Source organism: Molothrus ater, chromosome 20, assembly GCF_012460135.2.
Source record: "Molothrus ater isolate BHLD 08-10-18 breed brown headed cowbird chromosome 20, BPBGC_Mater_1.1, whole genome shotgun sequence".
Taxonomy (NCBI): Eukaryota; Metazoa; Chordata; class Aves; order Passeriformes; family Icteridae; genus Molothrus; species Molothrus ater.
Genome location: NC_050497.2, coordinates 7,317,112 through 7,457,371, shown reverse-complemented (window position 1 = coordinate 7,457,371; position 140,260 = coordinate 7,317,112). Strand labels below are relative to the sequence as shown.

The window sequence follows — 140,260 nt, the reverse complement described above, 5'->3', positions numbered from 1 at the left end:
AAGGAATAGAGAAGCCTATGGAACATTAATAGAGAAACATAAAGACATTTTCTGATAAGATAAAGCCCCTGAAAACAGAAGTTTGTAGTAGAACACAGCCACAAGTACCAGCAGTGTCCATTTGGCAAGGGCTTGAATCCCACTGCACGAGTGAGTGCCACAGTGCAAAAAGGAGCTGAAGCCTAAAGAATGCTAAATTCCACACAAGTTAGGTTTTGAGTTATAAAGAGACCTAGCTTTGCTGGAAATAGGGATCCTGACTCAATAGATATGGACTTGAAGTCTTCTTGTTTGGTTAATCTCTCCTTTGGTGGGGATGCCAAGCTGTGGTGTCTGCAGCTAGTCTTAACTTTACTTTGAGTTATTTCATTTCCAAATTGTGCATCCTCCCAAAAAACTGACATAAACTTCCCCAGGCACAATCACATGGATGCTCCTGCCTGGGAATAACCAAGACACAAGGCATACTGGAGGAGGAGGAGGATAAGGCGGATGAAGAAGGAAGAGTAGAGCCTGGGCTTTATAGCACAGAAAAAAAAACTTCAGCTCAATAATATAATTTCAGTTTAGTTTTCAAATGAACTCTTCCCCAGCTCATGTGTGTCCCAGCCTGGTGGTGTCTGTGGGATTAACTGACCTCCCCTCACCCTTTTGTCTCCACCCTCCCATCTCCATGGTGAAGTCACTGCAGGATGTGTCTTGAAACCTCATTGCTGCTTGAAAGGGAGGGCAGGGGAGAGAGCCTGGCACAGGGAAAGCTGGAGCAGAGTCCCAGGAGCCCTGAGGGCAGGATGTGGCTGCTTTGGGACTGGTTATTTTCCATGGGAAGGGTGTCAGGAGAGCTGGGGTGTTGTAGGTGTTGGCAGGTCTTGTTTGGAGAATGAAAGTGCTGAAATACCACACTGGTGCTTCTCATGGGTGAACACTGACATTGAGATGGCCATTATCACACTCTGGATCAGGAGCTGCTGAATCAAATGCAGCCCTTTCTGCAGAGACACAGTGAAAAAGAAGCAGCAAATGAACCACTTCCATCTTGCCACCATGGCAGGCTCAGGCTGTGCAGGTTGATAAGGGACCCAGCTCACTGGAGCTGCTTGTGTAGGAGCATTGTCCACACCAAAATTTTCCTTTTATTCCCAGTCAGCGCAGTGCAAACCCTGGCCAGGGCCTCAGAGCAGCCATGGCTCCCCTGTGCACTGCCAGCATGGTGGCTGCTTTCCAATGTGCTCTTCTGCATCACCCTCAGCTCAGGCAAACTCTCACTGAGCCAGTTTTACCTGGAGAGTGAGGGTTTATAACCCCTGTCCAGAACAGGCACCCTCCCAGAGGGCTCTGCAGTGAGGTCTCTAAAATGTGCTTGTAATTCCTCCAACTTTTACACTCCACACTCTAAAGGAGGTGTGCCATTTCTGCTGCTTTCAGAAGCACAGTTTCCCCAGAAAATGAGTTTTAGGGACCTGTCCTGTGTGAAACTGCAGCTCCTTTGTTGCAAGCAGCCCTTTCTAAAAGCCATCGAGCCAGGGATGTGATGCAAGCACGGCTGCATTTCCCCACATCCCTCCTGTGAGCCCTGAGCACAGGGAGGGACTGTCCCCTGTCCAGCACAAGGGGACTGAGTGGGGTTTTAGTGCCACCAGGGCTGCAGTGGCAGTGACAAACCCTGTGTGCACTCTGTGTGTGCCAGGAGCTTGTGCAAAGCACTGCCAGCTGGGATAAAGGAGCTTTCATTGCTGCTCTGCTCTTCCTGTATTTACAGCTATTTTTAGGGTGGTTGTGCAAAGGAAATGGTGGAATGTTCCTCAGATGCAGGAGAAAAGGCGTTTTCCTGGGATCACCTTCTGATAATGGATCAGGGAAGTGAGGTCAAAAATCTGCTGTGATAGCAAAGGTGTGTCAGATGGGAGAAAAATCACAGAGAAACTGCAGGGCAGGAGAGAGGTTTGTAACCTGTGGCAAAGCTGCTTCCAGACCCTCGAGTGCAGAACTCTGAAACTACATTTTAATTTATTTATTTAAAGGGTCCCTTCTGCAGAGCACCTGAAGTTAACACAGTTGGGTGTTTACTCCATCACAAAATGAGTGCATGCTGTTTCCTTTTATGATCAGGTGGCATTTTACAGTCACTTTGCACTGAATAAATAAAGCTGAAGGTGCTGGATAATTAATTAAAAAAAAAAAATGGTCCAATATGTTGAACATGGAGAGAATCTGTGCCTGAAGAAAAATCAGCGAGCTCACAAGACTCTAGTTGCCTGCCAACATTTTTTACCTACAAAAGCAAAGAAGGGGAAGGATGTAGCAGGAATGAATCCTGCTCAGTGTAATCCACAATTACAGCCTTTCTCATTCATAAATTAGCAAAATGCTGTTTCCAGCTCATGGGCTGGTTTCATTTGTTTGTCCTGAGGCATTATAGGTGTGCTCTGTCATGAAGCAGTGGGGAAACTGAGCCAAAGTTGATACAGAATGTCTCTTTTTTTTTCTTTCTCCCCCAGTTCCAGCACGGTTCCCTGTGTTCAGGTTTAGCCTGTCACAAAGCTGCTTGGCTGGAATACAGATCTGTCTGACAGCTGTGCCCATCAGCAGACAACTTCATTAAACCTCATTAAGATGTCATTTCTCTGCCTTATTTCCCACCTCTTGGCTCTAATTAAAACCGTCTCTCTCTGCATCCCAGGTGGTCCTAATTTTCTCTGGGTACCTTCTGCAAGTTTTCTCCCTTTACGACCTCAGTGAGGAAAATCCAGCATCCTAAATGCTGTTTATCCAGCCAGTTTGGAAAACATAGCTCTAGACCTTATCCTGAAGCATTCCCAGAGCACCCAGCAGAGATCAACACCTCTCAGGGCTATGAGAGATGAGTGCTGAGGCTTTGTTTGCTCTCTCAAACTGCCTTTAAGGGCTTGGCTGATGCATCCTTTCCCCTTGGACATGATAATTTCCCTGGTGTGTCTGGGCTGGGTTTGGAGGGTGCCATGCTCCCACTGGTCATGGTGCAGTGCTGGGGGTGTTTGATCAGTGGGGATCCCTTGGTTGGCTGAAAAGTGAGTGCTGTTGGGTGTACTGAGTGATCCTGAGCCTTTGCCAGGTAGTTTCTGATCTCTGCAGCCCTGGGCTTGAGCCCTGGATTTGTATTTAAGTGTTGGAGAATGTTTGCTGTGGAGGAGGAGGAAAGATCTGAAAGGGGTCTGTTTCTTGAGGTGGAGGCATTGCAAAGGTTTAAGGAAGTGCAAAATCTTTAAGGATTCCAGGTTTTGTTGCAAGACTTATTTGTGTTCTGTCCCCTGGTGTTCATGGCCCAGCAAAACACATTGCATCAATTTTCTGAAGATGACTGAGAGAGCTGGGAGACACGTCCATACAGAGAGGTACAGAAAGAGACTGAGATGTGGATTTTTAATCCCTGCCTCCCCAGCCTTTCCCTGGGAGGGGATGCTGGGCAAATCCCTGAATCCTCTGTGCTCCGACTCAGCCCCATCCCCTCCTCTCTGGCTCTGCCCTGTGGACACCTGCAAACTCTGTGCTGGTGCATTTTCAGCCTGCCAGGCCCTGCCTCCTTCCTACCTTCTGTTCCCCTTTTCATTACACCCCCTTGTACAGTAAAGCCTCCCGTCACGCTGCCATTACTATTATTATTGCAGATTTACTGCACTTGCAGAGTGAAGTGATTGCAGTGACAAGGCCCAGCATTTTTCCCTCCTTCCCCCCACGACAGCTTGAAATCAAGCCCTTCATTTGCATTTACATGATCTTGCTGTGCAGCTTATGAGATCGGGAGATTTATTTGCTACTTAGCTTGATGTTTGATTACACTCTAAGAAGGCAGTGAGCTACAAAGTGCAGGGATACATCAGAACTGAGCTACTGAAAGCCTCTGGGGGACAGTAACTCAACATCAGGTTTAGGTAGATGAGAAAGGGAATGTTCAGTGTTTTGAGAAAGGCAAATTTGATGAGATTTTTTTTTTTAAAGGTGGAAGGAAAAACTTAGCTTTTTTTTTTTTGTGAGAAAGTAAAACAAGAATGTTGTTATAAAACACACCTGAAAAATCTGGGTTTGTTAGTGCAGAAGAAATCCTAGCAGGGGCTGGTGGCTGCTGGGCTGCTTGGTGCCAACTGCTTGTAACTTCCACTCCCAAGAAGATTATTAATAATAAGTTGGCAGTTGTCTTCAAAGCTTTTCATAAGCATTAAATGTCAAAGCCAAAGGAAGTTTTGCTTGATGGATGACCACAAGATCTGTCCCTGATTTATTAGGCTTCCAAGCATGCCACTGAGCATTAATACTCTGTAATAAAGGGGAAACTGAGGCAGGGAATCAGTGTGCCCATGCAGGACAGCAAAGGGAATGGAGTTTGGACTGGGGAGAGAAGAGAGTGAGACCAAATCATTCTAGTCTTCTATAAGAGTGTAAGAATCTTTCCCTTTCCAGAGAAAAGGGTGATGGTTGGGCAAACTGCTGTCCTTGGAGTCAGAAATGGCAAAGCTCAAGGATCTTGCTGTGAGTTTAACTCCTTTCATTACAAATACTCCAGACAGATCAGCCAGAGTACATCCACAAGTGCAATCTCCACTAACCTGTGCTCCTCACTGACCTGCCCTGGGAGCTCCAGCCTTATTACACACCAGCCTTTGAGTGTCAGGTGTGGATTTGAACCATTTTCCCCTCTAGAAGCTGTATTTTGTGTAGGGTCAGCAGCAGAGCTGTCGCCCTTGCTGATTAGAGAGGACAACAAGAGAAGGCAGGCAGCTCTTCCAGCCCAGATTCTCCTTACACAACCCCTGGCACCGGCCCCTTGCCATTTCCTTGCTCCCAAAAAGGCAGGAACACCAACAAGCAAGGGCCACACACAGAGTCAGACACAGAAACCCCAGTCCAGGCAGCACCCACTGTCTGATACACTCACTGCACATTCCAACTGTTTGCACTTAGCTTTTAGTCTTGAAAATTGCCATGAGAGATGCTATTACAATTAATCATTAAAGACTTAAGAAAGAGTATACCCCATTACATAAAAGACTCCAGCGATGATCTTTATCCAACTTGTAAAATGGGCAGACTTGATGCCACTGAATAATTTCCCTCTCATCTGCACAAAATCATGAATGCAAGTCAGACTTTGAACCTGAAGTGAACATTGTGAGACCAGCTTATAATTACCAAAACTGAAAAAAAGAACAGCGTTTTCTAATGAATGACAAGGCACTAGGTGGAAATCTAATTTGGTCTAATTAAGCAGCCTTTGTGAGGATTTGTCTTTAGATGAAAAGAAGGAGCCAAAGAGATCTAAATGCAAATGAACTCTATCATTTTGGTTTTAAAGGGCCAGGCAGATATGAAAGTATTTGTGTACACAATCTTCATGGGTGTATTCACCTTCTAGTTTTCCATTGAAAAATCCTGTTTGCCCCAAAATTCTGAGACTCTGAATATTAGTCACTGTTTGGGGAGTTAGCAGATAATGTGCTGTTGTAGGGACAATTTTAGCAGTATGGCATTGCAACAGTTAAAACTGCCTTTCTCTGTAACAAGAGTGCTTCTTTCTGCTGTTTGAAAATGCTTTAGAAAAAAAATAAAAATAAAAAAGGGATGTTTTTTGCTAAGGAGTCAGCTCCCAGCTCTGCCACTGTGGATGTGTGGCACTGTATAACTCTCAGGTCTTCGGGGGCACCTGCTGGACCCTGAGCTCCTGCTCAGCTCCTCGGTGTCAGGATGAATTACTTCAGCATTGATAAATCACCAACACCTTGCCCAGTTGTGCTATTTCTGCTGATTCTGCCGGCAGTCTCCACGCTGGGAGCAGCCAGGCCAGGTACAGCCCCAAAGGCTGAGGCTCACCGAGGTGTTTGACTGTAATTGAGATGGAAATATTGAAAACGATCTTCTCCTGCTCTATTAAATCTGCTCCTGACTTTCAGACAAATTTGTGTCTGTGTAAGGTTTTTGTGCCAGCGCTGAAGGTCAAAGAAGCACATGTGTTTCTGTAGAGGGTGTCACAGCTTGTGAAGTTCACATCAGCCCTTGCCTGCTCTCAGTCTGAGGAAGAAACGTGGGCTGTAGTCAGAAGACAAAGCCCTTTGGCAGGAGGGATGGGTTATTCAGGCTAAACGAGTGTGCAGGTTGCAGCTGCTGCTGAGCTGCTGAGGAGGTCTTACCTGTGTCTGATTTTTCTTGAGTTACAACCATCATTCACCTCTAAGAGACAGAATGGGCCTGGGATAGATTTGAGGATATGTAGGGACAATGGCAGGGAGGTTTGGGACAGCATGGGGTGGTCCTGGAGCAGCTGGATGGAGAAGGACCTTTCTGAGTCCTTGTTCTCCCTACAAGCAACATCAGTGGGAAAATGGAGGCATGGATGGACAAATCAGTGTGGGAAAAACAGGAGAATAATTCTGTCTTTGATGTGGCAGCAGATTTGGAAGCTCAGGGTATAATGTGGGCAGAATAACACACAGCAGCTTGGCAAAAAAAAAAAAGCAACTTTGCCATGTTTGCTGTTGACTTCCCAGACAAAAGTGGGAAAGGGTGTAGTGGGGTTGTCATTTCCCAGAGAATCACAGCCCTGGAGATACCTGCTGTGCTGCAAACCCTGAAGTTAAATTTTGCCAGGGAATGCTGTTGCTCAATGCCTGGCTTCAGTGAGGACGCTGAGGTTAAACTGAGAGAGGGGTATGGGCCACTTGAGAATGAGAGAACATTCTCTAATTGTTAAAGAGAATGGACGATTTTGGTTTGGTTGTTTGTTTTTTGGGGTTTTTTTTAAGGTTTGGTCCCCTTTCAGCACTTATGACCTTTTCTTTGTGTTTCATCCTTAATAATATCTGTTCTTTCAACCTCCCCATCTGCTACTTCAAGAAAAATCCCTTTATGCTCTCAAGACCAGATGTTGGCCCAGATTATGTCCAGAGCAACTCAGCTCAGTGAAGCTGCTGCTTACACCATGTAACTCCCTGCTGCTGCTCCAACTTCGTACAGGGAGTTTTTATTTGACTCCCCTGCTTTTATATGGGTGCAATAGAACATACTAAGCTAAGTGCTGCCAGTATAACCTTCATATAAGTCACACTGACATTAAAGGAGTTGAATTCAAGTGAGAATTTGACTGTGGGCCTTTCAGAGCAGACTGGATATGACATTTCCTATATAGTAAAATAGTTCCCCAGCAGCACAGACCTCTGATTCTTAGGCCAAATTAAATCCCTGGCTGCAAATGAGATACTGGCTGCCTTGAGAGCTACCTGTTATTTCACAGCAGAATTTGTCTGAAGTCAATACACTTGTGGTACCTCCTAGAAGGAAATTCAAATATTTTAGATGAGGAGACAACTTGTTAAATTCAGGCGAACCTCTGGTTCAGGAATCTCTCAGCTTTCACTCAAGGAGAAACTCTAATCTCTGATCAAAGATGCAGGAACTTACCAACTTCAGTCACCTCATGTACAGAATAATCTCCATTTTCATTAGAGAATAGATAAAGTTTTTGCTGTTAAAAAAGGATGCTGTTTCTTTAATGTAATAAAACCTCAGCAGGACAGAACGTCTTTACTAGACTATCCCTCACTATTCCCACAAGAAATCAAATATAATCCTATTTAAGAAGCTTTAAATAATTTTGAGCTTTCATATTGACTTATTAAAATGCAGCTTAAAAAATGCCTTCCTTGCAATCCCTTTACAAGGGTCAGGGATATAAAATTTGAAGAAATATGATTAGTAGATCAGTTGGAAAGATATGCGGCAGCTTCCATTTTTATTCTTTAAAACTCCCTTTAGGAAGAAAAGGTGATTCTGTAAAAAAAGTGGCACCATCTCCCTGAAGGAATCCAGTCCTGGGGCTTCCAGTCCTGTCTCCTGCATTCAGAATTCAAGGCTTGTGCCAGGTTTTTCTTAGACCTGAAGAGCCCTTGCAGCTGGGGTAGAAGAGCTGCATTCTGTGTGCTCCTAGTCCAGAGAAATTGAGGCTTATCAGGCTCAGGCACAGAATAATCCAGGAGCACCTGTGGCCATTCCTGCCTGGTTCAGAAGACAAAGTGATAACAGAGATGTGAATATGCCCCAGAGGACAGAGCCACTTCAGGGCTGAGCACAGGTACAGTTTGGCCCCCAGAGCCTTTCTTTTAGCACCTGCAGACCTGGAGAGATGAAGAGCTGTAAACTTTCAGATGTTGGTTGGAGTGGGATCAGCCCCTTTTTCACTTTCTAAACACTATGTGATGGAATAGAAAACCATGGGATGAAACAAGGCTCCTGCTGTGCTGACCTGAACTCTCTGCAGGGTGAGCTGTGTCTCCAAGCAGCAGCTGCAGACTCCACCTGAATCCTGAGGGGTCCAGGCAGAAATCTTCCTCCAGCACATTTCAGTCCAGTTGCCCATGTTCATTCCTGTTGAGTTCAGAGGAAGTGCAGTTCCCCTGGGACCAGCAGGGTTGTAGGGATGTAAATGATGAGACAATTTGACCCTGCTCTTGAAGAATATTAAATACAGCAGACACTCAAATCATGCTGTCAGTTGGGCACAACTCCCATTAAGCACTGAGGGCCTTGTGCTGATGCAAGAACCTGCCCAAATCATTTGCTCTGTCCTACAGCAAAATGTATTCAAGCTGCTGAAATGTAACTGCAAAACTCAGGGAGCAAAATCACACCCTGCCCATTACACTTACAGCCAGCTGCTGTGAAATCCTAATGTGTCAGGCTTTCTCCAGGAAATAAGGGAACTAATAACTTTACTCCTGCCTAAGGCTGGACTTTGGTCAAGGCTGTCAAAGCTTCTATGATTTTCCAGTGTTTTTGAAAAAAAAAAAAAATCCATGATTTTTGACATTTTTTGTGTGTGAGGGAGCTGTGAGAGCAGAACTTGCCAGAGCTGCAGCGTTCAACCTTGGGTGCTCTGCAAGGCAAACACCAAAGGGTCCTGAGCCCACTGGTGCCTGATTTCAGCTCCTGAGGATCAGTGGCAGTCAAACAGGGTTGACTCCTGCCCAGAGTTTTCTCCTGTGGCAGAAGAAGCAGCAGTGACACCAAAGGCAAGACCAGCAAGCACTGGAGAGAGCCTTAATCCTCCAAGGAGCTGTCATGAGGTTTTTGTAATTTTCTACATTTAGGACAATAATTGTGAAACTGGGCTGAAATAGCAATGGGGAGTTGCTACCAATGCTTTAAAACTCATTGCCTATAGGTTGATCTTATTAATGGTGCTAAAAACATGGCAGAAGTTACGTGGCTCACAAAATAATGCTTGCTTTCTTCACTCTTTCTATATTTCTAAAATTCCCTATAATTCTACATCTGACTCCCTCATTGCTTTCCCCACCAAATTTTCTCAATACAATTCCAGCTCTGCTTTGTTCTGCTGTTTTTCTCTCCAGTCCCATTTTTTGTATTTTGAAGAGATAGAACATAAGAGGTTGGGTACTGCTCAGGTATGACACACATGAGCAGCCCAATTGCTTTCAAAGGGGCAACCTTCTGAGGCAACCAAGAGTTGGCTCGAAAAAGTCACTTCCTAATTGCATCATATTTGCTAAATCAGACATTTTACAAGCTGAAAAATTCTCCATGTTCCCTTCGTGTTCAGCCATTACAAAAGGCTCCTGCTCTGCTGGAGTTCTGACCCATATTTTCCCTGCTGTAGTCCAAATTTGGTTGCTAAAAGGTAAAAAGAGGGGAAAAAAAAAACAACCCTCTGCCTCATCACATCTCTCCCAACCCCTGTTCAGCTGCTGTGGTATTTTCCTTCATTATGCTGCTGCCTCAGACTGTAAACCTCTCTAATTTCCTACATCGCAGCTATTTATTTAAATGCTAACTCGCATTATGAAGTGATAATCCACAAGCGCAGGAGATAATTTATGAAGCATTTAAATTAAGAGGAGCAGCTAATTGGGAGCATGTGTCTTATAAGCCTTGCTAACACCAGAAAACTACAAATTAGGGAGAAAATGGAAGATATTTTTATCTTGCTTTTTTCTTTTGTAATGCACTGAGGAAAAATATTACCATACATCACACAAACACTGCTGCTCACAGAAGTCTTCTGTTGTTGGCTTCGTAGTTACTGGAACACACAATGCTCTCATTATTACAAATTCCTCATTATAACACACAAAATCATCTTTGCTCTCAGAGAAGGTGGAACGAGGTGGGGTTTTCTCCAAATAAAGCGGAATAAATTTTCCAGGAAAGGTCCCCTTCTCAGCTGCATGCATTAATTTAAAAGAGCTAAGACTCCCTTGTTATATAGCAATGTTAAAGTGCATTTAATTTAGGACTGCATCACGCTGTAAGAGTTTTATAGGTTTTTGTTGAAGTGGGAATGAGCATAAATGGCTGTGAATCAGGGAAAAGCAAATGTGCTGCAGCCACAAGGCTGAGGGAAGGTGTTTTGGATGTTCTGTTCAGATTTTTGACACCAAAGTCACAAACTTTGCTTTCACTGCAGCTTTGTGGTGGTTTATTCATTAAAAAACTAATATTGACCCGAATCTGAATAGCAATGTGCCCCATGCTGTGCAATTCCAGCTGTAGAATGGAGATGGCTTCACTAAATGCTGCTGGGATGGGCTGAAGGGAAAGGAGGACACCCAGGCCCAGGCAACAGCACTGGGGAAAGTGATAATTATCCCAATTTGAGGGTCACAATCCTGCACCAGATTCCCTGGGAGGAGCAGGGAGGTGCAAGGCTGGGTGTCCTCAGGGGGCAGCTGCCTTTCTCTCTAAGTGCAGTGCCCCTTTGGTGGGGATTTTTTTTTTGGGTGTTGGTGCTTTGATCAGAGCAAACATCTGGGATGTTCTCCCATAGGAGGCAGAGGGTTTCTCTGCACTCCCCAAAGAGCATCCCAGGCATCCAGAGGATTGCATGAACAGCTCTGAGGGAACTCATGGCATGTGGAGCCTGAGACTGACAGTAAAGAGATGCCCAAAGAGCATCCCAGGCATCCAGAGGATTGCATGAACAGAGCTCTGAGGTAACTCATGGCATGTGGAGCCTGGGGCTGACAGCAAGGACCACCTTAACATGGAGCCCTCTGCCAGCCTTCAGCAACCACTTCAGTTTTTGCACAGCCGAGCGAGATCTTTAGTTAGGATCCTCCTTTACCCAGCAACCAATTCTTGTGGCTCCCTTGTGTGGCTGCTGGAGACAGATTTGCTGTTAGAGTGAAATACTGTGTACACACCCTGCCTGGCAGGGTGCTTGGGAAGCACAGTGAGATTCTTGGGCAGAGGATGCTCTGGCAGAGTGTGTGTGTGAGTCCAACCCCTCTACATGAGTGCACTGCATGTCTAGAAAATACCTGCCTCTAATCTCTGCATTCTTGTTTTTGCTCTTACAAATCTCCCTTTCTGTGTATCCTGTCAGAAAACAGGCAGCAAACAGGCTCTGGCATTATTGGAGCTGCTCCTCGATTCGAAGGAAACCATAAATCTGAAACTTCAATCATATCTTTATGATCATTCAGCAAACAGAGATGGAGGATTTATTCAACATGGGATAGCAAAGGGGAAACTGCAGGGGGTTATTGCAGGAGATATTGGTTTAGCTAAGGCAGAAGTGCTCCCTCGGGCCTCTCTAGGGCCGAGCCAATGAACAATGGCACCAATGACAATAACAAGGCAATTATGGGGAAGAGGGTGAGGAGGGGGTAATGCTTTGTTAAAGATAGAGGTAAGATTCCAGCATGGTGTCTCTTTTGTGTGCTTTAGCAACTAAAGGATGGTGTGTCTGCCTGGGGTGGGCTTATTAGGAGCTGGTGATCCTAAAAACACAGCGAGTGCTTCAAAGCGCCTGTAGCTTGCATGCGACTGTGCTGCTCTAAGGAATTTATGATTATTTCCTCACTAATTAAATAGGGCTGGCAATGGGTTCCCCCTAATCCATGCTGCACTCCAGGGCAGGAGATAAGCATATAAACCTCTGCTGAGGAAGGTTTGTCTCTCATGTGTGATGATGTTGGGTTTTCTGCATTTAGAACTAACTCTTACTCCCAGGAGGAGACTCGGGGGATGTCTGTTGGCCCAGGCTGGCCACTGTGTTGTGCCACAAACACTAAAGCAGCCCTTCCACCAATCTGGCCTGGAAAGGCTGTTTTGAGATCACCCTGTGACCTGGTGCCCAGCCTTGCACTGCTCCCAGCCTCATATTCTAGATGATATTTTTAATAACAACAGCCAACTTTCAAAATCCTGACTGGGGAGAGAAGCTCAGCCCTTAGGTTTCAAATACAAAAAGACTTCTGAACAACAAAAACAGCATCTGCATTTGCTCTCATCAAATCAAAGTGGGGAAGCACTGGAGGGGTGGCTCCCGTGGGCTCAGCCTTGTCCTGGGAAGTTCCCTGAGTACAAAATGGGAACACAAAAGCCTTGGCACAAAGGGGTGGAAATGTTCCTGCCATCACTGCCAATGGACAGGACCTGCATGAGATTACATGAGATTAGCATCTTTTCACGGTGCAAGGGACACAAACCTTTTTTTTTTTTTTTTTTTTTTTTTTTTTTTTTTACAAAAAGATGCCATGGTGCAAAAGCAGGAACCCACCGATCCATCCCCACCTGTCCTGCCTCCCCTCCCCTTCCTTCCAGCAATTCTTTCCTTTCTCCCTTTCCCTCGTGAGCCCCTGGGCGGTTTGGTTTTTTTGCCTGCAGAAGGAAGCTTGAAATATAGCGGAGGGGTGCAGGCAGCGCTCCCTGTGGCCCTGCCCCTGCTGGCAGGAATGCAGCCATAAAATAACCCAGAGCCATCCGTAACCTGTCGCCAAAGCCCCTCTCCGAGGTGAGAGTTTTCCTCCCTGCCGTGGCTGTTAGCTGCAATGTATTTCTCCCTGCACTAAGCACCGTCTTTCCCAGGGCTGCATTACAATGATTTATAAACCCCATTTCTGGGGAAAACTAATAGATCAAAGTGAGGAGAAGGGGAAAAAAAAGGAGACATGAGCAGCTGGAAGAAGATATTGAAGCATGAAACAAAAAACAGGAATGAAAAAGTAGTTTGTGGCACTAGTGAGTTGTTCTGTGCTGCACTTCTGTTATTGAAAAATAATAGGGGGAATCTGTATTTTAATCCAGTTTTTTAAAGACATGTTCAAGCAATCTGAAAAGCTCTACCTAGAGCCAGCTTGCTTTTGTGTGCTTGTGCATCTCTTATAGAACCAAACACTTATTTTGCTGTTTAGCCTTTCCCTGTCTATTCTCATGTCTTATTTAGACTTTCCATGGTTTTAAGCAGCATCTAGATTTTGTAACAGGATAACAGAAAACATTGCATGGAGGACTGAAGCTCCTCTGGACCTGAGCCTAGGATGTGCTCGTTCCTGAGCTAAGACTTGGTCAGTTTTTACAAAGGAAGCATGGCCTGAGGTCAGGGTGGCCAGTGAGGTGCTCTGCCTTTGTCTCTCTGCTTCCTCTCCTGCACAGTGGAGATGAATGGAGGAGATTCATCACAGAACTCTCAGCGTCAGTCAAGTTAAAACCCGACTGAACTGAGGCAGGAGCACAGCCCAGTGCTCATCTCTTAGTTCTACAATGATGAATGCATTAGTGTTTGTAAGAGCTTTAGTGATACAGAGCTAATTGGGCTTTTGTGTGTGTTCTGCTTGTCTGGTTCAGCACCAGACATCCCTGACTTCAAACGTAGGCAGGGCTGGAGAATTATTATGAAAATAACCATAATCCTTGTGGAGTGCTTCATATATTCACAGGGCTGCACAAACCTTCTGCCTCCCATCTCCCCACGTGGAGTGGAAGTGAGAGCAAACCTTACACACCTCTGATGAAATGCACTGAGTAGGACAAACAGCAGATTTGACAGAAAACAGACGTGTGTGGCAGGACCACAGGGGCTTTTCTGAGAGATTGTACAGAGCCATGAGAGGGAAGCTGGATAATTATCCCCAGGCACATCCCAAACTTCTCTGAGGTTTGTAGGTTTCCATTCAAAGCATTTCTCTGTGTTCCTGTTGTTTAAATTTTCACTCTGCCTGGCAATTTTCTGTTGCCAGTTAATGCTGCAGTTCACTTTAGGCTGCCTGGTTTGCCTTGGTTCCTGATTTCTGCTCCATCCTTTGGTGTTGGTAAAAGGTTCCTGGGGGAATGCAGGTGCAGGGGATGTTCATGGATGTGCGTAATTGATCCTCCTCACAGCTGACACAGGAAACAAGCATGTGGTGAGCTGCTCTGCACAAGGAAGGGCTGTGCTTGTTCTCACAGAGGGGCTGTGGGGGCAATCAAGGGCTGTATTTTCATTTTGGTGACTTGGTAAAAACATGGGCTGGAGAAGACACATCCAGGATGGCATCCATGATAAGATCTGCTTTCAGCACGTCTCACTCTTGATAAGAGAGCCAAAAATTGCCACTGGCAAGATCAACACCTGTCCATTCAAACCATCTGATGGGTCTCTTCCACTCTGAGATATTCTATAATTCTGTGACCCTCATGGCTAACTTTTAGCTCAGGGCTTTGATCAGGAAGAGCTGGGAGATTTAAAATGAAACTACATTTTCTAAAAACATGTTTAAAAATGCTTCAAACAAGAGAGGTAATCTTGTTAAAACATTCAACCCCTTCCTTCCTTTGGCTGTGCAGCCCCACAGCTCCAGAGAGCCATGGTGGTCACATCAGGCAGCTGCAGAGGCCCTGTTTGGGATCCTGCATGGATCCATTGCTCTGCTGACCAGAGCCTGATGCAGCTGCCTCTCCCATGGACCTTGCTCTGGTAGCTGCATCCCCTATTACCACAGGTAGAAAAATCATCCATGCTCTAATAGCTATTGTAGCCCTCCTAAAACTATGACAAAAATCTCTCTTCTGGCTCCCCATGGCCCAGCCAGTCTTTGCTCTTGTGTTTCCTGTCTGCAGAGTGAGCTGGCAGGATGAAAGACAGCTGGGAAGGTAGGGAGAGCTGAATGTGGACTAAGAGCTGCCAGAGGAATATGAGAAGAGAATTTTGCCCTATAAGCTTTAATAAGGTGGTGGGTTAAGAGAAATGCAGCTAGGGAGAAAGATGGGGAATGTTCTCTCTCCAAATGGGCACTGCTTCAGTTTGTAAAAGCACCAGGGATTCCCCATGTGGCTTAATTTATTATTTTCCCACTCGTTAAATGCCAAAACAATAAAGCAAAATCTATTGTTAGCTTTAAAATGCAGGTGATTTGCATATGGCTGTGATAGTCCTACTGCTGCCTTCATTTAAACTCAGTAAGCCGAGGTACCTTTAAAAATTATGACTTGTTTTACATTTAATATACTGAACTATGTTAACATAATATTAAGAGGCTGACTTCACAGCTTAATTGCTGCTCACGTAGAAGGCAGCTTTAGCCTGGCAGAGCTGTGCAGCCTGAGAGGAGCAGCTGGAGGAGCAGCCTGCACAAAGGGGCTCAGAGCTGCTCCTTCCCTGCCATGATGCCCCCACCTAAGAGCACCCTGGAAACCCAAAGTCATTTTTACTCCCTTGTGTTAGGAGGTATTTGGCTCCCTAATGCAGAGCAGAGGCTGTGCAGGGTATAATTGCACCTGGATAAAGCAGTGTTAGAAAATCAGGTGGGTTTTTGCCCCATCCAGTGAGGTTTTGCAGAGGGGGAAGGAATTGCACCCTTCCCTGGCAGAGCTGGACACACACTGCTCTTCCAGCCCTGGGTCTCTGAGGTTGCTGCAGGGATTGTGCAGTTCTGGTGTTGGTGTTGTATATTCTCATTTTCTTCCTTCCTTCTTTGACCCTTGGTTGTGTCAGGCTGAATGCAAAGAGGGCAGGAATGGGAATGGGAACCAGGCCCAGCAGACTCTTAACCTCTCCTTGAATGCAGAGACCCTCTGACAATATTTTGGTCGATGCAGTTGGCTGAGGCTGACTGGGCAAGGGTGAATTGCTGCAGTTTCCTTTAGTCCCTCTGTATTTTCAGCATCCTGAACCCTGGGCCAGCACTCAACAGCAGGGCACCACCTTTAAGGAGGCAGCTCCTGCAAGTGGCTGACTCGTCCTTGATCCCCAAACCTCCAGCAGGAAAGTGGCACATGGGGCTACCCTTCTTGTACTTGTCAGAAATGTAATTAGGATCCAAATATTGCCCCAGGATGTGCCCAAAATAAGAGGGATCCTAGGCTTGTCAGGAGCTGAAAAGGTATCCAAGCATTATCAGCTGCTCAGATCCATGTGTCTCTGACTTCCACACATGGCTCAGATTTTGAGGTCTGGACTCCTTGAAAAATTTGCCTTTTTCTCCTTGAAAAAAAAGCATCCAGATTGACAGAGATGTACACCAAGTTCTAGCCCTCTATGATTTAAAAGAGCAAAGTTATAGGCCCCTGAAAATTGAGGTTTATAATAGAAGCACTGGCAAACCCTTAACTACAGAGAAGCTACCAGGCGTTGCAACAATAATTGGGAAGGGAGGGAAAAAAAATCACACTGTGTTTTTCAGTGCTTAGCTAAGAAATACAACAAGAGAGTTTATTGCTTGCAAAACACAGCTGCACTGCCTCAAATTGGATGGAAAAACGAACCCTGATAATTTATTACACCCCTAAAGTCACAAGAATGTACCCATAAATTACTTTTTTGGAGGGGGAGGGAAGTGGTACCACTGTAGTCCATTCTGCACAACCTACTTATTAGTATCATAATTTATTATTATTATGCCCTGCTGCAAATAGAGAGGCAGATAAAACTCAAATCTATTAAAACAACCGCTCCACTTTCTCTGAGCCACTGAGGGACACCATTCCAAAGGAAATGAGATAAATTACTAAGACAAATGGATGGGTCTTGCATTAGAGCACGTAGCTTGTATATATGCAAGAGCAGGAGGATAATTCAAGCAAAAAAAAAAAGAGTCATGCTAAGTTTTACCATTCAGGATTCAACACAGAGGGACTGGGATAACATCAAGTGGTCAATTAAATGTTTCTAATGTATAGATTTTTTTCTTCTCCCCCAAGATCCTATGTGTTCACTTGGAATGAATTTGCAAAGCTGAAATAACTGCCCTGCTTCTATTGCAAATGCACCTGGATCAGCATGTATTTAAAAATATGCTTTATCCAGCTATTGTGAGGAAGCAGGCACTGTAGTGGTAAGCCTGAAAATCACATTGATAGTGCGTATATATATATATGTAAAAATAGATATATCCAAGTGGTGCTGATCAATTACAAAGCTGATTTGAATTTAAGATTGGTGATAGATTGTTTTAGATTCCCAGAAGGGCAAAATGGCAGAACCAAAGGTGCCTTTATCAAGTTCACTCTGTGCCTCTGCTAATGGGTCAAGAGGAATTTTTGTTCCATTTTTCCTTCTCTTCATTTCTTTCTGGAGCAGCAGTTTTTAATGCTGCCCTCCCCTTTCATGCCACATGGATGGATTAGCAGAAATTATAATTGTTTTGGGAGGTTATTGCTCAATTGCCTTCTTCAGACATCCTGACTTTGCAATAACATTTGGTTATTGCAAAGTCAGGATGGGTTTGGTGCTCTTGGCCATAGTGGCTGGGGTATAATAGAGCCCTGGTTTTGGAAGCTGCTACTCCAGAATGGATTTGGGTACAAAACTGCCAGGTTTGAGAAAAAAAAACAACCTGGCAGCAACCACAGCCAATTTGTGGTTTTCACTTTAATTCTTTTAAAAAATATAGCCACTATGTATGTGATACAAATTCATCTGGACTTTCCTAAGTAGTGTTTACTCTTCTTATTGATGGTGATACTTGGAGTGAAAAATGGAAGTATATAAAATTATTTCCTTTCTGAGCTAAAAGGTATGTGAAATACACTCATAAAGCTACATTTGACACTGCTCCAGATTTGTGTTTGGACATTTTTGCTCCAACTTTATCTAATTGTTTATATAAGATCACGAGGGCAGATCTGCCTTCATTTGAATGTTGGCAAATCCAACAATTGTGGCTTTTGCTTTCTGGCCCTTTGTTCAGATCCAAGGTATCAAACTTCCCAGGGAAAGCTGAATTTCCACTCTTCAAATAGCATGCTGTTGGTATTTCCTTCTGCTATGGCATCTGCCTCTAGCAAAGTGCAGGGCCACTACTTGGGCTCTTTTGTCAGTTTTTCCTCCTACTTTTGCCCTGGCAGTTTCTAATATTTAGTTTGGTAGCTGGTCACCTTCCTCCTGAGGTTCTGGCACTGCCCATTTACAAGCATGTTTCTGTTAAAGCCAGGTTTCCAAGCCACTATTCCCTCTCCAAAAGGGAAGAGGGTGAAAGGAGCTAAGCAGAGCAGGGGTAGTGAAATTTTAAAGTATTATGACACACATACATTTAATATTACATCACATGTAAGGGAACAAGCACATATGATTGCAATATTATATGACAAATACAGGTCCTACAACGTTAAATTTAGTGCCTTGTGATTGATGATCCTTTGTTTCCAGGTTTTCTGTATATATTATTTCTGTAGGATAAGCATCTTACCAGCTGGAAGAAACATACAACTTCTTTATTTTCTAGCATGTAATTTCTGTTTGATTCACAGCTAATAAATAGGTCATCTTGTACTTTTGAAATGCCAACATGCAGTAATTCAGTGAAATAGAGACTCTACATTAAAAAGCTGTCAACCCCAGTGCAATTTTCCTGCACCCTACGCTCTGGAAAGATACCTTGTCACTCATGGTTCAGCTCTGTTTTCCTGAAATATCTCTTCTTCTGCATAAATAATGAATATAGTTGCATGAAAATATCTGGCACAATGTCTGTTCTTCCTCTCACTCTAAGGAGCTGCAGTACAGGCTCTGTATTTATTGGTTGATCTTCCCAACAAATCTTGCTGAAATCACAGGGGTGGTAATAGCGTGGCCCCCTCCCAGGTGTTCTGTGCTAAACCCATCCTGCCCTCCTGCCTCAAGGCAGGCAGCTCCTGCCTTCAAAAACACTTTGCTGTTTAATTCTTCTCAAAATTTAAAAGCTACAACGACACAGAGTAATTTAAAACACTTATTTTCTTTTAAGCTCTTTCCATTTCTAATGCGTCACGCAGGTCTCGCACAGGAAAATATCAGCCAGAAGCAGATCCCAATTAGGAGTTTTTAAAATTAATTCTATGCTTTGAAAAAGCTTGCTATAAATCCCACCAGATTACTAAGCCTGTCTTCTAATTCATATGATCTGAAACACACAATTTACTGTTTTCTTATGGCTTTCTGCTGGTAGCTCATTAGAGGTGACACAAGGATGGCAAAAGCTGGTTCTGAGGCTCTGATTTCCACCACAAACATTGAAACTAGGCTGCCCTGTTTGCTCATTGAAGGAGCCCTCCAGTTTTCCATTCTGATCTGTAAAATCATGGTGCAACCAAGGGATCTCACTTCCTGAGACAGGGAAATCTCTGCAGTGCTGATCTCCCAATCCCAGAGTATTTACAACCCACCCCACAGCACACAGACAAAATCTGAAGCCAGAGATTGAACCCTGCAGGTGTTGCTCACATGAATGCTTCCCCCTGATCCCCAGCTCGATAATGTGATGTGAGGCAGGGGCAATGCTGTTTGAAACTGGATCAGCTCAAGCCATGAAAAATTTGGCAGTGCCTTTTGTGGGTTTGAATCGACACAAAGTTGGAACTTGCAGAACGTCAACCCTTGAAAATGGGGAAAGCAGGGTGTGCTAAACCCCTGGGAGCCAGGTTTTACAGAGGATAAAGCTGCTGAATCCTCACAGTGAGGTCCAAAAGTAATTTAAATCTCTTCCCCTCTCCCCCTGCTCCCAATTTCCCCATCCCAGTTGTTGTGAGATGCATCAGCTGAGAAGGAAAGTTGGAAAGTGACACTAATAAGGAGGGCTCAGACGCACTAAGAGTATTAAAAGGTTAGGTCATGGTGTGTTCTATTAAATAGAATATTAATTGAATTCTTGACATCTGAGGTGAACTGTGACATGCTCATGGGATAAATATTGCATTTAACAGAGCATCATGACCTAAAGCTGTAAATACTATTGAGCATCAGTGCCAATCCTTCACAATAGATCTTAGTCCCAGTCCTCAGGGCGCAAATGCTCCCTTGGAGCTTTGGAAGCTTGAGCTTAAAACCAGCTTTCAAATTTCTTCTTTCTGGTCTCAGTTAAGTCTGAAATTGCTTCTTCCATCTCAAGGCTACACTCTGCCTCAGAGCTGTGGTAACAGACTCCTGATACAAAGCTAGAACTGGATGTTTCAAATGCCATGTGCTACACGGTGCAAGAAAGGTTGAAAGAAAATTTCTCCATTTCCACCCCCACACCATAAAGAAGATTAAAACATTACAAAGACCAATTAAAAATAGGGAATCTCACGGCAACATTTTCATTAACCCTCCCTAGTTTTTCTTTCTGTCTCATTAGTCATCACAGGGAGAGGAAGGATCATTTTAATTAGCAGCATTGTAAAGCTTTATTTAAGGCAACTGCCCCTCCTGCTGCTCTCTGGATTACCCTGACGGCTTATAAATACAATACCAAATCATTACCAGCCAAAAACAACGCTGCTGAAGGGCTTGGAAGAAAGAAGATCCACTATGGTCAATGTTTAGGGCTCTTTAACAATGTCCTTTCTCCTTATTCAGGCATAATTCAAGCGTAATATTGGGCTTTACAAAACAACTCAATATCCTCTTACAGCAAAGTCCTTTCTAGTTGAGGATACCATGTGTTCAACTCTCTTCCCCTTTGTTTTCAGGGCAGGGAAGGCACAGAACCACATCTGATAGGATAGACATGGTAGATACGATCACAGCTTTTCCAGCATCCCAATTTCGAATTACTTGTTAAATTCCTAAATTAAAGGGACTGTGGGATGCTGACAGCCTTGCAGGAAGGGCATGAGCAGGGAGACCTCAGCTGGAGGAGGCTGGGGGAGTGTTTTAGAAAAGAGGATTTTGAGAGTTTAGGAGGAAAACAAAGCAAGAGCCCACATTTAATGGAAAGGAAATTGCTTTTTTCCAATTACAGCTTGCTGAATTTCACATTTTTGTAGAAATTAGCCCAATGGGTCTGCTCTTTAAGAAAGCCTCAGTCAGCATTTCCAGCCAGCAGTTTCCACAGCTGGGAGTGCAGGGTGCCTGTCCAGAAGAGCTCATTTGCTCTCCCCACATCCACGAAGGTGAGAGTGACCCCACTGCAGTGCCCGGGTTTATTTTCAAACAAGTTGGAGTCGCCACATTGCAGTCAGGGATTTGATGCAGCCCAAGATCTCTCAGACAGGAAAACATCACATTTCTTAAGATGTGAGCTGCACAAAATGTCCTCCTCCACGACTCTGTTAGGGTTATTAGGATTCCATGAGGATTATCAGGATTCACCATTTAGATCCTGGCCTACTTTCCCTGACCTGAATATTTAACTGTGGATTCTTCATTACACCTGGGTCCTGCAACCTCTAATTGTTCATCACTGTCCAGCCAAGGCAGCTCAGTCTTTCCCTTGGAACACCCCATTAGCTACACGTGGGAGTTTCAGTGCTGTGAGTAACTCTGTGGTGGAGTATCTATGGTGGGGTCACAGTCAGGATTTGATTTTTCAAAGTGAGGGCATAACACAGCTGAATTTAGTTGAAATTTGAGGTACTTTTGAGGTGCCTTCTTTGCTGTGGGTACCAGCAGATTAAGGTTAATACATCTTTGCATTAAGGTGTATCAACCACCAAATTCTTCCACTTTATTGCTTGACATGACAAAAAGAAAATCAGGCCAGATGACAAAAACTCTTTAACACTGAAGTGTGAAAGCACAAAGTGCAATTCATCTGCCCCTGAAAACAAACTCACCCTGACTTCAGCTGAGCACAGTGTGGAGATAATACTGGCTTCTTCAAAAGCCATGTCTATTCCTTCACAAAGGTTTAAAAATTATTCTGAGTGCTTGATGTTACCTATGTGAGCTATTTTAAGTAATAACCAAAAGGGAGACAGTAATGATGTATCCCTGAATGATTAATGCCTTGCTGTATAGAGTTTATTTCATTTTAAGGTCTGTATGTGTGGAGGCTTGCAGGGACAGGTGATATCTTTTATGGAAGTAACTGCTGCATGTCAGACTGTCACAAATACACATTAAAATATTTTAAAAAAGAGAAGGGAGGGAACATCAAAGTTCCAGTTTGGGACTGACCAGAGCCTCAGCCAGGCTGAGCAGTCACTCCTGAGCTCCTGTCACCAAAACTCATCACCCAGCCTGGAGGAGCCCTGCAGAGGCCACAGCGCTGCCAGGAGAGCTGCAGCTTCCAGGGACCTCAGTCTCCAGAGATCACAGATGCTAAACTCACAACCAGACAGTGAAAAATAGTCAGAGTAGCAGCAATTGTAAAAGTTTATATAGGCGTTTGCTTTGTTTTCTATTTATAGCTGCACTGTATTTTTCTTGTAATACATTTTTAATGGCTTATAAGGCCTAGTTATTTATTCTCCTGAAGCCAAATACTTTCTCTACCCTGCTGATGCCAGGGACTGAGCTCTGCACAGAGGAGCTCTGTGGGAATGGCTGGATCTGCTCCCTGCACTGGCCCCAGGCTGGGGGGACCCTGCCTGGCCCTGGGGACCCCCAGAGCACCCAAGGCAGCCCCAGCATGCAGCTCCCCATTGCCTCCCTGCACAGGGACTGCCTGTGGAGAGCCCTCCCTGGGCCAGAATATTTTCAAATTGCTGATTATTCTATCTGCACACAAGGGAGTCTGTTTTTTATGGTTGTTTTGCTTTACATTTCTTAATCCGAAATTAACTTTTCTTTAAAAACAAAACAACCCCCAAAACTGCAGTGCCTCACAGGCAGTGCTCCTTTCCATCTGGGTGTTGAAAAGTCAAGTATGAACAACAGACCAAAACAAGCAGAAGATGGGACACTTTGAAATGGCAGCTTTTAGCACAAAATATAATTAATCTGCAAAACCAGCATCCATTCCTAAGCACAAATGCTGATTGCCTCATGATGAGTCTAACCAGAATGGAATTAACTCTACTGTTCTTTCTAAATTGTTATAGACCCAATATTTTCTTCTGACTCTTCTTCATATTAGATTAATAACTATGTAATCACTTCATTAGTTTATTTAGATTATGTTATTTTAGGAAATTATTGTTTAGATCAGCCTTGTCCTTCCCATCTCTCTGTGCCATCCCAGAATTAAGTGATATCTGAGGAAACCAATTAATTGCAGCTCAACCACTGTAATGGGGTCTGTTCTGCAGTGTGGCAATGTCTAATGGAGGTTTAATTTCCCCTTGGTGAGTCAACATTTGCTTAAAGAGAGAAAACTCTTAGGGCAAAACACTGCCTGAAACACACTCAGCTCCTTCCACGTCTGTGGGGCTGAACATTTTGGGGCTGCTGCTGCTTTTTTGGGGGGGTGAAATTCCCAGAGGGGCAAAGCTGGAGCACCAGAGAGCATCAATTCCCAGCAGGGGCCGAGGACATGGAAGACATTCAGCCCAATCCCACACAGCTCTCAGGCTGCACCTCCCAACCCTGCAGGGTCCTGGGGGCTAAAATGAATTTGTCACCCAGTGAAGCTTTGACAGCCCTTTTTAATGCACGGTGTTCCTCAGGCAATATCCATTTAAGAGTCCTGGGCCCTCACTCTGCAGTGGCACAGCCAGTGCTGGCCATGGAGCAGAAGCCCTTTGTGCTGGGAGGGCTGTCAGACACAAACCCTCATCCCCAAGGAACCTGCTGTGACACACATGGGACAGCACCATTGAAAATGAGATTTTTCCATTAATTGTTCAGAGTATTTAGCACTGCCAGAAGTTACATTTGGGATTCTGGGTGGAGGCTAAGCACCTTAAAATGCCCCTGAACCCTCCCTCTCTCAGGCCATGAGCCCCTTCCCAAACCTCCAGTGCTGTTTTGCTTGGCAAAAGCTGACAAAGTTCTAAAAGTCAGTCTGGTCTGCCTTCCCCAGGTATCTGAGAGCTTAAAAGGTTTGAAACAAAGCTACATTATGATGCAACCAAATTCAGCAGCATCTGATTAACAAAAAGGAGGCCACAGCTACCTGACAGCAGCTGGTGGTTATTTTTTATTTCTAAAACAAACTGATGGCCTCAAACATTCATACATATTTGGGATGGGTTTTTTTTTGTTTGTTTGTTTAAATGTCTCATTTCCTGGTTTGTTTTTCTCCTGCATCCTGCAGGGAAATAAAGTTTTGCAATTCTTCTTCTCATAATAAGTCTGTCCAAAAATGATGTCGCTCGTTGTGTTGAAAGATGGTTTCATTTTCTACTCAAAATTGGTATGAAAAATTTGCCTTGCCAAATGAACATTGTATACTGAACTTGTCAAATCCTCTCTCCTGACACAAATAAAAGATAACATTGGGTGGCAGCATGTAAAACAGCACTGACAAGACAGCTGGGATGGAAGCAAAGAAATGCATATTTTTCTCTTTCTCTCTTCCAGAGCAGGGAATGGGAAAGATCCAGGTGAGCGAATGCTGGCGTGTTACAACCAAAAATACATCATCTAAAGACTTAACAAGCCATTTCCAGGCAGCTTCTGAGATGAACATAAGCGATTCCATTTCTGATTAGCAAAATCATGACAAAAGCATCAACTTTTTTCCAAGCAGCCAAGAAAGCTGCTAAGTAGGAAGAGTGGCTGAGTAGAAGGAGTATTCAGTTAAAAGTTCACAACTCTGCTGTGCAGGCTGGAAGGACTATTCCTAGCACTGCAGAAAATTATTCTAAGTATATTTAAAAATAAATAAGGTAATGATAACACTTTCATTAGTTCTGCAGTGTCTCCATGTAAGTGAATTGTTTTTTTCCTATTAAAATCGTTGATTGAAGGCTGTTAGCTATTTATCAGCCCCTGAAATTACATTTCTCCTCTCCTCTTAAAAATCACAACAACTGCATAGTTAATAACAAGAAAAGACTCCTAAAACTGCCGTTTTGGGGTGGGGGGGCAGGAATACAAGCATGAAACACAGATTGCACCTTCAAATCCCCCATGGCATCACGCTTCTTTGTTCTGCTAAGAAAAATTAACCTCAATCTCGGCTCAAGGTCCCCCGATTGATTATCATAGTCATTTAAATACTGTAATCTCATTTTCAGCATCAGGGAAAGGGAGCGAAAAGAAGAAAAAGAGAAAGAGGTGGGGAAGCGAGGGGGAGAGAAAGAGAAAACAGAATAAATTATCTGACAAAAGGAAAAAGGCCCTTTCTGCTTACGGAGCCTATTTCAGATCCTTCCACTTGATTGGAAAAGTTGATGAAGTTTAAATGAAGCAGAATTAGAGGCTCAGGCCACTGAGTATTGACAGGGGCCCATGGAAGAATGTGCAATTCAATAGGGCTGATTTCTGTGGAAAGCAGGGGAAAGGCCTAAATGGTATAATCTTCAATCAAATCTAACATCGACACTGACAAGGCAGGGTAATGAGATAGGCCAGATCAGGCATGTTGGTTAAAGAAATTAATCCCTCTCGCTGCACCAAGAGTTCAGCTTTGATGCCTATTGTACAGAGCCCCGTCCCAGCCTATCTAAATGCTAACTAACTGTCAGTGTGAGCTGGGACTGTGCTTTTCAGGGCCGGGGCTAAGCTGGGAACAATTTTAGCTGCCTGATTTTGGAGGCAGAGGTGGGACGGCAGCGGGAGCAGAGCAGGGATGACAAATGCAGCCGCCCCCCCCCCCAGCCCCGTGCAGGGAAAGTTGCATTTCTGGTTGTCTGAAGGCTTTAACACACTGTAATACGTGGTAATTAATGGAGTTACAGTCCTGACCAGCCCACTGGAATCCCCTGGGAGCCACCAGGAGGGTGATGGAGACAGCAAATGTAAGTCGGGAAGTTGAAAAGCTGCAAACAAAGGGGCTCTTCTACCTGGGCGAGCAAGCCAAAGCTCTTGATTAAAACCAGTGTTATTTTTCAGGCTGGTTTGCTCTTTATGGAGCAATGCAAGGTTCACTGTGTTTGCTTTGAGGGTTTTTATCCCCCCAGCCTGGGAGTTACGCTATTATTTTTAATCAGGTTTCACTTGTAAGATTTTTAGGCACAAACCTCGTGTTGGTTTGCTTAAACAAATCAAACTAGAGATATTTCCCTTGATATTGAAGTTTTCTTAAAGGCTGTTGCTGGAAATCTAGTAGTAGATCCCACTTTCATTTATATTTGCTACTTCAAATAAATGTGAGTGGGAAAGTCAGTGTAATTTATTTTATCAAGTACAAATGGTTAAAAAAGAAAATATTCTCCGAAATGCAGGTTCTGTCTAATCTGTACAATGCGAGCAGCCAAGCAAGAACAAAACAATCCCTGAAAGATGACAAAAGCTTCTGAAATCCAATAATTAGGCATAAGAGCATCTCTAAGAATTTGCATGGAAAGCAATCTGCCCTTGGGGAAAGTGTGGCTAAAAACTCCCAAAAATCAGGAGCTGAAAACGCCGGTCTCTGTGACTGCTGACAACTGCTCTCTTTGCTCTACATTCTGCACTCAAAAAGAGGAGAATGATTGTGGGAAAGGTTTAAAAATAAAGAGTTTTTAACCTTTTCCTTGGGCAGCCACCAACTGTTTGCCTGCCCAACGCTCTCCTGTCCAGCACTGTCCTCACTGAGCCCCCTCCAGCTTTTCCCTTGTGCTCAAGGCACTTTGTGGTGCCTCTTCCAGAGAGGAGAATTTTTGTTGGTGTTGGAGTGGGAAGCTGAGGTTGGAGAGGAAAGAGGGCAGAGCTATTCCTGTGCTGTTACAAGTTTCAGCTGCTCTCAGCCTGCTGGGTTTGGTGTCCCTGGAGCAGGGTTGGTGGGTTAAGGACACTGCAGTGAGATTTGGGGTGTCCCTGACTTTTTCTGTGGTGTCTTCAATTTGAATTAGTCTGAAAATCATCTCTTGGCTTAGTGTGGTTTGGGGGCAGCACTAAAACAGGCAGTGGCTCTCCCCCAAAGTTTCTTAAATCTTTCTGAGGATAAAGCCTGAGTTTTAGGTTTATCATAAAAATTCATAGCCTGCAGCAGCTCTGGGTGCACTGTGAATGTATGGATCCATTTGTGACCCATTTCATTTTAGTTTTTTCCCTATCCTGCCTACATCCTCTCATCCTTTGGCTTAATTTTCGTTTTTACATCCCCACCAACTAGGGCAAGAGGCTGTACAGATGTTCTCTGCTCTGACAGCACTGCTATTAGGGTCACAATGCAACAATTTGGTCTAACCATTATTATTGTGCTGGCTGACTTCAATAATGCACTTTTAAATCAAAGAGCCTTTGAAGCTTTATTTCCATTGTATTAGACAAATAAACATAGAAGATTTTCACAAACATAAAAGGCATTCACCTTGTAATGTTTCTGGGCTTATTAGTCTCACCAATTTGCATTGTTTTGTTCACATAAAGGATCAAAATGCCCTTTTGCTTGATTTTACATCCTGCCTGTGGATCTTGGGAGTGAGCAGCTCCCCAGGCCCGTGCTGCTGGGGCTGTCCCTCTGCCTGCTGAGTCACAGCTGGCACTTTGGAGCCTCTGCTCAAACAACCAGGAGGAAAAACCCACTACTTTTATTCATGCAGAATGTTTACTTGCCTCTTGGAAATACCTTCTTTATTTCAGCAGTGCCTGTGCAAAGTATGGGAGGGCACTAAAGCTCATAAGGAGTTTAATTTTTAGTGTACCAAATAATTCATTTAAAATCTTAAATGAGTTCATGCTGAGAAGAAAACCCTTAGAAGTGAGAGCATTGGAAGGAAAGCTCAGAACCAAACCTAATGATTATTTGACTAACCAGCCCTTCATTACTTTATTTCTCTAATGAATTATTGAGGCACTGCATAGCCATCTCAGAATGCATTTTTAAAAGCACAACACTAGTCTTAGATTGCAAAAATATAATAGTACTTGTGATATAATAATAATAGCAATAAGCACACAAAATGCTGCATAAACACTAATTAAACCTCAGTGTCCCCAAGCAGCAAGCACAGAAGGCAGGATGTTCAGCACATGCAGTGATTTGAGGTAAAGAGAATAATTAACACCAAATAAAACAACTTTATTCCAAATACAGCTCGTGGTACTTGTGGCTGCTCTGTCTGTGAGAGACAGAGAAACTGAACTCTGCTCTCTGCCCAAGTTTCCAATAAATGCATTGATCCCAAAGAGCTGTGAGCAGGTTTGGGTTAGGGGAGGGAACTGAGTCATTGAAATCATCAAAGCCAACACCTGAGGGAAGCTACCCAAACCCTGACAGGGCTGTGATCAGCAGTTTGGCACTGGGGGGATCTTGGTTCAGATCCTGGCTGTGGCTGAAGCCCCAGGTGCCTTCAGGGAGCAGAGGGACCTCCCTGGGCTGTGTGGGTGCTCTGTGCAAAGGAAATGATTTTGCTCCTGTCAGTGCCATGGCTCTTCCCTGCCGAGTTCACCTTGGCTCCTCGTCAGGCTGGTGCCAGAAGAGATAAAGAAGATGAGTGGATTTGGAGAGAATGTTAAAAAATAAAAACCCAAATCACCCAGGAAGCTGAGGGTTAAAGGCTGAAAGATGAAGCACAGCATTCAGATGTAAAAGCCCTGTTGCAGCCATAGTCCAGGTCAATAATAAAAGCTTCAGAGTGATGGAAAACCTGCCCTGTCAGGAATTTCTATTCCAAGAGAAGTTTGTGATGATGCAGTTTATCACAGCAGCTCCAAGTTGTAATATTCTTTTTCACACCATGCACTTGTCCAGCTTTGTCTCTTGCTTAATTACAGCTTTTTCTTTTCTTTTTTCACTGCGACAAGATTTTAGTTTGACAAAATGGCCCCACTTGCTTTTGTAGTGTCCATCCTAGGGATCTTTCCAGAAATCAAAATGATTTTGCAACAATTGTCAGCAGTGCCTTGCTCTGTGACAGTCAGCTCAGAAATACTTCATTGTGAGCTTCAATAGGCACAAAAGGAAAAAGAAAAACGGGCTGGGTGATTTCTGCCTTTACTTGGTGCCCACACAGGGAGTGGAGTCCCTTGGGTAACAGGGAGCAGGCACTAGGGTGAGCCCAGGGAAAGCTCTTCTGTTCATCCCCTTCACCCACCAAAAAGGGCATTTCCCTCTCCTGGCCTGGCTAATCTTTCCTTTGCTGGGAATTCCAAAGCCAAGGCTATCAGTGTGCCAGGTCCTGTGGTTTTTTGGTGCTTTTTTGATCATATATTCTTCTTCTGGAGATCATAGCAGCTGAAATTTTATTGCCTGAATCCTGTAGCTTCTGTTCAATCTCATTTGGAAAAAAAAAGAAAAACTTTCAGCCCTCGGGGCTGTAGAGGAAAGCTTAGGAAAATGAACCCTAAATGCCCTGGCATTCAGACCAATAAAGACAGCCTGGCATCAGTTGTCATGTAAATAACAAGCTTGTAAAATAAACACTGCACATTCCAGCGGTTGCTTGTTAAATCTGCTTCTCCTGAAGTCTGCACTGGGACCTGGTGCCAGCCTTTCCTGGCCAGCAGAGCAGCAGCACCATCCTCCTCCTCCTCTTCCTCCTCAGAAATGCCAGTTTGGAAACAACTTTTCCATGTTGGGAGCAGCAGCAGGGCCTCTGAAGATGAGCCAGATGCTTCTCAGGGCTTTTCCTGGAGAACAGTTCCTGCTCCCTGCCTGGCCCCTGGCTCCACCTGGACAGGTAAGGGGATGCTTTGGCACCTGGGGCTGGATTTCCCATTTACCTTCATACAAAAATCCAACTCCTTGCTGGTGACAATGACTTTGTCAGTGATACCTTGAACTTAATTATACCATATTATACAGAAGATGTTAATCTAAATGTAATCAAACTGCTGTGGGTCTCTATTTCTGAAGTCTGTGTTGAGCTTTCCAGGGTTAAGTGTTGTAAACTCTTATTTCCTGCCCAGAGCTGGTTTATTTTTGTAACACAGGAGTTTTCAGTAAGTTTGTACTGGAAAAGTGCTTGGCTAAGGCTTTTACTGGTGAAAACAGACCAAAAATGCTTTGCTCAGATTTTTACTGGCATCAGTAGATGAAATGCTTTCCTCAGTTTTATGCTGCAAGCAAATATGTACTGATAACTAAATTAACTCCTTGATTAATTAAAACACAACATACATTCTAGCAGAGAAACAGAGCATTCATCCCTAGAAATGTTTATGTGAGAAGATGATGGTTTTATAGCCAGAGTGTGTGGGTGAACACATCCTGTGGGGAGGCTGGGACTGGGCAGAGTGAGGCAGGAGGCTCAGCCTGGGCAGGGATCTTGTTTGGATATGTGATGCCATATTCAGAACACACATAAAATAACTCAGAGAGAAAGAAGGATGTCCTTCGGCTGCTGCAGAGTAGATTTGTTACACTCACACTATGTTTTGGAGTCCAAGCGCTGTCTGGAGGAGGATCAGGGACTAAGTGTCCCATCCATCTCCACTGCCCTCAGGTTCTTGTGTATTTGCTGCCCAGAGACCCTCCCTGGCAGCTGTTGGAGCTGTGTGTTCCTCATGCCCTCCCTCGGCTGCCAGCAGCACTCCTCCGAGCTGCGCTTGGCTCCAAACCTTTTGTCCTTTTCTCCTAAACCATCTTTGTGTCCTTCAGGGCTGGGACCTGCTGGCCATCCTCTCCAGAGTGCTGGGTCCCCAGGGCTGCCCTGGGGAGGGGGGGGATTCCAGGCTGCAGCTGGAAGCAGCAGCAGGAGGAGGAGGAGGAGGAAGGGCAGAGGGCTGATGCTGTCAGTGAGTCGCGTTTGTGCAGCAAGCTGCCACCCCACCCCTGTCACCTCCGGGCAGAGGGAGACCCTGGTGAATGCAGCACTCCCCGGGGCAGTGAGGGAGGCAGCTGCCTGGGGGGCTGCAGTTTGCTGCACAAACTCCGGCAGAACCCACCACGGAGTGCAATTACTGCCGGTTCCAAGAGTGAAAGCGTCCCTGTTATCACCCTGCTCACTCCATGCTCAAGGATTGCACCGGGTGGATGCAAATCTCACATCCCTCCTGCAAAGAAGCCTTGAGAAAACAGAAATCGTCCGGAATACTGAAATTGAACACGACCTTTTCCTTCTAAAACTTGCTCCAAGTTTAGTTTCACCAGATCGCAGGAATCCAGATTGTCTCTTAATTTTTTAAAACATTAATTTAGAATTGCTCAGAATTCCCAATGCCAGGATGCTCTGCAAGAGTTCTCCTTCCCATCAAACTTCAGGGATCCAGAGGAAAGAAAGAAAGAAAGTAGAAGGTGTAGATTTGAACAAGTACATCAGAACCACCTGATGTACAGCCTGTTTTTTTTCTCTGCCTAACAAAATCCCCCAATAAATTTTTAGATTTACGAAAGGATTCAACACTGCAAAGCCTCACATTTCCAGTGACACTCCAGATTCCCGAATTTTACCGACTTCCAAGCCTGCCGGTGCCAGGTGCGCTTACGGGGGGGAAGCCAAGAGCCGAGCTCCGGCTGGAAAGGCGCGGTTTAAGGAGGACAAACGAGGCTTGGGAGCCGGGGTTGCTGCGGCAGGGGAAGGGCGAGGGGAGCGCTCGGTGCCCGCGCGGGAGCGCGGGGCGGGCTCGGGGCTCGCCCGCTGCCGTTCTGCGAGTGCCATCCAGGGGACGAGAGCGGCACTTCAGCTGCTGCTCGGGGACAGCCTGGCTGGGCTGGGCGGCGAGGAGGAGGAGGAGGAGGAGGAACCCACCCCAGTGAGATGATTGAAAACTTGACGAGCCGCACGCCCAGCTCAGCCAGGGCAGGGGCAGGGATGGGAGTGGGAATAACGAACTGAGAGGTGCCGGGAGTTTGGGGAGGGAGCAGTGGTGGGGAAGATGGAACAGGAAAGCCTTGTAAATATGATTGCCTGGCAAAAGGTTTTGAGAATATGGGAACTATAAGTGAGACTTAAATGAAAGCAAGCTTTGAGATACCTCAGTTACTGAACAAGTGGAAAACAATGCTGTGGCCGACTGAAGGTGATCCCCTTTTGATGGAACAACACCCTCTGCTTGCAGGCAAGTCCCAAGGGCCAGAGCAGATCCTACCAGCTTGGCAGAAGGGGTCCAAAGAGGAGGTTTTAGGGTTTAAAATGTAACACAGGATGGTAATGTAATGATTCTTACAGGCTGCATGTAAATGCTATAGGATTTGTATATTATACTAGATTGGTTAGTGAGAATCAGAATATTCAACACAGAAGAAGATTTATTGTATTGTAATGAGAACCTCGCTCTCTTACCCTTTTACGCTCTTACCTTTTTTACTCCCTTACTCTCTCACCCTCTCATCCTCTCTCCCCCTCTCTTCTCTCAGGCCTGCTCCAGCTGTGCCTGGCAGCTCAAGCAGGGCCCTGCACCCAGGCCCTTTGCAATAAACCCCAAGTTCCCAGCCCTGGCTGCAGAGATCTCTCGTCTCTGTCCGTCCTGACCGTGCAACCCCCGAGGCTCCTACAGAGCAGAACCTCCAGAGCAGGTCTAAAAATGCGAATTACAGAACCACAGATTCACTTAGGGTGGAAAAGACCTCCAAAATCATCGATCCCAGCCTGTGACCCATCAGCACCTCGTTGCCCAGAGCAAGGGTGCTGAGTGCCAGCTGTTCCTTGGACTCCTCCAGAGCGGTGACCCCAAACGGCCCTGTGCAGCCCCTCCCAAGGTCGGTGTGATTTAGGTGGGTACAGTTTGTGTGACACAAACTCAGGGACCCCTCTGCTGTGTCTGGGGATGAAGAGCAGCCCCAGTGACATCTCGGTCCCCGTCCATGAGTTCTTCCCAGACCTCGGGACTTGAGGAAACCCTGGCAGGGAGAGCCCATCATGCTCTGTGCCCATCACCGGCTGGGGGCCGCTCATTAAGGAGAGGCGGGGAAACACAATTTCCTTGTCATATAAACCAGTGTGGAGAGGAAAAAAACTGATTTTAACGGCTTTAAGGGGAAACTTTTCTGCTGCGGAGCTGCCTTCGGTGACTGTGACCCTCACCCTCCCCGCTACCTGTGGGATGGGAGGCGGCCCTGGCGATGGGATGGGGGCTCGGGGGCGGAGGGAACGGGGATCGCGGGGGTCGCGGGGCTCACCTTGATGATGAGCGGGTTGCGCAGCATGCTGAGCCGGACCAGCCCCAGCCGCTCGTTCTCCGTGCCCGGGCCCGCCTCGGCCAAGGTCATGGGCCGCCGCCGGGGCCCCGCTCTGCCGCCCGCCATGGCGCTACCGGGCCGGGCGGCTCTGGGCGCTGCCGGTCCTGGTCCGGGCGCCGGCGGGGAGTCTCGGCTGTCCCGGTGCCGGGGCTGTCTCGGCGGTGCCGGTGCCGATCCCAGTCCCGGCGGTCTCTGCACGGCCCCGGTGCCGGTGGCGGTGGCGGTGCCAATGCCGATCCCGGGGCTCTCTGCACGGCCCGGTGCCGGTGCCGGGGCTGTCTCGGCGGTGCTGATGCCGATGCCGATCCCAGGGCTCTCTGCACGGCCCGGTGCCGGGGCTGTCTCGGCGGTGCCGCGGGTCTCTGCACGGCCCGGTGTCGGTGCCGATCCCGGGCTCTCTGCACGGCCCGGTGTCGGTGCCGGTGCCGGTGCCGGGGGGGTTCTCCCACCGAACTCGCGGCCTCGCGCGGCGGCGTCCGTCTCCAGGCAACAAGCGGTGCTCGGCTCTGATGGCTCCGGCTGGGGCCGCTTCCGCCGGCGGAACGGATGGGCCGGGCGCGGTGCGCGGGGGGCCGGCGGCGCGGGCGCACACCGCGTGGAGGTAGTGGAGGCCCGGCGGGACCGGGAGCTCTGAGGGGGTGGCGGGGCCGTGGTGGGGGATCGCGGGCACCTCACAGCCCGGAGCTGCTGAGAGCGCTGTGGGAGCGCGGGGAGACTCCCTCGGTAGCCCCGGAGCGGCGGGGTCCAGCCCGGCCGCGCTCAGCCGGGGTTTCTCGGTGTCTGGGCCTAGGGGCGAGCTGTGGTTTGAGCTCCGCGGAGCTTTCGGGGCCACTCGGGGAGGGGATGCCCGGGACCGGCCGGCGGTGCGAGCTGCCCTGGGGATGCGAAATTCAAGGGCGCGTGTTCAAACGTGCCCCGGGGTGTTGCGCGGTGAGCGTTTTGTATGTGCTGGATGTAGAAAATGTGCTAAAAATGCTTCTTGCCCTCTCTGTATGCCTGAATCCTCCCGGTAGGGCTGAGCTCGGCCCCTCAGAAACTTCTAATCAGATAATTCGGGGTTTAGTACTGATGAGTCTCATGTTTCTTATTTGCTTTTAGCTTGGTGCTGTTTCAGTGCTGAAAGCTGAGTTGAACGTAATAGTCAGACCTTGCTCAGCTATTCAAAATCAAAACTAATAGTTATTAAATTAATTAAAGTGTTTTTTGTTGTTGTAGGAAAGCACTTTGAAGGCTGGGGACAGCTGTAATGCGCATTTGTGTGACAAAGAAGGCATCAGCTTTTCCTAGGCACTTTACAAAACTAACTGGATTGAAAAGTAAGAGTCTAAGATAAAATTGAGGTTTTAATTGTTAAGGTTTTCGGTGGGTTTTGTGCTTCTTGTTGGGTTTTTTTTGGGGGGGGGGTGTTTTGTTTTAAACAAAACCAGTGTATAAATGACAATACTTGAATAAAACTCCTCTCTTTTACTTAAGAGAAAAAAAATGAAAGACAAAGCACATGCAGGTGATTTTCAAGTCCAGGATTTCGTCAAGAAGAAGAAAAAGAAGAAGAGGAAATCAAGTGAGTCCAATAACAACCACGAAAATGCTGAAAGCGTGGAAGATGCAGAGCCTGGCCATGCTTCCCCAGTGCTCTTTGAAGATGCAGCAGCACAGGCTGGGGAGGGCAGGGAAAAGAAGAAAAAACGGAAAAAAAAGGCTGAGAAGGAGACTGTGCTGGATAAATACTTTGTGAAGGTGGAACACGAGATCAGCAATGGGACTGGAGCAGCTGCTTCCCTGAGGAAGAAGAGGAAGAGGAAGGACAGCAGCCACGAGCTCAGCGATGTCAGCTGTGTCTCTGTGAATGAGGACTGCCAGGAGGGGGCTGCTGCTGATGTTTACTTTAAAAAACACAAGAAGAAAAGGAAAGAGAAGCATCCTGAAGAGGATGAGGTGTGTCAGCTGCCTCCCTCTGAGGAACAAAGCAAGGGCCACAAAGAGAAATCCAAAAAGAAGAGGAAGAAGAGGAGAGAGGGCAGTGGCCAGGAGGACACAGATGGAGCAGCTGAGGCACCGCTGTCACCCTCAGGGCAGGACAGGGGGTGGCCTTGCCCTGCAGGTGAGGATGGAGGCTCTGATGCTGCCTCTGCCATGGCTGAGGTCTCCATGGAGCTCCCTGCAGGTTTCTCCACCCCCAGTAAAGCAGCTGGACGAGCTGAGAGGACTCCAGCACTTGCTAGAAAGCCCTGTAAGAGCAGCCCTTATGTCATGGAAGAAAGCTCTTCAGACTCTGATGTGATGTAAGTTCAGGTTCTGTTTGTGGGGTTTTTTCCTTCCTCCACTCCCCAAATACATTCTTTTTGTTATTTGGCCTCCAGGTTTATCTTCATTGTGTTTTGAGTGTGTTTTGGAGAAAAACTTCGAATTTACACAGCATTTGTGATGTTAGAGACCAGCTTTAAAACCTCAGTTTGCTTGTGGAGATCCAGCAATTTTTAAGAACACAGTGTAGGCTCTTTTCTCCTCTTTTAAACCTGTAGGTATAGAAATAACTTACCTGCAAACAATGCACATTTAAAAAAAGAAAAGTGGGGGGAAAAGAGAAGGATTTAATTTGTTTCAGTTGATATTATAGTGACCATGTGCATTTTAAGCAAGCAACTAGTAAGGTCAGCTAAACAATTGAATGTTCTGTGCAAATAAATGCTCATGTAAGTAGTTCTCGATGCCTTTGCAGTGTCTAGAAAACAAAACAGTAGCACTAGTAAGAAAGAGACAGATGGAAAAAATCTGTGGGCCAGTGCTAGCAAGAGAAATTATTTCTTCAGTGTGCCCATGTGTGAAAGTTTTGTGGATTTTCAGAACTTCAGAAAGCTCCTTGATTATTGTAAGTACAGAAATTTGGAAATAAATTACAATTATTATGTTAAAAGGTTAGAAATGCAAGGTAGTGGATGTGTGAAGTATTTTTTATTCAGTAATTAACAAATATGTTAATTCTTGTAAATGTAGAGATGTTAACAACATCTTTGGTTTGGAGCTCTAGTGGTGTATTTTATTTTATACCTTTTTTTTTGTTTGTTTTATATCAGGACACCAAAAGCCTTGGCATCACAGCAGAACAATTCCTTTGCTGAACTGGCAGCCTCTGATGAGGTCAGTGTGGATGATGAGGAAGGCCTGGACTCTGCCATTCTGACTTCATTTGTGGATTTGGATACTGCAAGACAAGAACTGGAGGAGTTTATTCCTCATGTGAAGAATATATCAGACAGTTCAATCAAGAAAATGGCTGGAAGAGACCTAATGAGGTTTAAGGAGTTTAAAAAACAGGGTGAGCTCTCTGAAATCCTCTTGCAGTGAGGAAGGACTGTGCAGCTGTGCTGATGTTTGCACAGAGGCAAAAGTCTCTTGTGTCGTGTCTGTTGCACCCCCAGTCTGGTTCACTTTATTCCATTGATGCATTTTCTGTTTCTCTGTTTTGTAGCATCTGCTTCCACATTGGCAAATTTCAGTCCAAACTTGTCTGTTAATTGCTGATTCCCAGCTGGTTTGGTCTCTTTCAGTTTTCTCTTTTCCCCTCTGAGTTTGTTGACACCTGAGATATGCAAGAGATGGTACTTGAAGTTTGACTTGTTTCTTTTTTAAACCTTTTCTATATTTTAGGTATGGCTGTCAGGTTTGGCAGATTTACCCAGAAGGAAAATAAACAAATCAAGAAAAACGTTGAAGAGTTCTTAGCACTTACTGGAATAGACAGTGCTGAAAAACTTTTGTTTACCTCGAGGTATCCAGAAGATAAAGACACCATCCATCGCCTGAAAATAGAACATCATTTTTGTGAAAAAATCTGTGAGTATTCAAGTTCATCCTCAGACAGCTGAATGTTGCATTCTACAACCTGGTGATATCATGGCATATTCTGTAAAAAAAACTTTATTGAGAAAATTTTTATTGAATTTTTATTTTATTTACCAACTGATGTTGGTAAATTTGGTGAGAAAAAATGGTGTAATTGATAATCTGCACAGTCAGTCCACTGTTCTTATTATCTGGTCTCAAATAGGAAGAGTTTAGAGATAAAATATGGTCAAGACCAGTAAAGACTTCCAGACATGCATTTGGGCTTTATGGCTTTAAGTGTATTATTTGCTAAACTATAATTAAGGATACCAATGGCAGCTGTGAGTGATTAAGTCCTGTCTGAAACTGTCACCAATAAATAGGTGGCAGGTGCAGGACTGAGGAGGGTGGAGGAAACTGAGCCATGCCAGTCTCCCAAGACATGGGGATCTCCTCAGTGCACCAGGAGCTTTATTCTGTGTGTTTGGTGACATCTCAGGCAAGGCAGAGTAAAGGACAGCCTGTCATGGATCAGGATGCAGAGATCAAACTACAGATTTGTTCCTCTGTGGTTATTTCAGACACACAATCCTTCCCTCTGCATTGGCACATTTCCCTGATGTTGACTTTCATTCCAGTCTGGGAGTTTGCTCCTGGCCTGGGAAGATTTGGCAGAAAGTCTCATTATTTCTGTGCCTTGCAGTCCCCCTCTGCTGGGCACTGCTGCACAGGGTGATTGTGTGTTCCCAGGGGTTGGTCTCTGGGGATTTTCCTGCAGCAGAGATCTTCACTTGGTTTTTGCTGATGTCCCCAGTGCCTGCTTTTCCCAGCTGGGACAGTCTGTGACACCCAGGGTGTGCTCAGCTCAATGACACTCTATGACATTTTTGACTCCACCTGCCTGGTGGCTGTCTCATGTCTCTCTTTAATGGGAGTGTTCAGCATCATGCCAGTTAAATTTTAATCACACCTGGATCAAATGCACAGCCAGCCCATGCAGTTTGTAGCTGCTGAGTGGAAAGAATCTGTTGCTGACAGCATGGCCATGAAAATGTGTGGTGTTGGGTTTTGGGGTTTGTTTCATTTTGGCCTCACCACTGTTAGAAATGTTTGTTAAAAATGATCCTTTACCTTCCAGCTGAGGGCATTCCCCGGCCCTGGAGGCTGATATATTATCGAGCAAGGAAAATATTTGACCCAAATAATTATAAAGGAAGGTAAGAGAATACTTTAAAAGTGTTTCTGAATGCTAATATCAGTCTGTGTTGATTATTTGTAAATTAAAAATGGATTCAAATGAAGATCCTCTCTCCCATTTGTGCCAGTTAGTGTCACTTGATTGATAGCTCATTTTCCCTTTTTGATTCCTCTGTTCTAAAATGTGACTTGAATTGATAGTGGTGATTAACACTGATCACCTGCAGATGTTACAGCTTGAAATGGTTTGAAATTACAGCTGAAGCTGTGCCCATTTCCTCAACCAGGTATACTAAAGAAGAAAAAGAACAATTAAAGAAGTATCAAGCTCTGCATGGCAATGATTGGAAGAAGATTTCTGAGTTGATGTCCCGTTCTAACCTCTCAGTTGCTAGGAAATTCTCTGAAATCAAGTCAGGTATGGAATTTTAAGAAAAACAATTAATTTTGTGTAATGTTATTTGAACTATACAATGTAGGTACCTTAAACATAAGGAAAAAGTCTTTCAAGTATGGGGTCTTTAATTAATTAATTGATTTGTAGTGGTGGTCCTCCTCTTCTCCCCACTGATTGCATTTTCATGTGGAAAGGTAAGAAAGATCTCTGAAAGAAAATAGAAAAAAGTGGAACAAATATGACTCCTTATTAACAGAACTAGCATCTAAAAAAGATGGTTTCATGGGGAGGGCAGAAGGAATTTGGCAGCCAGGTTTAAAAAGAACATCTGGAGATCAGACTGTTCTTTAGTGTTTGGGCTGAACTCTCAAGCTTGGTATGCAGAAAAGTTTCTAGGATGTGTTAAGAAGTTGGTCCTATAAATAAAAATCATGCAAAGTGAAACATTTGCTCTTTTGCCTTTTTTCACTAATCATTCATGATAAATTATGCCTTAACCTGGTGGGTTTTCAATTTTAGCTATTAACTATGGTCCTTGGACAGAGGAAGAGACCCAGAAGTTAATGAGTGCAGTGAAGGATGTGATGAGGAGAAAACTGACAGCAGAAAATCCAAGTTCTGTTTCCTCCCTGGAACAGTCAGACACAGATCTCTGGATTGACCGTGAGCAGCTGGACCAGCCCCTGCCATGGACTGAGATTGAAACCCAAGTGGGAAGTCGATACTGGAGACAATGCAAACAGAAATGGTGAGGGCCTGGACTAAACTGGGATGGTAAAATGTGTACTGGGGTGTGTTTATTCTGCAAAACCTGTGTTTTGTACCATGATGATCCTTTGGTAGGACAGGTAAGAGATTGCAGAGCAGAGGCATTGCAGATGAATCTGAGAGAAATAACTCCTTGCTAGCTGCAGCAAGTTTTGTGTCTGCTGTGATGGCAAAGCCTGATTTCTGTCTGCTGTGCTGAGGCCTGAGCAGCAGAGTTGACTTACATGCTGAACCTGGGCACTGTGACTAGCACCAGCAGTATTACTGAGCTAAAAATAGATGATTGAGACTCTTATGCCAGCTGTTTAACACCAAACCAGCTGCTTCAGAAACTTTCACATAACCTTGTGTAGTTATCTGCAAGAAATGTATCATTTTGAGAAACTTTCCCAACTGGCAGGAATAGCAGCTTCTTTGTTGGGTATTTTAGGGGAAACCCTCCCAGCCAAGGCCTGGGCCCCTGCTGCTTGGGAAGTGTGCCATCAGATCCAGGTGTTCCATGCTAAAAATACAATCAAGTCACTTTGACTTGCTGATTAGGGGCCTGTAAAAGCTGGACCCACTTTTGGGGCAAATTTGGAGACCTCACCTAGGGGTGAACACACTGTGGAGGATTTTCCAGTTGCTGGGAAGGGTTCTCCAGGTCCTGCCTGTGAAATGGGGCTCCCCAGTGACTGGATCTGGATGATGGTAAAATATTGAAGCAATTGGTGATGTATCTTTCTCAATCACTATCCCATGATTAGTGCACTCTTATTTTTGCTTGTTGCTAAGGTTAAGTGTATAGTTTTATTGAATGTATCATTTTATGTTTTTGTTGCCTTAATATTCATAGTAAAATAAGACCATTCTTTCCATTGAGACTGTGTCCCTTCAATCCCCTCTGTCACTTGGCAGAACACTGCCCCTCTGTGACAGCAGCAGCATCTTGATACTTAGAATTTCTTGAAATGACAGAAACCTGGTTTTGTGTGTTTTCAAAGGAATTCAATTTTAACAAGCAAATTGACCAGAGGGCAGAAGTTGTCCAGAGGGAGCAATGGATTACGGACCAAGATCACTCTTATTAAGAGGTACAGTCCTGAGCACTGGGGTGTTTTTTATCTCCCACTCTTTGAGCTGTGCTTATAAAAGTTGGCAGGGTGAGAACAGCCTGCTTGCAGCTTGATACATGTTTTGTAATCATTCTGTCTGTGGACAAAATGTTCTGTAATTTCTGACTGGGGGAGCTGGGAGCACTGAATGATGTCTTGAGTTCTGCTTGCAAACTGCTTCTGTCTCACATTCACAGGTTGTATGAAACAAAAGCAGAGGATGCCAATGAAGTGAACTGGGATGAACTCAGTAATGCTATTGGGTAAACCTCCCTTCTTTCTTTTTATGGATACAAAGGGTAGTGAAAGCAGAGCAATCAAAGTTCTGATACCTTTACCACTGTAGGAAATGTTCAATTTGGAAACATTACAGCTGCATATCCTGGCACAGCACTGAGCAGGAGGCCCTGAAACCCTTAATGTTCCAAATACTGGGGTGTGGTGTATCTGTGCTTCCAGATGTTCATCAACTAATGGGAAAAATATTATTTGATATTATGGGTTAATTATTATTTGAATTCCATCATTTCTACCTAAATCTAAGCTGGGGTTTGACTGGCATCACTCTCAGGAATGGATAACTCAGTAACAATTAAAGTTTATGATAGTTCCTTGCACCACTAATTCTTTGAACTCTTCTCTTTGCAGAGATGTTCCTAGAACCTATGTTCAATCAAAGTTTTATAGGCTAAAAGTGTCCTTTGTCCCTCTCTGGAAAAGAAGGACTTTTTCTGGTCAGTATGTCAGCTGTTTGTATGTGCTCCTTAAGCTTTGGCTTGAATCTCAGAGGATACATATTGTGGTTCAATTTTTTCCTAATTGGCTAAAATCTTAAGACTTTATACTTATTTTACTAAATGCTTTTTTTATAACTTTCAATGTTCACTTCATGCAATTGCTTATGAACCTGTTCTTTTTAATAACTTGGCTTAAAAAGTTTTAAGATTGTGCATTTTAATTTCTGTTTGCATGTTCGTGTTATGCCTGATCTCCCTGCAGCCCCTGTGATCAGAACAATGCAGAGATTTTGTGCATTTAAAACTGACAACAAAATTTCTGTCTGTGAGATGCTGTTCCTCCACAGATCCAATTAAAACCACCTATTTTTTTTTTTTTTTCTCATAGAAATTATTGATTATCTGTATGAAAAGACACTCCCAGACCTTGAAGAAAAGTTAAGGGAGGAAGAGAGGAAGCGCAGCAGCTTTGACAGTTCAGCAGGCAGGCAGCAGCAGCAGACTTTCAGACTCAGTGACATTTTTGACTCCAGTGATGAGAGTGATTAATTAATTTCTCCTAAAAGCAATGCCTAATTTGCAGATTTAACTGCAAATGGGTCTGGTTGAAAGTGGGTGCAGCTCATCACCTGCAAGTACCCGGCTGTTGACAATGGGAAGAGTCAGGATTGGCACCTCTGATTGTCTTGTTTCAGCTTGAAGATTGAGTTCAAGAGAGCTTTTGTGCCACATTTTATTCTATTTATTTTATTTTATTATCAGCTCTGCTTTTAGAAGATTTCATGTAAGCATACAAGTTGCTTATACTTTTTTTATTTTTTTGGTGGAGGTGACAATTACTGTTTTCATGAATGAACTTGGTTTTCAGAACTTTTTTTTTTTTTAATTTATGGGATTGAAAAAAGGTTTTCAGTTTGCTTTTAAAACTGTAACAATCAAGTCTTAAGACATCTGTGCTGAAAACAGCACAACTTTTGAGTAGGTTTTTTTTAAACAGGTATCTTATTCTTAAAGGCAACTGATTTTATTTTTGATGCAGACTTAGACTTTTCTCACTCCTTCTAGAGAAAAAAAGGCTTTTGTCCATTACTATTCATTGTTTCATGCTAACCAAAACAAGTAATATAAAAGGTTGTATTTAATATTTGGAATACAGAGAAAAAGCAGTGTGTATATATACATATGCATACATATATATTTTTATTTTGCCATGGAGAATTTCTACATTTTAATAAGATGAAGTTTTACTTGTGTTTTGTATGATACTTTTAACTCTCTGCCTGAAGTTATTTGTAAATTGACTGAATTAATGTAAAAAGCCCCAAAATATATGTGTAAATTCTTTGTAAAGCTTGCTTATATTTCCCATATGTTGTACTAGACAGTGAAGCAAGAAGATTTAGTCTCTGCTTTTTCAGGGTCATTTTGATAAGTGACAATTTCCCTCTTCAAGTCTAGTAACCATCATTGAAAATCCACAACTTTCAATGGCTTGAAATAAAGGTGAAATGGCTTGAAATAAAAGTCACCTTGGAAGGTGACTTACAGCAAGGGATTTTACAGGAAAACTTCCCACATTTAACTGTGTCTGCCTTTTGTCTCTCTGAAGACAGAAAGCACCACTGGGATTTTGTGAGACAGGCACAACCTCCCCTGCAGCAGCCACTGCTTTGAGGGTAAAGTTTTCCAGCCAAGAGATGAAATGAGATGGGGGAAGCAAACACACACCACTTCCACCTTGGTCTTTGTGTTGCTTCATGGGTTTTAAAGTTAAAAGCTGAAAAACTTGAATTTCTGAATCTAAAAAGTTTGTCTTTTTCAAGGGTTTTTTTCCCTTGAAAGTGGAGATGCTCTGAATTGTGTGCAGGCAAGAGCACAAACAATGCCTGGTTGTAGAGTCTGTAAAGTAGATCTTGCAAAAATAAACTTCTGTCTCTATGGTGAGATTTTTTTTTTTATTCTTTGCTTTAAAAGAAAACTCTTGTGGCTGAGTGGACTGCACACCTCACTCCAAAGAAAGAAGCAGCAATGTTGTATTGAGTGAAAAGAATCATTTGACAAGAGTTCAATGAATTTGATGGAATTCAATAAAGTTTTAACAGTGGGTTACCAAGGTTCAAAGCTCACCTTATTAATGACTTATTCATTAGTACTAATTCAGCTGCTCTCAGTCACTTACCAAGGATCTGGTGTGAGTAAGGGATCTCTTGCTCAGGTAAGGGATCCCAAACCTTGGGAGGTTTCCCTGCTCCAGGGCATTCCCCTGGCCTTCAATCTATCTGCAATTCAGAGTTATTAGGGTGAAATTGGTGCCTGTTAATCAGCACTGCAGACAGGGCAGATGCCTTTGTTTTAGCTCTGCTATCTCTTTCTCCACTCCTTATCTTGCATGTTTGGGCTTCATAACCACCTTTCAAAATACTTTTCTGTGGAACTTTCACTCCCTTGTCAGTGAGCCAGGAGCATTCCAGCTCAAAGGGTCACCTCAGGGCATGAGCTCCTGTTCCTCCCTCCCAGAAACGACCCAGGAAAAATCTTGCTGATACTCCTTAAAAGCAGTTTCTCTGCTAAATAGGAATTGTAAACTTGGAGCCATCACTGCACTGGCTGCTTTGGGCAAACAGACCTGAGGAAAGAGAGGCTTCCATCTCCTTGCAGCCCTGGGACTGGAGCAAGGAGACTCCTTCCTCTCCCTGGCTGAGGTGTGTGCAATCTGTTTGCACAGGGGCAAATAATTGCATGTTGATTATTTCCCAGGTGCTGAAAGGCACAAGGAAGGAGCTTTTCCCTTTGCCATCCTCTTCCCTGGGCCCATGGGATTACAGGCATGGGGAGGCAGTTCTTTCATGGGGATATTTCAGTATTAACTGCAAACAGAGCAAATTCTGCAGAGGTTTAAAAAAAACCCAAAGAGGCTCCACAGAATGATGAAGAAAATAACATTGACAAAGCTTCGTGTATCAGACTGCATTATAAATAAGAGCATGACAGATCCTTCAAGTGTAAAAGCACCCTAAAAACTTGGGTGTTTCAAGCAGATATGTTGTTTCAAGCATTTCCCTGCTGTCTTTGTGACCTGAGTGGTGTTACAGCACAAAACTCTTCAGCTGTGTGGCATTATCAAAGACAGAGACAGATGAGTTCCAAGGCTGTGTTTGCAGCACTTCAAAGCTGAAGAAGCAGCTGAAGATCAAACAGGGACTTGCTTTTTTCACCCCTCTCTCCTGTAAGGTCTTAACCAAGGAGGTGGAGAAGGGTGATGCTGATATAACTTGGGTCAAAGTTACAAGATGCTTATGTAGCTTGATATATATAACCTGATATAACCTGAATCATAACTCTGTATATTTATACAACCTGAATCATAACTTTCTATATCTATATAACCTGAATCATAACTTTCTATACAATGCAATAGCCAGTCTGTGGTTAGCTAGTTACTTAAAGCTTAAATAAACAGAAACTTGCCAGGTGAACAATCTCAAAAACAGACAAGCATAGCTATACTGGGAAGCAGGAGGATGTACAAACAAGAAATTGGCAAATGTAAAGCCAATTAGCCACAAAATGAAGAATTTAATCAGTTAGATCCAGAAAGACCAAGGAACACCATAACTGCACATGGTCTGAAGACAAAGTTAAGAAGTTCAGATGAGAGGAAGAGCTTGAGCCTTCATCGAAGAAAACCCCCAAGAACACCTACACTGGGGAGGTGCAAGGCACTACAGAAAAACTATAACCATGAGATAACATGTATAACATCATCATATATGTGCTGGAGCTAATTAAATGACATAACAACATCAAGGAATACTTACTGTATAAATAAACCACAGCACTCGACAAGGGCGAGTGAGTGAGGTGGAAAAATCCCCCTCGCCTCCAGCACTGCAATAAACAAATACCTGCTCTGTAGACACCAGTTTAGGGTGTTTTGTTTCCAACCAGTCTTTTCGGCCATCACCTGAGGCGGTGCCCAAGCTGTAACACGGCTCAGGCCCATCCCCGTCCGTCCCTGAGGCGGTGCCCGAGCCGTAACCCCGCTCAGGCCCAGCACCGTCCGTTCCTGAGGCTGTAACCCCGCTCAGGCCCAGCACCGTCCATTCCTGAGGCTGTAGCCCCGCTCAGGCCCAGCACCGTCCGTCCCTGAGGCTGTAACCCCGCTCAGGCCCAGCACCGTCCGTTCCTGAGGCTGTAACCCCGCTCAGGCCCAGCACCGTCCGTTCCTGAGGCTGTAGCCCCGCTCAGGCCCATCCGCCTCCGTTCCTGAGGCGATGCCCGGGCTATAACCCAGCCCACCCCCGCGCCCCAGTTCCCCCGCCCGCCGTCTCTGGGGCCGCGCTGTCCCTTTAAGGCTCCTCCCGCGGGAGGCAGCGAGCGCCCACATCCGGCCGCGTCCGGAAGCGCGGGCAGCGCCGCGGCCTCAGGGCGGCAGCGGCAGCGCCGGGTGTGCCGGGCCGTGCTGGGCCGGGCGGACCGAGGGGAGCGGCGTGAGGTGAGCGGAGCGAGCCATGAGCACAGCAGGGACCGTCCTCTCGGCCCGCACCGCCGCGGAGCTGGTGCCGCGCCGGCGCGGAGCCCGCTCTCCTGCCCGGACGCCCTTTTGTGTCGGTCCCTCACGCCGCCTCAGGGCGGGCCGGGTCCCGCTTGGCGGGAAGGGACGGAGGGCACCGGGCAGGGCGGCCGAGGCGAGGGAGGCGCTCGGGTGGTGCTGCTGGGGCGCTCCAGGGATTGGGGTTTGGGTTGGGGTTGTGACGGGACCAGCACCGACTCCGAGGCGGTTGCGGCGGCTCCAAAGGCGAAACTGAAAGAGATTTCGGTGCTCGGGCGCTCCGTGCGCGGGTACCGAGGCTCCGCAGCGGTGCGGGCTGTCGGAGCAGCGTTCAGGGCACGGCGCTGCTCGCAGCTCGGTGCCCGCCCACGCTCCGTGCAGCGATTCCCTCGCTTAACGGGCACAGGTAAATATTTACGCCTTTTACGAGTGAAAAGCCAGGCAAACATCCGCATTTGAATGACAGAATGGATTCTCTTGCAAATCGTACTTACTGCTTCGTGAAATGCATTAATGCAGCTGTTAACCTAAATACCGAAGCAGTTCTTGAGTGTGAGCTGAACTGATTTCTGCTGATCTACTGAAACAAGGGATTTAAGGGTTGATAGGGAATTTAGGATAGTTTAGGCAATGTATTTGTGAACATATGGTATTCATTATTCTACTCATATGGGACTGAGATAGGGGACCCTCCGAAGGATACCTGTTACCCATAAAATTCTGCTGAGCGGAAAAATAAGAAGGGCAAATAAGAAGCCCCTCATAAAAGCTGCTGAGCTTGCCAGAAAATTCGATGCAAAAACACTCGAGTTCGAAAGTTTAACAACTATGAAGGTTTTGAGCCTTCATCTTGTCAGGCCCCCGGACTCATTTAAAGACCACCGACTCAATAAAAAGGATAAACTGCGCAGCTACAGCTAATTTCCATACCATGGTGGAAAATGGGCGGGGCTAGATACTGAATATGTATAGGCATTATAGAATATGCATGGTTTTTTGTGAATAAATAGAGGATCTGTGAATATTGGGGCACGCAGGATTTGGGAAGATACTCTCCCCCCTGTGTCCAGCGCTGAATAAAATATGCGCCTGCTTTACAACCTTTGGTTGTGGAGTCATTCCCACCTGGAAAAAGGTTCTATCAGATGAGGGTTGGCCTCTTCTCTCAGCTGGTGAATGGAAGGAGTGGAGAGAGCCTCAAGCAGTGCCAGGGGAGCTTCAGGCTGGGCATCAGGAGGAATTCCTTCGCTGAAAGAGTTCTTAAATATTTGAGCATTGGAATGGGCTGCCCAGGGCGGTGGTGGGATCACCATCCCTGGAGGTTCAGCTGGATGTGGCACTCAGTGCTGTGCTCTGGGTGATGCAAGGTGGTGTTTGGTCCCGGGTAGGATTCGGTGATCTCAGAGGCCTTTTCCAGGCGGGCTGATTCTGTGATTCAGTGGTTTGATTTCTGTTTTGCTCTAGATCTTTGAAACACCACCGGGACTTGGTCACCAGGGGGTGGATTGCTGAGGATACGGCTCTGCCCTCTGCACTCAGGACGTGTATGGCTGAAGGGCTCAGCCCCTTCCCTGGCTGCAGGGCAGCGCTGTTCTCCTTCCCACCATGTGATCTGGCACACCTGCACGGCTAATAGCTGCTTTTTTCAAAGGTAAATGCCACAATTGTTGGGTTTTCCCAGTATATGTGTATGTATGAGGAAACTTATGGCTTGGCTTTATCTGCTTTTTTATGCTGAATAAAAGAAGTAGTAACCACCTTTCTTTTAGTATGGTTAGTTCAAGAGTTCATGCTTTTGCAGCCTTCCATTATCTGAAGGGGCTTAAAAGGAAGCTGGAAAGGAGCTGTAGTGGTAGGACAAGGGGGAGTGGATTCAAACTGACAGAGAGCAGGGTTAGATTGAGTATTAGGAGAAAGTTTTTCCCTGTGAGGGTGCTGAGACCTTGGCACAGAGTGCCCAGAGAAGCTGTGGCTGCCCCTGGATCCCTGGAAGTGTCCAAAGTTTGGATGGGGCTTGGAGCAGCCTGGGACAGTGGAAGGTGTCCCTGCCCATGGCAGGGGGTGGAATGAAATGGTCCTTTCCAACCCAAACCATTCTGTGATTCCAGTGTTCTGTGGAATTCTTCAGGCTAGCAGGATCTCAGGTGACTCCATTGCTGCTTAGTGAAGGATTTTTGTTTTTAGAGGAAGGCAATCTGTGGTGAGAATTTTAGCACTCTGTCTATAAAAATAACAAAGACAGGAAAGTTCTGCTTAAATATCCTCTGCTTGTGACAACAGGGATTTGTTGACCTATAAATTTTAGTAGGCGATTAAGGAAAGAAGCTAATTAAACTCTAGACCTAGATTCCAGAGACACCAGTAAACTAATATAAAGAGCTTTGCATTGTAGTTCTGCAAATCATGCAATGTGCAGGTAAGGAGATTTTTTTTTTTTTAATATAAAATGAATTTTCACCCTTTTCTTTCCTAGTTTGCACATTTGACTACAGTGCTTTACTTTTACTGTGTGCTGGTCCTTCCACAGGCATTTGTTGTGCGATGTCCCTTTAATTGCTTTAATCGGTTTAATTGCATGCACCTGGACGTTGTAAGAACACCTGCACGGAAGCTGCTAAGGAGTAACTGAAATCCTGACGCTCCCCACACTTGAAAATTCTTGTGGCTGAAAGGGAATATTTTGCCACTTGAAGGCTTTGGGCTTTAATTGCTGCTTTTTTTTTGCCCCCCCCCCCAGAATGAGCACATGCCGATGGTGCACACAGAGTGGTGCTGACACCACCGAGTTCCTGAAGCACTATGCTGCTCAAAGGCTGTCCCAGGAAGATTTTGAAGGCTCCAATGATGACCTCTGTTACTGCCTGGAGTGTGTGGTTGAGTATCACAAAGCAAGGGAAGAATGTCCAAGATTGCATGAGGTAATTAATTAAGAGATTAATTAAGAAGCCTCAGTGTAAGGGGAGGGGTTGTGTATTTTTGGGTTTTGGGAGTAGATTGTGTTGCTTTTTAACTGTCTGCTTTTTTCATATGGAGTTGCAAACTGGTGATTGTAAAACAGAGATCCTCTTGTTTTCCATATATTCAAATTAGCAAGAACTAAACCAGTAGTTTTAAGTTGCTGACTAGACACCATAGCTTGGACATGCTGTTGATGGTTTGTCATCTGAAACAAAGAACATCTGCCAGACTCACAGCTCATTTATTCAATGCGTTTTCTCTTTTCCGCTGGTTTCTCTTCAGTTGTTGGTTTGTTCCTGTTTTTGTTTGCTTTCACTTCTCTTTCACTTCACTTCACTTCGTAGTTTTCTCTTATGTTTGAATTTCAGAGATCAGACCTTGCAAGACTGTGCAATTAACCAAAAAAATTTAAACCTTTTTTGTAGTCCTCTCTTAGTAGTATACAACTTTGTATTTTAGGAAAGCTTTTTATACTATTATATTATTAGCTTATTTCCTTTCTGTGTATGTAAAATATGTGGTTTTAGCTAATGGGTCATAGTCTAAAAGGTTGCTCCTTAGATTGGTCAGCTAGATTGCTCTGGAGTGCAATTCCATGTGACTGGAAATAAGAGAAGTGTCTGGACCTACTGCAAGTTCCTTTTTGTGTCCTTTTACTGCAGTGAATAAACTTGGTGTCTAATTGAGGTTTGGAGCAGTTACTTAAGATGAGTAAGTTAAGTGGGTGAATTCCTACAAATATCCAGCAAATCAGTCAGTCTCTTTGCATTATTTATATTCTTTTCCTTCCACAAATCGCAAAATCTGTAAGAAGGCAAGATTTTATAATGGCTTTTCCTATCTTCCTAAAGATGATCTTTTCCTGTATTGTGTCTTTCTGTGTATTGGCCAGTGGAACAACGTTTTGTGACTAAAATAAGTATTGAAATGAATATGAATATTTAACAGAATTATGAAATTGCATCTGATTTGAAGGCTGTTCTTTTAAAAATGACCTACAGTCTCAACTTTAAAGTGAGATATTTATGCTTTGTGTAGTTGAATTCTGTTTCAAAGCTTTATTATTTTGGACCATGCATAGAAAGAAACTTCTCAAAATGAGATTTCAATTTTTGAACATGTAATTAATTATCTGGATGTGGTAATAAATGTCCTTAATCACTTTCTTCACAACTACACTTTGATTGTTGTTTTGCCCCACTGAACAGGACCTGTGGGACTTGGAAACCTCCCGCCTGGTTGCCCACATAGAGAAATCCATGAATGAGGAAACAGGAGAAGATGAGCTGTTTCTGGTTGATGAGCATGGGGAGACACCTCTGTCTGGTTATGTGGGCCCAAATTTTGAGAACAACCTGCGAGTGCCCCTGCTGGAGATACTGAAATACCCTTACCTGCTGCTGCATGAGAAAGTCAGTAAGTATCTGATCATTACCCTGTGGAAGGGAGTGGTGGTGTTCCACTGCAGGAGGTGAAAATGAACAGTACTTAAACCAGAGGAATAATGTATGATTTATTTTGATACTAAATACACTTTTTTTTTTGTGAGCCTGTAAATGAGTGCTTACTGTACTATCTTACCCTTCTAGGTGAGCTGTGTGTAGAAGTGCTCTGCAGAATGGAACTAAGTCAAGACTCCTTTCAGGTCTTTGAGAAATACCCAGGAATTTATCTCTTTTTGGTACACCCAAATGAGGTGGTAAGTTCCTTTTTCTGTTCTGCTAAATCCTGGTTATGTGCACATGTTAATACTGAAGGGATTGAATACTGTCTTGCATGATTTTAGAAAGTGTGTGGTGCATTTACCTGTAAATAAAACTTGACCTCTGTTTCAGTATTGCAGTTCTCTCAGTAGAATATCTCGGTCAGTTACATGTAAATTGTGGTAGGTAAGGGACAGGCGTTCGGAAGATTTCGGGCTGTGACGGAAAATTACAGGACTCCTTGTGCCCCTCTCCCCAGAGATAAGGATCACCTTTGGAATGTAGCCAAACGTGTAGCCCCCCTAACCTATAGATGCCAGTAACTTTCCACTCCATACTAAGCCTAGAAAGTATAGCCAAACCGCTTTCTGACGTAGAGAAACCCCTTAGTCCATAAATGCCCCTGAGACCCCTCAATAAACGCCTTTAACCGTCCACCACATTGGTGTCAGCGTCCGTTACTGGCCCCGAGAGGTCCCGGGAGGGGATCGCTGTGCTGGACTCCGAAACCAGGTCGCCGCTGCCTTCCTAAGAAGGCAACAGTAAATAACGTAAAATTAGTACAAACCAACTGTTACACTTAAACCCCAAAGAATTTTCTTTATAAGTATTACCCTGAATTTTAGCTTCCTTGTCACCAACATCATCTTGTAGATATAGCAAGCCTGTTTCTAAAGTTATTTTGAAGACTTATTTTTAATTATTTTATTAGTAAAAATATGCCTTTGTCCCATTTGTAATAGTAGTGCTTCCTCTTACAGAAGTTATTTGTTCTTTTTATTACCATGTAACTATTTGTTTCAATCCTTAGATTCGTCGATGGGCCATCCTAACAGCAAGGAATTTAGGAAAAGTTGACAGGGATGATTACTACGACTTAGAGGAAGTGCTGACTTGTTTGTTCAGAGTTATTGAGTTGGGGCTTTTTGAGAACCCAGATATTTACAGCTCTTCAATGTTTGAAAAGGGTAAACTCATCCTTCTGCCAGCTCATTTGTATGATACAGCCAACTACAAGAACTATTGGCTGGGTGAGTATTTATGATCAGAGTGAGTTTGTGTAGTTTCCCATTTGTAAGCAGTTCTCTCAAGTCAGAGCTGTACAAATTCATAGGTGCTGTGTATTTTTTCAAATATATAGACAGGTTGCTTCTGTTTTTTCTTCTGCAGGAATTTGCATGTTGCTGTCAGTGCTGGAAGAACAAGCTATGGACTCTCTGTTACTGGGCCCAGACAAACAAAATGATTTCATGCAGTCTATACTTCACACTATGGAGAAAGAAGCAGCTGGTAACTAGTTTTGATACTGAGATTAAGACAGTTCATAGCTCATTTTTCATCTTTAGGAAATTCCTTGTTAGGTTTTTAGTAGTGTAATGAGAGGTAATTTTACCTGAGGCCTGTTTATCTTTTGAAGGGTGCAATATTTGGGCAATACTGACAAATACTGAAACATGACATCCAAAGTCTGAGTGGAGAAGGGATGGTGGTGCTTTTGCTAAATCTGGCTTAGTCTGAGTATGGCCTTGTGACCTCAAGACCAGGATTGCCTCTTAAATCAGCAAATTTTTATAAAATTCATGTTTACTGAGGAGATGATATTTTCTTACATGAGGGAGTAAGAACACCCTTGAAAGAACCAATTGCTTCTAGTATAAATGTGAAGTATAAATTAGCTGTGTAAGTGAAGGTATAAATAACTGTGTAAGTATGCACTTCTTAGCACACCCCTGCAAAAACCAGTGTGAAAGAATCAGTTTCACAGAGTGGGGGAATATCAGTATTATTTAATATTAATAATGGGCATCCAGGCTCCTGTTGATTTCAGACTGATAAGGAGCAGTGTCTCTGTACAAATGAGGGAGCTTGACTTTTTAAATTCTTTTTCCAGTAAAAAGTACAATTGCAACTTACTAGAATACTTTTCTATTGATATTTTAGAAAAATCAATGAGAACCAGCTCTTTCAATTTCTGCTTATCCTAAGGATGTCCAGGACTTGCATTTCAACCCTCTCCATGTTCCTGTTGTGTTTCAGATGATTCCACTGACCCCTTCTGGCCTGCCCTACACTGTTTCATGGTTATTTTGGATCAGCTTGGGTCTAAAGTTTGGGGTCAGCTGATTGATCCTGTCCAAGCCTTTCAAACCATCATCAACAGCGTCAGCTACAACAACGAAATCAAAAATATTCGCAGTAGTTTTATGAGGTCAGTTCTTGTCAGGTGCTGCTGTAATTTGTGTTGGGGGAGGGAGATGGCAATTTAAAAAATATCATCTTTCCAACTTCAAGCAAAGAAAAGTTGAAGTAGGTCCCCTAGAATTGTGACATTCCTTCAAAAAAAGATATGCTCACTTCTCTTTGGTAGCTCTGGTGTGTCTGTTAAACTCATCAGTATTTTTTTTCCTGAGTTGGGAAGACTGTGAACTGTTCTGTGCTTATTTAGTGCTACAACCAACTTGCACTGAAGGTTAATGAAAATTGCCATGTTCAAGGTTTGGTAAATTTATGGTTATTCCTGAATTTTCAGCAGATGGCATTCTGGGCATTTGTTCTAGATAGGCAAATCCATGACTCAGTAGAAAGCTTTTTCCTGAGACAGTCACTTCCCCCACCTCTTACAAGCTGGATAAAACAAGCTCTACACTTTTAAATATGGTACCTTTTCACTGGTGTATTTTATCCCTGACAAGTTCTAATGCTCACTTGGTATCTGAAAATCAACATCTGTCCTGAGTTTCTCAGGGTTTTAATTGTGTGAGGCTGTAGTAATCTGTGTTTCTTTTCAGGACAAAAGCTGAACCAGAATCAGACTATGGTGATGATATGATGTCTTGCAGTCAGATTGTGTATAATTATAACACAGAAAAGCCTCAAAAGGTATTAAACCAGTAGTTTATATTCCTTTTCTTTGAACTGGGGTCACTCAATTACATTTCCAACAAAAACATTTCCAAGCGTGGTCATCTCTTGATGTCAATGTATTGTATTTATGAAGTGCCTTTTAAAGGCTTTCCATGTGTTTTTGATTATCTGAGGTTAAATTATGTCAGCATGATGTCTTTGAATAGTTCACAATGATTTTTAAAGGAACTACTACTTCACACCAATTTCACAGGTAATGTTTTAGGAAATTAGATCTGTGTGCTCTTTATTTTTTGCATTTTTTAATGACTTACATTGGGATGTAAGAGCTGTTACTGTTTAATGAATAAATATATGAAAGGAAGTAACAAAAAAGCTTGGCTACAAGAAAGCTGCCACATTAAACTGTGCATATCACTGAGGCTGTTGTGTGGTGAATGTATTTTTCAGGACACTGGCTGGAAGGCTGCCATTTGCCCAGAGTACTGCCCCAACATGTATGAAGATATGCAGACCCTGGCTAACATGCTACAGTCTGACATTGGCAGAGACATGCGTGTCCACCACAGCACATTCCTCTGGTTCATCCCTTTTGTTCAGTCCCTCATGGATCTCAAGGACTTGGGTGTAGCCTATATAGTAGAGGTCATCCACTACCTCTGCTCAGAAGTCAAAGATATCCTGATCGAAAGATTCCAGGAGTGCGACAAAATCTCCGAGTTCTTCCTCCTCATCCTGGTGTCCATTGTTGAGCTGCACAGAAGCAAGAAGTGCCTGCATTTGCTGTGGATCAGCTCCCAGGAGTGGGTGGAGGCGGTGGTGAGGTGTGCCACGCTCCCAAGCAGGGCCTTCACTCGGTGCAGTGAGAAGGCTCCGGGGCTGTTTGCCAAGGGCTCGGCCGCCGGCTCCTTGCAGGCCCCCAGCTCGGTGCAGCACGCCTGCGTGCAGCTCATCCGCAGCCTGCTCAAGGAGGGCTACCAGATCGGCCAGCACGCCCTCTGCAAGCAGTACCTGGACAAACTCAACCTCCTCCTGCGGGGAAATCGAGCTGTGGGCTGGCAGCTGAGCAGCCAGGAAACCCAGGAGCTGCAAATGTGTTTAAAGCAAGTTATAAGGAGTATAAAGGGCAAAGCACTGAGCACCTCTTTGGCTGGAGGGAGCAGTTCAAGCTCAACAGCTTTGCCGAGTGTCTCTACAAAGCACGAGAGGAATGTGTGTGATGATGGATACAAGATGAGTGGACATGAGAGGAGGGACCTTTGTTCACCATTTGTCATGTCAAAAGAAGGCAGAGATTGTCAAGAGAACCCTTTCCATAGGAGAAAGAATGCCTGGGAAGAGGAATGTAGAGATGCATGTAGAAGTTCAACATCTTGCACATCCACAGAAGGCCTCTTGATGAGTATTAAAAAAGAGCCTAATGACTTGACAGATCAGGAGTTTGTCTTCCCACAGAACTCTTTGGCAACAAAAGTAAGTGGGAAAGTTCAGGAAAATAGGAGCTCTGATCTTGTGGCAGGGAAGTGCAATACGGACGATCAGTGCTTCAATTCAAATACCGAGCATTCGGATTTCAGGAGAGGCAGAGACTCGGATTCTGCTTTGTGCTTCACTTCTAAAACACCACCGTATCTGTCTGCTCACACTCATCTTGATTCTCCATCTTCAAGGAGTTGCAAAAGTATGCAAGAGACAAGTGCAAACAGTGTGTTCCAGTCCAAACTGGTCCCCACTAAACGGGTGTCCAAGGAAGCATCACTGGATTCCTCTAACTCCTCTAGAAATGAAGCTGCCATGCAAGGGAAGGAAGATAACAGTAGTTTGCTTTTAGGGCATAATGACAGCTCGCTGAAAAAAGTATCAACAGAAGAAAAATCAGGTCCATCGCCGCTGTCTTTCTTTAAGAGGAGCACTAACGTGCAAACTTCAAACCAGGAGCAGCCTAATTTAAATGATTCAGATAAATATGACTGCAAAAATCAATTTTCGGAGACCTCTTGTAGGGATAAAATTTCAGCATGTGGTTATTTTTCATTTAGCTCTGAAAACAAGAGGGATGTGATCAGGCCACTGTCAGTGAAGCATGAATCAAGTGACAGGTTGTTTGAGTTTTCAGAATATTTCAGGAGGGAAAACAGTTCAGCGGGGAAGAAAGAGGAGAATTTTGTGGAGACAGTTTCTAAAGATGATGATTTATCAGACTCCCAGGTTGATAGAGAACTCAGTAAATTATCTTTAGCTGCTTATGCCAAAAGTCTTAATTTTCCCATTGCATCCAACCAGGAAAGCTCAGTGTACCACAATGTGTCTGATATTAAAAGGAAAGTGAAAGGTTCTGTAAGATCTTCCAACGAGGGCCAAAGTACCAAGTGTCCCAGTGGTGATGATCGCCCTAGCAATCAAGTCATTGTAATTTCAGACTCTTCTGATGAAGAAAAAGGTGTGGCTGAGAAGGAGGAAGCAAAAACCAAGAATGAAAATGTGTGTGCGGAGCCATCTTCAACTTCCAGCAGCACTTCTGATAGTGACACTAAAAGAGAATCAAAGTCTCCAGGCTCTCCCCTGTTACTGGATGACTGTGAGTCTCAGTACTTTGAATTTGAAACAGAAGATGAGGTTTTTTCGGCTTGGCAAGACACTCAAGTGTATGCTGTGGAAGCAGCTCAGGAGTATAAACAAGATCGTGTTTCGCCAGCACCTGAGACAAGTAATGCAGATGACTGCCAGAATGATAACTTAAATGACTGGGGCTATGATGTGCCTTACTTTAGTGATGATGCCATGGAAGAGGCAGCAAGCTCAATAGAAAAGCAGACAGAAGATACTTCTTATCAGAAAGAAGCTGGTGATACCAAAGAAGTGACTGATTCAACCTTGGAAGAATCAGTTGGCAAGGAAGAGGCAAAAGGTCAACTGGAGAAATGTGCAGACAAAGATACTGCTAAAGGCTTCACCCTGGACTCAAAAGTGCCTGAACCCACAGCATCTACATCTCCCATCTCATTAGCTTCAAAGTTGGCCCAGAAGAAAAAGAGCACAAGCCCACTGAAGACCACAGCAAAATGTAAATCAGCACTGGCTGTTCAGAGAAGTCCTAAAAAACCTCCCGTAGTTAAAACAGCCAAAAATAAAACAGCGCTCCCCAGCACAACAGAACGTTCTCAGCATGGCAGGTTGATGCCTGCTGTGGTTCCTCCAAGGAAGGTCCGGCAGAGCCCTGCTCCAGCATCAACTGCAGAAAAGCTTGGCCTTAAGAAGGGTCCCCGCAAGGCGTTCGACTTGTCCCAGCCCTCCCTGGAGAGCCTGGCTCTGCTGCGCAGCCACGGCAAAGCCGCAGGCAGGATTGGAGTCACACAGAAAAAGAGAACCAAACAGATCGAGGCTCAGCGTTTGTCTGTGAAAGGTAATAAAAAACTGCTGGCCTGCCAAGACCGGCAGTATTTAAGGCCCAAAAGAAGTGTGAAAAAATCTGCAGGAAGTTTGGAGAGTAGAAACAAAGTTACCAAAGTGTGTGCAAAACCTGTGGAACAAAAGCCTCAAAGTCTTGAACTGGCAGCTATTAAAGAATCTGTTGAAAACCAAAGGGAGAAAAAAAGAGAAGAGGCTGCTTGTCCTTCTGCCAGTGAGAGAAAATTTGAGAGCCTCTCTGTGGAGGAGGTGGCAAATGCCTCTAAAATGCCTCTTCTTCAGACTGGAACAGCAAATGGGAGGGTAACAGTGTTGTGGTTCCTCCTGTCCCTATGGATTCAAGTCTCTCTTCCACTGCACTTGAAGGTGATAAAGATGAGTCTTCAGGAAAAGGTTGCACTGTCCTGCCTGAGTGTGAGATGAAAACTTTAAAGCAAAATGGGTGTAAATCAGATGAAAGCAGCGATGAAGGCGATGATAATCTGTTTTTAACTCAGTTAGATCCTGTGGATATGGAGTTATGTTCTCAGGAGGAAAGCGTTCCAGATGCTGCTATGGGTGGTAAGACCCCAGAGGAGATGGATGTTGATGAAAGCCTTCAGCAGAATGGAGTCTCAGCTGTTGTGAAATGTAAGGACAAAGACTGTATGGAACAGGTGGAGAAACCTGGAGAGTACTGCAGTAAACACCCAACCACCAGCCCAGGGGCAGATCACGTGTTTGCCAAACCTGCTCTCCCACCACCTAAAATACCAAAGCCCTCCACTACCAAAATTTTCAGCTCAGCAAGTTCTTCACGGAACGCAGCTTTCAGCAAAGATCTGGAAGATGTCAGAAAGTTTCCCCCACCTTCAAAAAGCAAAGTGAACGCGGCCAAACCGGCGGTGGTCAGGCCACTGCTGTATCCCAAACCTGCACCAGCAGGAAATCCAACCTGCAAATCTCCAAGTTTCCAACCCCTTAGTTCCAGTAATGTTCTCCAGTCACAAAATAAACACTATGACAATGCTTCAAATATTTCCAGAGGGCCTGGCCGAGAAACCTCCTCCTCTTTTCTTGGTCAGCAGCGCGATTACAGCATTTTTGTTAACCAAGTCCTAAAGTGGACTTGTGAAATGTTTGAAAACTTCAGCTACTTTGGAACTCCAAATCATCTTCTGCAGACCATAGTAGCTGCTGTTCCTCCTCATTTTCAGGGCTACAATGAGTATTTTGACACATTTTTTCCCTTGATGATGCTCAACGCCTTTGAAACAGTAAGTAGCTTTCTGCTTTTTGGTTTGGTTTCATCAACACTGATAAATTTTACCAAGAGATTAAAACCTGGTTTATGTCCTCTATTTACCTTTGAAAACATTCAGATAGAGATCAGAATAGAGGAACAATTTGGGGTAGATAATCCAAACAGCTGTGTTTAAGATTGGGGATGACCAGAGTTACTCAAATCAGTGAAGTGTTTCTTTTTTCCTGGTGCACATCCACAATAAAAGGAGCGGCAAAGAACGTGGTTCCTCTCTCTATTATAGAGTATAAAGCTCAAAACAGAAGTCTTTAAGAAACAGATCTTTCAATGACAGAGGATGAAAACCTGGTTTTGGTCTCTGTTGAGAACTTACATGAGAGGGAAGGTTAATCCAGGAAGTATTTTTCCCAGTCTTTGTTGGTTTATAGCTTAATAGTGACAAAACCAGTGTTCCTTCAATTAATGTCTGAATGCTTTCAAGTTCAGTCATTGCATCACTTCTTCTATAGAAATAAGGTAGAAAATAAAGCCAATGCCAGGTTAATACTGGTATTTTAGGTGAAAATGCAGTGAGGGAAGACTGAGTAATTGTGAAGAAGTTTAAGTACATGAAATGGGTGAGTTGCAAGGAAGAGCTTTTGTTTGCCCTGTGTGTAATGAGTATGCTTATGTGAAAGAAAAGAAATTAGTAAGACTCTTGATATATCTACTTGACAGTCTTATAGTTTTATTTCATTTATTTGCCCTTTGAGTCATGGTAAGCTTTTCTTCTGATACACTAAACCCTTCAAAGTATTATTGTTTCCTTTTCAACATGTAGCTGGCACAAGAATGGGTAGAAAACCAGAAAGTAAGAGAGAAAGGTTATTACTTCTACTTAGAGAACTTTTCTGCTGACATGAATACAGCACATTTTACAGGTGAGGGTTGTTTTTTTTCCTAAATCTGATTTTCAAGTAGATGATGCATTATAATGAGCTGGTAGTTAGAGGCAGAGTTTTTTGTGTTTGCTTTAAATATAGAAAGGATTTCAACTTTGCTATTCTATAGAATGAATGTAAGAGAACCATGTATTTTACAGGGAGTTTGTGCCTTCCATCTCTCTCCTCTAGGATTTTTTTTGATAAAGTTGTCCTTGACTTGCTCTGTTTTTATACAGTGCTGTTCTCAGTCTTAAGAGTGTAGGATGGAGTTAAAATTTTCACAATAATCTTTTGCTATAGCCTTTAACAGCTTTAAAAAGTTAACAGTAATTCTGCAGTCATGTAGAAAATGTAAGCATTTTCTTTTCAACCTTGTGATTTTAATTTGTCTTTTGGACAGCTCATCTACGAGAGAGTGATTTGGCAAGGCAGCTTCACCCAAAGGAGGATGACTTAATCCTTTTGAAGGTCCACAAGGAGAAGGACACTTTTGGGGAAGAAAGTGGGATGGAGTACCACACAGTGAATCATGTTGGCCTTGTGACACGTTTTGCTCGTTCATCTGGCTGTGCAAATAGTGAGTAGCAGGGCTGGAAATAAAAATGGGGTCCTTTTTGGTGCCATAAAATGCTTCTTCATAGCTGGCTGTTGCTAATTGTAATGTAGCACTGGCCTCAGAGGAGATGGGATTGTTTTTCCTCTTTAGCAAGTCTGTTCCATGCTAGAAGCTTTGTGAAAATCAGGAACTGAAGCTGCAGCCCTGCTGTCCATCATTTTTCTAGAACTTGAAAATGATGAGTAAATGCTCTGCACTCATCTTTAGGATGGTATTGCCAGGAGATAGGAAATGCCATGAACTTCTGTGATCTCTCAGTGTAAAATTGTCAGCGTCTTTGGGAATTGAAACTTTGGGTTACCAGGATTTCCAAGTACCCAGAACCTGCCTTATTAAAGCAGGGATCTGAGTAGTTGTACAGAGCACTGGCTTTTTGTTTGATCTTTTTTTTTGGTGGAGTGGGGAAGTGTTGGGATTTTGCAAGAATTCATTGAGTAAGTTACTGGAGTATCCCAGTTAATGATTTGGATAGTTTTTGAATTAACAACTTGTTTTTTTGTTCTTCATTAACAGGACAAAAAGAGCAGCAGACTGCCTGTCATCTTACTGTGCAAACCCAAGGCAATTTGTCATTCTTCATCCATAAGCAAGTGAAGTGTGTGGTGGTTGGCTCCCTGGTGACCACACACAGAAAGTTCAAAGGTCTCCTGCTGCTGAGCAGGAGCCCCCTGCTTAGACCCATCATAAATCCAAGTTACAATGACTTCTGTCCCAGAGATCTGCCTGTTGCCTCAGGGAGTGCTGTAAGTCGTGCAGCTGGGAGTGCCAGGGTGAACAGAAAAAGCTTTTGGGCCTCATGAGTGTTGCAGGTTTGGTTTTTGAGATGACCAAGAGAAAATAGCCATGTTTCAAAAGCACTGAGACACTGCCCTCTTCAGAGTTGGCTGCTGGGGTGGAGGAGACGAGTCTGAACAAAGTCTGAACTTGCTCAGGTGTTTGTGCTCTATTGTTATAGTGAGCTTCAAACTGCTTTCAGTGTTCTTTCCCCTTACTGGGGAGTTTTCAGGAATAAAACAGAATGGAAAAGGTATTGTAAAATAAAAGTGTGGGGAGTGAACAAATCTTTGTTACAACTCAGGTGAGGATTGGGTGTGTGTCTAGAGCAAACCTAGAATCAAAAGCTTCCCTGCCCTTCCAGCTTTTGAGTTCTAGCTAGAGAGGTGAGGACATTCTGAAAGTATAGAAAATTAATGTGGAAGGTGAGATCAACATGAATTCATTATTTTTTGCTCTGTCTGTTCCTTCAGGTTTCATGTATGAATGAATACAATGAAGATCAGAAGAGAGCCATTGAGACAGCTTATGCCATGGTAAAGCAGCACCCAGGACTTCCCAAGATCTGCCTTATCCATGGACCACCTGGCACAGGGAAATCAAAAACTATTGTAGGACTCCTGTCCCGTGTGTTGAGAGAAGTAAGTCATGGTCATGTGCTGGGGTTTGGTTCAGATGAATGAACAGTCTGGCTTCTCAATCTCAGGTGAAAACAATCTAAGGAACTTGTTTGTTGTTAATTAACCTACAGAACACTAGGAATGAGAAAACAGCTCGGAAAAAAAATTCCAAGATTAAGCCAAACCGTTTTCTAGTGTGTGCACCATCAAATGCTGCTGTTGATGAACTCATGAAAAAGATCATCATTGCATTTAAGGAAAAATGCCAGAACAAACAGGAACCTTTGGGTATGGTTTGTTTTTAAATTGTTTTAATGTTAAATGAGCACAACCTGGAGGAGGAACTGAAGCAGTTGATCATGTACTGTGCTTGCTCCTCTGAGCAGCTTCTTCCTCTTGCAGAGCATGGCTGCTACATCCTCTTACATTGTTAACTTTAATGTGCTTTTCTGAAAGGTGTATTGTGAGGTTTTTTTAAATAAGTCACACTTTGTTTTGTATAGACATGGACCCTCTCCTCTTGCTGTTAGTTTAAGTTCATACTCTTTGGGGATTTGAACACAAGTCCCTTGCCTTTATTTTGAATAAAATTGGGCTTTGTGGGTCATGGGAAACAGACTGGTGAAAATTTTGACATGTCTAAGCTTCCCATTTTTGCTCCTCCCAGTTTGTGACTAACACAAAGTAGATGAATTCTGTTAAAGATATCTAGTTTGTGGCAAGGGGAAAAATATCTGCCTTGTAACCAAATGTTATTTTGGTATTGACTTACCAACTGCATTACTTGATGGGACTCAGCATGGTCCAAGTTAGGAATTCTGGAAGTTTTAGATAAACCTGAGAATAAGAGGAAGTTTCATTAATTCAAAATAACATTCTTAATGTTAACCACCACTAAAATGTGGGCAACATCTCTAGTTTTTAGAGTTTGGAATTACAGAATTTTTTGTAGCTTCATTTAAGTACAAGTCAAGTGTTGAAAACTCCAGATAATTAGAAAAGCCTTGTTTGATATCCATGATGTTTTATATTTTTTTTTACTTGTCATAACAAAGCATAGAGACAGTTGGAGTAATTTAAGAGTATTTTGACTCTGATTTTGTAAACAGGAAATTGTGGTGATATCAAATTAGTGCGACTTGGTCCTGAAAAATCAATCAACAATGAAGTGCGGGGATTCAGCCTGGATAAGCAAGTTGAACACAGAATGAGTAAGTAACATGGAAATCAGACTTTTCTTCATTCTCCTCTAAGAGCTTGGTGATGTTTTCCACATGGCATTGTGTCCTGTAAGAAGGAAGATTTTTCTAAAATAGTATTTCATAAAACATTGTTTTTTCTCAGTCCTAGTGGGGAAGTGGCAGTTTATGTATGAGCCAGGATCTAAGGAAAAGGAAAAAAATCAGCAGTGACCTTTTTCTTTAATAAATTACATTGCAGACATGTTAAAGTCATCATTTTTGAAGCAATGCAGCATTTGAGAGCCACAGTTGGAAGCAATTCTCATTGTCATCATTGTACAAGATAAAACTTGAATAGAAAATGGGAAAATGCAGCAAAAAAATGCATTTGTCCAATGTGCAGTTACTGTAACAGCTTTTCTGTTCCTCCTTTGGTTTATTACAGAACGAAAGCCAGGTGACTGTGACCAGGACATTCAGAAGAAGAAAGAAGCTCTGGATCAGAAGCTGGACATGCTCTCTCGAGAGCGTGCCATGCACAGATGTGAGAAGAGAGAGGTAGCAAGACAAGTTTTAATCCTCTTTGTGGTTTTGTGTTCATAACACAAAAACAACTCTGGTTTTTGATGTCACTCTTTCTTCACCTACTTTTTCAAGCAATGGAAAAGTTGGTAGCACCATGAGAGGGAATGGAGAACTTTACATCAGGAATTTTTTTGTTTATTTATGCCAGTATTTTCCATTGGTTGATCATGCCACTTGTTGCTCTATCATTCAGTAGCCTTCACTTGATTCTGTCACTAGTTAGATTTTAATGTAACCATATTTATAAATCTTAATGGTTTAAATTGATTATATATTCAAAGCTTTTGTTTTTGTTTCACTGAAAATACAGGAAGATACCTCATGATCTGAGATTTTGGAGTATGTATTGCACTTGAAGTTTTTCATTTTTTTTATCTTAAGAATTTGGCATTTATGCCAAACGAGAGATTTCTGGTGGTAAACAATTTCTCAGTTGCACAAATATGTAAGATCTGGTACTGTGTGTTGCAATGCCTAAATATGGTGACAGCTTTCCAAGAAACTGATTGGCTTCTTCAGACCCATTTGATACTAAAAGTCTGTCTGAGCAAGTCTACATGTTTAGGAAATTAATTAGGGCATGAGAGGGGAGAAGGTATATGAGGGAAATGGGTGGATATGAGATGGAAATGGGTGGTGTTAAAGGTGATTCCTTTTTAATTTTTCCCCCATCTAGAGCCAAATGTTAAATGATGAAATTGGTAGACTTGCAAAGGAGAGACAACAACTTGCTTCTCAGCTAAAGGAGGTAGGAGAATTTATCTCTAATAAACTGCAGCTGATGTATTTTTGTACCTTGTGTCCTTTAATTGTGGTGAAATTTGGTTTTGATGTAGCTGGGAGCATTTATAAAGTAGTGGGTAAATGGATCAATGCCATAAGCTGAGTAAGTTGTGAACAGGCAGCTGTGAAATCTGGGTGTGCTCTGGCTGCATACTGGGAAAAAACCCAAACAGGAACATTCACTGCTGCAGTTAAGGCTGAATTTTAACCAGGGTGTCCTGTTGTGCTTGAAGGTTCGGGTGCACTCCCAGAAAGTGCAGGCAGACATCATCCTGGAGTCTGACATCATCTGCTGCACGCTGAGCACCAGCGGGGGGAGCCTGCTGGAATCGGCCTTCTCCCGGCAGGGCCTCGATCCCTTCAGCTGTGTCATCGTGGATGAGGTCAGTGCAGGCTGGGAGCTGCAGCCCCTGCCACCTCCACGCCTGCCCTGGGCTCTGCTTGGCCACCTTGGGGCTCTTTGACTGCTGCTGCAATATTTGTTTGTTGCCTGCCCTGTCAGCAGTAGGACCACGAGGAGAAAGAATAGCTTTTAATTGATTCTTTTCCTGACTTGTTTGGTGCTGTAATGGCAGACAGCTTTTATTTAGAACCACACTTCAGCCATGGTTTTTTGCTTTTAGAGATTTCCAGATGGTTTGGTTGTTTTTATATCTGTTTGGAGAACTTTACATATATAATAATAAAAGAAATCTGTTTGTAGATTTTTTACTAGAGAAAAATCCTTCTTTTTCCTCTTTTTAAATTTTTTTTTTTAGAAGACTCAAAGCATTTGAGTTATTCTGGCTGTGTTGCAAGAAATTTACTGCTTCCCTGATTTGCTTACAACTTCTACTTTTGTCCTGTTTGCATACCCAAAAGGCAGGGCAGTCCTGTGAGGTGGAAACACTGATTCCACTGATCCATCGCTGTAATAAACTTGTCCTGGTTGGAGATCCCAAACAGCTCCCTCCTACTGTCAAATCAGTAGTAAGTGTTCAAGCTCTTTGCTTTTTTCTTGCCATAGAGTGGATATGGTTAAAGAACAGTATCTATAAGAAATATTCAAAGAGTGGGAAAAAGATACATTTCAATGGGGCAATCCAAACTTTAAGCTGGACACTTGGTTTGTGAGGGATATTGTGTTGTGGCAGGATCTGATTTCTCATTTTGGGAGCTAGGGTGAAGACTTCTTGTTTGCATGGGGACTTCCTGACCGTACAGGTGTTTAAGGATAAATATATAGGAGCACATCCTTGTCTCCAACAGTGAGGGCTTTATTAAACACCTGGGAAAGAAAGGAGGAAAACCAGGGTGGCTTCTTTAGGAGGGATAAATTGTCTAGAGTTTGTGTGTTTATTTAGCAAGATCCCACCTGGAAAGTCTTACTTTTCATTATGGTTGAAGAATGTTGTGAGTCACAAGGAGAAGTTGTCTTGCTAAAGACTAGACACAAAAATTCAGATTTGTGTAGGTGGCCTTTACTGAAATAAGACAACACATGTAGAAAACTGAAGCACGAGCAGTTGTCATTTTGTCAGCGATTTAGAAGTTTAAAACATCAAATTGACTTTCAAATTCACCAGAGCACTTTAACTGGTGGGGAATGAGATCCCAAATGAAGTGTCCTGTTCTCCCTTGGCAGAAAGCTCAGCAGTATGGCTATGACCAGTCTCTGATGGCCCGTCTGCAGAAGCACCTGGAGGAGCAAGTGCAGAGGAACATGCTGCACAGCCTGCCTGTGGTGCAGCTGACAGTGCAGTACAGGATGCACCCAGACATCTGCCTCTTCCCATCCAACTATGTGTATGGCAGGACTCTAAAAACTGCCAAGTGAGTAGCTCTCTATTCTCCTTTCTGAGCAGAGGGTATTTCAAAGCAATTTTTGTTCTGTCAGGGTGTTCTTGTGAGTCTAAAAATGCTTGAGGTTGTGGGAGGGGGAAAGATGGTTAATGGGAGAAAATGTGCAGTCCATCTCTGTTAGTGCTGGGTGTGATAGGTGAGATAAGATCCCTTAAAATTATGCATACAGAGTGCTGAGAGTTCATTTTAGGCCTCAATCTATTTGGGTGGCTGGAAAAGTTAAGGATTCTGGGGAGGAAAAGAAAGTTACAATCATAAAATGGTTGAAGTTGGAAAAGACTTTTAGTGCCCTCAGGCTCACGTGTCACCCATTTCAACCATTAAATCATGTCCTCACTGCCAAATCCACATGATTTTTGAACACTTCCAGGAATAGTGATTCTCACTTCCTGGACAGTCTGCTCCAATGCTTTACAGTCCTTTTCTGTGAAGAAAATTTCCTTATATCTAATCTAAACTTCCTTTGGGGATACTTTAGGCCAGCTCCTCTCTTCCTGGAGAGCTGCTTGTGTTTGATAACCATGATGTAAATAAATGGAGTGTAAGTTCTTAGAATTTCTTAGTTATATGGTTGCCTCGTGATAAAAATATTATTTCCAGGGCAATAGAGGAGAACAGATGTTCTTCAGAATGGCCATTCCAGCCCTACCTGATTTTTGATGTAGCTGATGGTCGTGAGGAGCGAGACAATGAGTAAGTCCTGCATTCTAATTCAGCCAGTTTAGATTTTCTGAGAATTAATTGCCTAGAGAAGAGCTGTGTTCTTTCCTTTGTTGTTCCAATATGCATCAAGTAGCTAGAACTGCATTTTCCAGCTGATAAGATTTAATTTCACGAAAACCAGATTTTCTTAAATCTGAAACTGGTTTTAATCCTGGTTTGACTCACTGTTAGATGCCAGGAAATGCCTACAGTCTCTGTTAACTTCAGTAAGAGTTTGAATTCCTGATTTTATCAGTGACTTCCCTTTCCCAGGTGCACACTGAGGAGATGCCAGGAGGTGGCAGGCTTAGCCCTCCCCTCACCAGCTCTGTAAGGAGAGCACAGCTGGAGGTGCTGAGGGAATGTGGAAGTGCAACTTTTCACTGCCTGCACTTCCCAGGTTTAGTAGCCCCTCCTCAGGGTCTGCTTGCCAAGTTCTTTGATCTCTGTGTGAAAAAAGCTGCAAAAATTCAAAACTCAAAATTCCCCAACAAACTGGGCCAAAGCACTCAATTGGAAACACATCATCAGGTGTTCCTGTAATGTTTCCTTTTTGTCCTGTGCAGCTCTTACAGCAATCCTCGGGAAGTGAAGCTGGTGATGGAGTTAATTAGAACAATTAAAGAAAAGAGGAAGGATCTGGGCCTTCGTCGCATTGGAATAATTACCCCTTACAGTGCACAGAAAAAGAAAATCCAGGAACAACTGGACAGTGCATTTAAGAATAACAGGTAAAGAAACCACGAGCTTTCAAACAGGCCCTTGGGTCTTGCATATTAATCCTTTGTTTATCCTCTTAATAATGGTAAGAAGTCTCCAACTTCTTTCTGTACTGCTAAGATTTGCACTTGGTTGTGCCTTTAAAGGGGATGTGTAACCCTTTTGCTTCAAACAGGCATGGTCTTGGTCTCTGTGCCATTCTTAGTTATTACCCACATGCTTTGATTATAGTGCTGTTCTGAATAAAGCTGATTTAAAAGAACTTAAAATTCTATGCTGTGTGGACCCAAACAGATTTTCAGAATGATGCTGATCTCAGAAAAGTAAATTCAGCCGTAGGCTCATGTACTGAATGAGAAACTTACCCTGGTGCTTTCACATATGATTATTAAGGATAGTGTTTAGGCCGTTTGAATCACTGTGTTGCTTAAAAACCCAAGTGGGAATGAGCGAGGTGTGCTCAGTTGTGTTTCCCCCCCAGCCCAGGAGAAGTGGACACGGTGGACGCGTTCCAGGGCCGGGAGAAGGATTGCATCATCGTGTCCTGCGTGCGGGCAAACAGCTCCGAGGGCTCCGCTCCGCCACGGCTGCAGGCAAGCAGCACCAAGGGATCCATTGGGTATGTGGCTGCAGGGATTTCCAGCCCCAGTCCCAGGGACGCTGCAGAGAAAATGATATTTTTAATAGGACTGGTTAGAAAGTCACAGAGAACAAGTCACTTCTACTAGGCAGTGAGTAAAGGGTGTCTCAGGGGAGGAATTAGTGCTCGTGGTCTGAGCAAGAGGGACAGGGAAACGCTGGTTGTGTGCTCTGTATTATGTGCTGATCCTTTTGCACAGCTCCCTTATCCTGCCACTGCCTGGATTTGGCAGGGTTGGCCTTGGGATCTTGGCTCTTTGCATTATTACTGCAGCAGTTCTTGTTCTTGTGGCTTTTGGTACACCTTGTAACTTTCTGCATGCTGTTCTCAAAATGAAACCAATTTTCCAGCTAATGTCTGTAAAAGTCTTGTTAATTAGTTGTGCATGTCACTTGGAATGTGATGTAGCAGACTTGGATCTGGGATTTGTAGATGAGTGTGCTTGTCTTCTAATAATAGGGGCAGATTAGCAGTGAGTCTTAACTCAGGATTGCAGATTTCTTCATTTTATGGGTTTTTCTGTCTGAAACAGAAGGAACTAAACTGAATGTGCTGTTTACCCCCAGGGCACTTAGAGCAGTTGCTGATTTCTGTAACTCGTGGGTCATTTTAGTTTAAAAAATGGTAGTGAAAATATGAAATATGCCTTCTCAGAGAGAGTTCACTGCCTTCTGAGTTAAACTAGGAAAAATCTGGTCACATAAACAAAAATCTTTTCTACACACAAGTTTCACTAAGCTGCTTATATTTCTCCGATACTCATTCTCTGCAAGAAAAATGGCTTTTAATTGTGCTGATCCACTTTGGGAAGAGAAGGGATCCAAATCCTATGGTAAACAATAATAATGCCTTTTGAAGACTTCTTAATCTGATTGATTGAGTTTGGGAATGGAAGGCAGCTGGAACCTGCCAGTTCTTTTTGCTGACATGAGATTTAACCTCTGTCTGCTCTTTCAGCAGGAACTTCCCAGCTTACTGTGTTCATACATTAATATATAAAGGTTTATATATTTCAAGCTGTGGCAGTGCAGTGCCTTAGCAGCTGTACCTGCTGTTGGCTTGGACATCTCTGTTTCAGGGTCAGGTGCCCTTGGCAAGGTGTGGTGGGATATTTGCCACACCCTTACCTATGATCTTGTAGCCTGAGTGAAGGATTTTGCTCTCCAGGGTTGCTAGTCCAGCATTAAATTTACTCTGAAAGTAACTGGGAGAAGAAAACTCCAAGGATTAACAATGGATTTTTTCCCCCTCCTTCCTGGGAAAATAACCTTCTTGTCTTTCAGTTGTAAAAGCTGTCAGGAATATTTAGTAGACTTTCAAGGTCTCCCCTTTGTCATTTCTCAAGACCTAGAGAACTCCATCTGTGCTGCTGGATCCACTCAGCTGTCTGCTTCTGCTTCTCTTATTTCCTGCACTGTCCAAATTTTTTGAGGTGACTCTGTGGTTTTTGCAGTCTTCACTGCAGGGTTGTGAATTTGCTGCAGATGAGGTCTCAGTGACCACAGAGTCAGGCATTGACAGTGAACCTGCTCAAATTAGGTTGGACTTTTGAATTGTGGATTTTGTTAGTAAAGAATAAGCTGTGTATTTTGGAAGCTCTTACATTAGAGAAGGAATAGTTGATATTAGTGTCACAAACCTTTTTTTGAGCTCTGGTAAATGAGAGCTAACAGAAATCAACTTTTAAGAATGCACTCAGCATTTGTTTAGGTTTCAGTACCCTGGATTGTGATCCCTTCAAACCACACTAGGCAATTTTCCTAGTGCAAAACCAGACTTCTGCAAGGATATACTCTCCCCTCTTGAAGCATGACAAAGCAAAAGTCTGCCTTGATGTTCTTCCAGTGCAGGTCACCTTTAAAATAAAATATTCATGTGCAGTGTTCAGTATTTCAGTAGGGTGTTTTCCCATTAATACTGCCAAATATTATTAATCTGTTTCAGTTCGAGTCAAAAAGAAGCTTAAAGTCTTGATAGGTGAAGTGAGGTTGATGTCCTCGGTACTTTGAGGAACGTTTAAGGAGCAGTGGTTGGCATTAAGAGGGGATTTGCTCTAAGAAAGGAAACAGCAACGACAAGAGCTGGAAAGAACTGGAATTCCCTGCAAGGAATCAGTGGTGAAGGAAAGAAAACACAATTTATGCTCAGCCTTTCGCGTAAGGCATGGCTGCTGCCGCGGGGTCTGGGCAGGAACTGCTGCTGTTAATTTCAGTGACATTTCATTTTATGTCTTTTTTTCTCCTAACCCTTTAAACCTTCTTGTGGAAGAAGTAGTTGAGGAGCTTAGTTTCTGTCTTGTCACTCAGGTTTCTGGCGAGCCTCCAGCGCCTGAATGTCACCATCACCCGAGCCCGGTTCAGCCTCTTCATCCTGGGCCGGCTGCAGACGCTCATGGTAGGTGCAGTGGGGATGGAGAGGGCTCTGTGAGCCACCCCTGGGCTGGGGCACCGAGCAGCACCCTCAGACTGCTCCAGTCTGTGCAAGAAAATGAATTTTGTGTCCTGCAGGGTCTCTGGTTTTTGTGCTTTCCCGAGGGCGGGAGGGGGTTGTGTTAGTTCGCCACTAGGGGGCGCGAAAGCCCCGCGCCTCCGAGGGGAATCCCTGGAAATTGAGAAATTGAGAAATTTGTCATTTTTGGAAGTTCTGATGGCTCAAAGTGCCTTCCCTGTGTTACAGCAGCCAGAGTGTCTGTTGCTGTTTTGCACCTGAAACATAAGATTCTTCCATTCCAGAAGGAACATAGCATTGGTTTCCATGACAGTTGTGTCAGGTACCTTGATTAAAGAGGTTATACATCCTCTGACACCTCTGTCCATTTGTGTTGATTTCTTGCTGGTAACAGGTTTTTTTTCTTTTTTTTTTTAAGGGAGATGAAAACTGGAATCACTTGATTCAGGATGCTCAGAAAAGAGGTGCCATTATTAGGACAACAGAAAAAAATTACAAGAAAGAAGCTCTCAGGATTTTGAAGCTCAGGCCACCAGGACAGCCCCCACCCAAAGGAGGGACTATGACATCTCCTGTGGTGCAGGCTGCTTCTTCCAGTGGCAAGAGGAGTGAGCCTGGAAATTCTGGGAACAGCCCACGGGAAGTTGCTGCTGGCCCTGGCCATGCCATGCCCCAAGGAAGCCGAGGGCCCACACAGCCTGCAGGGACTGCAGCTGCAGATTCCAACAGGGGCAGTGCCCCTGCATCTGTTGGGGCTGCAGCAGCAGATTCCAGGAGGAGCAGTGCCCCTGCAGCCATGGGGGCTGCAGCAGCAGATTCCAGGAGGAGCAGTGCCCCAGCACCCTCAGGGACTCCAGCTGCAGATTCCAGGAGGGTCAATGCCCCTACATCTGTTGGGGCTGGAGCTGCAGATTCCAGGAGCAGCAGTGCCCCTGCACCCTCAGGGACTCCATCTGCAGATCCCAGGAGGGGCAGCACTGCCCCTGCACCCTCAGGGACTCCATCTGCAGATCCCAGGAGGGGCAGCAGTGCCCCCAGCCCCTCGGGGGCTGCAGCCCTTGGTGCCATTGCAGAGAAGCCCCGGGACCCCAGGCTGGCCAGCCTGGCCAGTCGAGCTGAAGCCAAAGGCAAGGAGCAGCCCTTGAACAGCCACCGGGCAGCCCAGAGCACGCCAGGATCAGCAGCACAGCAAGGCCTGCACGTGTCCTCAGCTGCCAGGGGTCAGATTTGCAGAACAGAAAGTGCCAGGAAGGCCCAGCAGACAGCAGGACAGGGCAGTGTGCTGCCCCCAGCCCCTCCCTCAGCCCAGCACGAGGGTGACCGCAGAGCAGCCGTGTCCAAAAGCGGTTCCAGAGCCCCCAGGGAAGGAGGTCAGAGCAGTGGCACTGAGTGGAACAAAGACTCTCGTGGTTTGTCAAGGAGACCGTCCCAGGAATCACCAGAGAACACAGAATCAAGCTCTGCCAAGAGGAGAAAGTTCTTTCACTGACTTCACTATCGGCTCATTACTGAAAATCTATTCCCAGATTTCTGTCTAGCAAGGACTGTATTTTAAATTATTTAGCACAGCTGGAACTCCCATCTATTGATACCACTACTATCAGAGGATCTCTTTCCCATCCTGTCCCTAATTGTGAAGGGAGTTAATACCTGACAGATGGTACCTTTGAGGTTTTGAAAAGAGAAGTTGAGTAGCTGCATTGCTTGGAAGAGCAGTGGGTTTAGTCATCTAGGAAGCTAAGGTTGTAAATGTTTAACAGTGTATATTTGTACAGTATACAGAATTATTTTAAGATATTTGGCAAATACATAGCTTCTTGTTTTCTTGTGTAAATGCTAATTTCTTAGAGATGTAATTTTTTTATGAAGAACCAGAGTAAAGCAAAAACAAAACCCAAGAACCCAACCCCAAAATCCAAAAGACAGACTTCTTTTCCCTTTTCACTAATTAATTTATTTCATAGCAAAACTGAATGTTGAAAATGTGGTACCAGTGGTTCTTGGTAGTGCTCCACTACTGCCTCAGGGAAGAGTGAGGCAGATGTACATTGGTTGAATGGAGAGAATTCTACTTATTTTGTATATTTTATTGCCTGTTTTTATAGGAAGAAAAGAGTTTTTGTTTATACAAATGTGCCTTGAGTTTTGCTCTTGCTGCTGCTCTATCAGTTGGAATCCCTGTCTTGTTGCAGTGGCAACACAATCTGCAGATTAAAACCTGTGAGGTCTGTTTGGTCCCACTGTGTCCCTGTGAGGAGAAATCAACAGCACTGTGCAATCTTGGTCCAAAATCTAGTTAACATTTATTGGTAATATCACTTGAGTTTCTCTGTATGGAGATTTTGGAGATGACAGGGGATGAAAAGGACAGGTAGATCTTTCTAGGTGCTACTGCTGGATTCTTTCCACTGTGCTGATGAAGAACATGCAGCCAGTAAAAGAGGATGGCAAAAAAACCAAATTATTTTTAAGAAAACCTTCCTCACATCATAACATTTCACACTAAAACTGGAATTATTTCTACTAAGAATTCCTTTGGGTTGCTGTGAAGTACCAGTGTCTGTTTTCTGGAGCCTGTGTGTGTCTCAGGAGGTGAAGAGCAGCATTTCACGTGCACTGAGTTTTGTGTGGAGATAACCTGAGGGTGCAGGGCTCAGGGATGAAGGAGCTGCAGGCTTGGTGCCAGGTTGTGCCATCTCCAGGTGTGTTCAGGGACAGCGTGAGCAGGGAGTGTCCTGCTGTCCCTTGTCACAGCATTGTGGCAGTGGCTTTGATGGAGCAAGTCAGCCACAGTTTTTAGGCATCATCTTCAGTTCCATTTTTGTTCTTGCAGGGATAATTCCAGCTTTGTCCTTTTACCCTCTGCCAGGCAGGGCCCAGCTCAGGGAGACACCAGTGCCTTACTCTGCCCAGCACCAGGTGCTGCTTCAGGCTGTAATTGCCAGGAAAACTCATCCCTAATGCATCCACACCCAGAGCAAATCTCCTTTACTGCTAGGAGCTGCCTTGGAGGTGTGTGGGGAGGCTTTTATTGCTGCCTGGGCCTGTCCAGCTCCTTGTGCTGTGCAGGACTGAGTGTTTCAGTGTGATGGGGAGAATCTGGGAGATCCCTGTGAGGTGAGATCAGCATCTGTGCATTGTTCAGCTTTAGTTATTTGTTATGTTGCATTCTGAATCCTTCAGTGACCCCTGACTCCTCCTGGCAGCCCTGTGTGCTCTTCTCCAGCTGCTGTGACCCTTGTGACTCTGCTGAGTGACTCTGACCTTAACAAACTGGACATTTCACTCACTCCCCATCACACCTGTGTGTTATTCCCCTTTATGTTAATAGGAATATTTAAAAACTGTCATCTTCCAAGCCCCTTGGCTCTTGTTGGCAGGGCTGTGCTGCCCTGCCTGCTGTTTGTACTTAGCACATTAAGAGGCTGCTGCTCTGCAAACCCCATGGCTGTGGAAGCCATTTGGACTGTCTTGATGTAAATAAAGTGAAGCTGGCAACAAAATTAATGAGGAAATGCTTTTCTGGTTATCAAAAGCAATTTGGTCACAAGAATGTTGCTGTGAAACTTTTCTTCCAGTTTTCTTCCTTCCTTAGCCTGCATTTCAGAACATGTTCTGAGAGCAGTACTTGCCACGTGCTGGAAGGAATTTTGTTTTGACATTTCATTTTTGTTGTACTCTATAATGCCTGTGTTTTTCCATAAATCATCTTTGAGGTGTGTTCAGTGGCCCAGACCTTTTTGCTGGTTTCATACTAGATTTATCTGACTTAAGTTGTCAGTCTTCAGCAGTAGATTACTGCTGCCATGTCAGTCTGTATCATTAGTCCTGTATTTGTCAATAAAAACATGCTTGGGTTATTGCACTTCAAACACTTGTCCCTCTTCACAAACCTCTCAGAGCAGGTTTGTAGCTGTAGCTTCTTCTCCTGTTTATACCTGGAAAACTGAGCAAAATCCAATCCAAAGCACACTTCTCACTGACTCAAATCTGCAGTGAGGAACAAACAGATCAGGTACAATTTTCATTAATTCTCTGTGTGGTACAAAGCAGTGAGTAGTGATGGACACTCAGTGTGTAAGCTGTGAGTAAAGACTTGCTGTAGTCATTTATAACTGCTCAGAGCTGGTGGCCCTTGGAGGAAGCATTGCAGTGGTTACTGAGTGTTAAAGTTGGAAAAGTCAGTAAAGAAATGTACTCAACACAACTTTATGTAAAACACTTTATTGGAGGCTGTGCCAAAACCCTTTGGATGAAGCAGTATCCAGGTTTTGTAGAGGCTTCCATGCTGCTTCCAAGGCTGGAGCTGAATTCTCAGTGCAAAGCCAGTCCCCTGTGTTCTTGAGAAGGAGGGAAAGTCTCCTGTAAGAGCTGGACCATGTTTTGTTCAGGGTTTTTCAGAGTGTGGAAGTTTTTTTTAATTTATTCTTTGTACACAAAACAGGCTTTGCAGCAAAGGTGGGGTATAACTGGTTATTCCTTTTCCCTTTAAGGTTTGCTGTAGTTGTTTTCCACGTTGTTGTTCCCAATCATGGTGATGTGAGAGCGTGGCAGGTGCTTGTCTAGTCTGTGTTCCTTAGCTCTGGTCACTGTGCCCTGTGCTGGGCTCTCTGTGGGACAGTTCTGATTGTTTATCAGTTTATCACCTGCTCTGGGAAGTGCAGGAGGGAGGTGTTGGCTCCTCGCTGGGTGGGACCAAGGGGTGCTGAGAGCTGGAGGTGCCACTGGATTGTGCCAGGCTCTGTGGGGACACGAGGGACAGCAGCCTCTCCCTCCTGCCAGTCTCTCACTCCCAGTGCTGGTGGGACCATGAGTCCTTACAGTGCTGTCTCCTAATTAGCAGCTGGGTCTAATGAGTGGTGCCACAGGAGCTGGGAGCCAGGGGTGCAGGCTGGCAAGGCACTTCTGCTAATCCATGGCCTGGGAATAGTCCCCACCCCTGCTGCACTCACGGGGGCAAGCACAGAGCAGCCTGGGCTTCCAGAGCAACACAGGACTTGTGCCTGCATCAGCTGGGGCTAAACAACATTCCCAAACAACACCTGAAAAATAACAATGGAAATCCAGTAATTCCAGAGCTGGCTTTTGCTTTTTGGCAGGCTCTGAAGTGTGGTGAGAAGGCAGAGAGCAGAGCAGCCTAAACTGGAGCTGGGCTGTTCATTCACAGCAGCCCCATAGATGAGCAGAACCATGGTCCTAAAAGTGCAAGATGCTCTCTCCATTGTGCATGAATAAATGATGGATGAAATGACTGCTGGATTGTAAATGGAATTTATAATGTTAATGATCTAATACAGTCTCTTGCCACAACGGGTCTCCTTTCTTGTCTTTTTAAGCTGCTTGGAAAGGAGCCCAGTGCCTTATTCTTTAGTGCAAATAAATGTAAGCTAAGCAGCCTTGTACATTGAATATCACTGGCATGAGACCTCCTGGCCATATGTACCTGTCTGCTGCTCAGCCCTTGGCTCATTTGCCACCAACTCCCAGGAAAAGCATGATAGAAATGAAGGTGGTCTGAGAGCACATTACATCTGGTATTGGGAAAACACAGAAAACCTGATTTTATAGCCTGGTGCAGCTGTGCAACATTGCCACTGATTTCACTGTGGCATTAAGGAAGAGCTCCCTTTGCTACAGAGGAACCCCATCAGTTTCCCCTCTATTTTAACCCCTAGGGTGACCCAGAGTGGGCTCAGGATGGGGCTTTTGGAGCCTGCTATTGTTGCTGGCAGTTATGTGGTGAAAATGGGTGGGTTAAGGCTTTCCTCACATGTTTCACCCTGCAGTGAAAGTTGTTAGAGCACCTTGAGAGTCAAAAAGCCAAAGGAGCCTTCAGGAGGGTCTGAAGCTTTTCTCTGCATCTCAAATCAGGATGTGATTTTTTTAGCCATTTTCTGTGTGATCGTGGCCAAACTCTCCAGCTCCCAGCCAGAAGGGATGTGGATATAAAGTTCTCCAAAACCCAGCTCTGCTCTTATTTGTGAGCAAGAACATTCAGCTCTTCCTTTACACTTTGTTTTATTTACATTTGAGGCTTCTCATGAAAGCAAATTACAGAGCAGAACAGGGCAGTGAGACCATTTTATTCCCATTAAAAAGTGTTGGTTCTCTCGCTCTCCAGCCTCTGCAGGGCTCCTCACGAATCACTTGCAGATGAGATGTCTGCTGCTTCATCTTTAAAAAAACAAATAACATACCTGGGAACTGGCAATGGAATTCTTTCCCCACGCCTGTCTCCAGCTCCCAGGAACTGTAGCTTTAACATTTTACCTGGCAAGTGATCAAATGGGCATCAGGAAGGTTTTTCTTGCCTTGGGGCTTTTGGTTGTTTAGATTTTTCAGAACTCTGAATAGTTAAAATCAGAGTAGAATTTGAAGTAAACAAGAAAAATCAAATGCTCTACTTGTGCTGTTTGGAGAGGTCACTCTTTGCAGACAGAAGTGTAATTTAAAAACTTTTCCAAACCAATCAAATGCTGGTGACAGGACGCACATGGAACCTCTTGAAAGAGCATAAGTGGCTTTTCTCAGAAGGAGAAGTACCTTTTGGGTAACCTTTCCACAAGTAAAGTATCCAGCTCATTGGCCAACTTCTCCCATTTGGAAGCAATAACTGATGTACAAAACTTCTACCTTAGAGATGAACTTTGGGAGCTGTGGGTACTTGCAGTGATGGTTTCTCTGTGTTGTTTCAATGATGCTCTGTTCTCTTTGTGCAGACACCCTGCTAACAGATGTTTGCAGTTAATGGGTCTTCAGTGCTGCAGATCTCAGGAGCTTTAAATTGTTTTCTTGAACACTAAGTGTAAGTTTTGTGTGAGAGGTTTTCTCTTCTGCCTTGCATTTTGTGATTCCAAGTTCTACAGCACATGTGACTCTAAAACCCCAAAGCCAAACTGCCAATACCCAACCAACCAAGAAAAAAGCCCCAAACCTAGAAAGGTCAAGTGTAGTTTTCAGCAGCCTTCATTCCTGGTCTGCTCTGAGCTTTGCTGTGCCCTTCTGAGGTTATTTTTCTACAGGAATTTGGTGCTGCTGCTGCTTGGCACGTTCCTGCAATAAAAGTCTGTGTTTGCGGGGAATCTGCTGGGTGCAGAGTTTGGCTGGCTTTATGAAGTAGTAAATTTTCTGTTGCTTAATCTAATATTCTAGAGAAAAACAGTCGTGCAGGCAAAGGAGAATGTTGTTTCACCCTCCAGAAGTGCCATTAGAGATCTTGATCTTGTTACAGTATTTGCTATTACTTGTAAGAACTGTAACATATTTAAGGTCTGCTGCAGTCAGAAAGCACAAAGAAATGAGTGAGTGTCCAACAGAGAGCAACCAACTGTGCTGAAGCCAGGGAGGCAAGGCTGGGGCCAGCCCTCTGCCTCAAGGAGCAAATCAGGGTGAGCTGAACCCTCTCTTACTTTATAGTGGATTAACTAAGCCCTGTGCTCTGCCTCTGTGATGTTAAACCCAGCTCAGAATGTGTGTTGCTCTTTGAAGTGACAATACCCATCCTGCACCTTCACTCAGGGTTTTCTCTCCTTTTCCAAAGCTCACCTGTCAAAGAAACCAGCCTAGAACTGAACCAGCTGGAGTTGGGGGCGTCCCCCATCCTCTAAACCTGCACTCAGTCATGTCCTGGCTTGGCAAGTATTTGGATATGACCACACCAGGGCTCCTGTGTTTATGACATTCCCATTGAGCTGAGTTACTTCTTGTCTCTGGTTTCTCCTGCCTTCATTTATGTGCTTGGCTGTAAATGCCTCCTCAGACAGGAGCATGTTGATGAGCCTTAATGAGTTAATATAATCCCTGTGAGCTCTATATTGCTGCTTAAAAATCCTGGCTGTGGTTGCTTTAAAATACAGCATTTTCTGCAAAGCTACATCATGGCACCAGCTGGAGGGGGCTGCAGTGGGGCTGGGACAGCTGAGGTCCCCATGGAGAAGCATCCCTGCCCTAGCCAGCCATTTCCTGCTGCAGGCTCGTTTGGAAATGGCCTTTTCACACAAGACCAGAGCTTAATATATCACTCAGACTTTGCTCATTGTCTACAGTTAGTAGTCTAACCTAGGCTCAGCAAAGTAATTAGGAGAAATAATTAACAGCTCTCAGTGATGAGGCAACCTCTCTCTCCCTCCCCTCTCCCTCGCCGTGTGGTGCACCTTGGTAGTGACTCAGAAAACACAGGAGGACATTATGAATCCAAAAATAAGTCTTTACCTGTAATTAACTGTGCACACAAAAAGGAAAACGTGGTGATCAAGCAGCCATTAATAGTTGCTTTACTGGAGAAGGATACACCAGAATCAAATGCTCATGGTAAAATGTCCCTTTAGATCGTGGTTCTGTTATAACATTTAATCCAAACAAAAATAAGTCTCTACCAAAAGAAGAATTTGACCCGTACACCATACGGACATGTGTGGATAAGACACTGCGCTCCTCACGTTCCAAACGCCTCACGGCCCCTGTGTTCTCCATAAGTGCAAGAAAACAAAACCCAGCCATGAAAATACAAAATCAATGCAGCAACTACAGTCGTAGGCAACAGTATGTGCGTGGCCAGGCCGGGCCCGTGGTGGGATGTGGGATTTGCAGCAGGGATGGACCGGAGTCCCCTCTCCCCTCCCTCCCGTCCCCTGCGTGCTGGGGCTCTGCTCTTGTCACCACAGGCTCTCCCAAACCAGGACGCTAAGAGGAGGGAAAATAAAAACACCACCCCAGCCTATACCAAAGTAAATAAAGTAATAATAAAAAAACCATCCCTCGGATCGCGGCACTGTTCCGGAGCCCTGGGCCGCCCTGTGCGGGGCAGGACAGATCCCGTGCGGGGCAGGACAGGTCCCTGTGCCAGGAGGGCGGGCGGGCCGTGTCCCGCACAGAATGTCGCTGCTGCGGTCCCCGTGTCCCGCACAGAATGTCGCTGCTGCGGTCCCCGTGTCCCGCACAGAATGTCGCTGCTGCGGTCCCCGTGTCCCCAGCGGGCACGGAGCCCGGGCTGGCCCCGCGGGCAGCACCCAGCGCCGGGCTCCCTGCGTACCTCTCTGCTTGGAAAGTGGCCCCAAAGACGTTGTGCAAGTCCTAGCGTGAAGGAAGGCGGAGGAGGAGGCGCTGGGGACGGCCACCCGTCACCTCGGTGTCGCCAGGTCCCCGGGCTGGGCTCGCTGTGCAGCCTCAGAGATCCACCCAGCCTGGCAGCTGCAGGGCGAGCATCCCCAGCGCCAGGGCGGCCGGGCTGCCGCGGGCACCGGGAGCACCGTCACAGTCCTTCTTGTCCACCTCGCACCGCGACTGCTGGCACAGGACGCCCTTGAAGCCCACGGGGCAGATGCAGCGCTGGTTCTGGTAGCAGGTGCCGCCGTTCTGGCAGAGCAGGAGCTCGTCATCGCACACATTGGCTGCAGGGGGAGAGGGAGAGGTGTTACCCTGCAGGGTTAAACCCCTTGGCTGCTGCAGGAGCTAGATTTGAACTCCTAGGGGTTAAATTAGGGGGTGAGAGGGAGAGGAGCAGGTGTTACCCTGCAGGGTTAAACCCCTTGGCTACTGCAGGAATTAGATTTTAGCTCCTAGGGTTAAATTATCCCACTGCAGGATGAGAGGTGCAGGCAGGGTTAAACCCCTTGGCTGCTGCAGGAATTAGATTTTAGCTCCTAGGGTTAAATTATCCAGCCCTCCCAGCACTAGAGTACCACCATCATAATTTCTGGAAAATCCCCTTGCCCAGGATTTCTCGCCTGGGAAGTTGAAAAGCCTCAAAGAAAAATGAAAACAGTAATTATCTGATTTGCTTCTCCTGTGTTTTGCTGCTTTGGAATGTGTTTGGACATTGTTTACCAACAGGTGATTGTTTCATTGGTTTCATGTGAATTGTTTTTACTTATTGGCCAATCACAGCTAGCTGTGTTGAGGCTCTGGAGAGAGTCATGAGTTTTTCAGTAGTATCATTTAGCCTTCTGTCTGTATCCTTTCTGTTTTCTTTAGTATAGTTTTAGTACAGTATCCCTTAATATTATATAGATCATAAAATAATAAATGATCATTCTAAGAACATGGAGTCAGATTTAGGCCTTCTGTCTGTATCCTTTCTATATTCTTTAGTATAGTTTAGTATAGTTTTAGTATAGTATTCTTTAATATAATATAGATAATGAAATAATAAATTAGCCTTCTAAGAACATGGAGTCAGATTCATCCTTTCTTCCTTTGTCTGGGTTCATCTGGGAGCCCCACAAATACAAGACTAGAGCACTTCCAAGGCCAGCAGAATGCAGTGGAGGGGTGCAAAGCTATAAAGCTACATATCTATATAACTTTATATAGCTAAAAAGCTATAACTTTTCCATGGCCAAAGCTATAAAATAATTTTGGATTTGGGAGGAATGGCCGGAACCTTCTCCCCCTGCACCCCGAGCATCGTGGGGCACCCGAGCCAGCGGTGCTGGAGGTGCTGCTCCTGTTTGGAGGCCCCTCTCAGCTGCCTGGCCCTGCAGGTGGGTACTCACGGAAGCAGCCCTGTCTCCAGTAGTAGTTGGGCAGGCAGTCGTCACACTTGGGCCCCGTGGCGCCTTCCCTGCACTCACAGTAGCCGGTCTCGTTGCAGCGGTCGTGCATGGAGCCGATCTGGTTGCAGTTACATTCTGGCCAAAGACAGGGAGGTCAGAGCCTGTCCTGCCCGGGGTTCAGCTCCCTGAGGGAGGGGCTGGGGGCTTTGGAGAGGTCTGGAGATGTGCTGTGGAGGAGAGCTTAGGGACCAAGGGGCTGGGAGGACACGTTGGCCTGAGAGGTCCCAACAGCGCAAACAGCCACGGGGGCAAAGGCCAGCCCTCTTTGGAGCTGAGCAAGGCATCTGAATTCAGTCAGAAAGGCTTTTCACTGTGAGGCACAGGGTGCCCAGAGAAGCTGTGGCTGCCCCTGGGTTCCTGGAAGAGTCCAAGGCCAGGTTGGATGGGGCTTGGAGCAATCTGGGATAGTGGAAAGTGTCCCTGCCCATGGCAGGGGGTGGAACTAAACATTTTTCAACCCAAAGTGTGATTCTAATTTTTAGGCTTTGTTTTGAGGGAAGAGATGCCTTGGCAGGCTGCAGAGACTGTACCAGCTGCCATCCTTGCTGAGCATGCAGGTGGGCCCCACACCCTCCAGAGAGGGGCTGAATGAGGCCCACTCAGAATGAAGACAGGGCTGGGGCCGTGCTTACCTACACTGACATTTCCTGTGCTCACCTGTGCAGACACTCACAGACACTCTCTGTGCTTACCTATGCAGACATTGCCCGTGCTCACCTACACAGACACTCTATGCTCACCTGTGCAGACACTCACAGACACTCTCCCTGCTCACCTACACAGACTCTCTGTGCTCACCTACACAGGCACTATTATCCCTGCTCTCTGTTCTCACCTATGCAGACACTCTCCCTGCTCACCTGTGTAGACACTTACACACTCTCTGCTCTCACCTATGCAGACATTTCCTATGCTCACCTACACAGACACTCCCAGACACTCTCCCTGCTCTCCCCTATGCAGATACCCCCTGCTCTCACCTATGGCAGACACTCCCAGACACTCTCCCTACTCTCACCTATGCAGACATTCCCTGTGCAGACACTCCCTGCTCTCCCCTATGCAGACACTCTCCCTGCTCTCCCTGCTCTCACCTGTGCAGACACTCTCCCTGCTCTCTCTGCTCTCACCTATGCAGACATTCTCGTCGTCCAGCTCGGCGGAGCTGTTGCGGTAGAAGCCCAGGCGGCAGTGCTGGCAGTGCTGGCCCCGCGTGTTGTGCTTGCAGCTCACGCAGGTCACCACGTTCAGGAAGTCGATGTAGCTGCAGCGGTTGGAGTGGCCGTAGCACTCGCAGTCTGTGGAGGAGAGGAGGGGACAGCTGGGGACATGGGCATGGAGTGGCTTTCCCTGGTGCTGTGGAGGAGGGTCCTGCCCGAGGGAGTGCAATGGCCACTGCCAGAGCAGGGCTGGGGTGTGCTGGCAGGAGGAGTGCACACAGCTCTCCACCACCATGGGGGGATCAGGCTGGAAATCATCACTCAGAGAGCAGAGCAGAGTCTGGGTCCTGGAACCTTGGGGTGTGGGCAGGCAGGAGCCAGCCCCCTGCAATCCCAGGACTTGGTTTCTTTCAGAAACTGCATGTGGAGGGGAGTCAGGTGTTAATTACAGAGCTGCCTTGTTAGTGACCAGAGCCGGGGTTGGCTCTGGGGAGGCTGCAGGACCTGTGAGGAGCCCTGGCAAAGGCTCTGCCTCGCTGGGAACAGTGGGATGGGGCTGGCAGAGGTGCTCTGGTGGAGATGGAGCTGCTGTGTGTCCAGATAAAACCTCACAGCCTCTCCTTTTCCCTCTGTGTCCCTTCTCAGCCCCTTCCTGTTGTACCTGTCTGTTCTGAAGGCTGCTGGCTCTCGGGTTAAATGTTTAAAATAAGCCTATGCAAGGCAGTGTGGCTTGTGTGGGATCCTTCAACAGCTGTGGACAGGTGTGTGGAGGTTTGAACCAGGGCTTGCCTGGCACAGCACAGCCTGCAAAGGCTGCTGGTGGGGTGGGAGATGCCACCATCACTTGGCCAAGTGCCCTCATCCCCAGGGCTGGCCTCTCTCAGCTGTGGGCACGTGTTAGAAAACAATCTGCGGGTGAATTTGTACTCGGGGGGATTGGATTTTGTGCTTCTTGTGTTTGCTTTTTGTTACCATGGCTTGGGTTGGTGGAACCCAGGTGCTGGATCTTACTGAGAGTGTGTAGATATTTGAGTTTATATAGTGAGATGTGCAACTCAGGAGAAAAGGAGTTGTGGCCCAGCTGGCCTGGTCAGGAGGTTCCCAGCCAGCAAGGACAGGGAATAACATGAGCAGAAACAGCCTCAGCCAGGTCTGAGCTTTCAGAGCCTTTGGAGCTGGGGCTGTGCTCCAAGCAGGACGTTAAACACTGAAGGATGGCAGGGAAGGGTGTGGGCTGGCATGCACATGCAGCTGGAGGAGGAGATGTGATCAATGACATGATGACCAGGGAAGAAGGGGCAGGGCAGAGGTTTCCCCATGGTTCACAGCTGCCTGAGGAGGAGCTGAGAGTCTCTTGTGATCTCTGTGAAGTAACTTCTGCTTCATCAACTGATAATCAAAGAATTTCAGCTCAAATGCTGCCTGCTGCAATTCCCAGGTGTTGTTTCAGACTAGGGAAGCACTGCTACACACAGCCTACAGCTAACCACGGCTCAGATAGACCCTCCCCACCTTCTCCATGTCTGATTCTGCAGGACCACATCACCTGAGTGAGGTCAGGAAGCCCTGGAGCTCCTCCCTCCCTCTGCTTACCTTTGTATGTTTCAATGGGAGCCACTGGGCCAGAGTTTGGTTTGAGCCGGATGAGTTTTGAGCTCTTTGAGGATGCTTGAGAAAAATCAGAGAAAGGCTTTTTCTCCCAGCTTGGCAGCACCCCGTGCCCTCCCCTGCCACGAGAACAATGCCGAGCCAAGAGCACCGTGCTGGCAGCACTGGCATCCATTTCTGCAGCTGCTACATTTTCCTCTTCCCCCTCCCTTCCTCAAAGTCCTATCCATGCATTGAGTGTTCCATGCATCACTCGATGCACAGCACTGCTGCAGAGCTGGGAGCAGCTACTCACACCTGCCCCCTTTATGGGTGCCTGCTGGTGTGGCTGGGGATAAGGATCTACAATTCACAAACCATTTTTTACTGGCCACGGAGGCCAGGCCAGCTGGCACCCAAAAATCTGCCGGGAGGACGAGTGCCACGGAGGTGGCATCTGGCAGGGGTTGCTAGAGGGTCCTGCAGGGCAGGTGCTGCTCCACGCTGGCCCTTCCCCAGCAGCACATACCTGTCTTTTTCTTGTGCTTCTTGCCTGCAGAGTGTGCTGTGCGCCCTGGTTTGCTCTTCGGAGCCGCTGCGCCGGAGATGGAACAGGTCAGAGAGCTGTGCTGGGAGGGGGCTCCAGGGCCACGTTATCCCTTCCCTCAGGGGGAAAGGGCTGTCCCAGCTGGAATGGGCTCCCTGGGGGTTGTGCTGCCCGCACAGAATGACCCAGCCCTGGGGGTAAAGGCCGCCAAGCCTTGGGAGGGTTTGTGCTTTCTCGAGGCCAGGCTGAGCAGCACTGGGGTCCCACGGGGTGTTTGGAAGTGGGGTCTGGATCCATTGGATTTTTTGTGGCGTTTATGCCCTTGCAAGTGCTGGGTGGCCAGCTCCAGCCACCTGTCTTGGTCACATCCTCACAGTGACAGTGGTGGCAGGAGGTGGCCCTGCTCCCCATGGGCTCAGCCATGGTCAGGGTGCACCCACTCCTGTCCCCAACACCAACCCTGAAGCTGCTGGTCTCCAGGGCCCTGCTGGTCTCCATGGCTTTCCTTGGCCCCAAACTGCCCAAAAAGGCCTCCCTGGGGCTGGATGAGCTGATCTGGATGCTCTGAGTAGGAGATTGTACAATGGGGGCTTGTGCTGAGGACAGCTGGGTGTCCTGGCCTGTGGCACTGGGGGAGAAACCTGCCCTGTCCCACTTGGGGACAGGCCTGGCCTTACCTCTCATGCTCTCAGGAGGCTCTGGTGGCTTCAGCTTCTCTCCAAGTGCTGCTGTGTTTGGTAGATCATCACAGGTGGCATCAGAGAGAATATCAGATTTAAAACAGATCCCCCCTGGTTTGCTTGGCAGGGTGGCAAAGGGACACTGGAAGCTCTAGGCAGGTGTCTAGGCTGGGTCACTGGAGCTCTATCTGGTTGAGGATGTGCTGAAGCAGGAAGGAGAGACAAAGTCTCCTCAAATTTAGCATCTCTAAGTGTGAAGAGAGGCAGGAAAAATATTCCTAAGGGGAAGGTGTGGGAGCTGCTGGACAGCTGAGTGTTGGCATGTGGTCCTGGCACTGCCCAGGCACAGAGAGAAGCCAGATCTGCAGAGCACTGCCAAGGCAAGGCTGTCAGCCCTCCTGGCCCCTTGGTGTAGCTCCATCCTTGTCACTGCAGCAGAAGCAGCTCTGCCTCTCTGTGAGCCCACACAGGCCCGGGATGCCGGGATCTGCACAGGAGGGATGCTAAAGCCTATGGCTGGAGTGAGCTACAGCAATCTCAGGTGGGAAAGGGGAGCTGAGCACCAAGGGCAGCTACCAGAGCGTGTGTGTGGTGGGAGCCCTGAGGAGGAGCAGCCTCAGACTCAACTTTCTCTCTTCAGCCAGAGAAAAACCTCCCAAGGCTCCCACCCAGAGCACCTCAGGCAGCCACAGAGGAGCCTGAGCCAGGAAATGCCTCAGAAGGATCTGAACAACACAGGCCCATCCACTCACAGGGAGATTCTGCTCTACAAACAGGCTCCAGCCTCGGGAGATGACAGGATTTCCATGATCCCCTCTGTTCACACCAGCAGCAAGCTGTGAACAATCCCTTCCACCACTCACCCTGCTCATCTTTCATGTACAGACTCAACCCCGAGGCTCAGCCCAGCTGCGTGCAGGGCACAGACCAGCCCCGAGCTCCTTGCTGGGCAGGAGGAGGAGAGAGCCATGGAAAACACAGATGCAGAGCTAGGAACTACAGCACTCTCTGAGCTGGTTCTCGCTGGCAGGACCCAGCTCAGCCCTGTGGCTCCTACCTTGTGCTCCTGGGCCAGCCTTGGCTGGGGGAGAGCCCACCTGCAGCGGGGCAGCTGCGGACAAGCCGGGGTAGTCTTGCAGTGATCAAAGGGAAAATGGTGTTACTGGGGGAGCTGGAGTCCCACAAAAGCCCTGCAGCATTCCCACAGGGAGGCAGAGCCCCAAATCCAGCGCCCAGCCCTGTGCCATGGGGGATGAACTGTGAGGGGCAGTGGGTGCCGAGCTGCCCTGCGCTCACACCTGAGCCTGCGCCCCTCTGCTCTGAAACAACAGCACACACACCTGGGATGGAGCCACCAAGCCCTGGTTTCCAATGCCAGCCTCCACACCCTCCTTCAGGCTCTGCTGCTCCCTCAGAAACACAAATCAAAGAATTTCCAGCCACCGCAGAGAAGTTGAAGCAGCAAGAAATTGTGTAGCTCACTTGTTTGGTTTCCCTGCAAACCCTCACCCCCACTGGCTCCATCCCCCTCCCCTGCTTCTCAATATTGGTAACAATCTTCAGGTTTGCTAGAAAACAAACCAGGGACTAAAAATTTTAAAAGCCATATTATTAATTTCAAGCTCCAGTTGGGTAACATAAGGAGGAGGAGGAAAAAAAAAAAAATCTCTTGATTCTTGCCAAGTTTCAAAGGACAAACCCGCGTAGGAGAGAAATGTGATTTCCCAGCTTCATCAAGGGGATGATCAACAATACAGAATAAAAAAGAAAAAAAAAGATTATTTTTTTAATGACAAGCTCTAAGAGAAGGTGATAGACATTGTCCTTTTCAGCTGGAAAGTGGAAACCAATTGATATTAACACGGTGTTAAAGAGAATATGAAAAAATCCCTGTGCAAATTGGCAAGGGTTTAATTAGAGTCACAATAAAAAACAGCCCTGGAGGCATTTTGCTTTTTAGTCATTCACATACACCTCCACTCAATCGCATTTACAGAGCCAAGAAAATTATTAATGCTCATTATCCTGAGAACCTTTCCCTTTGTAGCTCTGGGCCATAATGGATAGTTTTACATTTTGAGAGGGGGAGAGAGACACATTTTGCCCCAGACCCACTTCATAAAAATGGGAAACGATGGGCAGCTCTGATGGAAATTGCTGTTCTTGGTGGCCTTCTGAGGAAGTGGAATAAATTGAACCAAGAAGTCAGTCACATTCCATAGCAAAAACCACTGGGGCAAACAGTGCTGGAGGAGTGGGGGAGCAGCCTGGAAAAGTCCTTCTCAGGGATCCCTTTCCTGCAGGACCTCCCCAAAGCCAGGCTCTCCTTGCTCAATTTCTGCTGGAGCTTGTGACCACCTAGCAGGGCCCTGTTTTTCCCAGAGGTGAACTGGCACTGCTGAGACTGCCATGAACCAGAGGGAGGAAAATTGAAACAGAAAAACAAAAAAATCAAAAAGGAAAAGTTTGGGGTTTTTGGTGTTTTGGGTTTGTTTTTTTTTTTGCTTATTTTGAACATGGGAAAAAATGTAACAAATGGCAAGGAAGAAGTTGACAGGTTTCAAGGAAGGCTTTGAAATAACAGAACTGCAGAAGGCAAAGGAGAATAGCACCTAATTCATCCTCCTGAGGGTAACTCTGTGATTTCTCTTCCTTCTACCCACTTTGGCAGCTTCCCCTGCCTGCAGACCCCATGCCTTGCCCATGAACTCCTCCCTCTCTCCCCTCTCACCAGGCACAGAAAGCATCCTACAGCCTACAGCACGACCACAGCTCCACCTTGACCACGAAAACACCACGAGCAGCCAAAGGAAGCAGATGTCTAGCAGCTCCATGCAACCCAGAGACAACCCAAATCTAATCTACTCCTCTAAGCCTACGTGCCACGCTGCTCCTGCCGAGCTGCACCCACTGCTGTGCGGAGGAGAAGGGAAAAACACGCCGGGCTGCCTTCAGATACCTGGGTTTTTCTGTGCTTCTGTCACGGGCACTGAGGCAGCAAACTCAGAGGCTGGTCTGATGATGCTTGCTTATGGGGGGAAGCAGAAATTCAGAAATTCAGAGGGCAGAAGGCAGTGTGTCAGTTAGGGGGTGGAAGAGCGCAGGAATGGGACGGCAGGACTGGTTTAAATGTCTGGCTTTAGAGCAAGGAGGGATTTTAAAGCTCCTAAAATTCAGAAGGGGGGGTTACAACAGAGTATCTCACTTTGGGATTCTGACCCTGTCTGGCTTTAGAGCAAGGAGGGATTTTACAGCTCCTAAAATTCAGAAGGGGGGGTTACAACAGAGTATCTCTGTTTGGGATTCTGACCCTGCTTGGGCGTCACCTTCTGCAAACGTGCCCTACCAGGAGTTCAAGGGGTCACCTTTTTCACAAAGGGTTTCCCTTGGGGCCCAGGTGAATTAGATCTGCAGGCCCTTGGGAATGCCATGGTTTTAAAGAAATACTTTCTGTTTTTCATGGAGGAGGAACATCTCTGGCCAAAAGCAGATCAGAATTCAGCTGTGCCTTGATTCCCTGTTGCTGGTCTGGGGCACAGAGTGGACTTTGGCATCAAGCCCCTCATGCTGCGCAGGTAAGAGCAGGTCCTTGAGATGCTGGTGGCCCTGGCTGCCTCTTCTGTGGAGCAGCCCCTCTGGGACACCATCCTGGGGTAGGACCTGGCTCTGCAGGAGCACAGATGGGGATCTGGATGGGGTGAGGAGTGAGGAACTCAGGCCTGTCTGTATCAAGCCAACAACCTGGCAGCTGAGCTGCAATTTATTAATTTTGTCCCTTGCCATCAGTTAATGAAAGCAGTAGGAAAACATTTTCTCTGCCCAGGGAGCAGGTTTTGGGGAAGGGATAAACCCTGAGATGTCTCTCAGGTGCCTCAGAGCAGGCTGGCAGGAGAGGTTACCCCCAGCACCCCAACTCCCCAGAGACACTGTCCTGCCTGTGCCAGAGCTGCCACAAAGGCAGAGCACTGCAAATCATACAAGAGACACACCGAGCAGCTACCCACACGAACACAGCAGAAAACAGCCCTAAAATGTCACTACAGGTGAGCATGGATAAAAATCAGATCAGCCCAAGTGCATTGTGTGGATGTGGATGTGATCACCTGGCCCTGCTGGGGATGGGTGAGCTCCATGCTCACCTCCTCCTGCACAGGTGGATTTGGGAAAGGAGCTCTTCCTAACAGAGCTGAGCTTTGCAATCTTTTTCCAGGGTCACTCCAACTCCATGGAAGTTAGACCTAAACCCTGATTAACTCCTCAAGCAGGGTACTTCCATGAATATATCTATATTTGCATAAACATGCAATCAAGCTTCCTCATCCCTTTGACTGGCTTCTGGCAGCTCCCCCAGACAGACTGTTACTAACATGCTGTGGGTGTAAAACGTCCTCCTGGGAAATATCAGGCCCTGAAAGCATGGCAAAGGGAGGAATGCATGTCTAATTCCCCCATGAACAGCTTAAAAAAATGTCCTGCTGTTAAGTTTTATCTGCTCATTTCCAAAAGACAAGGAGAAACTGCTGTCTCCTTGTTCAGGGGAGGAGGGAAGGAGGAACCCCCAGAAAAAGGACAAAAGTTTTCCTCCACTGGGAGATTTCAGAAATTAGGAAAGGATGTTTCTGGCACGTGTGTGAGCTCCAGCCCTGCACGCTCCTGGGCTGCTTGGACAGCAGCCACCTGGGGAATGCTGGAATTCTGCAACAGGAAAACTGCACCTGCAGTACATCCATGGGTTTGGTGCAGGACTGGGACAACCAGCAAGGACAGGGCAAAACCTGTGGGCTACTCTGGGTCTGGTGGCAAGAGGCAGGAGGTCAAGGGTAGAGCAGGATGGGGTACAATTCCCCTCTCGTTACAGAGAAATACGTGGTTTAGATTTATCATGGATCAAAAAACTCTTCATTGCCTTCCTGCCCTGCTTGTCACAGAGCTGTGAGAGCAGCTGTGCCAGAGACAGCAGCAAACCAGAGCTGCCTGGTGGAAGCAGGGTGATTTTTATCCATGTCCCTTTATCATCCTACAGAGCAGAGACCCACGGCCACCAACACAGCAGCTGAACGAGGAGCGGAGTCCTGGCTCCTGAGCGGGGCAGGGAGCGTGGCACCCACCTGGCTGGGTGGTGGTGGCTGGTAGGGGGGTGCTGCTGCTGCTGCTGGTGGTGGTTGAGGTGGTGGTTGAGGTGGTGGTGGTGGTTTTTGCAGTGGTGGTTTTTGCAGTGGTGGTTTTTGCAGTGGTGGTTTTTGCAGTGGTGGTTTTTGCGGTGTTTACTCGCTGCGGCCGCTCGTACGCTGACAAGCAAAGAGAAGAGTTGGGAGGCACTTACTGGGGGGGTGGTGGGTTTCCATGCCAGCCTGCACACAGTGAGGCTGCCGCTGCTGCTGCTGGCCTGGACTGGTGACAGATTTCTCAGCGTGGTCACAACTGGGGCACCGGCAGGATTAAGGCGGCGCGGCTCGATGAGGCTCCCGCAGCCAGGGCGTGTGTGTGTGTGTGTGAGCAGGGGCTGCAGCCTGGGGCTGTATCAGCTTACTCTCTTGGTGCAGATATTGGCTTAAATACTTACAGCTCCATCATAAACTAATTGCCAATTAAGCTGAAAGGGGGAGATGAAGGCACATCTGGGCAGGGATGGGGTGAGGAGCGGGCGGGAGGTGCCAGGGAGCCCCCAGGCCAGGCCGTGCTCCCACTGCCTGGTGCCCACGTGCCCAGCTGTGCTCCATCCCCTGCTGCCACCCCTTCCCAAATTACCTGGCACCCTCAAAGCCAACCAGGACCATTGGCACCCTTGTTTCTAGCGGCACCGTTCAGATTTTGGGATGGCTGGGGGTCAGCAGAGCCCCCGAGGAGCCAGGAGTGATCCCACCCCAAAGCTCCCCACAACAACCTGACTAAAATAACACTGGGACACAAATTCCTGCTTAACTTACACCTGCTGCCCTCCTGTCCTTGTTTGTCCCACTGCTTCATGCAGATTATCGTGCTTAATTTCATAATAGCCCTGAGCTAGTTTAAATACTTAATTTAGGTCACTTCTAGTCTCCTATGTGGGCTAAATAATCTCTCCTTAACTGGCCTTGGACATAAATCCCTCCTGTCCTCCTCCTGCACATCACTCCCAGCACCCTCCCGGCTTCCAGGGAAACAAAAGTGGCGCTGAGGATGCCAAGCTTTGTAAATGGAAGGGAAAAAAGTTATCACAATGGTTTTGAAGACAAAGGTGAAGAATATTTTGAGCTGTTGAAACATTTATTTCTTAAAAATCCTGAATTACTTAAGGGAGACCTTTAATTTTTAATTGAAAATTTCAAGCAATTCACTGCTAAAAATCTAAATATGGTTCATTTACCCAGAAAACCTGTCCTCCACTATTCTATTAGGCGCATTTTTCTTAATTGCATTTGCATTTCCCTGAAACGATTTCTCCTCCAATTCTTCCCACTTGCCTGCAAACCAAAGAACTCATTATTCATTCAGCTCCCTGATTTGTTTCTTCTGGAGGGGCACTCTGCACCACAACACTCAAACCCAGGCTTCTGCTTACCCAAAACTCCAGGCTCTTTGATATCAAACTACCTCCAGCTTTGTTAAATAAGGAGCACTCTCCTGCCATCAATCTTGCAGCAGAAATCCCTGCTGAGCTCTGCCTTTGCTGCTGACACCTCACAGACATTTGTTCATATGCATACACGTGTACATACAGATGTACACTCACTCTAGATGCTTTTTTATTGATAGCCCAAGGTGACCCAGACTGGGTTCTACACCAAATAATTCACACCCAGCTCCTTCTCAGAGCAGAATTCTGCAGTACTGGGGGGCTAAGGGGAGGGGGACTTCACAGCCAGCACTGGTGATTTTGAAGAGTCTTTTTTTATTTCCTTTCCAGCTGCCATACTAACGAACCTCATGGGGGGAAACCATGCCAGAGGAAGAGGCAAAATGAGGCTGCTGAAGTCAGAGGAAGAAAATATAAGACTCTTTGACAGGACAGAAAATGAGGCACAATTAGGGAAGACTTATTGCCTGGAAAATGATAATGGATAGAAAAATAACCATATTTTTTTCCTAGTGACATCCACAAGGATCATGCACCGAGGTGTTAAATGCCAGCATTTCAGTCAGGGTTTTACTTACTGCCAAAGGCTGAGCCTGCAGCTGCACCTGCAAAAAACAAGAGGAAGCCCAGTCACTGGAAGCAGGACACCATCAGAAGATCACACAGACACACAACGTGGGACTGAGCAGCAGCTAATTAGTGGGGGCTTGCTCACAGGCACATCAGTTTGCTGCTACAGCTTAAAAGCTGCTTTTGTCAAAGCACAGGAACAGCCAGACAACGCTGTCTGGGCTCCTGGCATCTCAAGCCTTTCACCTGGGGAAGGAAAACCAGCCTGGTCCTTGCTGATAGGTTTTGCTGTTAACCATTTCCTTGGGCTGCTGCGACAAAGGACAAGCACACAGGAGCACTGGGCTAAGGACAGGCTTTATGGTCTGAACAATCACAGAATCACAGGATGAACTAGGCTGGAAAATACCTTTAAGATCATCTAGTCCAACCTATGAGCTAACACCTAAACCATGGCACTGACTGCCACATCCAGTCTGGTTTTAAACACATCCAAGGGCCTCCCTGCTGTAACACGTGGGTGAATCATGGAAATTCTCAGCTCTGAGTGAATATAAAGCACAGTGATGGAAGAGGCAGGGCCAGCAGGAGCAGAGGGCTTCAGAGAGCTGCCTCTGGAGCAGAGGAAGAGGATGTTGATGTGGGGAGGAGGAAGCAGCAGAGAGAGTTGGGTGGGGAGGAGGAAGACAATGACAGATGGGAAGAGAGATGAATGGGAGAAGGAAGAGCGGAGGAAAAAGGGAAATAGGAAGAGACACAAGGAATGGAGGGGAGGGAAAGAGAGAGAACAGCATGTCTGTGCCTGTCAGCACCAGAAACTCTCCCAGGCTCCTTTGAAGCAATGCAGCTGCTTGGTGGGAGCTGACAAGCTTGTTCCCTTTCAAAGAACCTGCTCGTCTACCAGGCCTGGCACACACAAAACATTCCTGTCACGGCCTTCGGAGCCTGAATTTCAGCTTTGATCATCTTAAAGCACATAAATCTTTCAAAAAATTTGGGGGGAGGGAGAGAAAAGATTCTCTTTGGTAATGCTCAAAGCTGCTGCTTGAAAGGCTGGAGTGGCTACTGTGGCTTGGTGACATTTAAACAAGTTTGCTAATGTGGAGTGGACAGGAGCCCAGGAGGAACCAGCCCATCTGTGGCGCCTCCTGCCCCAGTTCCCGGTGGGAATGCATCCTGCATCTCGTCTGTGTGCTGCCACCGCTGTCAGAGCCGTGTTCCTGCAGCAGCTGGAGGAGGCTGGGGCTGTGCAGGGGCCACCAGCAAGCACAGACAGCATCCAGAGAGCAGCCAGCACTCCTGCAGCTGAGCAGAGCCAGCCCACAGTGCTCAACAACACCTTTGTCAAAGGACAATAACTGGCATTGCCCCGAAGCCATGGTTATATCTCAGCCTAAGGTCATCATCCTTGTTGTTGACCATCATTAGATTCACCACTCCTCTGCCAGCAGCCAGCACATCACCCCTGCATCCACCAGATCCCTTCAGTTCTCTGCGTACCCAGACAGGGCAAGAACCCATTTCCCTTTGGAAAGCTGAGCATCCTGCCCTGATTCGAGCTGGAGAAGGACAAAATGAGCTCCTGCTCCCCTCTGTGGGTGTGGTGCAGCCCAGGGCAGGGCTGCAGGTTACTCACATGCATTGGGGGACCCGTTGGGGAGAGGCAGGTAGGAGCCTGCTCGCCAGGACCGGGAGCGAAAGTTCTTCTTGCACTTGCCACAGTCCTGGCCCGTGGTGTTGTGCTCACACTCACACTGCAGGCTGCCCTCTTTGAAGGTGCACAGGTTGGCGTGGAGGTTGCATTTACACCTGGAGGAAGAAGACAGGGGAGAGCTGTCAGGTGTTGCTGCTGCTCCTGCTCGCCTCCAGCACAGTGCTGAAAATGTGCTGAGGCCAGGCTGGGCACCCCTTCCCTGCTGCTCCTGCAGGATTTTCTCACTGAACTCAGCAGTTTTCCCCAGGTGTCTGGTGCTGGGGTTCAACGTCCACCTCCTCACCCAGGGCAGATCTGCAGCCTCTCATCCAAGATGAGACACCTCACTCCCACTACCTAGCTGAGGAGCACAGCCTGTTTGATGGCAGGTCAACATCTGCAGCTAAAACAGCAGGAAGATGTCCCCCACATGTCAGGCTGTTACAGCAATCTGGGTAATGACCTCAGATGGAGGTTTTGACTTGGAGACAGTGTCTGGCTTTGGATGGAGGAGCTGGGCTAACCCTGGTGGCACTCAGCCCTTGCCCCCTGTGCACTGTGCCAGAGCCAGCAGCATTTTCTGGGCACATTTTCTCCCGTGATGTGAGGCTGCCCAGCACAAACCCTCCTCCCTCCACGCAGCACAGCCCCAGCCTGCTGGGACCAAAATAACACAGACAACAAGCCACCACCAGCATCCACCAGCTAGTCCCCCCCTCATCAGAGAAGGCAACAACTAAAAACGCTATTCAGCAATTTGCAAACATTAAGAAACTTTTAATGAGCTGTAGTGCAGTATGCAGGGAATAATTATCTCTGTGCACAATAATTCCTGTTGCTCAGGCTCCGGAGGTGACTTGTGCAGAGCGCAGAGCCTGAGCCCATAACTCACACGTGGCTCTGGTGACTCCTGGGCCCGAGCTGAGGCCATCAGACAGAGACTTTGGGGACCAAAACATCTCATTTCATTCCAGACAGCCGATCCCTAACCCAGCCTGACGGTTTTCCCTGCTTTGTGCAATAATTTACACTCTCAGAAGGAGAAGCATTAGAAAACAGTAATTCTGTGCCTTCTGTGCAGGGGTGGAGAAGTCTGATGGGGCAGCACTTCCTTTTACAGGGCTCAGGAGATGCAGAGCTGAGGGAATGAAACAGGAAACATGGCCTGCTGCTCCTTGTGCTCTGTCTGCACTGGGATAAACAGCCTGGATTAGGCTGGAACTGGGAGTCTGGTGCTGATGCTGTGCATGCCCCCCACTCCTGGTGCCTCTCCCCTCTCCCTTGGAGCCCCCCAGAAGCTCCCCAGGCACCTGCCTGACCCCCTGAGGCCGCCTTTGCCGTGCTCTCCTCACGCATGGCTGGATAAGCTGACCTCATGTATGATTTCTTCCTTTCCTCTCCCTCCCCTCCCTGTCCTTAATTCTAGCAAACCCCTCTCAGAAGCTCAGCATAAGCTGGATGAACAATCTCTCCCCGTCTTACAACCCTGCCCTGTGTCTGACCAAGCAGAGGAGGGAATTTTGCAGCCTGTAAAAGGGAGGGAAGAAGAAAACGTGGCTCAGGGAGCAGAGGCAGGCTCAGCGTGCTCCACTTTGTGGAGATGCAGCGTCACGGCTGGCAGCACCAACAGCCCTGCTGCTCTGGGGCTGAGCCACCAGCCCACAGCCAGGGCAAGGAGGTGGCTTTGGCTGGTGCCTGCAGCCAGGGGGGATGCTGCATTTCACATGCTGCTGGTCCCCTCTGGCTCTGGTGAGGAAGGGCTTGGGCTGAGCTGTGGCACAGGCGCTGCCCAGCCCCGGGGTGCTGCGGAGCCTGGCTCTGAATTATTCAGTGTCCACACAGCCTGGCCTCCTTCTCTCGCTTCAAAAGCAGCAGACAGAGCAAAGCAGGCAGGGATAGTGTGGTAAAGCAGGTTAAAGCAGGTCAGAGCCTCACCACTGCTGCTCTGGGCCCTGCCTGAACGGGGTAACAGCTCCGGGAGCTGCAGCTCTCCTCCCTCCTGCTCTGATGGGGTGAGGGGATGGGGCAGCTCCAGGGCACAGCCTCAGCATCCCAGGGGGGGTTTAGGAGCCCCAGGGGAGTGGGTGCAAGGGTGGAAGGGACTGTCACAGCCCTTGTTTTCCCTGAAGTTTGGGATGAGCTGGAGGGCGGTGCTTGGCTCCAGCGTTTGACCCTGTGAGTCACAGACCAGTCACAGCGGGTACATCAGCCCTGGGTGGCCACAACCTGGTCCCCAGGGTGGCCTGAGGCAGCTTCAATCATGTGTGGCACATCCTTGCTCCTGGCAGGAGCCAAGCAGACATGTTGGGCTGCTTCTGCCTCCGGGAGGGGCAGGAGGGTGAGACCCGTTCAGCATTAATCTGGCTCCAGCTACAAATCCTCCTCCCTGCAGCAGGACCTGGCCTTGCTGAGGCATGGCTGGGTGCAGGAGGGTCCCAAGGCTCTGCTCCTGCACACACAGGAGGGTGCAGGAGGGTCCCAAGGCTCTGCTCCTGCACACACATGGCTCCCTTGCTGCTGGGGAGGGCTGGGGGCCCAGCACCAGCTCCTGGGACAGCCCAGCTGCCTCCTGCCCAGTGGGATGGGGACAGGGAGGAGATCATGGGTGTCCCCCAGCCAGGTGTGACAGAGCACTGCTCTTCCCAGGGGAGACCCTCGCTTCCTAATTGGTGTAAACAAGGCAAATTGAGTCAATAGGAAGCAGAGGCAGCGTTCACCTCACCTGCCTGTGCCTGGGTCACTGATTTTTCTCACTGCTGGGCCCTTTGCCACTGTGCAAAAGTTTTGTTTTCTGAAGAATCAATTTTACCAGGGAATTGCTTTCTGAATTTGACCTTTGAGGATCATCAATCTAAGCAGGGAGCTGTAACCCCAGCAGGCTGACCCCACAGCACAGCACTTTTCAGCCCAATCAATCAGGCTGCATTATTTAATGGTGAACAGCTGAGCACCCTCAGCCAGCCCCATTTTGGGCAGAGGCTTCTGCATCCTGCCCTTCCTGCAGCTCAGGCTCAGTGGATCAGCTTCAACCCCTTCCTCAGGCTCCTGTGCCTCCTCCTCTGGGCCCACAGCCCAAGGACAATGGTCTGTGCCTGCCTTTCCCCAGCCAAGACTCAGCTGGTGGAGGCTGGAGTAAATGGCATCAGCCCAGTCCCCTGGGTGGGAGCTGCTCATCCTCCTCGGCGCCCAGCCACGGCAGGAAGGAGAGGATGAAGGGAAAGGTTAGGAGCTGCTTAGCAATGAGGCTTAAAAATCAGCAGCGGGGCACACACCTGCTCTGTGTCCTGCAGAAGGGAGCCATGGCCCTGCTCCAGCCCCAGGGCTGCTCCAGCAAAGTGCTGGTTGCAATATGGTCTCTCTGGCTCTGGAGGAGATCTGGGGAGCTGGGAGTGTTTCTGCTCCATGGCTCGTGGGTCAGGGCTGTGCTGACAGTCAGCATGGGTGGGGAGCAGCCCCAGCAGGATCCGCAGCACCCTCGGGCACCAGGGACACCCACCCTGGCCCAGGCTGGCAGGAGGTCACACCCTGCTCTTGGCATGCAACAGAAACTGGCTCACGCTGCTCCCAGCAGGAGTGGTGGGAGCAATGTGTGCCCCAAGATGTTACAGATTGCACAAAGGGGTATTTATGAGTTTATTTTAGTGCAGGTCATCCAGCTCTCCTCAGAGTGGTGCAGTGTGGTTCTGATGCTGCCAATGCCTCCACCAGGGAACATCACGGAGCTTGGAGCACTGAGGAAAGTTTACAGGAAAGTGTCCTTTTTTTCCCTTTCTTTTCTTCTTTGCTTTTTTTTTTTTTTTTTGGTTGTTGTTGTTGGTTTTTTTTTTCAGCCATAAAGAACACTTTTCTGCAATTCTCCATGTCAGCATCCTGGAGGTCACAGCAGTGAGCTGCTGGAGAGGTGTCTGGTGCCAAGCCCACGTGTGAGGGAAGGAGATACCCACACACAGGAAGGGGGTGACTGCAGCAAACCTGCAGCAAACCTCCCTCTGTGCTGGGAGTGGGAAAACAGCCCCCTTTCCCGGAGCTTTCATTAATAATGACTTTTGAAGTAATTTTAAAAAGCCATCCCAGCCCTTTGTTTTCCTTCCAAGGACTCTTACTTGTTTCAAAACCCCTTTTCTGTCCTCAACCCCACTTGCAGAGCAGAGAAAGGCAAAGAGCATCTCCTCATCCCTCTGCCTTCCTGCAGGGATGGGGCAGCCTTGGGGTGTGGTTGTGTTTACAGGGGTCCGAGGATGAGGGAAGAGACAAGGATCTGACTTTGTGTTTCAGAAGGCTTGATTTATTATTTTAAGATATATATTATATTAAAACTATACTAAAAGAATAGAAGAAAGGATTTCATCAGAAGGCTGGCTAAGAATAGAAAAAGAAAGAATGATAACAAAGGCTTGTGGCTTGGACAGAGAGTCCGAGCCAGCTGACTGTGATTGGCCATTAATTAGAAACAACTAACATGGGTTAATCAAAGATTGTTGCATTTTATAGCAGCAGGTAACTATTGTTTACAGTTTGGTTTTGAGGCTTTTTAGCTTCCTAGGAGAAAAAGCCCTAAGGAAAGGATTTTTCAGAAAACATGTCTGTGACACTGGGGTGCTGGCACCCCCTCAGACCCGATGCAGTGACACTGCTGGGGGAACTGATGGCTGAGGACCTTGAGAGCTGCTCCATCTCCTTGTGCCTCTTGCCCAGCTCCCATGAGACAGCCCTGACTGCCCTGAGCTCCTCAAAAACCCCAGACATGGAGCAGCAGAAGGTCACCACCTCCCCTGCAAGCCCCTCCAGCCCATCCTGCACCCTCCTCTCCAGCAGGATGCTCTGCATGGCCACAGGGATGCTCTGGAGACTGCTGGCCCCATCCTGCTGGGTTCCAAACCATCGCACCCCTGTCTTTCCTCCCCCTGGGCTTGGCTTTGCCCCCTGCTCCCTTTCTGCTGGGGAGAGGCAGCTCGGAGAGCCGCTAATGACTGCCGGCCGGAGGAAGGCTCCTCAGAGCTGCTTTCCCCTGAATTGTTTGCTCTCGCTGTAATTGATGAGCCTTTAATGAGTCTCACGGGACGATGTGTTTGAAGGGAGCTCTTTCCTCGCTGTCCCCAAGGAAAAGGATGTTTCAACTGATCTGGGCTCTCGGGGAAACATGAATAACTCTTCTCCATCTCCCTATTGTCATCCCCAGCGCTGCTCACAGCACGCCCAGCCATCACTTACCCACCTCTGCCGGCTCTTTTGCAACTCTTTTGGCAGCTCAGCAAAAGCAGGGAGCAAATCTTTTGGGCAAAGCATAACGGGTGCTGAGCTTGGATTGTTTCTGGCCCATCTGTGCGTGTGGAAGCAGGTAAAAATAGCTTCTAATGGCTGGGCCATGGAAGAAGCACAGTCCCTTTGTGGAGAGCATTTATATCAGGATTTGCCTTGCGGGGAGATCGCTCTGGCAGGGGTTTGCTGTGGCCAGTCCTGGAGCAGGGCTCAAGGGATGAGGATGGCAATGGTGGCTCATCCCAGGAGCAAGGCTGGGAGCTTCCCTGAGCCCGTGATCCAGGGGCTGAAGAAGAGAAAAAGCTATTTTAACATGTTGGTTTTTTCAGCTTGAACCAGGGTGAGAAGCTTCTGGCCTTCACTACTTTGTGCAGAGCCAAAGAACTGAAAAATGCCTGAGTTAGGTCAGAGGGTTGTGAGCAGGTTGTTTTCCTTGTGGGTTTTTACTTTTGGTTGTGTGGTAGGGACGGGTGAGTCCTCCCAGCAGGAAGGAACCCTCCTCGCTGCCCTCTGAAATGATTTGAGGTTTGGGTTACAAAGATGAGACAATTTAAAAGATGCCAAAGTGGAGAGCACGCTGGCTGGCTGTTCCCATCCGAGAGGCTATTTATTTTAAATAAGTTGACACTCACCAGCTGTCAAGATCCTGCTGACTGGTGGAACATTATTTATATTCAAAGCTGCCTTAAAAAGCAAACACAAAACCAAACTTCCCCATTAGGGGGTAGGCCAGCAGAAGGGAGGAAGGGTGAAGAGGACATAACATGAATATGTGAACATAAATATTTGCAGAGTAATGTGTATAAATGCTCTTGGTTTTTCTCCTGGAATGCAATAATGCTTGCAATTGAGTTCATTGGCCAAATTGAATTTGGGCTCCTGTAGAAGTCTCTTTATATTAAGTGCTTTAACATACATCACCTTCTCAGTCTATCGATGAAATTCTATTATCCGCTCAGGGCCGGACACAGCTCGGCAACAAAATCGGAGGAGGAATAAAACCCTTCACAAACCAAAGCCAGGAGCAGGTAATAGGACCTTGGGCATCTGTCTCTGGCTATCGACAAAGTGTCAGCAGTGTCTGGGGGAGGGAGGAGCTCTCTGGGCTTCTCCCTCCCTCCCACTCAGAGTTTCCTCCCCACCTTGCTGCAGTGGGAGTCGAAACCTTTGCAGGACTCCAGCAAACAGTTGCTGCACATTAACTTAATTTAACTATATGACCAAGAGCAAGGTTTTGCTGGAACTCAAGCTAATTCCAGCCTGGAGGAATGCCAGGGAGGCTCAGCCATCCAGCTCCAGCATGGAGGCGAGGACAGGTCCAGGAACACTGCTGGCACAGGCCTGGCTGTCCTTGACACGAGGATGCTGCTGCTGCCTCCTGGGACCCAAGTTCTGTCTGCCAGGAGCTGCAGGAAGGAGCAGGGATGGGCACAGGCAGTGCTTGCCCTGGTTTTCGTGGTCATCCCAAAGCTGCCAAGTGTGGGCAGCAGCTGGCTGAGGGCTGCAGGGGTGTTTGGATTGTTCTGGGGGGATGTTTGGGCGAGCCTGTGGCTGTTCTGGGAGTGATGCCCCTGCACTGGGATGGAGCAAGCTCAGCTGGGGAAGCCTCTGCTCTCACAGATCATTCACCCCAGGTCCTGCCTGTTCCTCTTTGGTGCAGATCCCACCCTGCTCCTCAGGGAGAGATGTTCACCAGCTACCACACAAAATCTGGAACCCTCAGCAAGAGACTCTTCCACAGACCAAACCTTTTCTCCATTTTAAAGACAGCTTTGCTGGAGAAGTCAAGATCAGCTAGAAGGTCTCCCACAGTAGAGCCAGAAGAAGGAATGTCCAGCCAGGGCAAAGCAGCTCAGGGGCAGCTGGGATGTGCTTTGTGCTGGCACCCCTGGTTGAGCTGAGCTACAGCCACAGGGGAAGTGCACTGAGCTGCCTTCATTGAGAGAGGGAGGCAGTGACCAGGAATTCATTCATCTTTAGCAGCAATGCAGCATCAATCACATCTCAAAACTCACCACAAATGCAGAAAAATACATCCCCTGCATGTGGGTACCACTGACCATTTCCAGCTCCTTTTATTGCAGGAGGTGCTTTTGGGGTGGCCTTGGTCCTGCGGGTCTGGAGTGCCTGATCCTGGCTGTGGCACCAGGATAACAGCCTGGCCAAAGCTGTTCTGCTCCACCAGCACCAACTCTCCAAGTCATGTGGAGAGAAAATCCTCCTGGAGAGCATCCATGCAGGAGACTGCACTGAGAACACACCAGGGGAAGAAGCAGGGAGCACAAAGGGCCTTTCCCTTCAATTTTTTGGTGTAAGGAAAGCCTAAGAAGAGCAATTGGAGGAAAGGAAATGTCACTTCAAAACCAGAAACCTCATCTTGCTGGTGCCTCTTTGGCCTGAGCACAGCCTGAGAGGAGGTTCTGTTCCTTGGAGCTGCTCAGTGATGAGGGATGCTCCCTCCTCCTGCCTTCCTCCAGGGACTGCTCATCACCAGCAGGGTGGACAGACAGACAGACAGTGCATGCACTGGGGCAGGGCAGGACAGAGGGGAGAAATCCTAATAACCAGCCTAAAATTGATTCACTTCTGCTCAATCTGATTTCTCCTAACTGGATCCACATGTCCTGGCCATGGCACATTAACTTCAATTACAGCTTATTAATGTCTCCGTGATGGAGCGTGCCCTGCTGAGCACGGCGCTGACTGACGTTCTGAAGGGGAGGAAATTACTCCAGAGAGACCCCAGAGTGCCATGGAAGCACAGCCAGTGGCTCTCACCACAGCCCTGGCAGCCAGGGAAAGCTCATTCACCCGTGCCTGAGCTCGCTGCTGCACCGAGGAGAAAATTAAGCAGTGAATAGAGAGATCTGTGGGGAAAAGTCCTTCCACTTCCCTTCCCCAGCCTGCCTGGCACACACACAGCACACAGACCAAGGGCTTGCTTGTGTCTATTCCTGTCCTGACTCTCCTGCATCTCCAGTTACTCTGCAGATCAATAGGGACAGGATGGGAGAAGAAAGGGGGGGGGGGGGGGGGATAAGAAAAGAAAAAGATACTGAGAATAAAGAGAGTAGAAATAAACTGTCAGCCATGAGCAGAGAGATGGACCTGGCTGAGGCTGTGGGAGGAGGAAATGCAGGGGAGACCCTGAGGGAGCAGCCCACTGTCCCCATGCCCAGGAATGAAGCAGTGACCCCTAGGATTCACCAGGTCCTCTGGCCTACAGATAAGGGAAGGCAGAAAACTCTTTCCCCTTGTCCCCATGTCCTTTGCTCTCTTTCTGCTTTTCCCAAAAGCTCTGGGAGATAGTGGTGAGGGGTTTTCCTCGGTGTGAAGCTGAGGTGTGAAGGATGGGGGCCAGGAATACATGGACTGAGGGTTTCTCAGAAAGCTCTGAACCCACCAGGTAAGGCTGCAGCACAGGAAAACACCTGGGCTCGTGGTCTGCTCTGAGGGCAAAGTGTTTTCTCTTCCCTTGACCATGAACTCCAGCTGGAAATGAGCTGCCAAGTGCCTCATCACCCTGAGGGCACTGCCAAAATCCCGGTGTGGTACAGGGACACAGGCAATGTCACACAACTGAGGGCACCCCCTGCCCCACACTGTGGCCAGGCACAGCTCCTTCAGCCCCTGGGGCTGCTCACTCTGCTCTCCAGGTGAAATTTTCTGGCTGTGTTTTGCCCTTGACCCCTCATTTCCTCACAATCATCTTCCTCTTGTTTCCATGCCCCCTATAGTGGATCCCTAACACCACCCCACTTTTACCCAGGCACTTTCCTGCTGTTCCTCCACCACGTCCTGGAAGATGCAGTGTGTGTCCATCCCCATCCCTGCCCACCCTGCCTCCCCCCTTCCCTGCACAGTGCTCCTGTCAGGCTCACATTGATTTCTCCTCTCTTCCCCTCAATAACCCATCCCTTGTTGAGCCATACACTAGATTTAATTTGGTTTTAGTCCCTGCACTGTAACTGGCTTTGCTTACAACTGGAATTAGATTGCTTTTCAGTGCAAAAACCTGCTTGCTGGGACTGGAATAATCACAGGAGCAGAGTTAATTCACAGGGAGCTTCTCCATCTTATACACCACTTATCCACAGCTCCTCAGCTGCTCACCTTCCCTGCCCTGCACCCACGGGGGCTGGAAAAGTCAGCAGAGGACAGGACTGACCTCTTCTCTGTCCAGGATGAGTGTCCTTCTCTCCTGGGAACCAACCCAGCAGGCTGAAGCAGCGCAAGCAGCATCATCCTGTAGCTCAGAACTCGGGAGTTCGGGCTGACAAAAGCAGATTTCAGCGCTTTCCCTGCTCCCAGCCAAGGAAACCCCCTCTCCTCGCGGCGGCCCTGCAGGATGTGCTCGGGGTGTGCCCAGGAGGCTGCGGCCGGGCAGTTTTTGGGGAGCGGAGCCAGGAGCGGAGCCGGAGCCGCTGCGCTGCAGCAGCCGCGGGCAGGCGGCCACGGCGGCACCGCGCCAGCGCCGGGAGAGCCCGGCGGGCATCGGCCAACAAACCCCGAGCTGTCTCGGCTTGGCCCCGGCTAAAAAGCAGCATTGCAGCTTGCACGAGGCGCTGGCAGCCCGGCCGTGCCCGCCCCCAGCTGCCCTCGCGGTGGATGTGGAATTTTGGACGTCTCGTAGAGGTTGCGACTGCTCCAGCCCTGGGTGTGTTTGAGAGGGTTTTTTCTTCCCCTTCCCTAGCTGCCTCTTTGCACAGAATTTTTAGGGACTTTCTGTCTTGAACCAACCTCTGTTTCTATTAAATGGTATTAAATTTGGCCATTAAAAAGCTGATGGGGGGGCTGGGGACGGGGGAGGAGGACAACTGAGAGCAAGGTGCTGGTCTGGGGAGAATCCCACCAGCACGGCCTCAAGGCCAAAGTACTGAAGCAACAAATCCTGCCCAAGGCAGGCAGGAAAGGTAAACGGCTCAGAGGAGGAAGGAGTTCACGGGACACCAAGGGTATTTTAACTCTTTGAAGCATCAAGCATCCCCAGGCTGCTGTGGGAGCAGTAGCAAGTCCTTGGTTATCTGTGCTGATCCTGGAAGCCAAAGCTCATTGCACAAACACTGACATCAAACACTGAGTCCTAATTTATCAGACACATGTGGAGGTGCTCTCCCACTCCTCTGCCCACATGCCTGAGCCCCCCAGGGCTCTCCCTGAGCAGTCCCCACAGTGGGCACCCCAAAATGCCCCCAGCCCAGCTGAGAGCCACAGCTGCTCATCCCAGACAGGCACCACGCCGTGAGAAAGACCCTCACTGCTGCCTCCTGCCTGCCCTGGCGGGTGGAAAGGGCTCTCCCATCCCTCACTGCAGCTTCCTTCCCCTTGGAGCCTGTTCAAAGCCAGCCTCGGTGGCACCTGCAAACATTTCTGCTTGCAAGTCTCAGAAGCAAACCGTTTGGAACCGATACAAACGGCTCCTCTGTCGCTGTGGTGATGCTTGTTAGCATGGGGTGGGTGATGGGGAGATTTTTCCCCTCTCTCCTGTAAGTCTCTCACAAGCTGGATGGGAAATCAGCCATCTCGGCACTTTTCCACCTTACTTTGCTTTTTTGGTTGATGTCATAATGTAACATATGGCATTGTATAGAGAAATGAGAAACAAAGCCCAGGAGAAACAAACCCCCTCCTGCTTCCTCTGCCCCAGATGTGTCAGGGGGTTTACCCTTACCCCAAACTTCATCTGACAGGGCTGGGGCTGCTCAGGGTGTGCAGGACTGAGTGGGGATGACCCACCCTGCTTGTACTGGCAGGGAGCTGGAGTTTTGTGGGGTGAGCCTCATTCCGTGCCCCATATCCACCAGCATCACCCCTGAGACATCTGGGCAAAGGCTGGCTGTGTTTGTACAGCTGGGACAGGGGATTGGAGGGACCTCAGACCCTGAGTGTCCATCCAAGCCACATCTCAGCTCCCCCAGCACCAGCTGCAGGAGGACACAGCCCTGGAGGTGCCCCTGCCATTCCCTGCAAGGACACATCTGCTGCTCTGCCTGGGGGGAAGGGGTGTTAGAGGGACAAATGGATATTTCTGGGTCGATAGAAACGCTGATGGCTCAGTTTTCCAGCAAGGATCCCTCCAAGAAGCAACGCCCAGAGAAACCCAGCAGCCGTTACCTGCCGGTGACTTCGATGTTGGAGACGGCGTAGAAATACTTGTACAGGTTCTCCCTCTGCACGTAGGTGCCGCCCAGGGCGGGCCTCAGCAGCCTCATGCGCAGGTCAGTGACGGTGAAGAAGTCCTTGAGCCCTTTGGCGCTCTCCAGCCGCGTGTACAGGTTGTCCATGTTCTTGAGGTCGGGGCCGGCGAAGATGGCGAAGCGATCCCGCACCTCAAACCGGACGGTCTTCTCCTTCTTGGAGCCCGCCCAGCGGGAATACTCCTCGGTGCAGAGGACCCTGTTGGCACTGGTGGTGGAGAGGTCCCGGACCCTCCTTGCTGGCATGCTGAAGGCCTCCATGCAGTCGTCTGCATAATACTGGTACGGGTGCCAAGTCCTCCCGTTGTCCAGAGACTTCTCCAGCATCATGATGGTGGGGCGCCCGTACTCGAAGGTGATGACGATGTCGTCGGTGAGCTCGATGCTCTTGTTCCAGGACAGGGTGATGTTGGCCAGCAGCGGCTCCGGGTACCGGCGCCAGGTCACGCTCTGCCAGTAGGTGGCCAGGCCCTCGTCCTCGCTGTCGAACATCAGCTTGGGCGGGTGCGCCAGGTCGGGGTTGGAGGCGTCGCACTCGTCACTGCACAGGTACGGGTTCTCCTGGAACGACAGCAACGGTCACTATTGGAACAGTTACCAACATTGTGTATGAGATCTGCCTGAGCTTGTCTGGCCCTTGCTGCTTGACCAGATAGCGGCAGCTGTGGTGTTTTCACCCCAGAGACACTTTTGGCTGGCTGGGTGTGTGATGTTTCACCCCACAGACACTTTTGCCTGGCTGGATGTGTGATGTTTCACCCCACAGACACTTTTGGCTGACTGAGTGTGTGGTGTTTCACCCCTTGGCTAGCTGTGTGCTTCAGCTGGGCACGTGGAGACAAGTTCAGGCATTCAGGAGCTCTGGTGGCTGTGGATGGAGCTTTCCCTGTAACAGGGGCTGCTCCTCAGGGTTACCTCTGGCAGAGAAGTTTTAGGGTGATGGTGAAGGAAAGGAGTCAGTTCTGATGGAGGGTTTGGATCCAGAGCTTTATTCTGGCCCACAGGCCTCTGAATGCAGCAACAGCTCCAACAGAACTCCCCAACCCCATGGCTGCTGTTCCTTTTAACCCCTGGGGAGAGGGGCAGGGAAGGAACATGGGGGCCACCAACCAGGTAGGGGGGGAGGTCTCAAGGGACAAAGGACACCTGGATGGCCCAATGTCCCTCCAGGAGTGGAGGGCATCTTTTGAATTCTGCCAATCACCTTTCTGGAATGCCAGGATTGACAGACAGCGCTCAGCAGGGGTCAGGGTGTGGAAAGGAGGGATGATCGACCCACCTGGGCAAGGAATCTTCAGGGAGAAACCCGGGGTATCTGAGGCAAACCATGACATCACACCACAACAGGTCCCCTGAGAGGAAAGCAAAGCCTGGGCACGGCGTGGGCAGTATGGGCACACGGGCCCTGGGTTGGGCTGCTTGGGTCAAGCCTTAACTGCTGGGCTGGGCTGGAGGGTGCCAGGGCCCTGGAGGATGCTGGTTCTGAGTGAATTTAAGGCAGAAAGATGTGGCTTTGCCTCAGCTCTAAGAACGGCTGAGCTGCTTCCTTTGAAAGGCCCTTTGGGAAAGGGCTTTTCAATTTGGCACGGGGCAATTTTCATAGAAAGCTCCTTCCCTGAGATGGTCTCTGAGAAACCTGGATTAAGCTTGGCTGATTTACAAGCCTACAGAAAGCTGTGCTCATCCCTGCAGCCTTGGAGGGACTGAATGGCTGCAATCCCCCAAGCACAGCCCTGCCTCTCATGGCTCCTGATGCTGAAAAGGTTGGGACAGCCCAGTGCCAGCTGTCCCAGTGCCTCTGAGCACAGCTGGAGGAGGGAAACCCAATTTCTCCAGCTCCAAGCTGGGACAGAATTGAGCAGTAGCAGAGAGAGCAGGGATTTATGCTCCTGGTGCCTTGGTCCTCACCTACCCACAGGGAACAGGGTGGGAAGGATGGCTCATCCCATCCAGGTGACAATGTCCACTGCCCCCAGGCCTGAGCAGTGGGAGAGAGCATCCAGCCATCCCAATTTGCCCACACAGCCAGGCTGCTGTGTTTTGCAGGGACGAAAGATCTCTTTAACCTCCACATGCCCACAGGCTGAGCTGCACTAGGACACAGTGTCAAGGTCGTTTTGAAGTTTTGGGGGTGGGCAACTGTGCCAATGCCTTTATTGCTCACCCATATGTTTGTCAAAGCCCAGCACCACTGCCCTGCAGCCTCTGCCTCCAGGAGTGAGCACATGGCTCACCCCTGCCTTGGGGATTGTGCATGGCTGTGTTCTCCTGGGGGTACAGACCACAAAAAACTCTGCAGCACACTGAAAATCTGCCTTTTTTTTTGCATATGAAGCATCTCTTTGCTGTCACTTTGCCTCCCTCTCAGAATCAAAATCCAAAGGATTGGGGAGGGAGAGGGATTGGTATGACAGCGGGCTCTGCTGCTGTGGGACCCTGCTCAGGAAGGCAGAGGCACCTGGCAGAGGAGGAGGAGGAGGTGATAAAGCAGCTGGAGCTGCTCAGAGCTGCTGGCTGGAGGTGAGGATCCTGCTGGAGGCGAGGTCTGGCTCTCCTGAGCACAGCAGCTTTCAAGGTAAGGCCGAGCTGGGTGCTGTGCTCAGGTTTGTGGGTGCTCTGTACATGGTTGGGAGCCATGGGGAGGTGCTGTGTGTGGGATCAGCGTGTTCCTGCCTGCCCTGGGGGCTTCCTGCAGTGCCAGGGCTGTGCCAGGGTGTGGGGAGCAGACACTGGTACCTGGAGGCTCCAAAAAATGACTGCAGGCTGGATCTGAGCAGGCTGGGTGTGTCTGGCTGCTGCAGATGTGGGCAGAGGCTGCTCCTGTGTCCATGGCTGGCTTGGACCCAGGGAACTGCTGGAGTCTGAGTGCTGTGAGCAGCTTTTAGGGTGCCCTGGGCACAGCCAGGCACAGCAGAGGAGGGGATCTGGCTGGTACAAGAGGATGCTCTCAGGTGCAAAGTGGGGCTGTGCTTTGAACGTGGAAACCTCTGAGTAACACAAGGTGCTTTGGAAAATCCTAGCTTTGCCATGTCCTGCCAGGCAGCCAAAAGTCTTGGAAATGACTTAGAGCTTCTCCACTCCATGTGTGTAAAATGGGCCTTTGGTGCCTCCTCAGAGCTCAGAGATGTGCACTGTTTGCAAAGTCACTGGAGGCCACAGCACCCAGGAGCCCTGAGAAACTCCTGAGGACACAAATAATTCTGTGTCTGGAGCAGCATGTGAGCAGCACAGTGTAAATAAGGCAGGAGGCTGCTCTGTCAGCAGAGGGGGAAAACAGAGCAGTGAGTGGCTGGTCTGTAGGTGAGAGCCAGGCTCCTGTGCAGGGGAGGCAGCCCTGGGGACACAGGGGACTCCTGTAAACACAGCACACGTTGTGTCTGTGTTGTGTGCACGAGGCAAAGCAGCACATGAGAAAAACAGGTCAAAACTCAAAGTGTTTTCAACCCAGTCTTGCTCTGACACACCCCTGCCTGGCAGTGAGGCTGCAAAAGCTGTGCTGGGGTTTGTTTCTCCTGTCACAGCCTCAGCTTGGGCCATGCGTGGCTTTTGTCACCTCTGTGTGTGCTGGAAGGAAGGGCTGGGACTGGAGCTGCTGAGTGCCCACCCTGCAGCAGGAAGGTTACTCACAAACAAATGCTTGGGTTGATGTTTTAAAATCAAATAGCCGAATTATTTATTTATTAAGTTAGTTAGTTTGCAGCTGTGATAACGGAACAAGGGAAATCAGTGGAGTGCTCAGGCTTGCTTTGGTGGGTGAGGTTAAGAAGTGAGGGCACCCCACGACCCCCTCAAAGAAGGGGAGATGCCAGCTGGGCTGTGCTGGGGCCCTGAGCCACGCTGGGGGGCCCTCTCCTGCCACAACAAGCTGTTCTGGAGTAGGGATTAAAAAACCCTGAGATATTGACATATTTAATATGCTCTCCTGACTCGTCACGTTCAGAGGAATTGTTTACCTCTGCTAATGAGACACAGCTTCCTGCTGGGGGATGGAGCTGCCTCTCAGCTCAGCTTTACAGTGGTGGCTGAGGGAAAAGGCACAAAAATCCCCCTCAGCTGAAGTGCTGGGGGCTCTGAGTGTGTTTCCTGTGCTGAGGCAACATATTGTGTTGCAGTATGGTCCTCCTGTCAATGTGGCCATACAGATGGCTTAATATGACAGCCCTGAAAAGACCATCCCAGAGGTCCATTTCTGCCACTTGTGTGAAGGAGAGTGCAGCAGGTGGAGGATTGGCTTGGGATGGCAGCAGAAAACTCCCTGATAAACCTGCCCTGCTGCTCAGTGGCTCTGTCTGAGCAGAGTTTGTGTCTCAGAGCTGTCCTGGCGAGAGAGCTCTTGCCATGAGCCTTCCTGTCCTTGTGTGCAGCAGGCACAGCCCTTGAGCTGGTGTGAGATGAATCTCACTGAGGATTTGCCCCCTGAGCTGGTGTGAGATGAATCTCACTGATTATTTGCCCCTTGAGCTGGTGTGAGATGAATCTCACTGAGGATTTGCCCCCTGAGCTGGTGTGAGATGAATCTCACTGATTATTTGCCCCTTGAGCTGGTGTGAGATGAATCTCACTGATTATTTGCCCCTTGAGCTGGTGTGAGATGAATCTCACTGATTATTTGCCCCTTGAGCTGGTGTGAGATGAATCTCACTGGGTATTTGCCCCTTGAGCTGTGCCCAGCATGGCCACAGTGGCCACCTCCAGGGCTGGAGATGATGCTCCTATCTCCCAAAGCTTTCTTTGGAGTGGCCAAACTAAACAAACAAAGGGTTCTGTGATGAAGCCACACTAAGGAAATATTACCCTGACAGAAGGCTGGCCAGGATAGGAGGTGGGACAGATTTCCCAGGAGCAGTGAGGGGAGCAGCTGAGTCTGATCAAGCATGATCCCCCTCCCCATGTCCTGTCTGGAGGAACAGGCTGGCCCTGGGAGGGTCCTGGCAGGTCAGGAGCAGGGAGCAGAGGAGTGCAAACCCTGCCATATGCTCATCCCAGAGAATGAAGGTGCACAATCCCTGCTGGCTCCCGTGTATCCCAGCCTGGGAATGTGCTCAGCTCAGCAGGCAGCACCCCCAAAGATCTCCTGAACCATCCTGGTGCTCTGGGGAGGCAAATGGCTCAAGAGGTGCATGGTTGTAACAGGGCAAACACAAAAATAACCTGCAAGTGACAAGGTGGGGGAGAGCCTCAAAAGCCACCGAGTGAGTCACACCACTACAGCTTCCTCTGCTAAAATGAAGTGTTCCTTTTTGGGGTTAGGTTTATTGAGTTGTCCTTCCTCTGTGGGATGCTTGATGCCTTTTCTGCTGGGGGGGTGGTTTGGAGTCAGCCAGGAGGGCAGGGGGGAGCGGAAACAGATGGCCACATTTTGGCTGCTCCCCTGGTCCTGGTAAGATCAGATATAGCACTATTGAAACAATTCCAGGTATTATTTTTGAATCTGGTTTCCTCCTCCAAGCTCTGTGTCCTCCAAAGAATCTGTCCAAAGTCTTGAGATATTTAAGTCTTCAATCTAAAAGTCAGGATGCATTAGCCAGGCAAACTTGGTCTCAGTGAGCTTAAAATAAACCAGTTCACTTTGAGTCTCACGCTATTAAATCAGTCGTGAGTGTCCTCACAGCAACTAAACATTGCAGATTTCAGCCTCTCCAGCTCTTCTGGTTGGGCACCTTTTGGGGTTTTTGCAGCCTTGCTTAGCCTCAGCTCAGACCAAAAGGGCAAATCTCCAGGGGACAAACTGTGAGAGCCTCGTTGAGGACACGGTGTCCTAAAAAATGGCATCATGGTGAGGTTGTGCTCTGTGAACCAAATCATAGAATGGTTTGGGTTGGAAGGGACCTTTAAAGGTCATCTAGTCCAACCCCCTGCCATGGGCAAGGACATCTGCTCGGTCAGGCTGCTCAAAGCCCCCTCCAGCCTGACCTTGGGTGTTTCCAGAGAAGAGACATCCATCACCTTTGTGGTTTTACCATGCCACTATTTTATCACACTCTTTGCAAAAGTTTTCTTCCCTACAGCTAATCTGAATCTGCTCTCTTTTAGTTTAAAGCCATTCTCCCTTGTCCTAACGCTACAATTCATAATAAAGAGCCCTCCCCACCTTTCCTGTAGACCCTCTTCAGACCCTGGGGCTCTGAATCCTCCTTGTAGGGCTGCTCCCAGTGCTTCATCCCCAGTCTGGGGTGACACTGGGGCTTGCCCTGCTCCAGGTACACTCAGGAGGGTCCCATGAGCCCAGTCCTGGAGCTGGAATTGTGTCCCAGCCCTGGTGCCTGCTGACCCAGCCCTTGGGTTTTGCCCCCTCTTGGTGCCTGGAGTCAGTTCTGGGCAGAAATGCTGCAAAAGGGATTTTCTGAAGGTGACAGCAGAGACTTGCTCCTTGAGGAGGATTTCTTAAGAAACAAGATATTGGTCTGACAAAGCAGGATGACAGGAATCCAGGATGCTGCAGAGAAGCTGCTCCCCACCTTGCAGGGAAGGAGGGGAATGGGGGAAACCAGCCACAACAAAAGGCCTCAGTTTACAAAGCCCAGATGGTTTTTAGGGTTCTTAATAAGAGCAAAAGTTCCTTTTTTTTCCTTTTTTTTTTTTTCTAGCAGATAATACAATTTTTAAGCCTCACAGCAGAAAATTATATATTTTTGTAGGTGCAATTGCTTGATTAATCATTAGGCTGTTGAATATTTCAAACAAACTAGACATCTGTTGTGAATGGGGGAAGCTGCACAGAATAGGACTGCAGTTTTTAGATCTCCACTCCAAAGGGAAGCTGGAAAGCAATTGCAGCCAATAGCTGCACAGTGAAGGAAAAAAAAAATTAAAAAAAATATTAAAGGGGAAAACCCAACAAGATTTGAGCAAGGAAAAATGAGTAGATGATGTGAGAGTTTGTACTGCTCAGCCAAGGACGCTCAATCACAGCTCATACCTGGTGTAATTTGTTTAATGGTGTCTTGAGAACTGTCCTGGACTTCCTCTGCTTTTGGGGATCTCTTCTTTTTGATGGAATTGTGTTTAAGCCAAGGCCTCTGCTAAAACCTAGAGCATCCTGGGACTACTTGTTTTTAATTACAGTCTCCTAATAAGAGTAATGACAAGGTCTCATCAACTTGGATGAGTTTTGGAAAACAAAATTTTATATTTTTTTAATTGGGGTAGGGGGATTGGAAATCCTTGGTGCATTATAGGAAGATTTTTATTAAAGGGGAAAAAAGTTCAAAGCATTTCTTCGGCACAAAGTGCTGCTGTGTGGGTTTCTCTTGGGTATTTTCTTCTGGAGTGTTTTTTTTTTCCCTCTAAGAACTGGCTCTCAAACCCAACCAGAGACCTCTCAGACCTTGGGTGTCTCTAGGCTCTCCTGCAACATCTGGCACTAATTGGAACTGGGGGCTGTTTGATAGAGCCCCAAAGAGTCTGCAGGGCCAGGAAAAGCAGGTGACAGCACAGGGACCTCCTTCCCTCCTTCCTGGCACTGCTTGTGACCAAGGAAACCTTGGTCTGAACCTCCAGCCAGGAGGGGACAATTCCCTCTGTAGCCCCCACCACATCCAGCTGTGATGCTTAAGGAGCCCTCAGGAGCATCCCAAGGCCCTTCTGCTTCCTTGGGGACACCCAAGGCCCTTCTGCTTCCTTGGGGACACCCAAGCCCCTTCTGCTTCCCTTGGGACACCCAAGGCCCTTCTGCTTCCTTGGGGACACCCAAGGCCCTTCTGCTTCCCTTGGGACACCCAAGGCCTTTCTCTTTCCCTGGGGACACCCAAGGCCTTTCTCTTTCCCTGGGGACACCCAAGGCCCTTCTGCTTCCCTCAGGATCTCCAAGGCCTTTCTGCTTCCCTCAGGACCCCCAAGGCCCTTCTGCTTCCCTCAGGACCCCCAAGGCCCTTCTGCTTCCCTCAGGACCCCCAAGGCCCTTCTGCTTCCTTCAGGACACCCAAGGCCCTTCTGCTTCCCTCAGGACCCCCAAGGCCCTTCTGCTTAACTTGGGACACCCAAGGCCCTTCTGCTTCCCTCAGGATGCCCAAGGCCCTTCTGCTTCCCTCAGGACCCCCAAGGCCCTTCTGCTTAACTTGGGACAATCAAGGCCCTTCTGCTTCCCTCAGGCCACCCACAACTCTGCCTTTGAATTTCTGCTCAAAGGGCAGCAGATGAGGTTCACAAAGTCCCCGCATTTCCTCGTGCTGCAACTGAGTCCTGAAATTGGTATCAAATTTCCTCCAAATCCTGCAAAAAACAAAGGGATCAGCAAAATCTCCATGTGCACCTGATCCCTCCTGCCCTGCTGATGTTCTCACTGTGGAGCGGTGTCACTGCAGTTGTCCTGCAGCCTCCCCTCCCCTGTCTGTCACAGGCAGGGCTGGTGGCCACGGGACATGGGGGTCCCCAGGCTGCAGAGGGGACCATGGCCAGCCCATTCCATCCCTGCCTGTCCTGTGGATGTTCTGGAGCACATTCCACCCAAAGGTTTCATTCCCCCTCTCCCTTCCCCTGCCCAGCACCATGCTGGATGCACTGGCTCCACAGGCTGTGGGGTGGAGCTGAGATGACCTTCCCAACATTTCCTTTCCTGATTTGCACTCAGCTGAGTGCCCCCAGCTCATGCTGAGATTGAGCTGCAGGGCTTCAGTTCCCTTCCATCCCCTGCCCTGGCTTTCCTCACTGCCAGGGCTCCACAGGGATCTCCATTCCCCTGCTGGGTTTGCTCTGGTGTGGGTCAGCACAGGGAAATCACTCCCTGAGCAGGCAAGGTTACTGACCCAGCTCCAGTGCCAACCACCCCTAACCTCCCCAGTGACACAGAGTTCAACCTATTTTCTGCAACACAAATTTCTGACAAGGGCCACCCTGAGTGATGTGTGTTTTGGGAGACTTCCTTGGCTTTTCTTCCAATAATCACTCCAGGACGTGAGGCTGCTTCCCAAACAGAATTGCATTTACCCAGGAGAAAACACAGGCTCATCCCAGTGACATCTCAGGGTGTTTTCACTCTTGCTGCTCCTGATCTGAGGGTTCAAGTGCTCTATCTGGATTTATGACAAGACAAGGTGATTTTATGATCAAAAATAACATCTGTGAGTAATTAAATCTCATGCTTTAGGGCATAAACCGTAACCTGCCAGTGGCCAGGGTGGGACTCTAAGAGAGCTGGAAATACTCTCTGACAATTAATTTTCACTCTATTCATGGGCTGGGAAGGATCAGAGGGGTGAAACAACCGTAATTAATTTACAGCGATTATTTCCAACAGCTGGAGAGCGGCATAACTCACTGCAGAGAGGGCTGGGAGCACGGAGAGGGATCAGGAGAAACACAAGATCCCTTTTATGCCAAAGAGCCCCACAAATCCCCTTCCCTGTGAGCCCAGGTGACAAGGTCTGTGCCCTCCTCTGAGGGACATGGGGAGACACTGGGATCTGCCTGGCCAGGTCCATTTTTTTTGCACTGATTCCCCTGTCCCCCAAGTGGGCTGTGGGCTTTTCCCAGTGCACAGCTATGACAGGAACCTGGAGAACATCTCAGGAACAGCTTTGGGATGCCTGGCAGTGTTCAGGGAGAGGTCCCTAATGGGGCCACAGCATTGGACTGTGGAGACTCTGGGGAGTCTTTCTTCAAGATGCTAGGTTTTCTGCTTTTTTTGATGTTTTTAAAATACCTCTTTGGTCAAGCTTCCTATTTTAGATAAGACAGGAGCTGTCTCATAAGGTGGAAGAAGCAGTTTTCCCATGGGCTGCCTGAGCAGCTGCAGCCCAAGAACCACCTGGGAATGCTCCAGCAAAGCACATCCTCCAGGCATCACTCTCCTCTTCCCAGTGCCCCTCCAAAGGGGCATTTTGAGGTGGCCCACGTGGGTTGGAAGGTTCTGGGAAGGCACCTGGACATTGGTGAGGGGTTATTTTGCATCTTCACCTCAGTAGGGGAAGGGATGGGATGGAAGGATGGGATGGGATAGGATTTGAAGCTCAGGGAGAGCTGGTGGGGTGTTTTGCTCACCCATGTGTCCTTCCCCTGCACCCTCCCTCCCCCAGCCATCTGCAAGGGGCTCTTATTAAGGCAGAGACAGCAAAAGGGGAGAAAACCGTCCTCGCTAACAAGCTGTTTGCTGTTTATGAGCAGGTAAAGGCAGAGCTGGGATGAATTATTAATAGGGTGGAAATGGGGTCCCTCCACAGATCTGCTGCTAATTCTGGCTCAGCCGAATGTCACACCCTCCATCTCCTCCCCGAACGTGGTTTGGGGGATTGATTGCTGCTCCGCTTCCTTCCCCTTCCTGCCGGATCCGAGGCTGTCCGAGCACAAGGTCACCCCTGGCCGGGGCGTTAGGACAGGCTTTGCCTGGTGGGGCTTTGGGAGAGCGTGAGTCAGCAGAACCAGCCCTGCTGGCTCTGGGTGAGACACCAGGACGCACTCAGCGAGACATTTTGCTGTTCTGCCTCTTCCCTTTGGCCTGAAGCAGATACTCATTCACCGAGCAGCGCCGCTCGCTCAAGGCTCTCGGGCTCCCTTGGGCCCGTCTCTCTGCCAGAGAAGAGATTCAAGCCCTACTCGTGGCTGCTCTTCCCCTTCCCCCTCCAGCCTGCTCTGAATTCCAGAAGCATCTCGTTCGTATTTCATACAGGCTCAGCACTGTGCCCTTCTCTCCACCAGCCCTGGGGAGACATCGCCGTGCCAGACAGGGTGGGCTGGTGGCAGGCAATGTCCTGTCTCCAGATGGGAAAATTGAGGCAGGGAGGGATTTCAGGAGCAGGGCTGGGCTTCACAAGGCTTTGTGGGCTTCACCTTTCTGATGACCGAACGCCCCCAGGCACCTGCAGCAGGGCAAAGTAGTGGCTCCCTTACCCAACCTTGATGTGAGGCTCAAGGAAATCTCTGCTCGCATCCCACGCTGTGTCTGAAACTCTCCCTGTGCTCTGGCAGCACCTCATTAAAAGGGTCTGAACTGGTCTTTGCACTGTAAATGACACAACCTCGGCAAAAGGGTGACATCCAGGCAGGAAGCACCCTCTCCACAAAGGGAGGATCCAGAGGGAGATGCAGCTTGTCCCACGCAAGGGCTGACCCAAGTCACCTGTGCCCCCTGGCACCGCAGCTCCTGCACCGGCACAAATCCCCTCACGCCCACTCTGGCTGAGCCAGAAACAGAAAATCTGGTTACAGGAGGAATTTCAGCCCCCAGCCTGAACGCAGCCCAGCCCAGGGGTGACCTCTCCAAGAAGGGCCCCAAGTGTGCTGTTTGCAGAGTGATCTGGAAGCAGCACCTCCATTTCCAAAGCCCAGGGATGGCCTGGGAGCAGCTCTGCTGCTGCTGCTGGATGCCCTGCCCAGCACCCTGTCCTGAGAGGCGTCTGCAGCTGGTTTGGGGGCGGCACAAGGGTTAACCCTGCCCAGAAAATTCCACTCCTAAGCAGATAATCTCATCTGTGCTGGGTGTACACACACATCACCCGCAGCAGCCCGGCCTCCCGTGGAATCATTTTTGAGCAGCTCTTTCTTTGTGAAGTGCTAATCCCTCGGTGAGCTGCTCTAACCCCTTCCCTCCTGCCGCCCTGGGCTCACCTCCACCCCCACCTCCCTGCCAGGCATGCCACCCCTCAACCTCCCCCTTGGGCACTGGGGGCTGTAGGGTGACCTAGAGCCTGGGATCAGATGAACCAGACACCCCTCAGCTGGCAGCCATGGGCACGCATTCAAAAAGCAGCAGATTAATCCCATTGACTGCTTTTTAGCTTGTCTCCAAACTCAGACTTTCTGTACCGGGGACTTGCAAGCTTTGCTCTTCGCAGGGCACTTCCCTGAAGCTTGTTTACAAATTAAGCTGCTTGGATTCCACCCCATCCCTTCCCTGCCAGATTATTAAGCCCTCGCATCTTGCCACAGAGATGTATTTGTGTCCGCAGCCCCTAGCAGCAGGAGCACAGCAGCAGCGACCTGTGTGCAGGGCTGCGAGTGCATTATTGATTCAGGACTAAGAAATTGCTTAGGAAGTAGGAAAAGTGTCCTGCTCTCTAAAAGCTTGTGCGCCTTGTAAGCTCAATACATGCAGCCTTTGCAGAGAGGCTCGCTACGCCGCTATTAATAATTTATTCTGTAAGAGAGGCCCTGATAGTTTGAATGGGGGAGGGCAGGATGCAGAGCCCGGGGGTGGGAAAGGGGAGGGAGTGGAGGCTCTGCTGTGCTTCTCAAATGGAGGTGCAGGTGTTGCCCAGAGCGTGTGTGGAGGGGGCACAGCTGGGTGATGGGTACCCCTGCACCCACGCCAGCCTCTGAGCAGGGCTCCTGTGTCTGTCTGCTGCATCAAGAGCTCTGCCTTGGCTGCTGTGGGAAAAGCATTTGGCTGCTTTGTGCTCTGTGTCAGGGGAACAATTCAGCAGGTGCCTGTCAGGGGTTTGGATTGAGTTGTGTCAGCCCAAAACATGTCCTGGCTGTCCCTGAGACCCCGAGAGTGATCCTCTCCTCAGGCAGGGCTCCCCAAACCTCCTGACTGGCAGCACTACAGAGCTGGAGCAGCTGACTCAGCCAGCAGATGGGGAGTTACAAACGCTTTGGCTGGAGTAGAAACCAGTTGAATCTGTGCTAATTCTGCCTTTGGGATGTGGCAGTGCCAAGGCAGGACTGGACACAGGTGGTGGCAGCATCCCAGTGGAGCCCAGCACAGGGCAGCAGTGACCCCACTGCTCTGGGGTGTGCAGCGCCTTGGCTGGAGTGGTGGCACTGTGCTGGAGCTGCTCCACGGAGGGGAGCAGAGGGAAAGCTGCTCCAAGGAGGCTCCTGCATGGCTGGGGATGAAACCCAGCCTGGTGTCTCTGCAGAACTGAGCTCCCGGGCCAGCAGCCCCCCTGTGGCTGTCCCTGCCCAGGGACAGCTGAGCAATGCAGAAATCCACCCCAGAGCCAAGAGACAGGGGTTCCCTAAGCCTGGCTGCAGGTGGCACTGAGCAGATGTGCAGAGGCACCAGTGCCAAACGGGGCAGAGCAGTGGAGCAGGGCAGGAACAGGGTCAGGGCTGCAATTGTCCCCTCTGGCCGGCCTGGAAGAGGGGGCATGAGTGGGAACTTCATGGGACACGTCTGAGGCTGCAGGGAATGGCTCATCTACCTGGGGTGAAGGCTGGAGGTCCAAATTGCTGTTTGCCAGGGCTTTGCAGGCAGCAGCTTCTCCCCAGAGACATCTCCAGAATGGTCACCAGAAGTGCTGCGTGGTTTGGGGAGGAAAAAGCCTCTTTGGGGTTTTTCGACACAGAAACCTGTGCTCTGTGTGGAACTGCCTGAGTAACTGGGTCAGCCAAAGCTCCCCACCTCAAAAGGCTGATGGTCAAAGGGTGGTTTGGGATCTGAAACTAAGATCTGAAACTTAGAACTGGACTTTCACTTGGGGAAACCACAGCATGGTAGGATAGCATTTCTTCCCACTCAGGCAGGATTTTCTGTAGGGAGAAATCCTTTTAAAGTTTATTGGAAAATCATATCTATGCCATAGAATACGATGCAGATTTTAAAATAAATAAATAGGAAGGATTTCCCTGAATACCTTTGGCTTCAAAAGTTGCCAGTGGAAAGCTGTGGTAGCTGAAACTGCTGTATAAGGGCTGCTGTAAGAACTGCTCTCCCAGCTCTGGGAGCAGTTCTCTGCCAGCAAGTCTTCAGTCCATTCTCTTCTGGTTTTCCCATCTGGACACTGTTCCCTTTAAAAAGCAAAGCTTTTCTTAAAAGTAGTTTACTCTTCCTGAATACTTCAAGGTAGGGGAAAACTTTCTTGCTCACTGTACCAATTAAATCTACTTGACAGCTTCATTTTTATCACTGTGTCTTTTCCATCAGCAGTTGGAAATGATCCTTGTTAGGGGAGTAGCATCCCACTTTACAACAAGATGAATCCCGAACTGGGCATTTAAGGAAGTTGTTACAGGCTGTTGAGGGAAAATCCAGTTTGCTCAGCACTCTCTAATTTGAAGCTGAATTGTATTCTTTCATTTTTCTGTGAAGCCTTTCCTTTTAAGACACCCAGATCCTGCTGCACTCTGAAGTAGCCTCAGTGGCAGGAGAAGAGCAGTGTGTAATTTGCTGAGCAGCTAATAATGTACAACCCAAGGGTCTGGCCCCAGGGGCAAGGAGCCACTGATCCTGACTTCAAACAGTGCCCTCTGCAGCAGCCCTGATGCTGAGGAGTGATTAAGGGTGGGATCAGAACCAGAAGGCTCCAGCTCTTTCTCCCACACTCAAGAGCAGTGCCACAATGGGTGCAAGGGGTGGATTGGGAGACCTTCCTCGGGGTGGAAATGGCAGCAAGTTGTCTTTTCCAGGCTTTCCTTAAAGGAAAGGGGAGCATTTTCCAGGTGTTAATTTAAGGGACTGGAGGGGCTGTTAGCACTTTGCAGCTGGCAAAAGAAAGTCACTTCTTTCCCTCCCTACAGCCCTGCCAGGGGTGTACAGGTGATCTGACAGCACAGAGTGAATTTCTTGTGCTGATGAATTCTGGCACAAAGGCAAAGTGATCGACCCCAGGGCCATATGGGCTCCACAGTGAAGGGCAAAGGGGAGTTCCAACTCCTCTGCTACAACCAAGGATGGGTTTGCCACCAGCAGTGGGTAGTGCTGATTTATTCAAGGAGGAGGGAGAATATCTGCTTTGCTTGGAAAGGATTTTCCATTGGACTTGGATACAGGCTCTGCTTAGCCCAAAGGATGTCCTTGAACCCTAGGACAGTGAATATCTCATGCTTTGCCCTCTGGTTCTACTAAAAACAAGGCAGAACTCTGGTGGGCTGGGAAAGGGCTGTGGGTCTCTGCTCAGGGTACCAGAAGGGATGAATCCATCTTTTAACCACCAGAACATGCTGCATCTTTAAAAATGCTTTTGGAATAGCATTGCTGAAGCAATTATTTTTCCCTTCTTGCTTTAAAATCTTTGGCTTTTCCCTTCTTATTTTAAAAACTTTTGGCTTTTAATCATCCCTAAACCCACAATGCCTTGTTTGCATCTAAACAGGTGTACAAAGATACAGATGGGTAGAGTTGTATGAGATGGGCTAAAAATGCAGGGAAAAGGGTTTCTTAGCCCAAAGGTTTTTTTGCTTTTTCCAATTTTAGCACCCAGTCCACAGGAGAAAGAGTCCTTTAGTACAAGCCTTATAACCACATGTCATTCAGAAAAGTTTAGCTAAGAATTAAACTAAACATCCAATTTGGCTGCATGTGTAATGAATAAATAAAGCCTTTTCCTTTCATGTGCCCGTGCCAAAGTCAACAAGCTCTATTAGCTGATGAAACAATGCTGACGCCAAATAAAAATACCCCTGACCCATCAATATGGGCTGAGAGCTCGGCCCTGCATCAAAGAGTGTTGTCAGAACAAGAAATACTGTCTTGACACTTCTGGGGGGAGGAAAAGCTCCCATTCCTGCAGCAAGGTGGGTTCCCTGTGCTCTCACTGGGATGTCAAGGAGCAGCAAAACCATCCCATAATGACCGTCTGTTATGGACACCTCTCTTTGTTTCTGCTGGAATGATTTGGAAACCCCTTGAGCTGCAAGGAGCTGGGCTTTGGTGTTTGCTTGCTCCCCACTGTGTGTGAGCTCCCCACAAAACCTGAGGAATTTTTTATCCTGTGTGCAAAACGCTGACGCTTGAAAGTCAAACTCCCAAGGGTCCCTGCTCAAAGAAGTGTTTCAGCATCTCAGAGCATCTCAGCACCTGGGAGCAGCCTGCCAGCTGTGCCACCCTCCTCCTCCTCCTGCCCACGAGGGTGGGAAGGTGAAGGAACACGAGATCTCCCCTCTGCCCCATGGGGATCTGCAGCTTGGCTGTTTCCCAGCTGGGCCTGCCCTGCAAACCCCTCTCCTTTGAAATCCACGTTCAGCTACTCTGTGCCTTGCCCTGCCTGTGATCTTTGAAGTCTCAGCTCTCCCTCGACACCTTTGGTTTAAAAGATCTGTTCCCTATCAGTTTTCAGTCACACTTTCAGTTTCATTCGGGCTTTTATTTACTTATCCATCTTTCTTCCTGCTCCCACCATTCCCCCTGCCCTGCCAGGAGGCAAAGTACAATTCATTTTTCAGGTGACCCTGCCAGGAAGGCATTGCCATGAATAGGAGCAGGTTCAGAAACTGTGGAAAAAGCAAAACCCTTGACTTTAATAAGCAGCAAAACACTTCCCAATCAGAAGGAAGCAGCCAGATGTGACCAGAATTATTATAAAACACAAAGGATGGTCCTCCAAATAATTCCTGCCATCTCCTGAAGCCTCCTCGTGCAGAAGTCTCGTGAGCACTGCTGGAGCTGTGGCAGGGCAGTGTGTGATCCTGTGGGCTGTGCAGCCTGGCAGGGCACACTCGCTGTCTGACAAGGTCCTGACTGTCACCAGGACTCTGCCCCTGGCCTGCCTTGCACGGGGACATGGTGCAGCTCATCCCTGCCTGGCTGCCTTGGTCCTGACTGTCACCAGGACTCTGCCCCTGGCCTGCCTTGCACGGGGACATGGTGCAGCTCATCCCTGCCTGGCTGCCTTGAGCACGGAGGGCTGTTTGTGTGTCTTTAGTTTTGATTGCAGCTGTCTGAGCAGGGCAGGAGCCCCGCTGGGCTGCACTTAATTCTGAGTAACGCGAGTTTAACCGCACGGACAGTCCCCTGCTGTTTTGAAAGACACCTAAGAAAGCAATACAGTCACCGTAAGAACTTCTCTGCTGGAAAGCCAGGCTCCTATGAGAACCCACCTGTTACAAGGAAATAATTAAAAACCTGAAGAGAAAGGATAGCAGGACACCAAAAGGCACCTGAGCAGGTCGGCAGCCAGGAGCTGCCCTGGGTTTGTGAGAGCTGCTGCCCTCCCCTCTCCGGGGCTGTAACGATCCGTGGGCAGAGCCATCGATTTCTGCCCAGCACATCCTTAGTGCAGGGGGAGCAGAACTCGGCTCACATCCTCTGCGGGCTCTGCTCCCTCCCCCTGCACGTCGATAGGTGTCAAGTCACCACCCAGCACCGGCGATGGAAGGGCCATTTCTTGCTGAGTCCACTTTCCACTGACCAGAAGGGGATGCTCAGCAGTAAGTGGCCACGTGGCATTTTCGGTGACAGAGGCAGTGAAAATTTACCTTGATGGCCTCCCAGCCCACACCACTCCAGTCCAAAGGATGGGCTGGAGCCTGGATCTCTCCTGCAGCCACCCTCTGCTCTGTGCACTGGCTGCTGGGTGGGCTCCTTGCCCACCTCAGCCTGGCTGCTCCTCCTCTGCTTCGTTTTTATAACTCTTTAGTCCTCTGGAGAGAACAGCACTGGTGTGAGATGGGGGAGAAAAGGCCATGAATACAGTGGTATGTCACAAACCCGTCCCCAAAAAAATCTAAAAAATACCTTGCAGTTTATTTTTCCTGTTCTTAGCTTGATTCTTCACCAGGGAATTGCTCAGGGACAGTGCTGTGAGTGCTGGTTTCTGTTTTGGGAGGCGAGAGCCGGGCCAGGCTGGGGTGAGGCAGGGACAGGGAGGCAAATCCATGTTTTGCATTTGTGTAGCTCTCATTCACGGCTGTACACGGTGTTTGCAAGTGTTACAGCACATGGCAGGCGTACGCTACAAGGAAATACTGCCGGTGCCCAGAATAGAAAGATTTCAGCTCAGTATTGACTGAATCAAGAGATGCAGGGAGCTGATTGCAGTTTGTGTCTTTTGCTTCCTTGGAGGTCAGTGGAGCTGAAGTCTGGAGCATCCTTAAGCAGAGAGGGTTTGCAAAGAGCTGCAGTGAGTGCAGTGGGAAGCAATCTGGTGTTGTCCTTTTAATCCTCCTGCAGTCAGTCAGATAAATGGAAATACAGACTGACCCATCAATAGTTAACAGTTTTATTTGCAACCTTGGACTTAATCTTTCTTTTCAAACGATCTTTTAAAAGGAAAAGCTGCTACTTATCTGGAATTAGTGGAAATGTCTTCCCTGGTACTAATGAGAGCCCTTAGGCTGGAGTGAACTGGATAACTACTGGCAGCATGTTCTGATGATCATAAATGTTTGGCACCCCTTGGTGTCACAGGAACATTTTTCTCTTGGATTTTCAAGAGGTGCCCTCACTGGCTGGGCCCAGGGTGGCAAACTGAGGCATGGGGTAGCACTGGCAATAGAAAATGGGACTCCCTGCACTGATTTAGAGGGAGAACTCCCCTCCTCATTATAATAAAAGCATAATATACTCTTTTAGAAGACACTCCTTGTGCAGTGGAAACCCTGCCAGCATGGGCTGGCTTGGTGTCTGTCCCTTAAATGTGTGCCTGGACCACTCCTGGGGGACCTTTGGGAGGGGGCATTACTGTTTTGCTCTTTGCTTTGACCCCTGAACTCTTTAACAATGTAAAGCCTTGTGAATTATAAATCAAATGTTCCTGCTGAGCTTTGTGGTGCACGGAATGAAATGCAATGATTAATATTTAAGAGAAAATAAGTTAAAGATATTAACTACAAGGGCAAATGTCTATCCACAGAGCCTTTTCAGAAGAGAGGGAGAACCACATTTTCAGGAGCTTTAGTGAAGTTTGTGGCTGTCAGACCAACCCCCAGAGCTGAGGGTGTGCAAGGGGCCAAACTGCCCTGCCCTTCATGCTGCCTCAAACTGAGACCATCTGCCCACATCCTATAAAATCCCAGCAGTGCTGGAGCAGCCCTTTGGGATGGGGCTGGCGAGCACACCCCACACTTTAGCAAGTAGAGGAGCAGCTCAGGCCGTGTGCTCTTCCAAAATCCAGACCTCACCCAGGACTTGCTCAGCCCTCCCTGGCTCCTCCTCACCCTCCCTCCAGCATGCCAGCCCCATCCCTGCTGGGCAGGGTGCCCTGTCTCTGCTCTGCACACTGACAGCTCCAGGCAGCGCCCACCGTGGCCACCCTGACCCAGGACATCCTCCCAATGGCACCTGGGCTGGACACTGCCTCCAGCCACCAGCAGAGCCTGTTCTAAGCCAGTAAATAAGGCAGCAAACACTTACATGGGTGCAGAACCTCTCCGGAGGGTCCCCACAAGTGATTCCTGCCGGGTCCACCCGCACGGTCACGTAATCCTTCATCCGCATGGCCTTGGGCTGGCACGCATAAAACTCCCATGAAGGGCCATCGTCCGTGGTCACCCAGGACTTGCAAATGTCATACTGTCCCATGGCCAGGGGCACGCAGTGCACGAGGAGAGCAGCCAGGTAGAGCATGGCAGCTGCGGCCGGGCGCGGGGGCCCTGGGCGAGGGCAGTGCCGGGAGTCCCGAGGAAGGCGGCGGCTGGGCTAGGGGTGGCTCTCGGGATCAGCATGGAAACTCCTCATCTAAAAATGCTCCACTGGAAGGAGATCCAGACAGGAACAGGGATGATCCCACTCTGCACGCTGGATCTGGACGTGGAAAGTTCCTCTTGGCACAGAAGCCAACTTTGCAATTCACTTGATTGGGAAAGTTTTGGCCAGAGTTGCTGATCAGTGGTCAAAAGTCTTCCTTAACCTCATTTTTTCCCCCTTTTATTGTACGAAAGGTCTTCCAAATCAGCATGAAAATATCTAGAGGTGACTCCAGTCAATCAATACAAAGATCAAGTTCTGAGTTGCTGATGAAATTTGATAGGAGTAAATTGGAGAGGCCGTGAGATGGTGCTGGATCAGGTTTTCCTCAACCTTCTGGTCTGCTCCAACTGCGTCGCTGTGGAAAGTGCCTTAAACTGTGTCTGCCTTAATTATTGGGGTGTTAGAACATTTAGCACATAAAATAAATAGAGCATCTGGCCATCAGTACAACTCTGACAAGAGAGAATGCTTGGAGCTTGGAGCTGAAATTCCTGTTTCCCAAGGATGGTCGTGTCAGCGTGAGCAGGTCGGTGCCCAGACCCGTGGTGGTCCCAGCAGCTGCTGGGTGGTCACTGGGGTGACTGGGGCAGGGCTGGCTTTGGCTTCTCCTGCTGTGTCCTGTGGTGGTGGTGAGGATTCCTGTCCAATTCTGCCTTTTGGCAACGGAGCACCAAGTTCCCAAAGCCTTCAGCTGCAGTCCATGGGGCTACCTGGGATCTCCTCTCTCTTTCATGGTCAGGGCAAAGGCAGAGCTCATCAGCAGGAGGGACCTGCGAGAAATTGGAAGACAGATTAGGTGGGAGCAAGGAGGGACAGTTGGAGCACGAAGAACAGGGGTCCCTCAGGAGGCAGAGCTCTCAGCTGGGCTTGCCAAGCCACCAGACAGGTTTTTGTAACAGGGAGATATACAACTTTAATAAAAAGCAATCCATAGTAAGATGCTTATGGCTTTTCTGCTGTCTGGGAGAAGGGAAGGAGCGCTGCCCAATTTAAGGTATCTGCTTTGCAACAGCAGCTGGACAACAGGAGCTCTAATGGGTCTTCAAATAACATCAAGAAGCAGCTATGGGTCATTAGGAGATGGGGAATATGCAGACAGAGAAGGGACAGACAGACAAATTGATAGTCCTAAAAAGATAAGCAAATAAATAAGACAGCTGGGGAGACAGATACATTGTCCAGCATCCCCACATATGATTTATCTGAACAATAACATTTAATAAAAAACAATTTAAAGTCCTAATAACATTTAGGTTCACCTAATACAAAGAGCAATGACCTTCCCAGTATTCATTTCAGGTTAGAACAACATTTCTGCAATTTTGTTGTCTTTCCAGTAGAGCTATAAAAATTGAAAGTAATTACAAAACAAAATGACAAAGAACCGAAGCGGGGAGGGGGAAAAAGTCAAACCCTCTCTCAATATTAGATTCAGGAGGGAGATCTCGTCCAAGAAGGTGGGAGGCACATATCCAGAACAGAAATTTACCTTTGGATAATTCCCTTTCTATTTCTTTCCCCAACTTTTCTTTCACAATTGAGGCATATGTGCTTCAACAGCATGCTTAGCATTTCCTTTCTCATGAAGCTCAGTTACTAAAGCTCAGAAACTCCAGGTTAACAAATGCATTGATCCGTGTTCAGGGGCTTCACACCGCTCTGCTACCATCTCCCTTTCCCCCCTTTTTGCTTGAAAGATTGCTGATTGAGATGAATGAGTTCAGAAAAGAGAAGCTGTCTGTCATGCTTCATTGCCAGCTCTCTACGAAGAGCCTGTTATAGCTGCGTTGGACCTGAATAAACTCCCAGAAAAAGAATAGACTGGCTGCTATTTTTATATTATGAGTAAATGTAGTAAAAATAATAAGCCAGTGTGACACAGTGTTTATAAGTCCTACTTACATCAGAGCTGTCTTTTCAGTTATAACAAGTCAGTTCCTAATTATTACATCAAACTGGTCACTGCCAAGTGCCTGATAAGAGTGAGAGTGAGAGACTCTGGTATTGTATAGAAAACAAGCAGGGTAGTTTTAATGAGGACTCTGGTGCTGTTAAGTTTATGGATCTATTTTCACAGCCTCAACAATTATATCTTGCACTTGAATGGCTGTCAGGGAAAAACCCAGGTAGAAAGGATCTATAATATCTATTAGTGTCTTGTTATGCTGGCTAAATGTCACAGATTCCCAGGGAAGTGAAAATTTACTGGAAAAAATGTATTTACTGTCAGTTCATCAGCCAGGCAAGCGGGTTTGGGGTGAAGTCTGTGGCTCAACACCCACTTAGCCAGTCCAGTCTTTTTGCAGAAATAGTTGGAGTGTTGCTCTGGAATGAGCCAACATACTGCAAACGGGGCAGAGAGGCTCCCCAAATTAAAGGTTTCACCCTGCTTGATTTGGTTTAGTTCTTAGAAAATAAATCTTCACCTGATATTATTAAGAAACTGCAGTTCATGGGAACAAATAGAATCAATGCTCTTTGTTCTCTTTGAAGAGTACTCAGCGCTCACTGGGGACTGATAGCCGGAGTATTAAAAACACAAAATTAGATTGTGTCTTGACTTAGCTGGCTCCGGGTTTTTTTCTTATTATTGGATTAACACCCTATTGAAATAAAGGGACAACGCTGAGCAACAACTGAGCTGCTCTCGGATTAAGAGCAGAAAGTAAACTCAATGAAGGAGTTTTTAATTTTCTCTCAGAAGTGTTGCTCTCCCCATGAACTCTCCGCTCTCCCCCCGCGCTCAGGGAGCGGGAGTTGTTCTCCTCTTTCCCTCGCTGCCCATCCCTTCCCCGCACCCTGGACAGCGGAACTGGGGACCCGGCGGGGGGACGGGAGCCCGAACCCCGCGACAGCGCTGCGCGGCGCCCAGCAGAAAACCTGGAAACCCCACTCGCATCCCGCCGCTCTCCCTGATGGATTCGCGGTTCCCGGCAAAACCCGATGCCGCTCCCGCTCCGCCCCATCCTCCCCGGTTTCTTTTACCCTAAAGGACTTTGGGGGGGCTGCACGGAGCGGGGAGGGGATCGGCGGGGCAGGGGCAGCCGGCGCCCTGGGCTGGGGGAGCCCCCCGGCTTCCCAAACTCCGGAGTGGGAAAATCAACCCCATCCCGCGGCGGGGAGACGGGGATGCTCCGGGGAGGGGGACAGAGAGCGGGACACCCCAGCGCAGCGTGGGAACACCTCGTGGGGACGCGCAGCGTTCGGGGCCGGGGCAGATGCCGGCGCTGCCCGCCCCCCCCTCCGCCCCCGCTTTCCCCCCATGCCCGGCGCTGCGGGTCCTTACCGGGAGGGAGCTCTGCGGCGCGGGGCTCCCGGCGGAGCAGCCAACTTCGGGGCCGGGGGAACCCCCAAAACACACGCCCAGCCCAGCCCAGCCCTGCCCAGCCCTGCCCTGCCCTGCCCAGCGCGGCGGGCAGCGCTGCGCCGCCGGCCCCCAAGGGCAGATGGCCGGGGGAGCTTTGTGCAATCCCGGCTCCCCTCGCAAGTTAATGCCGAGGCTGAAATCCCTTTTGCTCTCACTTTCAATCACAATCGGAGCTTTTATCTCCGTGCCTGATCCCGGCTGCGTAACTTCCTCTGTGCAGCTTTAGCACACACCATCCCACCGGCGGCAATGGGCTTCTTAAAGGTGCAGGAGGAAATGCAGGGGGGGGGGAGGAGGAGGAGGGAGGGAAAACCACCCGAGGAAGAGGAGGCTGCGAGCGGGAGCCTTCAGCCCCGGCGGCCCCGCGGCTCCCGGTGCAGCATCCGCGCCGTCCCGCTGCCCCCGGCTGGATAACGGCAGCCGGGAATGCCGCTCCTCGGGGCTTCTCTTTTTATTTTTTTTTTCCTTTAAGAGCTTAAAAAAAAAAAATTAAAATCATGAGCTCATGTTTGCTCGAGAGAGAGGAAAAAAAAAATCCCCAGTCACGAGGGTTTCCCCACACGTGTAAGTCCTCGCTTGGTGTGCCCTGAATATTTTGGGGAGGCTTCTGCTGGTGAGGATGCTGTAAATGAGGCTGCGTGCGTGTGTGTTGGGGGAAGAGGGGGTGGTTGGAATTAATAGGATAAACAAAGCAGGAACTCGGAGATGGGGAAATCAGATGGCTGGGAAATGCTTGATACTGGTGGGAATGTGCTGTGAGATTTAACCGAACCAGGTTTTGCTTTCGGAAGGTGGGAGACTGTAAGGTGTGACAGCACCTTCCAGCACGGGGCTGGAGAAGCAGCTGGGGTTGCTTAGGTCAACTCTGTTGTGTCCATGCTGAGGGGCAGAGGAGGCTCCAGCTGTGGATAAGGTGGATAAAACTGCGGCAGGTAAAGGTCCAAGTTTTCCCTGCACCAGGCAGCTGCTGAAGACAGAACTCCTGAGCAGCGACAGGTTTTTGACATGTGGATAAATGACAGTTCATGGAAAAACGACAGTTCGTTTATGGGGAGGAAATCCAAAGAATCACCACTGCCTCCTATGTATACAACCACCCAAAAATGACTGCTCCTTCCTAACCAAGAATTCAGTGATTTCTAAGCCAGAAAATGCATTGTCCATCTCACACGTGGTTTGAACCTCATGCACTCAGTATTTTGCTGTATGGGTTCCTTTGACCCATTGCCCTGAGGTCTCTGGGTGGCCTCTCCCATTTAAGAGTCCCTGGAAAACCCACGATTCAGCCTGCGACCAGACAGAGGTGATTTAGAGCTGTTCTGGGAAACGTTTCCCATATTCTGGAGTGTAAGTGAGATTTATGAAATGCTGGCATTGTGTCTTGACTGTGGCCCAGCCTAAACGCAACACTGATGCATAGGGTGGTCTTTACCTGCAAGGATGTCTTTAATTCTGGCTCAATTTCCACTCCAGGACACGGTCTGATACTTTCCACATGGTAACTTCTTCTGTAAACACTTATTTTACAGCAGCAGTATAGCTCAAGTGAGAAGCACTGGCTGGGAATCCAGGGCTGGCTAATATTCCTGGATTTCACTTTATGCCTTTAGGTCTGCTCTGTAGTAATGACTCCCCTGGAAATTCCCCACGTCTCACTTATTACTTCTTTATTAGTTATTATGGTAAAGTAACAGGATAAAACGGAGTTGGTATTTCATTTTCATTCCCTCTAATAGCCACGGCAAAGACCAAGTGGTGTGCTGATTATTGACATCAGAGTTAAGTGATATGCACGCATCATTAGGTTTCAATTGGAAAGAATAACAGCACAGTGTGAGCCGTCACACTTCTAAACTCCGTGGCATTTAAGGAAAAACCAAAGTCGTTTTTCACAGCCCTGCTAGCTCAAAAGATCACAAGCTGGCAATAATACTTGTATACACACAGGTAAAAGGCTCTAGCTCCAGGCAAAGCACCGGAATTAACCAGCGAGCGCAACCCCCGGAGAGGCTGGCAACAGCTGTGGGGCTTGTCCAAGGTTACACCGCGGTTCAGGAGATCCTTGGAGGATGGGAAATCACCCAGCTCCTCGCAGGTCCTGATGTGGGAAGGAGAAGGATTCTGTGTGGCGCTCACAGCCCCCGGAGCCTGAAGGAAGCGGCAAAGCAGCGGCAGTGCTGCTGTCACAGCCTGAGGCAATGGGGAAGAGCTGGAATCATTGCTTCATTTTAGACCATTTGCAATCTTTTACCCGAGCACGCATTGCAAACACCTAATGTTTGGTACAGTTTTCTTCTGGATGGAATTTCTGTGGGGAGGAGAAATGGATGTGTTTTTCCTCGAGGGAGCATCTCTGCTCCCTCCCTCGTGCCGAGCGCTGCCTCTTCCCACAAGGAGAGCGCAGTTGAAAATCAATGGGTCTGCATGGAGATTTAATTACTCCAGCACAGGCAGGGGTGGAGAATAATGCCCTTAATATTTAATACAGCCTCTGCTCTCAGAGGGATCCCCAGGGCTCAAGGGCCAAATGTAAGCCCATTAAAATCAGGTGTAATTCTATTGACATATGTGGGTTCGCACCTGTTTATACCAGGGCTATATCTGGCTCCCTAAATGGTGCTTTTGACATGCATGGAAGAGGAGGGAAGTGTTTTCCCCACTTGGGATGACAGAGGATGCACTGGAACAGCAGAAGGTAAATGTGACACCTGGCAGTCCCCACTGGCCGTGGCGATGTGCTTGCTAACACCTCAGCTGAGCTGAGCCTGCTGAGAGCAACCCGAGATCTCTGCCAGAATAATAACCAGGCTTATAAAGGATATTTCATTTGAGGATACATATTGCTGTATCCCCTATAACAGCAATACATTCTTTTTATGCTCCTTATCTAGCAGTGTGCGGCCAAGGATGTCAAAGTGCCTCCTGCAAGTGAGTAAGCATTTTATTAAGCGGGAACACACGGCTTGGAAATGTGCTGTGAGCCCAGGAGCAGGTGAGAGACCCCTTTGTGAGGGGTGATATCTGCCAAGCACAGCTCTACCCAGACCTTGTTCCAGTGGTAGCTTTCTCCAGCCCACCAGGACCTCTGGGGAGAAGTTTGGAAAAGGGAGGAAGTGACTTAAACGTGTTTTTTTGGGGATGTTACAGAGGATGGAGGCAAAGGCTGCTTGAACCTCGCACTTCCAGGGGGGATTTGTCTCATCTCACCACCCTTGTACTGCCCTTTTGTTCTCAGCAAGCTGAATGTGAAGACAGCTCTCAGCTTGATCAGGATGGGAAGGTTTGTGCTTCCCAGCTCCTCGTGCTTGGTGCAAAGACAAAATCACAGAGTTTTAGAAGGCAAAGAGGCAGAATATTTTGTAGTTAGGAGAAATGCTGGGAAACCCACACAAACCCTGAGAAACTGAGCTCTGGCAGGCCAGGAGGGTGGGTGGGGGACATTTATTTCCCTCCTGCCCAGGCTGTCCTGGCCTCGGGGCAGACCCTGCCCTGCTCTGAGGCACACACAGAGCCGGGGAGCAGGAGAGGGAAGAGCCGAATGCTTCAGTCCCTGGAGTACTCTCCACATTTTTCTTCCTTTGTGAAAGCTTCTGGGGAAATGGCAGAGAGCATCTGCTCTGGAAGGGGAGGCTTCCCCGGCTGCCTCCTCCCACCCTCCCGCACAAGACCTCGGGATGCATTTTCTGCAGCTCAGGCGCTTTCACAGGGCCCTGAGTGAATTTTGCCCTCCCTGATTAGATAACCAAAGGAGCAGTGACTGTACTCTCCAGAGAGAAGATGCTGTCTCTTTCCTGCCAGAAGGACAGCTGGAGGGAGGGTGGGATTTTCAGCATGCAAGCACTTAGCCAGATCAAGGAAATGGGATGCAAAGCATTTTAGGCTAAGAAAGGTTGTTGTGCAGGGAAACATGAGGCTGCTGTTCTGTTCGGGAGATAACGCTTCTCAAAACGCTCCTGCGTGCCAAACTGCAAGCCTTGACTACAGCAGGTCATTGCCTCTTTAAGGAAAACAAGCATGACAAGTCAGAAAAAAAACCCCATCACTGTCTCTGCTGAAAAACTTTGATCATTTAAATATTATTGATGTGCATTAACCGCAGCAGAGATGGGCTGGGTGATGGGAAGTGCTTCACCTTGACACAGGGAAAATATGTTGTTTTCTGCTGCCTTGTCTTTTGTTTCATATAGCAAATAGGAGCCCAGCCAAGTGAATCAGCTCAGGAAGCATTTCGGATGTATTTGATTTTTTGGGGAAGGTAGAGCTTTCCTCCTCTTTACCAGCTGTGGGGGTGTAAGCATGGATAAAAACAGGAGGACTGTTTAAAGGAGGGATCTATAATTAACAACCCCTCAGAAGGGGAACTTTCCTTTTAACTTACTATTAAAGTGGAAGTGTTTGGAGAATATACAGTTTTGGCTCTGGGGATCTCCTCTGTATCCTTGGCTGAGCCCTGTGAATTCCTCTAATTCCTGCCTGAGAGAGCATCTGGCTTTAAAAACAACTCCTGCTACCCCTTGGAGGACTCACCTCAGTCCCTGGGTGGATTCCTGTGCCCAAGGAGGGCAGCAGAGGGAGAGGAGCTCCCTTCCCAGGGCAGGGCTGTGTCCCCCCAGCAGCCCTGAGCCCTGTCCTGGGAGGAGATGCCTTCCACAAAACCTTTTTCACCTGAGGAAGGAACGTGTCACTTCTAATGGAGCTGACAGCAGCAGGGAGGGGTTTTAGATTAGTGGCTGAAGAGCACACTTGTAATGACTGAAGTAATTGAATAAATGCTGACAATTTGATGTGGAAAATGCATAATCAGCTGGCTGTGGAAGGTTGACTTGTTCTTTTTTTCCTTCTTTCCTTAGCACTGGGATAAACACATTCATTCTCTCCCAAGCAGGTGACGTGTTGAGCAGCACAGAACCAGCAGACCCATGCACATGTCCCCCTCCCAGGCACACATGTGCTGATTCCCAGATAACTGACCCAGTTATGCTAAGGTGCTATTAAGAAATGCACATGTAATAAATCTCAACACTTAACTTTTTTCTTGGGTCACCTGCTGGTCTAACATTCCCTTCAGTAATTTCGCTGGCTCCCAGATCACAGTCCCTGTGCCTCTACTAGAGAAAAAGGTGCCAGTCCTGGGTAGTGACAGATGAGGCCAGCCCAGGTGACATCAAGAGCTGATCCTGCAGGAATAACTGTGATTTCAACTGGCTTTCAGATCCCAAGCACAGCTAATAAACTGTGGAAGCAGACAGTAGAGCTGACATAATCCAATGCAGTGACTTTCCCTACCCAACCACCATCTCAGCTCTATGCAGATGGAAGCTCAGTGAGTTTCTTGTCATCAAGCCCCCAGTTTTAGCGTGACAATGGGAACAGCATCATCTGTGTCATGTATGTTGGAAGCAATGAATAGAGAGCTGAGCTCACTCATCTATTTGCATATTGAAGATATGGAAAAAACTCCTCTTGCTTACTCTGCTGCCTACTCAAATATCTGTGAATCAAGGAGGAGAATGGGGCCTTTTGTACATCAGATCCCAATGTCCTCGAATAAGATGATTGCTCAATCCAGCCTTCTGGGGTGAGTGTGAGGCTCAGAACCAACTGTGGTGCCAGGAGCTCTCCATTTCTGCAGGCTGGTGGATGAAGGGTTGTCCCTGGATTAAGAATGCTCAGCAAGGTGGATACTTTGACTTTGTGTCATCAGGGCACCTTCTCCTCTCCACGTGCGAGTCAGAACTTGCATATCTGGGGCACGGAGGTTTGACCTGCCTGCTGTTGAATAAATCACAGCACTGCCCCCAAACCATTAGCATGGAACAGCACACACCCGAGGGAGACAAGCTAAGATCATGGCAGTGCACAGGAACAATGAGCCATAGAAGCTTTTTCCTTTTGGATGGAGTTGAGGGAGTTGTTTATTACAGGGAAAGTGGGATAGCAGAAAACAGCAGCTCATCCACATCCTGTGGAGGCACTGGGCTATGACTCCACAGCCAAGGCTGAGCTCATGTTTGGGCTTGGCTCACCCAAACCAGCTCAGGATTACCTTCTTTTCCACTCCAACAACTAGTTTTCCTCGATGTTATATATGTCTTAAGCAGTGGAAGTGAGATCCAGATCAGGCTTTAAGGGATGGCATTTACATGTTTTTTCTTGTGCTTCTGGTATTAATTTCATATGCAGTGGAAAAGTAATATCCTGTCTGTCACTAGAGAGGAAGAGATGTGCGTGCATGTATACGCACAGTCATTCCTAACTGGTGAGCTTTTTCACTCAAATTTCGTTTTGGGGAAAATTTCTAAATTAAAATAAAAACCAGATACAGAAACGACAAATGTGAAATACCAATAAGGCCAAAGCACGAGATGTTTTCTCTTGTTTTTGTAACTCGTGGTCTTTGTGTGTAAGAGTGTATTGCATGGCAACTGCATTCACACTTCCCTTTAATAAAAGATCCAAGCAGATGGACCCACTATTAACGTGTATCCCCCAGATTTGCATATTTCATATTCATGCCAAGATGGCACTGAGCTCACATGGGATGAAGGAGGCTGATATAAACACAATTGCACCAGATTAATGCAGTGATCAAAGAGTATTGTCCCAGCATCCCCGTCAGGAATCCAGTTTAATATTAGTTATTAATATTGTTAAACTCCTACCGGAGTCAAATTAAGGTCTTCCAAATACAGTCGGACAGGGCTCTTAGGTACTACAAGTTGATGAATATGTTATGAATTCCTGAGAGAGAGAGGGCTAAGAAACAACATTTGCATCTGAGCTGTGAAGACTCCAACGCTGGAAATGTGCAGACCTCGAGCTTTGGTCCAGTGTGCTCTGTTATTAGGACTCGCTTGAAATTCAGATCTTATCCAAGATCTCTATCTGGGTTTCTCAGAATTCAAGTGCAATCGCTTCTAGTCAGAAGACAAGCCTATCTGTAATATTTCCTCAAATATTAGGCATTACAAAGTGGTATTCTGGAGCCCAAAATATATTTGATCGCATTGTTCCAGTTCATTAATCAAACACTGCACTGTACATACTAATAGGATCAAACATTAGGAAATATTTATGAATGAGCATTGTTGTGACTGCAAAAATTAAACACAGCAGGTTTTAAATACACAAGATCTCAAAAAGGAAAACTTGATTATCTTCTGCATTTCTGGTGCCAAATTCAGAGTGAATTTTAAGTGAATCTTAGGTAGCTTGTGCTTGAGTAATTTATACCTCCTTGCAGCTCCCTTCAGAGTGTAAATTACACCTGCTCCCGCCTCTATTGAACTGTCCCAAGGAAATTAATTTTGGGTAGGGGCTGTGTGTCCACAGCCTGATGGTACTTGGGGGATTCAAAGCTCAAACCCAGCTGTGATATTCCTGATTATGTTCTGCCTCTGCAGCTCTCAGTGGAAATAAACCCTTGCTTACCCAAATGAGCAGTAATGTGATGGTATCTCCACTGCTTCCGGGGGCTGGGTGGAGTCTGGACATGATAAGTCCTGGATTGTGGGAGTTTTGTCCCTTATGTCAAAGGGGACAGAATTTTGCTCACTGGATCCAAAGGCAAGGCGTGGCACTGGCATGAGGGATGCAGTAGCCCCACAAGCTGTGGTTTTGTCAAGGATAAATCATGTCAAAGCAATCTAATTTTCCTGTGGCAGGGCAGCAGGTCTCCGAGAGGGGAGGAGCTGCAGCTTGACTGCAGTCAGGCTTTTGACTCTCACTCATGGGGTGTTCCAGGAGCGAGGTGGGGGAATAGGGATGGGGAGAAATGCTGTAAGGTACCAAACCAGCTGGGAAACACGCTGAAAACTGTTTGCTGTTTGCTGTCCAAGTGGAAGGATGGCTTGAATACAATGCTGGAGGGGTCTGTGCAGCTCTGGCATCACTCAATATTTTCATTAGTGACTTGGGTAGTGGAATATGGAGGAGACATATTGCAGCTGTTAACAACACCAAGCTGAGAGGGGCTGTAAGTGCTCTCAGAGAACAAGAGAAAGATTTAAAAAATCCTAACAAACTGAAGAAACAGGCTGGAAAGAAGAGATTGATGTTCTACAGGGACAGGAGCAAAGATAAATATATGAAAACTATTGAAATGTGTGTCCAGAAATGGCTGCATAGGCAGCATTCCTAAGAGAAAGGACAATACCATGGGCTAGAAATGAACCCTGAGCCAACAGTGGTGCCCTGGTGTGAGCAAAGCAAAGCTGACACTGCTTTACATCAACAGAGTGTGGTGTGGTACATTGCTCCCATCTCTGCTGAGTGTTGGGGAGGAGCAGTTTCGTCATCAGACTTCCAGGGAAATACAGAAATTGAAAAGAACAGTCTAGAAAATAAACCTCCCAAGAGGGGAAGAACTATGGCCCATTGCCTAAGGCTGATGAAGATACAGTAATAATCTCCCCAAATACAAAAGATGCAACAAAAGTAATGAACTGTTGTTCACAGACAGAATTAGTGGGATTAGACTGCAGTAAAAGTAATTTGGGTTAGACTTTGGGGAAAATGTTCCATCTGTAAGAATAGCTGACACCCAGAACAGACCATCTGAGGAGCCTGTGGAGTTCCCTTTGAAACCTCCAGGGATGAACAGGTTAGAGAAACTCTCTTGTCAAGACCAATTTAGGCAGGGTTGATCCTGCCCTGGGGGAAGGAGATGGGCTAGGTGACCTCTCAAGATGCCTTTTCCTCTTATCCCCTGTGGCTCTGTGTTTATTTTGTGTGGTGGTGATATTGTGAGGGCGGAGAGCTTGATTCTGCACACTGGGTAAACATTTCACATTTAAATTGGGAAATCTTGTTTACTTATCAGTCTGTTGTTGTTTCAGTTTAAGTTTTACTAATTTAAGTTGAACACTGAATTATAAATTACGGTGATGGGTGTATGAGGACTGTCTGAGGAGACAGGTACTGAAACCTATTAATCTATCGATCACATTGATTGGAGTGTTTAATTTAGAGTAGCACGTTCCTATTTTTAAATATGTTTTAAAAGACTCTTTAAAAAACAATTTTGTTTTATCTCACTGCAGGAACTCTCCTTTTCTCTGATAGGTGTGTATCCTTAATCAGGCACAGGGAAAAAAATGATGTTGGCATATAGGGAAGGTGCAGGATGAAACCTTTGCTACCTCAGTGAAAGGAAACCATCAGGTTTTAAATGAAGCCAGGCAGTGGTCTGGCTGCCAATTAATGAGCACATTACTGCTAAGTGATAGCTTTTAAAATAAAAAAGTTGCTGAGTTCTCATTATGGTTCTTGCTCCCCTTTCCTCCAAGCCTGCCCATTTACTGGGAGAGGAGCCCCTCCAGCAGTGGATGCAACAATTCAGGGTCTGGCAATGAATAAAGATCCCGGACTGTAAGGGAGCAATTCCAGTGTAATTCCACAAATTAATTCGCTCAGGACCCTGGGGTTAGCACTAATTTTGCACTAAATACCAGGAGAGCTTTAACGACCGCAAATAGCAAACACTTCAATTTTTTTACTTCGTCCCGTTCGGAAGCCAAAACTGCCAGGTTTACAGTGCCCTCTAGTATCGCTCCGGAGCATTAGCTTCGCCTGGCACCTCGGGAGCTGCCACATCGCACAGCATCGCTCGCTTCCCTCGGTTTTCCTCCGGCGCTTTCGCAGCGGAGCCGGGGGAGCGGAGCGGGGCTGGCCGGGCTGTGCTCGGCTCCGCTGCTGCCAGCCAAGGTCCTGCTTCTCGCCTCCTCCAGGAGGAAAAAACGTGTGCGGTTAAAAATGCACGCTCTGCTTGGGTGGCTGCAGTGGGCACGCCGCTTGGAAGAAGATGTTCTTGCCCATGGCAGGGGGTTTGGAACTAGATGATCATTAAGGTCCTTCCCAATCCAAACCACTCCGTGGCTCCTTGTTCAATAGTTTGTGCCAATTTGGCAAAGAGATGTTAATAATAATTTGCCTTGAAAGGGTACTTTGCAGCTGTTGCTGCATAACCACTAACTAGCAAAATGCTGGGCAAGGAGAAGGAAGGACAAAGGAGAAAAACCTGAGTCATGTGAAACCCATCAGGCATTAGCAGGACCACATCCTGGCCAGCTGAGGTCACTTAACACAAGGACTCCTCAGAGCTGTGACCTTCAGCCTCGCAGGGATCTCTCTGTGGAACAGATGCAGGAAAATTCCTTGGTGGACCAGGATGTGGCACCTGCTGTAAGAGTGGGCATATTTATAAAGCGCCTCTAAAGACTTCCAGCTGCTGGAGCAGCCTTTGGAGCCTCCCTGGGTAAGGCTGACCTGATGCCATGCAGGATTTCTGCTGCTCTGAGAGCTGCCTTGGGAAAGGCACCGTTCCCATGGAGGCAGAGGGGAATCTTCAACTCCTGCTTGCCTCCAAACATGCTGTGCCTGCAGGTTCTTCCTCAGAAAACCCTTTTCACAGGAGCTGAACTTGCAGTGATTTGTAAAAAACCTGCCCAGATCGTTATTCTAAGAAATCATCCAAGTTCCTGGCAGTGAAAGAGCTGGTCCAGATGATGCCCCTGGTACATTTTCCTTACAGGGAGAACTATTTAAGCAGCGAACTCCAGCAGGCACAATCAAGCTGGTAGGATGTGGAAGTTATTAAGTTTACATTAAGTATGGAAATTTAAGAAATGAATTGTTAACATCCATCTTCAGATTTTTTCATATCATCTTCTATGGCTGCTGATGAGATTGTCACGGACAAAAACTGGCATAAAAATGGATCTCCTTTAATACCCAGCATGACTGCGCCTGCACTTCCCTTGGAAACACACAGCCAGAGGAGAAAGCTCCCTGTCAACTCAGGCATTGACTTCTGGTTGCTTCAGTTCCTGGGTTACAACTGGAGTCACTCGAGCCACCTTTTCCCCGTGGCACTGCAGAGACCAAAATCTGGTTAATAGCAACCATTGTTACTTTTTGAGAAAAGAAGTAATTCTTCCTGATTTTGAATTGTGTGTGAGGGTATCACACAAATTAAAAATTGAAATGTTCTATGAAATAGTAACCAGTGTGTCTAAAGGACAGGGAGAAGGTATAAAAGTGTTATTAAAATAAAATCATAGTGAAAGTAAGAGGGTTAAAAGGTACAGAGGAATCATAAGATAAGGCTATTGGTGTGTATTTAAGGGCTGAACTGAATCTCATTTTTTTTTCTGACTTTCAGAAACCTGCCATTTGAGATAGTTTTCCCTCTCTTTTGCATTGTAGGTCTATATGGTACATGCAGGTGGGTTTGTTTTCCATAGTGTCATTCCTAACTGCAGGACAAAACAAAGGATGTACAGGGATAACCTGCATCCCAAACAGGCTCTGGCCCTCCATACCCCTCAGATTTGTAGCACACTGACAATTTCTGAAGCACAGGTTCTTTTTCATCAAAATATTTCCGTGCCCTCTCACAAAATGTGCATTCAGATACTGACCTTTCATTATTGCCAATGTGATTTCCACACTTGGTGCCACAAGAATCTGAAATAAGAGTTCTGGAGTCCTTCTGCTTTAAATTCTACCTCCTGCAACTGGTGTGCTAGAAATGAAGGGCTATCTCATTGTATATGCAATATGTAAGTGGTTTGACAAGGATGTCTCTTTACAGCTCAAGTGTCAGCTCTGGATGGATGGATCAGGGGTCTTGAAAGACACACTACACATCCCTGCATCACTGTTCATAAAAACTTTACCAAAGTCTCTCAAATTCCTTGCACAGCAATACAAGCAACTGTCTCAGCTTCTCAAGGGCACTATACCTTTGATAATGAATTTATTTAAACAAAAGGGAACAAAAAAACCCTACCTTTGCTGAATATGATAGAAATGCAGCTTTATACTTTCATATTTCATGGGACATGAAGGTTCATCATTTATTGAAAATAAGATGTGGACCTTCAGTAACATCCTGTCTGGATTTCATTTTCAGAGTGAAATGCCTTTCTGGTAAAACACAAGAAAGTGCTTTTCTCAGACAAAGCCTTGTGTTCCAGCTGTGTTGCATTATTCTCCTGACTACTTTCTCCCTTTTGCTGTACTCTCTGTTATAGCTTATTTTGCCAGCTAAGAAACTTCCTCTACAAATCCCTTTTCTCCTTCATATTTAAAAATTATATGGTTCATGTGGGCCAATTTCCACACGCCTTCAGGGACTTCAGATTTACTGTTATTCCTCACTGGCCAAGAGACGAATTAATTTGATTAGAGCTCAACCCTCAAGAGAGAATTTTGAGGGAAGCAGAGTCCAATTAAGGAATACCTGGGGTCATCTAACGAGTGAACACCCCCCTAAGGAGTATTTTCTCCCTTTTCCATGAGCTGAGCTCGCTGTGCATGAGCAACATCCCAGATCCAGATGTCACAGGACTTCTCCATGCAGCAGGAGGATGAGGTGTGTGCTGCTGGAGAGCTCATGGTCTGCAGTGAGCATCTGGGAGATGATGGCTGGAAGATAAGATATGGAACTGAAGTGGACTTGCAACACCTACTAGTAATGTTTTAACAACTCAGCAACAACTTTGTAAGGCAGGTTATTAGCTGGACAGGACAAAGCAATTTCAGCCTGAGTAGCTGAGTTCTCTCACTATGAATGTTGCCCCTGCATTTTTATATCTGTGTAGTATTCCTGACTTGATTTCTTGCATGGTGTTTCTATGCATTATTAAACTCCTATTATTTTCCACTCCAGAAATTGCTGCAATTAGATTTAGGTGAAATTTTGGTGGAGAGGTTAATCTGCAAAAATGCTATGTAAGTGCAAACTATTAATTACTACTCCTGTATTTTTAAGCTCAGAACCCGTGGCTGCAGGAATGAAGTTGGTGCATTGGCTCTCTAAGTTACTGGATGCTCATTCTCTCCCTTTGGAAGAGCAACTTCCTCTCCCTCTTTTCTCTTCTTCCTCTTTTTTTTTTTTTCTTTTTTGCCTAGCTGCAATGACCAGATTGTTTGTCCTCTTTCTCATTGTGAATTGTCTCCTGAACACTGAAAGATGGCCTGGGGGGTTTGTTCAGAAGATTAGCATCTCTTCCCAGAGCTGTCCCCAGCTGTATTCACACTTATAAATCCATGGGAAGGACCCTAAAGAGCAATATAGAACCTGATGATGCAACAAGCCAGGAGAGACACACACACACACAAAAAGAATAGCCTGCTAAGAGGACAAAGCTAATCAATACTAATAGCAAAGCTGAAGATTTTAAAAGGCTCTCAATGAAGTCAGGCATAATGCT

The 140,260-nt window shown here is 47.5% G+C and overlaps 4 protein-coding genes across 8 annotated transcripts in view; 2 read left to right on the top strand and 2 right to left on the bottom strand.

Moving 5' to 3' along the window:
• CFAP77 (cilia and flagella associated protein 77) overlaps positions 1–33,452 on the bottom strand; it is a 59,175-nt gene extending 25,723 nt beyond the window's left edge. The window contains exon 1 of the mRNA XM_036394005.1: positions 32,952–33,452. Coding sequence (XP_036249898.1) covers positions 32,952–33,077 — 126 coding nt within the window. The 5' untranslated portion in view covers positions 33,078–33,452. The remainder of the gene's footprint in view (positions 1–32,951) is intronic.
• A 140-nt stretch (positions 33,453–33,592) lies between these two features.
• Positions 33,593–43,138, top strand: TTF1 (transcription termination factor 1). 2 transcript variants are annotated; one of them, XM_054516967.1, is made up of 12 exons: positions 33,593–33,612; positions 34,227–34,327; positions 34,485–35,293; positions 36,086–36,327; positions 36,660–36,845; positions 37,975–38,053; positions 38,321–38,451; positions 38,950–39,178; positions 40,182–40,271; positions 40,490–40,555; positions 40,941–41,026; positions 41,418–43,138. In XM_054516967.1, the coding sequence occupies exons 3-12, from the start codon at positions 34,494–34,496 to the stop codon at positions 41,576–41,578; spliced, it is 2,070 nt and encodes a 689-aa protein (XP_054372942.1). In that variant the 5' UTR covers positions 33,593–33,612; positions 34,227–34,327; positions 34,485–34,493; the 3' UTR covers positions 41,579–43,138. The 2 variants fall into 2 exon arrangements, with proteins under 2 accessions (XP_054372942.1, XP_036250021.1); XM_036394128.2 differs by lacking the exon at positions 33,593–33,612 and adding an exon at positions 33,696–33,941.
• Positions 43,139–45,460: 2,322 nt separating this feature from the next.
• Positions 45,461–71,829, top strand: SETX (senataxin). Its single transcript, XM_036393963.2, is given in 26 exon segments — positions 45,461–45,524; positions 48,319–48,499; positions 49,748–49,955; positions 50,129–50,238; positions 51,054–51,273; positions 51,413–51,532; positions 52,280–52,451; positions 53,032–53,122; positions 53,558–56,786; positions 56,789–57,771; positions 58,579–58,678; positions 59,082–59,258; positions 59,811–60,040; positions 60,545–60,712; positions 60,823–60,979; positions 61,801–61,902; positions 62,318–62,430; positions 63,134–63,205; positions 63,474–63,623; positions 64,102–64,209; positions 64,865–65,052; positions 65,683–65,775; positions 66,351–66,515; positions 66,986–67,123; positions 69,451–69,538; positions 70,011–71,829. Coding segments are annotated over 25 exon segments (8,433 nt in total). The 5' UTR covers positions 45,461–45,524; position 48,319; the 3' UTR covers positions 71,082–71,829.
• A 5,948-nt stretch (positions 71,830–77,777) lies between these two features.
• Positions 77,778–127,438, bottom strand: NTNG2 (netrin G2). Of its 4 annotated transcripts, XM_054516980.1 has the most exons (14): positions 126,963–127,438; positions 123,341–124,446; positions 104,312–104,955; positions 92,882–93,054; positions 91,254–91,280; positions 89,228–89,407; positions 87,079–87,147; positions 85,177–85,251; positions 84,117–84,167; positions 83,422–83,487; positions 82,899–82,973; positions 81,276–81,443; positions 80,086–80,220; positions 77,778–78,981 (listed from the first exon to the last, which is right to left on the bottom strand). In XM_054516980.1, the coding sequence occupies exons 2-14, from the start codon at positions 123,551–123,553 to the stop codon at positions 78,758–78,760; spliced, it is 2,100 nt and encodes a 699-aa protein (XP_054372955.1). In that variant the 5' UTR covers positions 123,554–124,446; positions 126,963–127,438; the 3' UTR covers positions 77,778–78,757. The 4 variants fall into 4 exon arrangements, with proteins under 4 accessions (XP_054372955.1, XP_036250061.1, XP_036250062.1 ...); XM_036394168.1 differs by lacking the exons at positions 82,899–82,973; positions 83,422–83,487; positions 84,117–84,167; ... (1 more) ...; positions 87,079–87,147; positions 89,228–89,407; XM_036394169.1 differs by lacking the exons at positions 82,899–82,973; positions 83,422–83,487; positions 84,117–84,167; ... (1 more) ...; positions 87,079–87,147; positions 89,228–89,407 and having other exon boundaries at positions 127,199–127,438.
• Between the last annotated feature and the right edge of the window lie 12,822 nt (positions 127,439–140,260).

Excerpts from the sequence above, each read along its gene's own strand:
- TTF1 (XM_054516967.1), top strand. The coding sequence starts at position 34,494 with ATGAAAGACAAAGCACATGCAGGTGATTTTCAAGTCCAGGATTTCGTC. Across the intron at positions 38,452-38,949 it reads ATTCTCTGAAATCAAGTCAG|CTATTAACTATGGTCCTTGG; the intron begins GTATGGAATTTT and ends TTTCAATTTTAG. Across the intron at positions 39,179-40,181 it reads AGACAATGCAAACAGAAATG|GAATTCAATTTTAACAAGCA; the intron begins GTGAGGGCCTGG and ends GTGTTTTCAAAG.
- NTNG2 (XM_054516980.1), bottom strand. The coding sequence starts at position 123,553 with ATGCTCTACCTGGCTGCTCTCCTCGTGCACTGCGTGCCCCTGGCCATG. Across the intron at positions 91,281-92,881 it reads CAACGGGTCCCCCAATGCAT|GTGCAGCTGCAGGCTCAGCC; the intron begins GTGAGTAACCTG and ends TGTTTTTTGCAG. Across the intron at positions 82,974-83,421 it reads GAAGCACAAGAAAAAGACAG|CATCCTCAAAGAGCTCAAAA; the intron begins GTATGTGCTGCT and ends ATTTTTCTCAAG.